Source organism: Myxocyprinus asiaticus, chromosome 32 (genome assembly GCF_019703515.2).
Source record: "Myxocyprinus asiaticus isolate MX2 ecotype Aquarium Trade chromosome 32, UBuf_Myxa_2, whole genome shotgun sequence".
NCBI lineage: Eukaryota > Metazoa > Chordata > Actinopteri > Cypriniformes > Catostomidae > Myxocyprinus > Myxocyprinus asiaticus.
This window is the reverse complement of record NC_059375.1, coordinates 38,726,832-38,857,434: the sequence shown is the minus strand read 5'-3', so window position 1 is coordinate 38,857,434 and position 130,603 is coordinate 38,726,832. Positions and strand designations below refer to the sequence as shown.

General features: G+C 37.2%; 2 protein-coding genes across 6 annotated transcripts; both read right to left on the bottom strand.

The window, feature by feature from the left end:
• Positions 1-30,921: 30,921 nt before the first annotated feature.
• On the bottom strand, positions 30,922-71,594 carry LOC127423108 (enhancer of polycomb homolog 1-like). 5 transcript variants are annotated; one of them, XM_051667167.1, is made up of 15 exons: positions 71,176-71,594; positions 66,155-66,238; positions 51,164-51,323; positions 48,122-48,333; positions 47,522-47,728; positions 43,633-43,781; positions 42,236-42,383; positions 41,704-41,862; positions 41,113-41,202; positions 40,374-40,522; positions 38,031-38,407; positions 34,891-34,997; positions 34,661-34,802; positions 33,885-34,218; positions 30,922-32,590 (listed from the first exon to the last, which is right to left on the bottom strand). In XM_051667167.1, the coding sequence occupies exons 3-15, from the start codon at positions 51,261-51,263 to the stop codon at positions 32,518-32,520; spliced, it is 2,247 nt and encodes a 748-aa protein (XP_051523127.1). In that variant the 5' UTR covers positions 51,264-51,323; positions 66,155-66,238; positions 71,176-71,594; the 3' UTR covers positions 30,922-32,517. The 5 variants fall into 5 exon arrangements, with proteins under 5 accessions (XP_051523127.1, XP_051523128.1, XP_051523125.1 ...); XM_051667168.1 differs by lacking the exon at positions 66,155-66,238; XM_051667165.1 differs by lacking the exons at positions 66,155-66,238; positions 71,176-71,594 and adding an exon at positions 62,775-63,160.
• Positions 71,595-83,038: 11,444 nt separating this feature from the next.
• si:ch211-27e6.1 (serine/threonine-protein kinase H2) lies at positions 83,039-94,781 on the bottom strand. The gene is made up of 4 exons (XM_051667357.1): positions 94,504-94,781; positions 92,978-93,438; positions 92,454-92,707; positions 83,039-83,359 (listed from the first exon to the last, which is right to left on the bottom strand). Exons 1-4 carry the CDS (start codon positions 94,779-94,781, stop codon positions 83,039-83,041), a joined length of 1,314 nt encoding a protein of 437 aa, XP_051523317.1.
• Positions 94,782-130,603: the final 35,822 nt, after the last annotated feature.

The window sequence follows — 130,603 nt, the reverse complement described above, 5'->3', positions numbered from 1 at the left end:
TCCAGGTTTGGTAGTCAGCGTCTTTACTGGCTGAGCTACCCAGGCCCCTCAATCTTCAAGACGAGATATAATTTTTTTCTAATGATGTTTTTTTTTTTTCCCTATTTCCTATATAATATACAATTGTGCTACAGTATTTTTATCTTGATTTTAATTCATCACTAATCTATCTAATTCCGGTTTTCCGTTCAGTTCCTTGTTTCTCGGTTTCGGGCCATTGGGGGCCTGTTAGATCGAGGCCCGGGACCATAATCCATCCTTGCTGTTCCTTGCCTTATTTATGCATTTTTATTAGGTATATTTTGACACCAGAAAGAGTTCCATATCATTTTTCCTGTATCCTCCAACATACTCCAACACCACTCACTAAATTCTTTGCAAATGCAGCATTGAGTCTGGATGATTCAGGGATTTGTTGAGTCCCAATGGATATGTGATGCCAGAGGACGTTAAAGATGCATTTGCAGAGTTGAAGGCTGAAATCTGGCAAGTGGATGTTAAAGTGGATGGTTAAATTTAAACATCTTCCATCAGCTCTGATTCAATCACAGGAACTCTGAACCAGCAAGCAACACATTCATAAGTGTGCAGGCTTGCTGATTTACAAGTGTATGGTTCCTACATAAGATATATAGCCTAATAAAATAAAAAATAGATGATTAGCAAGAAAGAAAAAAATAAAGAGTTTATAAGAAAGTATGCTTTGTTGAAAATACCAGTTTAGACCAGTGAGAATTTCCATGCTGGTCCAGACTGGTTTGGAGCTGGTATAGCTTTTCTGATGATGCTGATTGACCAAGAATGCTGGTTAACTTAGTTAAAACATCTGGTGGAAACCAGGGGTGGAATTTTTTTTCTCAACTACTATTTTGTTTTCGAGCCACATCCACACTAATACATTTTTGTTTAAAAATGCTTTGATTTTGCTATGTTTACGGCTCTCATTCACACTGAAACTGCATTTTCCAGGAGGTTTCAAACTTCAAACAGATTAGTGTGGACGTAGCTTTATTTTCTAAAAAAGTTATGAATATTTTGAAGTTCCTGAAAAGACTTCTTAAGAATGTGCTTATCTTTTTTCTTAAACCATCAATATTATAGATATCTTCTTAAAAAAACATTTTATAATTTATCCTAAGAACATTCTTTTTTTTTTCTTAAAGGAATATTATGTGTTAAATACAAGTTAAAGGGTTAGTACACCCGAAAATTAAAATTCTGTCATTTTTTTAATCACCCTCATCGCTTTTGTTGCAAAAAAGATTATTTAAGTACTTTTTAACTATAAACCATCACTTCCAGTCAGCAGCAGTACGCCCGTGTGACCAGGGTTTGGAGGGTTACTTTTGAAATGTATTCCACTACAGATTACAGAATACATGCTGTAAAATGTAATTTGTAATGTATTCCGTTAGATTACTCAAGGTCAGTAACATATTCTAAATACTTTGGATTACTTCTTCAGCACTGGTAGATTTTTTCACTTGTTTTGACTATAAAAGCTCTGCCAGTACAGTAAGACAAAATACACATGTTTAAAATACATTCTCTGAAAAACATAAATCTCTTATGCAGTGTTGTTTCTAAAACAAGATAAATCAAATTTATCTTGTTTTAAGGATTTTTAGATATTTTTACAGGAAAACAATAAAAAAAAAATTATTATCAAGAATATGATTATTGCCCTAATATAAAAGGTCTTACTAGAAAAAAATAAATTATGATCCAACGTGAATTTTCTTGATAAAAAAAATATGATCGTGTCTGGTAACATGTGCGTGTAAAATGGCTAGAAATAGCATTTTATCTTAGCGTAAAGCTGACAATTTACACAAGGTTTATTTCTGTTTTTTGTGCTCCAAACTTAGTTCAAACTTACTTCTCTGTCTGTTTGTATGAATGTAACACATCATAAGAAAGTATTTCACCGCTGTTCAAATGCACTTTGGATCACATCATTTATATGTATTAATGTTTTCTACCTGAAAGGACTAAATATTAAATGAAACAAATGACAATAAAATGCAAAGTAATCTCTTCAGTAATCAAAATACTTTTTGAATGTAACTGTATTCTAATTACCAATGATTTAAATTGTAACTGTAGTGGAATACAGTTACTTATATTTAGTATTTTAAATACGTAATCCCGTTACATGTATTTCGTTACTCCCCAACCCTGCCTGTGACATAATCGTGTTGGCATTCTCACGCAAGAACAGACACATGTGCGACACACCCGGAAGAGCAGCACTGTTTACAACTGAGTAGTTGGAATGCTATACAGAAGCTTCATTGGTTTTATGTTTGTTTAGCTCAAAATGGGGTGTTTGGATGCACATCCTGGACGTCTCAACCGAGACTGGTCTAATCACCATCCACTTGCATTTTAAGGGTGTACAGAGCTACGATATTCTTCTATTTTATTACAGTATTACAGTGAGACACTTAAAATGGAAGTGAATGGGACCAATTCGTAAATGTTAAAATGCTCAATATTTTAAAAATATAGCCAGTACACATTAACAACATCCATGTTACTTACCTTTTCTGTGTAAAGTTATATCCAATTGTATAACTTTGTTGCCATGACAACCTAATGCTGTAACCCATAAACCCTAAAACGACAATTAAAACAACTTTACAGCTCAAATAATACATGAGTTTTAACAGAAGAATTAATGTAAGTACTTTTAAAATATTATAAGCTTCACTTTTCTGCCTTTTAAACCCTCCAAAATTTGGGCCCATTCACTTCCATTGCAAGTGCCTCAACTGTAACCTCGATTTTTCCTTTTTTTAAAGAAAAGGAGGGACGAAATTATTTTTGTGGTAACCAATATTATGCCACAAATCCTGTCAATTGAACTTAACTTGTACGGAACCCAGAATATTCCTTCAGATAAGATTTATGTCGATCCGTCCCAGCACACCAGCATCCAATACACAACATATGCTGGTCATCAGCTGTGCTGGTCTTCTCTTGAGCGTATAGTATGACAACTTCCTGGCATGACAATCAAAGCATCATACAAACAGATGTCATTGCTGGTGAATGCTCAAATAATTACTCATCACAAGTGCATAGACATTCTGGGGTGTGTCAGTAAAACACATGCTGCAAACCTTTCAAAACCTTACAGGCAACAGTTGTCTGAAAATAAAAAATCTGTGCCTGCTGCTGGTCAGATCCAGACAGATTCCTTGTCACTTAACTCATAGTGTATCATATAAGCAATAGAACAATTAGTCAGTGAATATATCCTATACAACAGGGTCAGAAATTTATTAATAGTGGTTTGGGGCAAAAATGTCACAGAAAGTGACAAAAATGCCCCCAAAATGTAAATTATTATAATTAAGGGAATTCTGCAGGTTATTTGTTATTTTTTTTAATCTGTTATCTAACATAAGATACAGTATATTTCATTATACTGTATTCTAGGCATATAGTGTAGTATGCGTTTAAAGTATTTAACATAAATGGATGACACACTGTGCTTTCATATTTTTAGAAAGGAAAAAAAAAACCTCCTGAAGGTAAAAATACCACTTAAAATGTTTTAAAAGGGATAAAAAAAATTCCATTCATTTCTGACCCAGATGTGCAATTTATGGGGTGAAGTTACACATACCTTCTAGGGTTAATGTGCCTTTGTAAAATCAGCCGAAAATTGTTTCAGAGGCGAAGCAACTTATTACATTTTGATTAAAGAATACAATTATTTTTTCTTTGGAATAACATTATGAAAAGTTCACAATAAGACCAGGAATGTGAATTACTGTAATAGTTCACCCAAAAATGAAAAGCCTTTCATAATTTACTCACCTTCATGCCATCCCGGATGTGTATGACTTTCTTTCTTCTGCAGAACACAAACGAAGCTCTGTAGGTTCATATGTTCAAGCGAATGGTGACCAAAACTTTGAAGCTCCAAAAAAACACATAAAAGCTGCATAAAAGTATTCTGTACAACTCCAGTGGTTTAATCCATGTCTACTGAAGCAATCCAACTGGTTTTGAGTGATAACAAACCAAAATATAACTCCTTTTTCGCTATAAATCTAGACATCTGCAGTCTCCTGGTGATCATGAATTCCAGCTCGATTACACTTCCTAGCACCAGCTAGTGCTCTGTGGATGCGTCCAGCACTAGGAAGTGTAAACTAGTTTGAAATAATGATTGAGCCTAAAGATAGGGGCAGTGGTGGCTCAGCAGGGGGCAGTGGTGGCTCAGCGGTTAAGGCTCTGGGTTACTGGGTTACTGACCTGATCAGAAGGTCAAGGGTTCAAGCCCCAGCACCACCAAGATGCCACTGTTGGGCCCTTGAGCAAGGCCCTTGACCCTATCTGCTCCAGGGGCACCGTATCATGGCTGACCCTGCACTCTGACCCCAGCCTAGCTGGGATATGTGAAAAAGAAGAATTTCACTGTATATGTGCAAATGTGTGATAAATAAAGAAAATTATTAATTATTATTATTATATCAGTTCAGATCAGATCACTTCAGAAGACATGGATTAAACTACTGGAGCCTTAATGTGTTTTTTGAAGCTTCAAAGTTTTGGTCACCATTCACTTGCATTGTATGGACCTACAGAGCTGAATTATTCTTCTAAAAATCTTTGTTTGTGTTCTGCAGAAGAAAGAAAGTCATACACATCTGGGATGGCATGAGGGTGAGTAAATGATGAGATAATATTTATTTTTGGGGGAACTATTCCTTTAAATTGTTTTGAATAATTAGATCAATTTTGATTTAATTAATGCATATAACATACAATTTCAGTTGTGCTGTAGTGGATGTGTAGAACAAAACATAAACGTTTTCTATTATCGTCCTGAACATGTTTCCTTATACCTGAATTTTTATTAGGGAATCATTAGAGTCTATCTCTGTGTCCTTTCAACAAAACCATCTGGCACTTCAATAGAATGCACAGGAATGTGTGTGTGTGTGTGTGTGTGTGTGTGTGTGTGTGTTTGTGTGTTTGTGTGTGTGTGTGTGTGTGTGTGTGTGTTTGTGTGTGTGTGTGTGTGTGTGTCCGTTATCGCTGGTCTTCACACTGCATGAGCCAGTCACGCCTGTTGTTACCCTGGCAAACATCAGGATATCACAGCGGGCAACAGGAAACTGGCACGACAGGTCTCAGCAGATCTTTTTAAAGGGCTAGATAGATAAGAGAGATAGAGGGAGAGACAGACAGACAGACAGAGAAGCTCAGCTGGGATCCAGAATAAATAGGCGTACTATATGAGTGTTGCCTGCATTTAACGGAATATCATTCTTATTCATTTGACCAATTTAGAGGGAAACAATAGGGCAAACGATTAATGCAAACTAATTCTGAAAAATCTTTGCTTTAAATGAGTAATTAGTATTAAAAGTAAATGTGTAGTACTTTAAATTTCTCTTTGGCCACTTTTAGATTTGATTTCCACCACATTACCTCCAATACTGATATGACTCCATATGACACCAGGCGTTTGCCAGCTGTACTGCCAATAGTCAGATATGATAAAAAAGAAGGACAGAGAGAACTGAGTGTGTGTGTGTGTGTGTAGGCAGGTTTGGGTGGTTTACTAGGACATTTTTTAGGTTACAAACTGGTAATTACAAGGGTATTATGCTATAAATGTGGTTTATGAGGACATTTCTAGTGTTCCCATAATTCAAATTGCTTAAAAAATTATACTAAAGGATGTTTTTTTTATTTATTTTTTTTATTTTTGAAAATGTAAAAATGCAGAAAGTTTAGGGGTAGGGTTAGGGGATAGAATCTATAGTTCGTACAGTATTAAAATCATTATGTCTATGGAGAGTCCCCACATTGATATGAAAACAAGTGTGTGTGTGTGTGTGTGTGTGTGTGTACATGTTTATACTACATTGTGGGGACCAAATGTCCCCACAAGGATAGTAAAACCTGAGATCACCTACATTGTGGGGACCAGCCAGCGGTCCCCACAAGGGAAATGGCTTATTAAACATAATAAACGATGTTTTTTTGAAAATGTAAAAATGCAAAAAGGTTTCTGTGAGGGTTAGGTTTAGGGGTAGGGTTAGAGTTAGGGGATAGAAATTATCGTTAGATCTGTATAAAATCCAAAAAATGCATGGAAGTCTATGGAGAGTCCCCACAATGATATAAAAACATAGTTGTGTGTGTGTGTGTGTTTGTGAAAACACTTGTTCTTGTGGGTCATGGTCCTAAATACCCTTCAATCTTTGTGTTTGTGGTGTAAATAGGTTCAGAATCTGTGGGTGATTTTGTCCACTATACTGGAGTAGAGCTTAGAGCAGATGGCAGCATTCACCACTGAACAGTCTGAATATTGGTGAATGCTGAACAACAGCGCCAACTAGTGCTGATAAGTGGATACAGCAGGTTAAAGTTATTTATATTTTCTTCTTATTGTGTATACCAGTCATATCAGTAACCTTATAAAAGTTGTTTTATTCTACACTGCCTGGCCAAAAAAGAAGTCGCTGTTTGGATTTAAATAAGCAGATCCTGAAGAGCCTATGATTGGATCATTATTGCAGTGATTAATATGTTTCAGCTGGCAACAACATTTTTAACCCTAACTGATGCAGTGTGTAGCTTCTTATTTCTTAAACAACCATGTCAGAAGACGTATCCCATGGTCGTGGAAAAGATATTACTGTGTTTCAGAAGGGGCAAATTATTGGCCTGCATCAAGCAAAGAAAACAACTCAGGGAGCACGAGGAATCATTTTCACACATGAATTGGCCACCACAGAGTCCTGACCATAACCCCATTGAAAGTCTTTGGAATGTGCTGGAGAAGACTTTAGGGAAAATGAATGCAACTCTGGATGGAAATAAATGTTTTGACATTACATAAGGTTGTTGAAACAATGCCATGATGAATGCATGCCATAATCAAAGCTAAAGGCAATCCAACGAAATATTAGAGTATGCAAATTATTTTTTTTTTTTTTTGGCCAGGCAGTGTACATGGAGAGGGTCTGCCATGTTAGATTCACATGACCAGCCGAATACTACTCATTTAATCTTAGTAACCGTCCTGTTATTTGACACTTTTACTTGTTGATTAAATTATTCATGGCTGACTGTGAATACTACATTTCTACAATGATATCTGAGAATGAAAACTATTGATTTTAAATTATGCTGCATCCAAGCCACTAGGTGTCAGTGTAAGTCCAAGATGACACAAAGGGTACGTTTACACGACAACGATGTACTAAAAAAACGGAAACGTTTTTCCTTTGCGTTTTTGAAAAGTTTTGTGTACAGACGACAACATTGTCAAAACGATCCCCGTTCACACGGATCTGCGAAAACGACTAAAAACGCTGTATTATGCATGCCAGGCCAGTAGTTGGCGATGTCACTTTGTAAAGAAACACTACGCGCCTGCGCACATAAGCATTCTTCCACAGAGTGGTGAATACAAACAATGAAGATGGCGAAAGCATCGAGTGATTTTGTCTGGACGATGAGGTTGCTTTATTACTACAATTACTTTGCTGGAGAAGCGTCAATAAACTCAAAATCTTGAGCAGCACAAACACAGTCCTGTAGTCCGCCATTGTTGTTTTGAAGTACTCGCGCGCATGCCTATAGACTGAGCTCTCAAGATTATTCAATAAACTCTGCTCATTTATTGATTATTCAATAAACACACACTCATACCATCACTTCGTCTCCTGCCTTCTTCTGTATTCCCCCTGCTGACTCTTGGGCTGGTAGGAGAGTGAGTTAACATAACAAGCTGTTGATGTTGACTGGTTTTGGATATCAGACAGAACTCTGGATATCTTCTGACGGAGGGAGAGGTCTAGTGTACACTGGTTCTAACATGCATTTTCACTGCCTCACGTTTTCATATTCTAAGCATATCACTGAATACTGTACATGGCATCACATCTCTGTCTATAGGCTATATACATAAGCGGTGGGTGAATGAATTGCAGGGTAAAGGTACATCAAATAAAATTAAGTAAATAAATAACATTTAAAATACAAATCAATTTTTCCCATCTGAATCCATACATTAATTTCAAGATTTTCAAATTGCAGGTTCTGCCTACTGTACAATGTTCACACTCCATACAAAACACTCCAAATGAATAAATTGGTAATTATTGTTATTTGCACAGACACCAGTATTCATATTGATAATTATACATCTCAAATTGATGCCTATCAACCCATCATTCTTTATATAACACATAATACGCGTGTGCGTGACGTCATCGTTTTCACAAATCGCGTTTTTGTATGTTTACACGGAGATGATAACGGCATCGTTTTCAAAAACTTGCACTTTGAAACCTGTTTTCAAAAGTTTGTGTTTTCAGGCCCCAAAACGCCATTGTCGTGTAAATGAACAGCCAAAACGCATAAAAAGTTTTCCGTTTTTAGTTGAAAACATTGTCGTGTAAACGGCCTCAAAGACAAAAATTACTGAGTGCACCTTTAAAGCTACACTATGTAACTTTTTTTTGTTAAAAAATAACAAAATGTAGGGGGGCCTGGGTAGCTCAGCGAGTACTGACGCTTACTACCACCACTGGAGTCGCGAGTTCGAATCCAGGGTGTGCTGAGTGACTCCAGCCAGGTCTCCAAAGCAACCAAAATTGGCCCGGTTGCTAGGGAGGGTAGAGTCACATGTGGTAACCTCCTTGTGGTCGCAATTAGTGGTTCTCACTCTCAGTGGGGCGCGTGGTAAGTTGTGTGTGGATCGCGGAGAGTAGCATGAGCCTCCACATGCTGGGAGTCTCCGCGGTGTCACGTGATAAGATGCGCGGATTGACTGTCTCAGAAGCGGAGGCAACTGAGACTTGTCCTCCACCACCCGGATTGAGGTGAGTAACCGCGCCACCACGAGGACCTACTAAGTAGTAGGAATTGGGCATTCCACATTGAGGAGAAAAGGGGTTAAAAATTTAATAAATTAAAAAAATAACAAAATGTTATTTATGAGAGAGTGCAACAAAAATCCATCTTCCAAACCATGTCTTTACTTTACCCAAATACACTTTGATATACCTATAATAATGATTTATATTTTAGAGCTGTCAGGAGGGATTTCGCAGAAAATTGCATACATACATCATTTGCCCGTGTGTGTTCCTGTCATATCCGTACACAGAGAAAATAAGATCTGGCTACTGTAGCGCATGTATGGTGTGGGAGTAGTGTGAAACTGAACGAGAAAAATTGACCATGGATCATTCAAAACGGCAAACCTCCGGGGAATCACCGATCATAAAAACAAAGAAACCCCGAACAGAGCAGAGTCTAAAAGCAAAATGGGAAAGTGACAGAGTCCGTAATAAAACCCGAATCAACATCGGCTTGGCTTTTCAGGAGTGGCGGCAACTCCGAGATCTGAAAGGATTTAAAAGCGACCCAGAGATGGCTTTTTTCTTACTCAACAGGTTATATGTTTTATTGATATGGTTTATGTATAGTAGTGTAATCACACGTCTGTGTGTGTGTGTAGTGAAATACAATAATTATACTTATATATCAGTGCAGAACATTTCACTTGCTAGCACACGTGTGTATTTTTCTTTATAACGGCAGTAATTTATAAACTCAGCAAAAAAAGAAACATCCCTTTTTCAGGACACTGTATTTTAAAGATAATTTTGTAAAAATCCAAATAACTTTACAGATCTTTATTGTAAAGTGTTTAAACAATGTTTTCCATGCTTGTTCAATGAACCATAAACAATTAATGAACATGCACCTGTGGAACGGTCATTAAGACACTAACAGCTCACAGACAGTAGGCAATTAAGGTCACAGTTATAAAAACTTAGGACACTAAAGAGACCTTTCTTCTGACTCTGAAAAACACCAAAAGAAAGATGCACAGGGTCCCTGTTCATCTGCGTGAACATGCCTTAGGCATGCTGCATGGAGGCATGAGGACTGCAGATGTGGCCAGGGCAATAAATTGCAATGTCCATACTGTGAGACAGCGCTACAGGGAGACAGGAAGGACAGCTGATCGTCCTCACAGTGGCAGACCACATGTAACAACACCTGCACAGGATCGGTACATCCGAATATCACACTTATGGAACAGGTACAATATGGCAACAACAACTGTCCGAGTTACACCAGGAACACACAATCCCTCCATCAGTGCTCAGACTGTCCGCAATAGGCTGAGAGAGGCTGGACTGAGGGCTTGTAGGCCTGTTGTAAGGCAAGTCCTTACCAGACATCACCAGCAACAATGTCACCTATGGGCACAAACCCAATTTCGCTGGACCAGACAGGACTGGCAAAAAGTGCTCTTAACTGACGAGTCACGGTTTTGACTCACCAGGGGTGATGGTCGGACACGCGTTTATCATCGAAGGAATGAGCGTTACACTGAGGCCTGTACTCTGGAGCGGGATCGATTTGGAGGTGGAGGGTTCGTCATGGTCTGGGGCTGTGTTTCACAGCATCATTGGACTGAGCTTGTTGTCATTGCAGGCAATCTCAACGCTGTGCGTTACAGGGAAGACATCCTCCTCCCTCATGTGGTACCCTTCCTGCAGGCTCATCCTGACATGACCCTCCAGCATGACAATGCCACCAGACATACTGCTCGTTCTGTGCGTGATTTCCTGCAAGACAGTAATGTCAGTGTTCTGCCATGGCCAGCGAAGAGCTCGGAGGTCAATCCCATTGAGCACATCTGGGACCTGTTGGATTGAACGGTGAGGGCTAGGGCCATTCCTCCCAGAAATGTCTGGGAACTTGCAAGTGCTTTGGTGGAAGAGTGGGGTAACATCTCACAGCAAGAACTGGTAAATCTGTTGCAGTCCATGAGGAGGAGATGCACTGCAGTACTTAATGCAGCTGGTGGCCACACCAGATACTGACTGTTACTTTTGTTCAGGAACACATTATTCCATTTCTGTTAGTCACATGTCTGTGAAACTTGTTCAGTTTATGTCTTAGTTGTTGAATCTTTTTATGTTCATACAAATATTTACACATGTTAAGTTTGCTGAAAATAAAAGCAGTTGAATATTGAGTTTATAAATAAATCCTTTAGTCCTAGGCTTGCCATGGACATGTGAGTCTTGAAATGATGTTGACCACTGGTTGGTAACAATGACAATCTATAAATTAGTTACTACCGTGGTATATTTGGCCAGAATATCCTGCAGTTATAAAAACTTTACAACGTTTGAACATATCAGACTAGCAATAGTTATGTCTAATGTTAACGAACGTTGCCTAACTTTTGTAACGTCATTTATTTCAAAACATCAATGTTTCCAGTAAGTCAAAACAACAGCATAAGATATGGCACTTACCTGCTCAGATGACATATTTTCGGATATCCGTCTTTTCCTTTCTTTCGTTATTTATTTGTCCATTCGCTCTGATAAGATGTCCTGTATCAATGTGTACACCGGTGCCTCGAACCACATTCATCCACACAGAGGAGCAGGGCTGAAGCACAACTTGCGTCATTACCAAAACAATGTTCTTTCGCAAGACACTTTAAGTGTTAACGTGATACCTTATGTTGTAACTAATGTTAACCAATAGAACCTTATTGTAAAGTGTCACCAATAATGTTTAGTAAAAATTTGTGTCCTTAATATTTTTATTAGCTATGTAATAACTGAGTCTAAACATTGTGAATATAGTAAAGCCCTTTAGCCATGACTCAAAATACAACACACCATCTTGTAGTGTATTGCTGAATTAAAAAACAAAAAACAATAAGAATAGTTTGAATAGTCTGATTTCAAAATTGTAACAGAATTTTCTACTTGTAAAAACTGAATATACAGTATTGCACTATTGCCCATTTCCATCCACTAGATTCAATGTTAACTATTTAGTATATCATATGCACAGTTCATCCAGTGCAGCATGCTACACTTCATCTTAAACTATTTTTTTACACATCTTTTATTTAATTATATTTTTATATGGATTTTTAATTAGAATTGTAATTATTCTTTACAATGTATTCTTCATTAATTCATTATTTTATGCATTATTTTAATTATTATGCATGCAGTTTTAATGACCTCAATTGAGACTACATGGAATATTTGTATCTGAGACATATATTTGTATGTGGAATATATATTTTAACTTAGCATGATGTTCATAGGCCGTGATGGCTCAAGGCTACTTCAGAAGATGGGTAATATGTGAATATATGTGGGCGTGACAGTATAAGCATTTCCAATCAATTCCAAATATACATAACACTCAATCTCTCATTTGTCCACACCTGTCACATACTTCATCCTGTGATGTTTGATGACTAATACAACCCGTTACCATAGTTACAACACAACCCCCATCATGAGATAGGAGTTAAGGTACCTTGACAAGATTAAACAAACTCATTGTTGTGATTCAATGATTATGTTTAGCTTAAAGGCACAGTTCACCCAAAAATAAAAATGAGGTCATCATTTATTCAGCCTCATGTTGTTTTAAACAACTTGTTGTATGACTTTCATTTATGGAAAACGAAAGATGACAGGCATAATGTTAGCTTCAGTCACTTTTCTGTTTCATTGCACAATTTTTCCATATACAATGAAAGTGAATAGTGACTGAATGTCACTGGAAACAGTGGAAAGGTGTTTTGCTCATTTTAATGACTTCCCTTAAGTAATGTATCATAATTACTGCAAATAACCCATCATTTAGGGAATAGTTCACCCATAAATTGAAAATCTGTCATTATTATGTCATTTCAGACCTGTATGGTGTTATTTTTCTGTGGAACACAAAAGAAGACATTTTGGAGAATCTTTACATAACTCATATAGTGACCTTGCTTATCAAGCTTCAAAAACAAAACAAACCACCATAAAATTATTTGACTCAATATACAGTTTTATGTTTATATACATTTTTTGCATGCACAGTTAAGCCAGAGAAATATTTCACCACCTATGAATGATGTGTATGTGCATTTGATGAGTAAAAGTAAAGTAAAACTGTTACATTTTCATAAAGCTACTTTTTAAAGCTTTTTTAGTGCTTCACATTATAGAAAATTGACACACAAAAATAAAGTGTCCATTGATTTATAAAAGGACATCAATTGCATCCATTGCAATCGTGCTGCCATATTGTAGACAGAAGCTGCATTTATATTAGAGTTAAGGCCACTTATCTTTTCAATTCAAGAAAATTATATTCCGTTATTGCTAAAATAATTTTACTTTAACATGAGCGTTAAACTTCCTGACGTACATGTTCCACATTTTTTAAAGCATTCTTAGTAATTCCAGTCCACTGAAAACTTTGAGTAAAAGACGAATGTTACTTGGCAACTGAAACATATTGTATGAGGCTGCACAAATGCCTTTTAGACTTCAGCACAAGTTACTATAGCAACTGCTATTTCATTTGCACAGTTTATGTTAGCATTCTCCTGTTGCTTTCAATATACTAAAGGCTAATTGTTTGATCCTGGCAGACTGTGTGACGGCACGAAGGAATAAAACTAGTCGGGTCTCCTCCGGTCATCGGATACTGATACAGAATGCAAAACTAATTCAAAATATGTCTGCAATGCACCACGTCTGCCATCATACATAGGGGTTTGAATGTGTTTACATGTATAGGGCCTGTAGTGGGTGAAATGTTTTTTAATGCCATCATGTGATCTCTCAGTTTGCTCATTGATGAATCAATCAAACTGAATCAAACTGAAGTGCTTGATCAAAAAACATTTCTTTTTTCCCCCAATCAAGTTTCCCATGGGAGGACACAAAAATAAAAATCGCAATACAGTCATTGTCCACTAAGTGGCGCTTTAGGATATCAAAGAGCGCCCCATAGGTTCCTATAGTAGATTTGATGTTACTTCATTTTACTTCAGAAGTTCAGGAGCATCCATTAGTTATTTCAGCTTAGAAGGGACTAAAAACATCACTAGTTCACTATAATACTAACTGCCACTGACTAGCAACAGCAGATAGCAAAAGATGCTTCATAACCTAAGGAAAGAAAACCGTGTTCTTCAGCCATTTCATGGGGACTTTAAAATATAAACAGCTTTTATTTTATACAGTATATAATCATTGTAATATTTTGTCTGCCTAGACCAGACCAGTTATGCTTCTAAAACAGTTTTGTATATTTACATTTATGCATTTGGCAGATGCTTTTATCCAAAGCGACTTACAGTGCCCTTATTACAGGGACAGTCCCCCTGGAGCAACGTGCCTTGCTCAAGGACACAGTGGTGATGGCTGTGGGGATTGAACCAGCAACCTTCTGTTGCCTACCAGTTATGTGCTTTAGCCCACTACGCCACCACCACTACAACCTTGATGGTTTAATGCTGACACATTTCAGATCAAACAGTGTCTGTAGAATACACACTTTATGTTGTCATTCTTTCTCTGCCCCTTTAAATCCTTGTATTACCTCATCAACACAACACTTTGCCTTTTCTCACGCTTTATTTCCACACTCACAGGTGAAACATCTGTGCTGTGAAAAAATATTCCTTAATAACAGCTTGCATAACATTTAAAGATGTCCTGGCAACAGATGAGGCACACTTGTTAAGTGATAATTCATTTTCATGGCACACAGTTTCACAGCGTTATATGCATGTGTTGTATTTCACTTGAATGGGTTGCAAAAGGATGTAACTGCCTTAGGAGCGAAGAATAAGGCCAAACTTGAAAGAGGCAAACGTCTAATGAAACAAGAAGAAATATGAAAGTGTTTCAACTGGGAAAACAAAACAGTTTAAGAGTTTATAATTCTGTAAAAGCATTTCAATTTGAAGAAAGAGAGAGAGAGAGAGAGAGAGATAGAAAGAGAGAGAGAGCTGCGTGTGCATTATTGTAGAGCAGGGGTTCTCCCAGGGGGCATTCAAAGGATGGGGTAAGGGAATGAAGTAGAGGGGCGTTCATCAAAAAAAAGTTTGAGAACCACTGTTGTAGAGTATTAGCTCCAGCTTTAATATCTGGACTAATTTTCCATGTTAGTTCACTCAGAGGAGTTTTACTTTACTATCTAAAACTGTATGTGTACAGCAATATATCTATATCAAAAACTTGCATGAAGGTAAACACTGTTGGAGCAAAACGTATTTCAACCCCATAGCGTATATACCCCAAAAATGTCTACCACATAGCCTATATACACACCCCTTACAACAATTTACCCTAGTAACCATAGATTCTGCCACAATACCAATACCACAATAAATATTAACTAACAGTTGCAACACGTTCTCACTCCCAAGGTGTCAAAGACTGATGCTTGTACAAGAGCCCAACGCGTCAATCTACAGACGCCAAAAGCGCCCTCTGGCGTCAGTTTTCCAACGCATCCGACAAGTGTGTTCTTTTCAATTTGAAACCTTTGACGTCAACTGACTGACGGCGATGGGCATCAGAATTTTAGCATCGTTTAATTATACGTTGGGGTACAATTTTGTCATTGTGACATATGTTGGGGGTATGATTTTCATTTCATTTGAAATCAGCAACATTTATTCATTTACAGTGGTTGATATTTAATCTGTCTGTGTTTCACTCCGGGTGTATTCCGAGTCTTACAATCATTTTATGTGAAGAACAAACCTAAATGTATGTTTTTAGTCGTCGATCACGGTCACCCGGCGTCCACCATAACACATCCTGCACAAGTTTCATTATAACGCATTCAGAAATTGCCGCCTCAAGCGTAATGACACAGGTTTGACGTCAGAGACTCAGCGATTATGCCATTGGCTCTCACATGTCTTGTGACCGACTGTGACGAGCTCAAGTTCGTTTGTTTCATTTTTTTTGAATGAGACGTGCCGGTAGAATCAGGATGATAGTTCCTTCATGGAGGGGGAATGTTTTCACCGATTAAAACCTTCAGTTTCACTCTGCTACTCACACAATGCCATCTTATGGTTTGGAATATTATTATAGCGCATTTTTAGTAATAAATGATCATGATTGTACTTTATCTGCTTGTTACATCTTTTCTATTGTTGAGAACTGGTTAGGTGTAGGCATAAATGTGCGGTTGTGCTCTTAAAAATATCTATAAATAGTGTAATGTATATCAAAGTGTCTCTTTTATGTTTTATATTCTTGATTATCGGTTAGGTTTAGAAATGGGGTTGGGTTAGGGGATCTAAAATACGTTAAGAAAACGTTTTCTCATTGAAAACAATGGGGTTTCTCATCATGTCAGTATGAGGATGCCAGGGGGAACCTTTGGTGTCATCATGCAGACATGGACGGCTTCTGCACAAGGGTCAAAATTGGCCGCTTAGGGAATGAGAACAGGTTGGAACTAACGCATGCACACACACACACACACACGCACACCTCTACAAATTAGAAGTGTTTTGTGTATGATAAGTGAAGCTCTTTGAATGCCGTTTAAAAGCAATACACTAGACACACACACATTTGTTTTTCTATCTTTGTGGGGACGTTCCTTGGAGTTCTATTGTTTTTATACTGTGCTAAATATATTTTTTTAACACTTTTTGCATTTTCACATTAAGACTTTATTAGTATATTTGTTTATTAAGCCGTTTTCCTCATGGGGACCTTTTGCCAATCCCTACAATGTCAGAGATTTCAGGAATATACTTGCAAGGACACAAACGCGCACACATGATCTTGGTTCTTGAGTGTGTGTGTATGGTGTACAAAAACAAAGACAAAGTTCTAAAAATAGACAGCATAAATAATAATTTTAGATATTTTTTTTTACAGGAAAACAATATTTAAATTCTCATTAAGAATATAATTTTTACTGTGCATCTTTGCCCTAATATGAGTTTGCCCTTACTAGAGGACAAAAGTTATGCTCTAACGTGAATTTTCTTTCAACAGGTGCATGTAAAGGCAAGAAATAGCATTTTAGCTTAGCATAAAGCTTAATGTTCACATGACAATTTACACAAGGTAACTATTTTTGCTGCTCCAAACTTCAACACCGCACAATGTGTACACAACAACTTCCTTTTATGATCGTATGTGGATTCTGTTTGTAGAATAAGGCAGAAAATATATTATTTGTAGCTTTCTATACGATGTTAAAGGCAACATTGGTTAGCATTTCTTGTTAAAATACCCTAACCACATTAAAAACATTGACAAGGCAAGTAATTGTGTATTTACTGGATTTATGTTTCATCTGTCAAAGCGCAGTCTTTGCTGTCTAATGCTTTTCTGTAAAAACGCGATGTAGCTACTCTATTATGCTCCCAAGGAAAAGTTCCTCAGTGACGTCATATCCACCTTTTCACTCTCAACAGAGTGAAAGTGCTTGTATGAATGAAACAAATCATAAGAAAGTGTTTCACCTCAGTTTAAAAGCTCCTCGGATCGCATCATTTACAGTAGATAGATAAAAGTTTTCCAGCTGAATAGACTAAATATTAAATGAAACAAATTACAATAGAAGGCAAAGTAATCTATTCAGTAATCAAATTACTTTTTGAATGTAACTATATTCTGATAACCATCGATTTAAATAGTGGAATAGTTACTAATATATAGTATTTTAAATGTATAATCCTGTTAAATGTATTCAGTTACTTACCAACCCCGCTTATAATGTACATACATGTTGTTGCATTGTATTTACATTTAAAGTACCTACATTAACTTACATCTAGTTACACTGATAACCTTATCCATAACCCTACCCCAACCCTAACCTAACCCTAACACTAAACCTTAACCCTACATCTACTCCAAAACCTACCCATACCTCAACCAACCCTAAACGTATCCCTAATCTAAACCCTAAACCTACCCATACCTCAACCAACCCTAACCCTAATGTAAACCCTAAACCAACCCATACCTCAACCAACCCTAACCATATCTATAATCTAAACCCTAAACCTACCCATTCCTCAACCGACCCTAACCCTATCCCTAATCTAAACCCTAAACCTACCCATACCTCAACCAACCCTAACCCTATCCCTTATCTAAACCCTAAACCTACCCATACCTCAACCAACCCTAACTCTATCCCTTATCTAAACCCTAAACCTACCCAAACCTCAACCAACCCTAACCCTATCCCTTATCTAAACCCTAAACCTACCCAAACCTCAACCAACCCTAACCCTATCCCTAATCTAAACCCTAAACCTACCCATACCTCAACCTACCCTAACCCTATCCCTAATCTAAACCCTAAACCTACCCATACCTCAACCAACTCTAACCCTATCCCTAATCTAAACCCTAAACCTACCCATACTTCAACCATAGTATTATAAGGTTAATATTATTAATATTATAAGGCAAGCATCACTATTACTATTGTTCACAATCAGGATTAAAGATTTAAACAAACACGTTACATAACAATAGTGTATACTTCATAACAAAATTCGTCCCACACTGTATGTGCTACAAACATGGATGATAACTCTTGGCTTGTTGTGTGGCTTGTTGAGGAGAGATAATCCATGGCGAATGATAAAATGGATAAAAAGTATTTATATCTGTCACCAATAGACTTACATTGATATGGAGACTTGAGCCATAGCTAAGGATCAGAATGTCATACAGATTTTGGGGCAGGCTCTTTTGACTTGGCCAGAAATCAACCACTCGTAACATGCTAGCAACCGTATGGCAACACCTTGACGACCATCCAGAACAACCTTGCATCATGGTGGTAAATTTTGCACACTAAAATGACACACTTTTCGCACATTTTCTTCAGAAATGACCTAGTTAATACTGATTTCTCCTTTATTCTCACTTGCACTCTCTCTGTTTAAATGGATATTCCGGATTCAATACAAGTCAAACTCAATTAATAGTATTTAGGGCATAATGTTGATTACCGCAAAAATAGTTTCGACCCTTGTTTATAAAATAAATAAATAAAGGGGTTACAGTGAGGCACTTACAATGGAAGTCAATGAGGCCAGTCCATAAATGCTAAAATACATATAGTTTAAATGTAAAGCCACAAGATGTAAACATCATATGAGTTAACATGATTTTAATATTATAAAATCACTTACTTATCTGTGTAAAGTTACAGGGGCTGACTGGCCATCAGGAGCACCGGGCGTTTTTCTGGTGGGCTGCTGGGTAATTTGGGCTGACCCGTTGCTGTGCAAGAACCAGCCCGTCCTACAGGCGATATAGACGGCAACCCTGGGCTCCAACATGCCCGCACGGACCCCATTACAGAATGAATATTCAAAAAACTTATATTGGCTTATATTTTGAAAAACTGAAATGACTTTTGAAATTACTTACACACCATAGCACGTTTCTGTATGTGCGCATTGTGTCCGTGATGTCCAGTTCGTGAACGAATCGCTCTTTAGAACCGGTTCTTTTTAGTGAATGAGTTGAACCAGTTCACCAAATCGGACTGAATCGTTTGAAACAGTTCTTGTCTCAAGTCAACACTGATCCACAAGTTACTCTATCTTAACCTGTCTCTCATATGTGCCTGACACTCTGAATTTAAATTAGATGATAACCGGGAGTAATATGATCCTAGAACTGGTGATATCTGCTTTTGCCAACTCTTCTTTGCAATGAACCGCTCCAACTAGTTCACATATCGGACTGAACGCTCCGGTGGCAGCAGTTCTCGAGTCAACAGTACAGAGTCACTCGCAGCAGCTCTCGAGTCAACAGTACACTGAACTGAGAATCTCCTCTTTCAGACATAATACTAAGAACTGATGATCAATGAGCAGCTGATGAGCATGTGTGAAATGAGGACTTGAATGAGGGGATGAAATATTTCAATTGAGAGATGTAAATGAATTCTACTATTGAGTATTGTGCATGCAGGTTATATCTGAAGTTGTGATGAGCTGGATCGTGGTTTCTGTAAAAAAGGCTGAGTTGATTAAGACTAGTTTAATCACTTTATATGCTTTAGACATGTGTAGAACATCTGCATTTGTATATCAGTGTCGGTATTGGGTGCTTTAGGTGCAAAACTTTAATGTTGGATGTATTGTAAGATCACTGAACGAAACACTGATGACAGTAAACACCTTATTACTATAACTTAATTAAATAAAATGTAATAATCAGTAAAATGCGCTTGCATATGGCTTTATTGAATGTGTTTGTGCATGTATTCATATGAAGCTGGCGTATTAGCATTATGTATACTGATGTCATTACGTGATAACATAAATGATCTTGTGAATCAGTGTTTCAAACTGGTTCATTGAAACTAACTGACCGAAAAAAAAATGATCACGGAAAAGTCACTAGTCTGTACCTCACATGGACCTCATTATTTGACATACAAATCACAATAATGGTGACAACCAAAGACAACATATTGAGTATAAAATGAGCTCTGAATTATCACAAAATGATAATTTTAAAAATAAAAAATAACTGCAAGTTACAATAAATACAATAACAGTAACATAAATAAAATCAGCAAACAGTAAAGCTATGAGCAGTACATAGTCATTTGAATAATTTATTCATGCATAATTTATAAAAGCATTACTGGGAGCTGAAGTGCGGCTTGAGAATAATGCTCCCGCCTGATAAAAATGTAGAAAATAAGTCATGAAAAATATTACTTTGTGGCTATTTGAGTCTTTGAGGTTGACATTGTTTAAAGGACAGCAGAAACGGCACTTGTCAAAGCATAGGGCTTTTCACTTTTTCTCAAGAATAATCTGGGGAAGGAATTAAAACACTGCAGATATAGACACAACAAACTCACATAGAGTGAAAATATGAGCAATTAATATGCAAAATATCTGCAGAAATCTACACTTTAAGAGGTATGTTTATTCTGCTTTACATATACAGGTATTTATATTTGTTTATATTTATATATGTACATATTCTGGCTAACTTTGTTTTCATTGATTTAAACAAATAAAATAAACATTTACACATAGTTATGTGAGTAACTGACATGCAATTTTAATCATTGTCATCAGTGTCCTGCTGTGTGACACTTTCTTCCTCTAACTATTTTAAACAACATTTTATGATCTTGTATAGCTATATATAAATATATAATATATTGTTATTATGCTTGTTGTTTCCACAGACTCATATTAAATAAGACAATAGTTTATTTGCACTTCTAGAAAAAAGCTGAGAGGTGATTAAGATCTTTAAAAACTTTTAAGAAATGCTGACTTGTCACAGCACCTAAAATACACACTTTCCCTTGTACTTTCATGTACATTTTAACCTAACATCTGTATGTTGGGAAAAACAGTTTTTGGACATGTTATTTGTCTGTAAAGCTATAAAGTGCTTATTTTTAGTGCTTTCTCTAAAAATAATCCACTCATCACATTTACGGTGGTTTTACATGTTTTAAAGTTATGACAATTTTTGCACTGGTGGGGACCATTGTCATGACGAGCAGTCAATAGAATTTTTTTATTTTTTTTTGCAATACAAAATTGGAAATGGAGCCAGAAAATGAAATCAGTGAGCCCGTGTGTTATAGTGTGGTGTGGTGTGTTGCGGGCCGGGTTTGGTTGGCCACTCTGGGCCAGAAAGTCCAGGGCCACTTTTTAGTCCCAGTATGCCCCTGCAAAGTTCCGGGATTACAGGGTTTCATTTATCATGGCACCAAAGTTATAATATTGGATCTAACTTTACAGTGTTAAGATTAGTAAGGATTTTTATCACAATAAAATCATGTAACATGTATAATGTTTATGTCTTGTGACTATACTTTTAAAACGGTGAGTATTTTAGCGTTTATGGAATGGCCCCATTCACTTCCATTGTAGATGCCTTACTGCACACGCAAATTTTGGTCTTTTTTTTTTTTTTTTTATAAATGAGGAATGAATTGATTTATTTTATTATATATTTTTTTTTGTTGTGGAAATCAACATTAATTTGGAATATTCCTTTAATCTCAGCTGTGAAAGAGCCTCTTGTTGTTTCATGCAGCTACTTTTCACCAGAGGGTTGAGGGTATCTACTCCAATCCGCCTGTATCTCTTCTATTCCACTCTCTGCGGGCGGATGAGGGTTAGGCAGGTGCATCACACACAGAGACTCTGTTGTGAGTCCTCTCAGTGATCTTTCTATCCTCTTCTCCATATCTCTGCCTCTTTACTCTTTGAACAGGTGCATACAAATCCTCTCTCTGACAGCCAAATCTCACCCTAAGCCAAAAATCCCAGACACAAAAAAAAAAAAAAAAATCACAAGAACAAATTTTCTGTGGTTTCTCACCAGAAGTTCATTAGCTGTCTATATTGTGCTGGACACTTGGTCATATTATTCATATTCTTCACTGTAAAAAATAAAGCTTCCAATAAGAATCAACGTTTTGCATTTTCAGCAGGAAATACTGTAGCTTGCAATGCAGCAAAAGAATAGCGGTACATTTTTAGGAAAGTTTAGGTTTTGGCTTTTAGTTTCTGCATACATGATGCATCAGAGCTGTTTTGTCATTGTCATGACACTCGTGTGCATGTCTTGTTTTATGGCAGTACACATTAGAATCAACACATAGTCACTGTGTACTTTAAAGGTGGATTTTAATGGTTAAATAGATGTAAGAAAGAAGACCAATTACATTTCAAATCGCAAATACTATGATGCAGTGATCGCAGTAGGTTATCTGAAAGTGCACTGTAAAATCTAATTAGCTGACCTTACTTAGAAAAAGCATGCAAACCATTTGCCTTAAAAAATTAAACATCCTTATTTGGTTTAATTAAACTGAAATAAAAATTGAAGTAATGTTGACTAGTTACAAGTAAACTTAACTCATCTATGATTAAAGTATCATTGTTTTTATTTAATTATTTAAATTGAGTTATGGCACATATACATATATAGGGCAATTATGATTGGACTCTAGGTTAGCCATATTGGATTCTCCTAAGTACTTCTTAGAGCACATAAATCTACAATTGAGTAAAGAAGAATGACTTACATTTAACAGGCTCCAAGTTCACCAGAATTAACACTAATCACCCTAATGGTGACTTCACACATATCACTACTATCAACCAGCTACAACAAAACAACAACAATAGTCATAAGAATTAAAATGATATACATTTTTAAATAACAATTATTATTTTTCTACATAAGTTCCATTTGTTTTGACCAAACATACATAATTTATTCGAGCTCAAGGGCTTATGAGTATTCCACACAGCCACAATTTTGTACTTGACAATTTTGAGTTAGTATTACTCAAAGCCAAAATGTAAAGAATGTCTATTTATTTGAGTTATGATTCCAAAATGTGACATTTCAAGTACTGTTTAATTAGAACCACTTACCTCTTGTTTTTATTAATGACAACTTTAGGGCTTAGAGTGTAACGGGAACTTAATTAAAACTAATAAGAATAGTAAAAAATTAAGCTTAAATTGAGTGAACTATTTATTTATAATTGTTTTTTTTTTTTTTTTTTTTACAATTTGAGATATCTATTAATATTTACAGTGTGGAACATTCTTCAGTGTAAATTGGGATTATCGCATTTATTTTTTTATTTTTAAGTATAAAGTCAAAAACCAAAAACAGCACGGGTTGAAATGATCTAAAACAAAGTTTAAATGGAGTCCGTACGTTCGGACTGATTTAATTGCAGAAGTTTAGGAATGTTGCAGGTTTGATACAAGTTAAGCTCAATTTGTGGCATAATGTTGATTACTACAAAAAATAATTTCGACTCCGTCCCTCGTTTATTTAAAAAGAAGCAAAAATTGCGCTTACAGTAAGGCAAAAAAAAAAAAAAAAACAGCGTTTGTGGCATTAATACAAAAGAAATTATTTTGACTTGTCCTTCATTTAATTATAAAAAAGCCAAACTCCAGTTATTAAGGCACTTGCAATGGAAGTGAATGGGGCCAGTCTATAAAAGTTCACATAAACACTATTTGAAAAGCATGGCAACAAAACATAAACATTATATGTGTTAATATGATTTTAGTGTGATAAAATCGCTTGCTGATCATATCTGTCATATCTGTTCTCAAATATTACAACTGTGTTGTCATGACGATTTAACACCGATAAATCCTGTTATCTGGAAAATGCCCAAACGCTGGTAAATCCCAGATTTTATAACACTAAAATAATTTAAACACTTATAAAATTTGTCTTGTGGTTACAATTTTGAAATAGTGTTTCAAACATTTATTGACTGGCCCCATTAACTTTCACTGGTTAACTTTCATAGGTGCCTTACTGCTGGATTATTCTAAATTATCATATTATTGGTGTTAATAAGTGCCTTTTGAACTACTGATTTAAAACTTGAGCCACATGCCCCAAAGGGTTTTTAGTTTAACCAGTGACTAAGAGGACAGATTTCATCATAATTTTTGAAGGTGACCATTCTTAGTGCTTCAACAAATGTCAAACTTTGTATTCTGGACACATTGTCAAAATGACATTTTTCTTTTCCTGTATTATATTTATTAAAGTACACAGTACATTTGAAAAGCTATGTAAATGTCATGACCTGCTCAAAAACTACAAACCATCCTTCAATTTTCTCCATTTTCCATAAATCCCTGGAATTAGCTATTGATTACTGTTTGCTTTTGCAATATTGGTTTTAACAGTTGAAACATGCTCACTCATTGAACAGTAACACATAAAAGACTTATCACTTATTAGCAGGAGGTTATCTTAACCAATCAAGTATCATCCCTCCAGTCACCTGACTCTATGCCTAACGATCACCTTGGAGGAAGAAGCTGTTACCATGGCGTCTTCAGAAGTAATGTGTTCTGACTGCAGCAGCATGGCTCTATTATAGAATAATCAAACTGCCATTTTGAGCAGGCATTGATGAATAGCTCATAATCCGACAACTAATCAATCATTCTGCACCACAACACCATCTGAAGATTGCAGACAAATTGGATTATGTGCCTTAGCCCAAAAACAATTAATGAATTTCACAGTATTTCTTCCTTTATAGATTTTGCATTGTGGCGGCTTCAAAGTCTCATCTTTTTTCTCGTCTGATCTTTGCAATGTCTTTTTTGTTTTGATGACTCATTGTTGGCAATTGTGTTAACAAAGGCACTATAAAATCAAACAACTTTCTCATCTGCTCAGATAAAAAGAGAGTAGGCATTCTGACCTGAATGCTTCATAAGAAGCATCTCTGACATTAATGTAAGATGCATGGATGCATTTTAAAATGATGAAAAATCCATGTGCGCAAATTTATTCCCTTAATGTTTGTCATTGTCTTTATTAATATACGGTGAAAGTGAGGAATGAGGTGCCATAGCAACGGCGGTCTGTTATATTCTGTCTTTTGTGAGCCTTGCTGTTCCTCTTAGAAAATTACAGAAAGGTCAAATAATTTTGCTCACCCGTTAATCAACAGGAAATACTCGACAAAAGGTATGTGGTAATATCACAAAAACAAGTTACTGACCACTCTCACAATATAATTTTAGACTACACAATCCACAGCCAACACACAAATACAAAAGAGGTCGTATGTAAACGCTGTTCTATAGCATTGATTTATCTAAATTTTTTCCATAATCTTTAACATCAAAGTTCCAAAAAGGGCTTTACAGCTTGATGCCAAAGGAGAACTTTTTGAAATACCTACTATGCCATAAAAGAACCTTTTATAGATTAAATTATGCCATGCAAATTCTGTGAAGATTCTATGACACTGAAGAACATTTTCACCATTATATGATGCCATGAGAACCTTTTGAAGATTCAATGATGCCATGAGAACCTTTTACAGATTCTATGCCATAAAATAATATTTTAAAGATTCAGTGATGCCATGAGAAACTTTTGAAGTTTCTATGATGCCATTAAAGAACATTTTAAAGAATACATGATAACCTTTTGAAGATTCTATGATGTAGAACTTTTTGAAATACCTATTATGCCATGAAAGAACCTTTTAAAGATTAAGTAATGCCATGAGAACCTTTTGAACATTCTATAATGCCATGAGAACCTTTTGAAGTTTCCATGATGCCATTAAAGAACATTTTAAAGAATACATGAGAACCTTTTGAAGATTCTATGATACCATGAGAACCTTTTACAGATTCTATGATGCTATTAAAGAACCTTTTAAAGAATCAGTGATGCCATGATAACCTTTTGAAGATTTTATGATGACATAGAAAAACATTTTGAACATTATATGATGCCATGGGAACCTTTTGAAGATTCAATGAAGCCATGAGAACCTTTTGAAGTTTATATGATGCCATTAAAGAACATTTTAAAGAATACATGATAACCTTTTGAAGATTCTATGACATATAACTTTTTGAAATACCTATTATGCCATAAAAGAACCTTTTAAAGATTAAGTAATGCCATGAGAACCTTTTGAAGATTATATGACATAAGAAGAACATTTCGAAGATTCTATGTTGCCATAAAATAACCTTTTAAAGATTAAATTATGCCATGAGAACCTTTTGAATATTCTATGATATAGAAGAACCTTTTGACCATTATATGATGCCTTAAGAACCTTTTGAACATTCTATAATGCCAAGAGAATCTTTTACAGATCAGATGATGCCATTAAAGAGCCTTTTAAAGAATCAGTTATGCCAAGATAACCTTTTGAATATTCTATGATGACATAGAAAAACATTTTGAACTATATGATGCCAAGAGAACCTTTTACAGATTCTATGATGCCATAAAATAATCTTTTAAAGATTCTATGATGCCATGAGAACCTTTTGAAGATTATTTGATGCCATGAGAACCTTTTAAAGATTATATGATGCCATGAGGACCTTTTGAAGATTCTATGATGACATAGAAGAACCTTTTAAAGATTCTGATGCAGTGAGAACCTTTTGAAGATTCTATGATGCTATGAAAGAATATTTTAAAGATTCAATTATGCCATGAGAACTTCTTGAAGATTCTATGATGCCATAAAATAGTCTTTTGAAGATTGCATGACATAGAAGAACCTTTTGAAGATTCTATGAAATAGAAGAACCTTTTGACCATTATATGATGCCATGAGAACCTTTTGAAGATTTTATGATGCCATGGGGACCTTTTACAGGTTCTATGCCATAAAATAATATTTTAAAGATTCAGTGATGCCATGAGAAACTTTTGAAGATTCTATAATGCCATTAAAGAACATTTTAAAGAATCAATAATGCCATGATAACCTTTTGAAGATTCTATGATGACATAGGAGAACCTTTTGAACATTATTTGATGTGGCAATTTAAGACTAATAACAATTTGATGAGTTAAAATAACAAGGCAACGTGAAACAGGAGATGTTAAACAGGTGAGGCAATCGTGTCATAGTATAAGGAGCCTCCAAAAACAGCCTACTCCTTCAAGAGCAAGGATCATTTGAGACTTGTCAATTTGCCAACAAATGCCTCAGCAAATAATTCAGCACTTTGAGAACAATGTTTCACAAAGACAAATTGGAAGGATTTTGGACATTTCATCCTCTACAGTGCACAATATAGTTAAAAGATTCAAGGAATATGGTCAAATCTTGGTGCGTAAAGGGTGAGACGAAAACCACTTCTGAATGCGCAATCTCTGATCCCTCCGAAAAAAATAATTCATCTGTAATGGATATCATGAACATGGGCTTGGGATTACTTTACCTTTGTTAGTCAACACCATTCGTCGCTGCATCCACAGATGCAAGTTAAGACTTTACTATGCAAAGCAGAAGCCATACATCAACACTGTCCAGAAGCGCTGCCGGCTTCTCTGGGCTCGGTCTCATCTTTGATGGAAAATAGAACAGTGGAACCGTGTTTTTTGGTCTGACGAGTCCACAATTCAAATAGTTTTTGAAAAACACAGCTTTCGTGTTCTCTGGGCCAAAGATGAAAAGGACCATCCAAGCTGTTATCAGCATCAGGTCCAAAGCCAGTGTCTGTATGGGCCAGGGGTGTGTCAGCGCCCATGGAATGGGTAACTTGCACATCTGTGAGGGCACCATTAATGCAGACAGATACATACAAATTTTGGAGCAGCATATACTGCCGTCCAGCACCGTCTTTTCCAGGGACGTCCCGGCATTTCAGCAGGACAACTTCAAACCACATACTGGCCGAATAAGCAGAGAGCGGGTGCTAGATTGGCCTGCCTGCAGTCCTGACCATCTCCAATACAGAATGTGTGGTGCATTATGAAGCGCACAATATGGCAATGAAGACCCTGTACAATTGTGCAGCTCAAGACCTGCATAATGGATGAATGGGGGAATAAACTTAACAAACTTGTGTCTTCAGTGCCTAAATGCTTAATAAGTGTTATTAGAAGAAATGGTGATGTTTCCCAGTGGTAAACACTCGACTGTCCCAACTTTTTTGAAGTGTGTTGCAATCATTTGATTTGAAATTACTATACATAAAAAAAAACCCAATGAAATTCACAAGGTAAAACATATCATGATTAGTTGTAGTGCTTTCAATATAACAAAGGGTGAATATAACTTACAAATCACTCCTTTTTGTTTTTATTAGCATTTTTCATGTTGTCCCAACTTTTTCAGAATTGGGGTAGTGTGTATATATATATATATATATATGAACCTAAAATGTATACAGTGTGATAAAATCATCCTTACTGGGCTGCCCTGAGCCCACAAACAGAATATTTCCATGCTATGAATGACCATAACATCTTATTTATTAATCTAGAGTCTAGACAGACAAAATGGTACCAACACAAACACTGTCACTTTCATCTTCAACAAAACCCCTAAATATTGTATAACATTGTATTACAATCAATATTCTAAAGTATTATTAAAGGAACTCAACATAAAACACTCAAAAAACTTTTTTTAAATGTTACTGTGGTAACAGGCAACCTCAGTATTCTCAACTGAGATCAATAAAACAATTTTGGGGTTTCTGGCACACAGAGAGATGATTCACATTTCAATTCAGCCTGTTCTCTCTTGTATAAGAGAGCCAACAAAAATAGATTAACAAAGAACAAACAAACATGCAGCTACAGATTTATTCTGGCATTATTTGACAGACCGATTTTGTCTCCTGACAGACCAATCAATGTGTGTAATACAACATTTTTCATCACTTTCTCATGTGTTGAGAAAATCAATCTCCTCCTTAAATGTGATGACCCCTCATATTTTCAAACAATCATTAAGATTGTATCTACAAAGAACATTCTTCATTCCATATGAAAGAATCCTTGTGCTAAAAGCTCAATAGCACCAACAGTATTTCCACCAAATTTTCAGTCTCAGGGGCCGTTCAACGCATTAGTTTTTGCATCAGTATGCACTTTTTCCCTTATAGTTTTTCTATGTAAAAGTGCACAAGATGGACATATCATATTTAATCTTAGATAATTCACCCCCAAAATGTAAGCGATTATTTGACCTTCACATTAAAATTCCTCCCAACCCTGTATTATTTTTTCATACAATGCCAAAACGAGCTCCAAAACAAAGTCATATGATAACTAGGTGTAAGAAACAAAAAAATGCAAGCCGTTTTTCACTGAAAATCTTCACTGTCGCTCTTTACCCTGTAAAGCCTGACATTTACTACCATTAGAAAAATGATAAATAAATCGTAAAAAAAAAAAAAAAACATTAATCATATTTAATTATGCTTTAAAGGTCATTATCCTTCACAGGCCCAGCAATTAATTTTTGTGTCAGACATTTGTTAAAGTTTTTCTTAGCCCACACATGCTACAGTGGTAAATCTTGGGGTATTATCAGAGGACTCCCAGGCCTTTTTTTTGTTTTTGTTTTTTGAGATACCAAATGTTTAAGAGTTTGGCCATGACAACTTCCTCTCCTTGGTCTATAAATATGGATTGAAATGTATCATAGTCCAAGTCAGCACATCAAATACAATATGAAAAAAATAACTGTCAATAAACAATTTTTATCATATGTATTTTATGCAGCAAACACTAAAAAACTTTTTTAGCTGGGTCTCAGGAACTTATGGTAAGATGACGTCATAATAACTTGTAATGTAAAATAATTAGATCTTTATAAATGGCAAAGCATGCTGCATATACGAAAATACACAGAAATATTAGTTCACACTTTAAATATATCTTATAAAATCCACGTTAGAATTTCAAAAGCTCTTGACTTTTTTTTTTTTTTTGGTGGTGGTGGGCATGAAAGGAATGTAATGGTGATTGAGACATACCTCAAAAGCGTGTTGTATCATATTTGATACATGGATTTCAAAGGGTGGTTTTCAATAAAATAATATTCAAAATTTTAACCAAGCACAAGTTGCTTATATTCAGCAAATACTCATTTTAAAATATCAGTAACAATATAATCATTACGGTCACTTTTACTTTATTTAAATAAGCTGTCATTTATCCCAACGTAAGTCACTTTTTGCGCAAGTCCGTCGGCATTTTAAATAGATCGAAATAAACATTGAAACCACTTTTCATAAATAACCACTACATGGTGCCATAAACAAGTGAAAGTTACATACTATAGGTTGTTTGGCTCCTCAGCTTGAACTAAGTGAAACGGGAGCCGTCAAACATTAGATTTAACAATTTTTCATTCTTTACAACACTGTTTTTCCTTTAACATAATCATCTCCAGCTATAAAAAAAAAAAACCCTTGCTTTTCCCAAGAAAAAAAAAAAATCCCAAGGAATGCCACACACACCAATGTATTTCCAAGGACTGTCCAATTTATATGTTGACTAGTTTTTTTTTCTATCATCCTAAAAATGATTTTGTAATGTCTAAAGTCTTTGAAGTTTTGCTTCATGCTCCAAATAATCATTAATATTTATATTGCCAAATATTAGGACAGAATGGGCCATTCAAACTAACAGAGGAATGTTTGATAATGCCACAAATAGCTTAAAGTTGAACGGTGCACAAATTTCACACATCAACTTTGTCATTCATTCACACAATCAATGAAGACAAATTAAGACGACTCCTTAATTCACATATAATAACCTGGGCTTTATTGTCTGATTCATGTTTGAATTGTCACATATCTTTTATTACTTATTCAATAATATTTTTTCCTTTTTTATAGTTTCCATATTTTTTTTTTTTCTTGCCTCCCTCCAGATCAGACTAGAAAACCCCTGGAGGACTTAGTTCAGCCAGTGGGCCGGGCATCAGAGATCCGAGCTCAGTACAAGTGTGTACCGCAATACCGCGGTCTTGATCCAGAGCATCCTCTTCACGGAAGAGACAGAGCAGGACATTCCTAAAGGAAGGCACAACCTTTAACTTGTGGTTTTCAGGCCTTGAAGTAGTCCAGAGTCAGTTTAGAGAAAGATCACAAGGAGACAACATTTGTTAGGCATCCACCTCGTTTCTCCTCCTTGGTCTTGAATATGTCATTAAACCTGAATGATGACTCGGATGCAGCTGTGGTGGACATTTATCGGCCGTCGCGTGTGATGTTTCGCAACAAGCAACCAAAGAATGAAGTCTTCCTTTAACGAAGCGCAAAAGACGCTTCACCACAAGAACTGAAAAAAAACAAAAAAAAAAACACTAGAATCTGGAAACAAGATACAAAAATAACTCTGGTCTTTGTTGCACAAAGAAATAAAAATGGGGGCAAACTGAACTTTACATTGTATGAAAAAGGAACTGAATTTATACAAAAAGCAGCAATAATCACAACAACAAAAAAATGTAAATAGAAAATAATAGTGCTTTGTTGACATGGAAGCATTGGAAGCTCCCAAATGAAGACTTCATCCCCTGTTTGTCATTTCGGGATGATAAAAATGGAAGATTCCTATAACCAGCCCCCTAAATCTGCCCTCCCCCTAACCCCAAACCCAAAAGGTGTCCAATCCCAGATGTCCTATCCCTCCCAGAAGAGGAGCAGAAAAAACAAAAACAAAATCAAAAAACTTGCATGATACCATTATGTTCAATCCGATTCACACAGCGTTAAACAGTCGAACTTGAAAACGGAGGGGGAAAATAGGGAATTGGCAGCTACCTAAACAACATCACAGGAAACAACTTAGGGCACAGTGTACGTAATAAAAAAGAAATGGGAAAAAAAAAACAAAAAAAACAAAAAAAAAAAAAACTGTAAACACAGCACAATAAATAGGTAGAACAGCAGGTTCCTTACCATGCACGACTATTCACACACTCACTTTTACCTGACCTAACGTTTCACGCTCACACTCCGAATTCCCCCGCCCCCCCTCATTCGCTTCTTTTTTGATTCCCCAAGTGCAAAACATCACAACTCAAACGTTTTGTTTTCAAGTAGCATATATACAAGGGTGGTGGTGGGGTTTTACAAACATGTAGTTTATGTACATCGAATATTAGCCATATTCATAATTTACACATCACTTTTCTTAACATGAAGTGTATTAAAAAAAGAGCAACAAAATGAAAAAAGGGGTGAAAATAAAGACAAGAGATGAAATTTGCTGTCGAGTTCAGACAGTTGCCGTGGAAACCCGCTGTCCTTTTGTTTCCCCAAACTCAATTGGTGCACAGCACCAGAAGACTGGACTGGGCGAAAAAAGAACGTCGCCCAGGCAACGGTCACTACGTCACCTCCATGGCGACTGTGTTCTCTGCTATACTGTTGAGGGACTGCTTTTCCTGTTCGTGATTCTCCCTGCAAACAAACAAACAGACAGACATCAATATCCTGGTGAACAATCAAAGAAAAACTATTGTACTTGCATGACTAACATAATCTTTCTGCACCACCTAACTTCTTTTTGAAGGTGTAAATGTGTGGCAAGATAAAGACACAAAGTATCATCATAAATTTTTTAAATAATTGGCAACAAATATTTGCCAATGTATAAAATACTAGCCAACATATGTATACAATATTTGCGGAGAAAAAATAAAAATAAAATCAACGTATTGATATAAAATATTTGCCAATAAATAGGGTTAGGGTGGGTTAGGGTTATTTGCCAACATACAAAATAGTAGCCAATATACGTATAACTGCCAATGTATAAAATTTGCAAAAAAAAAAAAAAAAATTCAAAATATTTGCCAACAAATGTCCAACAACGTATGAAATATTACGCAAACTATGCATAAAATATTTGCGAAAAAAGCCTTTGCCACCATTTAAATACTTGCCAACAAATATTCGCCAATATATAAAATATTAGCCAAAATATGTATAAATATTTGCGAAAAATGCCTTTTACAATGTACAAAATATCTGGCAACAAATATTTGCAAATGTATAAAATATTAGCAACGATATGTAAAAAATATATAAGAAAAAAAATCTAGATATGGGTATAAAATATATTTGCCAACATTTAAAATATTAGCCAAAATGTGGATAAAATATTTGTGAAAAAAAGTCTTTGCCAACGTATATAAAATGCCAACAAATATTTGCCAATGTATAAAATACTAGTCTACACACAGTATGCATAAAATATTTGCGAAAACAAACAAATCACATATGGGTATAAAATATTTGCAAAAATTAATTTTCGAACAAATATTCGGCAACATATATCTATAAACTATTTGCGAAAAAATCTTCGTGTAAATTGTAAAAAAAAAAATAATATATAAAAAATTCTCTTTAATACATATACATTTTATGTATGAGGTATAAAATATTTTCAAATTAATGTATTAAATATTTGTCAACAAATATTCACTAAGGTGACAAATTAGCTAACATTTAATTTGCGAAAACCTAGTCACCAACATAGATATAAAAATATTTGCCAACAAATATTAATTTAAAAGTATAAAGTATTTGCCAACAAATTCCACCATGTGTGTAGAATATTTACAAAGAAATGTATGCAAAAATAAATAAATAAGATGGATCAAAGTAACAGTAGCATCTTGTTTTGTTGTTCATGTTTTTACGCTGAAAATTCGGATTTGGTATGAATAAGTGTGCAAGTGTATTCCCTCACCCAGAGCTGACTTTCGGAAGCTGACAGTTGCTGGCGGCGGCGAGCTTCAAGGCAGAGGGTGGCACGTTGCTGTGACTTCTGGACAGGTGACGGGCATTCAGACCGGCGATAGAGGGTGTGGTCATGCTAAGACGCAGGTTGTTGCCGATCAGAACCTGAGAGTTGGCTGTGTTGTTACTGTGGTTACCTATAGGGTTGTGGACAGTGTGTGTGGAGCTTGTGTTAGTGTTGTTAGTGGAGGAGAGGAAGGTGGGTGGGGCAGCGGCTGAAGTAGGTTGGCTAGTAAGGACAGAAGCAGAGGAAGTGGCAGAAATACTCAGACCCTTGTAAACTCCTGCAAAAACAATATATATATATAAACAATAGATTAGAAAACAAAATCGATAGAGGAAGAGGAAATACAAATTAACAAACTAAAGGAAAAGTTCACCCAAAAATGAATACTCCTCCATCGTTTACCCTCATTTCCTTTTAAAGACTACATTCTGTTCCTCACACAAAGTTATTTATGGTTTCAGAAGACTTGAAATATAGGTCACAAGTCAAATGGACAACTTTTATTTTGCGTTTTATCATTCATTGAGCTCGACAGCCCCAGTCCCTATTCATTTTCACTGTATGGAAATGAGCAGCATGAACATATAACAAATAAACATTTCTTTTTGTGTTCCATGAAAGCAAGCAAGACATATAGGTTTGGAACAATAACATTTGAGGGTAAATGACAACTTTTATTTTTGGCCGAACTATCCCTTTAACTTATCCAGAGCACAAACCTGAAGCCTGGATGATTCCATTGACTCCACTTCCTACGACGCCATCCTCTTTGATCTTTAGGGTCAAAAGCTGGTCAGAGGTCATCAGTGCAGAGGCGGCAAACTGTGCGCTGACCGAGTCCAACGTCTCGGACACAAGAGACTAAGGACAGAATTGGAGAACATAAATAATCCAAATACACTAAAAGACATGTGCACAAATGATACTTGTATATGTCTCTGTTACACACCTGAGTGGCAGCCGTGTCATTGGCCTGCTGTTGCATTTGCTCCAGCTGTTGTTTCTGCATAAGTGCCAGCTGTTCTTGATGTTGCTGATACTGTTCAGCTGTGAACGCTGGCGCACACACACACACACACACACACACACACCCACATCAGTATGCAGCATTTGACATCCACAACAAAAGAGCAATGTTCTACAATCTTCTATAAACTTTTATGTGTACATACATTTCAAAATTAAGGCTAAAGTATACTTTTGGTTGCAAATTTCATCATAAGCACAGCCTGTGCGGACTGTCCGTGTGCGTCCCAAATTGTCTCGATACGAGGAGTCCTCGTCTATGCACAACGTCGGCACATGCGCCTGCCGTTGGCTGTACTAAAACAGTATCACAAAGCAGTCGTAGTGGGCATGCGTTGAACACTTTTGTAAACACTTGTGGTTTAAAAAAAAATATATATATATATATATATATACTCTGATAGGCAACGCATCGACCGGGCGCAATCTGATACAGAATGCAGCAAAACATGGTATACCTGGGCCTTTTGCCAAACTAGTATTTCTTTTCTTTTTTTTTTATTATTATTATTTTCTCCCCAATTTGGAATGCCCAATTCCCAATGCGCTCTAAGTCCTCATGGTGGCGTAGTGACTCGCCTCAATTCGGGTGGCGGAGGACGAATCTCAGTTGCCTCCGCGTCTGAGACCGTCAATCAGCACATCTGATCACATGGCTTGTTGAGCGCATTACCATGGAGACCTAGTGCGTGGAGGCTTCACGCGATTCTCTGCTGCATCCACGCACAACCCACCACGCGCCCCACGGAGAGCGAGAACCACATTACATGTGACTCTACCCTCCCTAGCAACCGGGCCAATTTGGTTGCTTAGGAGACCTGGCTGGAGTCACTCAGCACGCCCTGGATTCGAACTCGCGACTCCAGAGGTGGTAGTCAGCGTCAATAATCACTGAGCTACCCAGGCCCCCAAACCAGTATTTCTTAAATCATTTTACTAGAAAGTGTTTACAAAGTGCAGTGCGTAATATCTGACACACTAATGGAGCCAAACATAAATGCAAAAATGATTGTTTCTAAACACTGTTCCCCAAAAACAATGCTGCATTTATACGGTTTTACTTTTAACCGCGATGTCACTGTTAATTTAACCTTAATAATTTAGAATCATTCTTTAAAAACCATAAAATGCTTTATTTACATGTGGAAAAAAATATTATAATGTATAAATATATAAGAGTTATTCAGAAGGTTTTGTAAGACTAAATGTAAAAAACTCTTGTGCATGTGTGGGTACTGGAGCTGCTACCATGGTAACGGACGGTGGCCGCGTGGTGCTTGATGGCCAGGTGTCACGCACTGAACAAGAACTTTTTTAATTCACGTGAAACTTATGTTTTGGAGTTTGTGTGTAGTCCCAGAGGAATTCGATCTACCAGACTCATTTCCACCAAACATTTGGCTGTTTTGGAGTATTTAAATGACTGACTGAACACGACGGGTGTAAAATATGCAGACAGAAGTTGAAGATAAACATCGTACAAATGGGACAGGATGCTCCACTGTTCGTCCAACAACAAACTAGTAAGTTTAATCATTTTTTCCAGCAGTGATTTTAAAGTGATGAATTTAAAGATGCAACTTTGTAATGTTTAAGCATGCTGACATCACGCAGTGCATTGCGTGTAGTTACTATCAACGTGTAAACCTCGAAAAGTTGCATCTTAAATCGTCCTCGTTGCTTAAAGCATTGCTTGTGAATATTCACCTCATTCAACAATAAATGTCAATTTTAGTCATGATCGGACTTTAAATTGCCTGCTGCAAGCAATTATTGTGCATAGTCCACAGGTTTATTTGTAAGGTATCACATGTATTTGAGTCTGTTACTGATTCTTTATGTTGGGGTGTCTGACAGACAACGGATTGCTTTAATAAACTGTTGCAGAAGAAAAAAACATTTTTGGATGCTGTGAGCTACATGTTGCGCACCCACAATAATCTGACATGCACACTTTAAGCACTGGGGTTACATTAGCACATCACAGAGCTTGGGATGCGCATAAGCGGTGTCATCCCCTAGATTGGAGCGTCTCTAATTATATACCTCCTATTTATTTTTTGTGTATTTATCAATTTTCTTATTATAGGGCTGCCGTTTTTGGTCACAACATAACTTCCATACTTCCAGCGTCCACATATCTCCCAGAAATACGTCTGCTAAGACGTTCAATTGTGATATGCATTTTTTGCATCAGTGCTAATCTGCAAATAATCATTAAAACGGGTACCAGCAATGTTTTTCTCAGACAGTAATCTGTCAAAAACACACACCGCAGCATCCCTCGTCTTCATTTAAATATTTAAATTGTTCAGCTAATCTGAAAGTAATGATTGGTCAAATGTGGGAAAACCTTCAAGAGCTAGTTACATTTTTAAAGCAATCTGATAATTTCCATAACATTCGGATCTGTAAACAGTTACAATAATACTACAACAGTTTCCTACACCTCTACTGGTGCTTCCTCAAAAAGTTAAAGAATAGTTTATAAAATCATTAAATGAATGTTCCGGGTGCAAAACAATTTAAGCTCAATTACCAGAAAGTAAGCAATTTTATCACACCAAAAGTCACGGTAACATTTATAATGTTTATGTCTTCTGGATATATATATATATTTTTTTTAAATGAACGTTTATGGACTGGCACCATTTACCTCAATTGATTTTATTTATTTTCTTTTAATAAATGAGGGACAAGTCAAAATGACTTTTTGTGGTAATCAACATTGTGCCACAAATGCTGTCAATTGAGCTTATCTTCCACTGAACCCAGAATATTCCTTTACGAATTCAAAATTAAGTGGAATAAGAAACAAAAAAAAAAAAAAAAAAAAAAGAGCAGTTTTGCTCATCACTCCTGAAAAAATAATTGCCAGTAAACTGCCAAAAACAACATTCAAAGGCAGCGCACAGAGATAAACACTCCAAGCTTTCTCAATTATAATAACCGTCAATCATAGCTTGTTTATTTGCAGTCTTCATTGACTCCTCTGAATTAATCATGAGCAAACAAACAGTTCCAGCACTCAGTATGCACACTAGTGTGTTTGAAATCACTCACCTACTGCAGGAGGTCCCATGCCTGCCATTCTGCCCTGCGTACTGCCACCCGGCCCCGCGCTGCCCCTGACAAACCCTCTAAATGTTTGTCTCCGAAACAGCACATCCCTTGCCCCTGATTGGCTGGTTAGTGTCCGTGGTTTAAAGTGCCTCCAGCGGCAAGCTTTGATGTTTCGTAGGATCTGTCTCAGGTCTGAATACGCCGGATGTGAGGAAGAGGAAGTTAATGGTTGTGAAGACGATGATGTGTGGGTTGAGGTATTGGTTTGGAAAGTGGTTTCCGAATAAATAGGTGAAGCAGGAAAGGAGAATTCCGGGTCCGAATCCAGACTTTGGAATAAACCGTCCAACTCTGAATATGCTCGGTCCAGGAGAATTCTGAGGAACAGTTTAAATTCAATCAAGACAAGGCGCTTTCCACATATAAGGTTTAAAATAGGGTATGAAATATAATATATATATATATATATATATTTTTTTTTCAACAAATGATCAGAGAAAGGAGGTGCTTAACCTTCAGAAAATGTTGAATGTGAACTTCAGGTGGTCAAACTACAGTACCTACTATATAAAAAGTTTTATTTTCTATTCATTTATGAGGTTTGTGATTTTTTTTAATTGTTTACATAATTTGTCTTAATACAGTTTAAAACCCAATGTGTGTGATTTTACAATTTTCTAGCAATAGACAAAAACATTGCCAATTTATACACATACTGCATTTATATACTCAGAAAAAGCTCTCTGTCTGAACTTGATTCAATTGTGGACAGTGGTTCCACGTGTTTATGAGTTTTAACTTAAAATTACTATGTAAACTCAACACAATTTGTGTAGAAAGAACCTAGATGAACTGGGTTAACCAGACAAAATTAGACATGTCAATAGCTGGGTTTTCATTGAAATGTTTCGCATTTAAGCACATTTCTAAAAATTAGACTAAAGAAAATACGAATCGTTGCACGTTTCTATACACTACATCATGCACATCTTGCAGGAGCCTGCCTCGTCATGATGGAGCAGCTGAATGACCTCATTGCTTTATTTGCAGGATTGGAGCAATTGTGCCTCGTTTTCTTAAATGCTGCCAGGAGAAGCAGCAGAATAAGTGTAATATCTGATTAAATGAGGGCTGAAATGGCTGTGGTGCCCACACACCACCAGCCTCCGCATACCAGGGAGATCCCACGCTCAAAACTGTCCTGGTGGATTGTGAGTATCCACTTTAAAAAACAACTGTGGGTTAAACACTTCCGAATGTCAAGGGCTATGTTTGAAGAATTGTGTGCTAAGGTCAGACCTTTCATTGGGCCAATCACATACTCATGATACGTGCACAAATGGTCAAAACACGTCATCGTTTTGCGAATAAACTGTTTCCATCACCTTAATGCACATTAACTAATGCGAAACTCCACCTCCTCCTAATGCATTATATTTTAAGCAAATTTTGAGGGTTTAATCGCATGTCAAGCGTTTCCATTCAGGATTTCTTATGCCCAATTTTAAAATGAGCATAAAAATTGTAACTGGAAACCCAGCTATTGTAACTCAAACTTTATGTACTAACTAGTGAAAGCTAACATGTGAAATACATGTTGGTTGGAAGCACTACAGACTGTAGTTTAGTAACTATGCTCTGGTTAGCACAGCAATTTCTCAAAGAAGCGAGCAATCAATTACATGTGCGACATCTACCCGTCCTCATCCACTCTTCACCATAATGGTAACCTCCTAAACTCCAACATAGCACAAACTCTTCTAAATCTCAACATTAAAAAACACTAAACACTAACAAGTATCAACCTTTATATTCATCTTGCACAAAAACACAACATATATTTAATTTGAACATTTACCCTCCCTATCGAGTCCCATGCAAACAATGCTGGGAAATGGAAATCCCTGCCCAGTTTCAGCCATGCTAAATTAACACTACAAAAAGTTTTCATGTAGTCCCAACTCAAATTGATTAAGTAAACCTCCATTTTACAAATTTAAATGGATAAAATGCAATGAAATCAAGTTGTGCCAAAATGTTCTAGAATTGTGTTGATTAGTTCATTTTAATTAAGAAAATTGAAAAAGCGAAAACTTTTTTTGCGGTGAATATATACAAATATTACAAAGCAGCGATTTAAGAAAACATTTTAATAATTTTTTCTAAAAATAACTATGGTAACGGCTGAATTGATGAACTTGACAGATGCAGTCAACATTACAATCGGTGTAACAAGTGAGAATGGAATTGTTTTCTTTCGTTGCTTTTTGAGTGTCACATTGTTTTGTAACCAGGTGTTTTATTCTAAAAGTCAGAATAAGATTTAGCTTTGCGTGTACTAACCTGCCGCCCCGTCCCACCCGTCGCCGTGCCAACCCGACACAGCGGCGTGGAACGGTAAGAGTGGTGAGGGAGTACCGGAACCGCGGGTCACATGACCCGCCCTCCGTTTCTCCACACCAAGGCCAACTGCCGCTCTGATCCAAACGGGCCTGCGGAAACATGGCAGTGCGACCAGGAGGTTAGCCAATCATAACAGATAATTTACATTCTTATGCAAATTGTGCATTCTGTTCCATGTTTTAATTAAATTGTCATGAAAATAGTGTGTAATCAAATTAATTCATAAAACTTTTAATGAAATGAAAATATTTTTTATTTTTATTTTTACATACAATTGCATTTTTTAATGCAATTTGTACAGTCTTAAAGGAACAGTGAGAAAAACAGCCTGGGTTCTGTTCCAATAGGGTACCTCACCATTAGTTTAGCAACATGCTAACACCAAACTCTATTGGAGAATCTGGTCTCCTGAATGCTTTATGTAAGGAATGCTATATGGAAAAGTAAAGTGTTTCATTGATCACTTATGAGGGTCTATTACAGTTAGGATGCTGCCTAGGTAGGCAGTCAACAGAAAGGCTGCCGAACAGAGCCCGTTTACATGGTTTTAGGGATAAACAGAAGTGGAGAACAATAGTGGAGAGGAAAGAGGAATGGATGAAAGGATGTTTGAGGGGAGAACACAGGAAATAATGGATGAGAGAAAAATGATACACAAGAGTAGAGGTCTGACACCTACAGTGTGATAAACGCATCCTGCTTTCCTCCTGAAGGCAAATGATCCGTCAGGCTCGTTCTCTTCCTCCGCCTCTGATGAGCCAGAATGCATCTGCACAACAGGAAGAGGAAGTCTTCATGAACAATGAAGTCCAAAGTTTGCAAACAAACACCAAACAAAAGGTTCATAAGACAATGTGAATTCCATATTTATTTACCTATGCGTTTTTAAACCACAAAAGGAACACAAAAGGAGAAATTGTACATTCTACTGTTACGTTTCTCTTTTCCATACAGTGAAAGTGAATGGTGACTACTACTGCCAAGCAAGATATTCAGTGAATAAACATTTACATTTTGTTCCATAAATATGGACTTGTTGTATGGACTACTTTTATGATGTTTTTATGGAGCTTTTTGTCTCAATTTCAAGCATCACCCTGATCACAATCCATTTTCATTGTATGGAAAATATTAACATGAACATTTCACTAAATATCTTTTGATTGCAACGACATGAGGGTGAGTAAATAACGACAATTAATTTTTGTGTGAACTATCCCTTTAATTAACAGTGATGATCTCACAATTCAGGTGAAGGATGTGTGTGTACCTGTGAAAAGGGCTCGTCGTCGGAGCTGGGGAAGTCATACTGGTTGAGGTCTTTGGGGTTAAACAGGGAGGGGCCTGTATGCAATGGGGCAGAAAGAGGCGGGATTTTGGGCTTCTTCTCGTACTTCCTTTTCGTTCTGACCACCTCTGTCTTTTCAGGCTGCGATAGATAAGATATTTTTACTTGTGCTGTATCAAAATTTTTCAACTGATAAAAAAAAAAAAAAAAAAACTTTCATGTCTTCAATAAACTTGTAAATACAAGCTGGAGACTTAACTGGGACAAGTAATGTTGTAATATGATTGCTAAAATGTATTCAAGCTATCCCAGGCAACCAATTTCTGATTTCCTACATAGCTGTGCTAGTTTCAAGTCTCTTGAATCATTTGTTTATTTAGCATGTAGTTGTGTAATAAGCTGGATAACCCAAAAAACCAGTCATCCCTAAACCCTTTCAGATTTATTTTAGGATTATGACTGGCTGACTATACATGATCCTTTACATGTAAATCTACTTGTTTCTAGTACCCACCTTGGTCTTGTAATCTTTGAAGTCCATTTGGTCCTGGTGGCGGTACTGAGTGCTGTTGGAGAAGGGCATTATGGGAATCTTGTAAACAGGTTTTGCCATAGCTAGTGCTTCTGCCATCACCTCTGAGCCAAAGTCTGGCACGGTGTTCCTGAAGGGAGAAGCATTTATTTTAAATAAAAAAAGTCACAGGGTACTACATAAAAAAAAAAAAAAAAAAAAAAAAAAAACTTGAAACAATGTTTACTTAAAGGATCATGAAACACTACAAATTTTTTGAGATGTTAACAGGTATATATGTCTTGCACACAAGGGCAGAGAATGTCAACATTCAGTACTTTTTATTTCAAGAGGAAAAGGGTTAATTTAGGGCTTTTTCTGGCTTTTTTCATCTTCCGGATTTGAAATGAACATCGAGTCAACGTCACAGATCATGACGTACGTGGTTTAGGCTTTCCATTGAATTTCAGCAAATCTACGTCACGGGTGTTCTCGATATTACTGATGAGAAGGTGTGGCCTTTACCCTTTGACAAGCAAGTCTTTGCCATGCATGTGACCAGCGCTTCAAAAAGTGCCATCCGTCAGTTGAGTGTGTTGATAGTACTGTGACGCAACCGCCCCACCCCAGCGCTGCTGACAGAGGGACAGGACAGGCTTTCGTTCAAAGGAAACACCTTTTAAATTTTTGTGCTGCACGCATTTATTAACTTGAGTGTTTTGAGATATGTGGTGAAGTGTGTGTCTCTCTGACTGGGACTCGTTAGAGACACAAACGCGATCCATCCACGATCCTGTATATTTGTAAATCATTGCTTTTGAGTAAGTCTCAAAAGTTAGTGTAAAAAAACATTAACATATTTTCGATACAGAGTACATGGCTTGCCATTTATTTGCGTGTTAAATTACAGATATAAATTACAAGTGTGAGCTTACAAAACAGTATCGACTTCTGAAATTTGGGTATCGTGACAACCCTAGGCCCTAAATATTATATACAACACATACAAATTACACATCTTATCTCAGTAATTAAGCAAGACAAATGAATAATGGAGCTCTACCTTGATGATGTGGCCCTAACTTACAAAGAAGGTGAACTATAATTGCTCATTTAGCCATGTAAAATATGCCCACTAATTAGGGTATGCAATGGAGCCTGAGCCAATTAGAAAAACATGACCTGATCTCGTTGTGCAAAAACACACTTGCACACTGCAAGACAGAATAACAGTCAATTAAAACAAAATAAAAAAAATCCAGAGCTGAGAAGGTCAGGTGCTTTAAAATGGAAATCCAAGGTGAGCCCAGATTTAGCATTTTTACAAGATAACATGTAATTATGCCACTGATTAGATTTCTGCATTAGCTCCAAGCGTGTGTGTGTGTGTGTGCGTTTACCTCTTCTCGACGATCTCCAGCGTGAGGTGGAGCAGTTCTCGTTTGCTCTTCTCTCGTTTCTTGATCATCTCCAGGATGGTGACGGCTCGACTCAGGTCCCTTCTTAGTTTGAGCATCTTCTCATATGATGCCTCATCGTTCTTGCGGTTCTGAGAGGGAGATGACCAACACGATTCGTATTCTTCACAAACATTTACTGATCAGGATTAATCAAAGACATAATATCAGGAATCAACAAAGGCTAAATTCTTTGGTTTGAAATTAGGAGTTACAGTATTGTAATTATATCTAAATAAGGCTGTCAAGACACCAAAATAGCAGTCAAGTCCAGTAAAATTTCACACTTCTTGACACCAATTTCAACATTACACAATAGCAAATATGCTATCGAACACACTTCTTTAAAAGTTAAATATTAATATATATAACATATTAACTCAAAACTATCAAAACAAAAATATGTAGCCTTAAGGTATTTCTTAAGTAAACAATGCTTAAAAAAAAAAAAAAAAAATTAGCACAAATAAAAAATTTGAACAAACATACAAATTAAGTAGTGCTTGATACTTTCCAGATAGCAAGTTTTGCAGCATCACATATTCAAGTAAACAATCCAAAGTAAAACAAACGACTTAAACAATTGTTTTATCAGTGCTCTAACGTCTGATGTACAAAACACACAAAATTGGAAAACGCTTTCTTAAACCATCAGCACAAATCTGATTGGCTGGTTTGATGGAACTTCTGCAAGTAGAAGCACACAGGACTTTTTGTCAGTCCACCTGGAAACAGAGTTGTGTTCACAAGTTTCCGAGTTGATACAAGGAGCGCTTTTGAGGACAAAATGAACACCAGATTTTTTTCCAAATTTGCCAGATTTGTGACATCAAATCTTTAAAAACTAGAGTTTAATTTGCAGAACCTGAAGCGGATATCCATGAGCATAACTTCATTTTCTGCTTTGTTTACTTGTGGTGAGATTTTCCACTATTTTCCCGTGTGCTTTCTGTGCCACCGCTCACATTATATAAATGATTTATTTCCCGTGTCCAATAACCCTGCCCCTAAACTGCACATAATGGCAAACCCAACTGTGACTGATCGCTTTGCATGTCAGTTAGATGTTTTTTTTTCCTGTCTAAGTGGGCAGTTCTTGGCCAATCTAAGCTGCTATATGGACCAGACCTTTGCCGTTTTATTAAAATGTCTTGCTACGCTAGACTACCTCTCTGACAAAATGTTATTTTATTAAAACAGTTTTTAATAGCCTGAACAATGTTACTTGCCATTTGATTTAAGTTTTTTATTTATCTTTTCATGCTCAATGAGTTATGCAGAACGTCTCGACATGAGCAGAGGAATTATGCTTCATTAGCCGCCACAATAATACACTGCAAAACAGGATTTAATAATCATCATCAAGCCCAGATTTAATGAACTATGAAAAAAGACAATTATTTCAGTTCAGTGATGCTCAAAACTCAAAGCCAACTAATAACGCCACACTGGAACACAGAAAAGACCACACAGGAAGGACTATAATCACCAGCTAAATACTCAAGACGATCTGCTGATTGTTTATGGCAAAGTTCTGCAAGTCATAATGATTTTAAAATTTGAAACAAAGTTAAAGAGCTATGCTTGGCAGAACTTCGGCTTGATTGACCGATCTGGTGTGTAGGGCTGAAACGATTAGTTGTCGTTATCGACAACAAAAAATTGTTGACACAAATGTTAATTGCCAAAGAGTCGTTTGATATCATTTAACGTAACATGAGATCATATAAAACTCTAATGATGGCGCACGAGGACAGCACTGCAGCTCGCGCCTGATTGAAGAGAAGATGAAAACTCAGTTCACAGTCCAGACGCACTCCAAGCAGCTTCAGGTGATGTAGATCGCAAAGTATGAGGGAATTATAATGCAAAAATAGTAAATATTTTTTGCAATTTTACCATGCAAGAAAATATAGAAGCACTGTCATCGTGAAAGCGGAGCTGGATCTGTCATTCCACTTAAACAAAACTTGCATGTCAGAGCGTCTAAAAAGGAAACACCACAGCGTTATTTTTAATGCATCCTTTATTAAAGTTCAATAAGGAAGCGGGTCATATAAATAAGCACAAACTCCAAAACTGCCATTTCTTTGCGCGGTCAGTGCTGTCTCTACGAGTCGTGTGAAGTGACCGAATCTAAGGAGAAGAGATTGAATCTTCTCCCGGCTGATGCACACTCTGTTGCGGGGACGCTCGTCCCTCGCACACGCGCTTGCTGCAGCTCGATTATAACATTATGGTTCGCAACGTAGTGAATCATAATATATGTATCACGCTGTGTATTACTGTGAAAAAAAAAACGACAACACGCAGCTTTGTGAGTTAAAGATGTATCGAAGTGAACAAAGGTGAGTGTAGTCTTAGCCCATTATACACGGCAACAAAATACATTTGATTTGAATTTTTTGGCTTGTTTTTCAGTATATCTAAAACAATGTACATTTACTTGAGAGATATAATGCAGAATAAAAAACTATTATTGGAGACTGCTGAATACAATATTTAATATTTAAATATTTTAAAATATCTAAAAATCCTTAAAACAAGATATAAATGAGTATATTTTAATTAACTGCATTTGCAGAAGTATGAACAATTGAAAGAAAAAAAACCACTTCTACACAAAATAAAATTACATATTCAAGATATATTCTCTGAATATCTTATGTTGCTTCTCAAGTAAAAGCATCTTGTTTAAAGAATTTAGATAATTTTAAATGGAAAACAAGAAAAATGTGATAACACATAAGAATAGGATTTTGCATTGAATTTTCTTTACTAAATTAAACTTGATAAAAATCTTTCCTTGTAGTTCAGTAAATGTCATTTAGAGGTATTTATAAAAGATAATTTTGTCGAGGCACAAGCTGAATAATCGGTTAAGAGCTTATGATTAGTCATTGCAATAATCGGCCGAATAGTTGCATAATCGTTCTGATAATCGTTAGATTAGTCAATTATCAAAATAATCGTTAGTTGTAGCCCTACTGGTGTGCAAATCCATTTTTTTCCCACTGACATTGTCAATAGTAATTCTAATTATGCATTAAAGAAAAATGAATTAAGAGTTTGATTTACTATTACAGCTGTTTAATATACTGAATTTTCACAATATATTTGCATCGATCACGTTATTTATCAAATTAAGCAACATCGTTATTAATGCGACAAGTTTTTTTGGCCATACGTTTTTCTAAACCCCATGTAATTCAGCCAAGTGGCAGTGGTGGCCTAGCGGTCAAGGCTCTGGGTTACTGATCAGAAGATTGGGGGTTCAAGCCCCAGCACCGCCAAGATGCCACTGTTGGGCCCTTAAGCAAGGCTCTTGACCCTATTTGCTCCAGGGGCGCCATATCATGGCTGACCCTGCACTCTGACCCCAGCTTAGCTGGGATATGTGAAAAAAATAATTTCACTGTATATGTGCAAAATGTATAATGTGTGATATATATAATAATATATATATATATATATATATATATATAAAATACAACTTATTTCTAAAATGTTAAATTATATTACAATTTGACAACTAGTTTTTGAGGGTAGTGAATGTAAGAAAAAGTGGTTTCCAAACATTGTCCTTTTTTACTTTCTAAAAATGACTTCAGAATCATTAATTGGAAGGAATTTGAAGAGTTAAGTGGAATTGTAAAAATCCTATCATGATGTAAAACTAAAATTACAACAAGAAATGGTGCAAGAAATTTTGGTTTGACATAGGGATAGGAATTTTAAGGAATTTAATTATTCTACTTAATGACTTCGGTTCCGTAATGGTTTCGTTATTATGCAATTCTGATGAAGAATGGACAACAGTTAGAAAACGTACCTTTCTCGTCTGCATCTTCTCTGTCCTGCGTCTGAAGGCTACATAGGGGTCATTGGTACTGGAACCATCCCGCTTTTCCTGTTTGATAGTCGGGATTAGGGATCCGTTGTTATAAAGTTTCCTTTTCCTGCTCCAGTATTCAAACACCTCCCTGATCAGATCATCGTCTTCCTTCAGTAAAAGCTTTGCTTCCTGTAAAGTCGCCAGCTGTGACATAAGGAGAAATGGGCAACACAGATTAAGACCACTACATATCGTAAAAACATCCTTTTAACAAATTAATTTGTTCATGTGCATTCGTCTATTAAATATTCTGGGTGATTTGACATTGCTTTTAACTACCAGTAAGAGTGTAGTACTCTCAGCACTGTTTTACACATTCTACAATGTTCAACTCCATTCTGCAGAATCTGTGTGGGCCTCTCTTGACATCTGCATTCACCACTGACAAATCCATATTGGCCAACCACTAAGCATACTAAGCTTAATAACTTCCTGTTTAAGAGGTTTACGGATTCCACACAGCGACATGCTGAATTTAAACAGAGAGGTTCAGCAGAAGCACTTCTTGAGCTTTCAATTTAAAGTTTTGAGGCTCACCACGGAGTGAAATCCCTGAGGATTTTTGTGCGGTTCACAATGTGAGTGTTGAATCTTTTTAATAACCTGCTGTCCGCTGCCCTTCTCCAATCTGTCAATCATCACCTCGAACTGCAGGGCCCCCACCTCCAGCTTCTTCTTCAACTTATTCACAAACACCTCATCCTCAGAGTCCAGATCATAGTCTGGCTGTTCCATGTCCAGACTAAAAGCTGTGGGGGGAGAGAGAGAGAGAGAAACTTCAAAGCTTGCAGTTATTCTTCAGGTCCCACAATATGACCACTTTTTTCCCTTTCATTCCATACTACATCTCGGTGCACCATCTAATGCATTTAACTTCAACAAACTATGTTTTTCTGTTAAGAAAAAAATAAATAAAATAAATTAACAATATGCATTAAAAATAACAAAAAAACATTTGCACTCACCCGGAGCTTACATAAAAACCAATTCTGACAACATTAGGGTAATGCACAATATGACCTCAGTCTACATAAAGGCCATCACAATTTTATCTTTTCACATGTTACTTTTGGGAAAAATAAGTGGTGAAATGTGGCTTTTTATAAAATGCGCACTGCCCATGTTCAGATATTTAGCGCACATACCGATCTGATAAGCTTCCGAGTTTCTCGTACCGCTTCGCATTTCTTTTCCACCATAAAAACAGATCCTTGTTCATTGTGCAATGAATGAATTTACCAGTGGCACCCGTGTAACAGTTTTACATGTTGAGACATACACACGCTTGTTTGTGTGAAGTGAGAGTTTGCTGTGTGTGAGGTTAATCAATGACGCATCGCTATTTTACTTGGTAGTTGTAGTCTATTGTGCGATTAAAAATCATGTCCATACATCCAACACCAATTCCCACAATTCCTAGGGAACAATCCCATAATTCCTATGCAGCTGCCTCTATGCCATTCCCTCAGCTAGTCAAGCGAGTTAGATGATGACAGGAAAATGAAGTCGTATTTTCAAGTGCTCAACCAAAAACCCAAACGAGCCTGCGAGGAAGAAACTAAAGAAGCAACACTGCCAAATGAAATTAAGGGAGAAACAAAGGGAAAATGTATAGATACAAATGGCGAGTGGAAAAAGGATTTTCCTTGGCTAACTTTCGATGCTAAACAACAGCTCTTGTTCTGTTGCTGGTGCATGGAGGCTCCAGAAAAGATTAGAGTAGACAATCCTAATGTAATGTGTAACAGCATTTAAAAAAAAATAAAATTAAAAAAACTCACTCACTCACTCAACTGATGTGTGCCCACAGATTTGTCCTGCTAATTTGAACTTAATATATGGATGTTGTTTGGATTGCGATTAGTGATATTGGGCTATATAAACAAAATTGACGATGTTAAGCAAGAGGTGTTATGTTCCTGCAGTCTGCCATTTTGGGGAAATAAAGAAGATTTTTGTCTGAAAACATATCTTGTTAAGGTTTGGATTTTGTGTGCCCTGTATGCAACATTAAATGTCCTTTGCCAGTCACATGCCTGTTTATGTGATGAACTGCACTACTTGTGGTTGTTTTCAGAGATGGTAACAGACATTTTATACTTGTGCTACAATTGTGTGGCCTGTGCAACAAAACTTTCATCCTTTGTAGCACCAGTGCTATGTGCAAAAAAAGTAAAAATACAGCCGTGACAAGTGTGATGAAACCTCATTTTGTGAGGAGTTGCATTTGACAACGGTCTAGAGTTTGTTAAAACAATGTTATGATGGGACAGAATATTTAAACTGGTCGCATCAAGTACTTTGTAAAGGCAAATTCTCTGAATAGGGAACTTTATAACGCTACACTCTCTCTATGACTGATGTTTATATATGTTTGTAAGCATGTGTATAGACAGCCAGCATCAATTACGTATACAAAATGTATACTAAAGTCGCTTCAGACTATAAGTAGCAGGACCTTTCAGATGATGAAAAAAAAAAAAAACATTATTTTGGAAAGTCTATAAAAATGGGTTTATATATTAAATAACCATATTGTAATGCCAATTTTGGGATAATTTGGTCAGTGAATTAAATACTTCATAAATAAAAACTACTTCCGGTAGTTCGCAATTGCGCGCTGTCTCCGTGTTTATATCCGCGTCTCCCACTGAACGTGTTTAGAACGAAGAATATTTAATAGCCCGGGACAAAAGATCCCGTTGTACCTTTGCAAGTAGACGCACTGAGAGAGATCCCAAGGCATCTGGAGAATTCTCCAAACACACTTCCCCATTTCAATACCCTGTATTCCCACTTTAGTTCCCAGTGCCTCATCTTAACCTTCCCTTTCCTTTCGTTTGTCTGGTGTGTGAGGGAGCGTGCACAAATGCTCTTTGACAGCATGACACCTCCAACTTCAATTTCACACACCCCAGGGCCCGCCAGACTCATCCAGTCATTCTCTTTCCCCCTAAAACACACACAGGCTGGAGGAAACACAGCCATAACATTCCCAGTGATCACAGTTAAATATTGACCACCCCACACTGAGAAACTATTCATATTAAAAACACTAGGCCTGACTTAAGAGATTTCAAAGAAGTCTAACAACAGGTTCGATGCGAGTATTATAAGGGTTCTTCCAAGGCAAGACCTGTCAATGTTATTGAATTTTGGCTGGCAATTAGTTGTCTAAATAATGTGACCAATGATTTACTCACTGTGTCTTTAAAATTTCTTTATTTACATATAAAAATACAAAGATCATTGTTAGCCATCTAAAATACATGTGAATAGATCAAATAATCATGATCAGGACTAGCCACTGGATTTATAGGGAGGGTGATTCTCATCGTCCTGGCCATATTTAATGCTAAATCATTACTAACCCCCCCCCCCCCAATTTAAATTCAGTACGACAAAACAACCTTTGAAGCAAAAATGGGCACTTCGGGGACATCTGAACAACCAGAGTAGGTATAAGCACCCAGACAGAAGGCAGATAGCACAGCTTGCCATCCACCAACCTATAAAACAGGGAAGTCGATCCCTCTCATTGGTATTTGTTTGCTTTTATTAACATTAACGTGTACTCACGCTGTATGTGAATGAGCTGCTTTGGCATCTTGAAGTCTCCAGGGTAGAGCGAGTCATAGTAGGCGATGTTGCTCTCGGCCTCTGGGACGGGAATCACCATGTTATCCTTTTTCTCTCCGTACACCTGCTGGGCGGAGATCGCCCGCTGGAGATGGTGTTCCTATGACAACCAAAATGAAAGAGAGAAACACTTCAATAAAACACTTTCCACATATCAGAGTTATAGCTACATCATATTGCACAACTTTTTAAATAATGTACTAAAGATTCAAATTTATATAATTGGGTTTACTAGCACTGGCAAGCAAGATTTGAGCGAATCTTTTCATTCAAAAGTCATCATTCAATGAACTGGGCAAAATAAATGCATAAAAAGTGTAAACATTGTGGCACCATCAAAACATAGTTCTGTATATATGAGCATCCCAGTCAGTTGAACACAGCAACAATGGCTCAACCAATGGCGCGAGTTTGTGGCGGAACTATCAGTAAGCCCAACCAATGGAAGAAAACAGGAGTCATTTTATTTCTAGGTATTAGGTGGCGCCAGTGCTGCAGAAATGACAATTCAACATTAAATATTGCCATTTACCTCAAAAGTTCATATAAATTGCATGAAACTAGGGGTGGCTGATATACCGGTAGAAATTTGTCAACTGGTAGAAATTTAAATACCGCCACATGGTTGGGAATGCGCGTTCCAATCAGAGGTTGTACAACAAAATCATTTTAATCATATTGTTTTTTTTTTTTTTTAGCTGTAATGAGTTACTCTTGTTTTATTTTTGCATTAAAGGTGCCTTTTTCTCATGGTCTCGGAGGAGAGTGCTCTCACACACAGCAGCAGTTTATTTCGTGATTTACATGCTTACATACGCACACATTGCGGACCCCTACATAAAATATTATCAACATGCTGACCCACACCAAAGTTCTCTTACAGTCAAGCAATTTACAAACACTTTGCAAATCATATCGAATGAAGAATTAAAAAGGCTCAAGAGCAAATTAGACCAACACTGTGGCTTGATGACTACATCATAATGGCAAGCACATGATCGCGCACAACCTTTGCATCATACTTTCTCTCCACAAAAACCACAAGCAGCCAAATTGGTCAAATTATCTCTAGTAATAAACCTGGTCATTTAAAACAAAACTGCACTTACAACTCTGCAATGCATATTTGTTTTTATTCCCTTTACCCCAATGTGAATTTCTAATACAGATCAGACCACAAAATAGATAAGCTATTGTTTCAGAGAAAACGCAGAAACAATTTAAATGCGATGACCTCAACCAGCTTTTAAAAACCTTTCTTAAATAAGCCACAAGCTGCAAAGCACAATTATCCAACCCTAAAATACAAAACAAGTGTGTTTTCTTTTCAAAAATATATAATGATGGAACTAAGAAACCTGAAATCAGTATGAAGAATAAATGAGCCAAAGGTCCAAACCGGTCATATGTCAGCCAAATTTGATTAAGTTATGCACCCTAGGATCTCATCCAATCAAAATGATTACACTTGGCATCAAGAAATAACACGGATACTATGCACGAAAGCCTGAAAATATTTCAGCCGAGTACAAACAATCTCAAGGGAGATAAATTCATTGATGTAATAGCAGCAAAAAAGGAAAAATATATAAGCCTTGTGTTGCAACCAGCCATTTATGGGATAACTATTCCTTTAAGAGTCAAATGTTTCTCTCACTTCATCTTCAAATGACTCAGCTTGTGAGCTCTTGCTGAAAGGCCTTAAGCAAGGAGGCAATTAACAGGAGACAAAAGCCAGACTTCCTTTGGCATAGTCCACTGAATAACCTTCAGATTGCAAATGCTCTCCCCAATTGGGGTGACCCCATCACAGACCTTAGATGATCATAATTACTAACAGATGAGGGGAGGGGGGAGGAAGGGAAGAGGGAGAACAGAATGGTCATGGAAAAAGCAAAGATTTCGTGCGACAGTTACTCTCATTTTAGGAACTTAGTTGCTCATATTGTGCTGTCCTTCTCAAATTTCCATTAAATTTTTGCTCTTCCGCAATCCCCCTGCCAAGACATGGATTGTCCACGTGACTAGAAAAACTGGCCTGACTCGGAAGTCAAATGCTGTAGAGTTCAATAAACCATTAACCTACCTCTACAAGAAATGGGCCAACAACTCTACATGAAACTTGTGGACTAAATCTACAAGACCAGGATCATCAAATCATCCTCCCCAGACTAATCCTGTTGGTCTGGCTGATCTAAGCTCAGGGGAGTCACTAACCGCCAATCTGTCCTTTGATCCAAATGATCTTGCATTATGTTTCCATGTTTTACAGGACAATCCCACTGAAGCAACCTGAGATTAACAGTCTTGCTCAAGGGTACAATTCTGATGGTTATGGATTGTTTGAATCTACATTTCGGTAACCCAGACCTTTAACCGCTTCCAAGGTAATAGAGTTAACCGACTGGGTGTTTAGCCGTAGTTCAAAGCTTTTCTTTTGGTGCACAGTATTTGGGTTGCATCCTAGTGAAACATTTCAAACTTGTTCCAAAGCTTAAAATATATACAAGGACATCGGTGCATAGAATATCTTAAACAAAGGCATATTTTGGTTTTCTGTGTACCACAACATCTTGTGCAACGCAAATTTTGTCACACGGACTGTCCGCATGCAGGCCAGATTCTAGTCACGTGGACAGTCCGCGTCTTGGCGCGCTGGCGTAACCAACCACCACACGATACGCCATGATTTAATACATTTAATATACCATAATATCATAACTGGATTGTGAGTGAAACAGCACTCCAAGTTTGTGCCTTTTAGACGACCTGCTTTTTATTATTACAATTTTGGATATGATATGAATTCACAATATATTCATAGAAATTTCAATACAGAGATCTAAAGTATAACGATAAAAACTATTGCGATATATAGATATATGATCGTATCGGCACAGTTCCTACAGTGTGCGTGCCTCAACTGTACAGGCTTGCGGTTGAAAAAGTACACTTTAAAAGAACAGAGTGCTCGATCACGTGCTAGATGTAACGGCACTAGGAAACAGTAGTATACTCTAGCTTTAGTTAAACATATTGCACCCAAGCAAATTAACACTAAATTAACAATTTTCAAAAAATATACTGAAAACAGAAAATGCTTATTATCTGTTGATAAAGCTTGTCTGTAGATTTTTGAGTTGAAACAAGGATGAGAGCATGATCAACAGCCAATGCGTTAATCTCAAATTGGCCAAGGGGTCAGAGAACTGAATTAAAATGAATGACCTAATCAGAATTACAAAGTAATTGTCTTTCAAGAAAGGTCCCTTCAGGCCAGAGCTGCAAGCTTGATTTACAGACAGCATAAAGAGTTTGTATCAATAAAGGCTATCTCAAAACCAACAGCATTCTGCATTACAGACATATTCCTTTTCATATCAGTGAAATTTCCCACAGTTTCACAGTGAGTCTTTGCAGTTGCAATGCTGATCTGGCAGAACACGCCGAGTAATGTGACGTTTACGCAGTCCCTGGCATTCTGTCCGGGAACGGAGGGAAAAAGCAGGTCAAACTCGTCTGGAATGCTGCCATGACCTCTGGTCTAAACCACACTCCGAAATGCCATCAAGAAAATGAAACTCTAGTCTCTGGGAAAACCGGTTTGCTGGATCAACTGAATGCAGGGGGTAAGGACTGTGGAACCCATATTTCACAACATCACAATATTTTACCTAACAACACTAGCGCTATTATAATGCCAAAAATTAATAGTTTTGTTACGTTTTATAACATTCGTATTTTTGGGAAAAAGACACTACCAACCATTTAAAGGAAGTTTAAGAAAACGAAACACTGCGGCAACAGATCAACGTACATAATTACAATTCCTTCAAGATGTGAACAAAGAACAAGAATATGAGCCTATCATTTGTTTAATTTAAAAGGATTTTCAGATCCTGCATACCACTAGACTGTATCTCAAAGTTGACAACAAACACTTAATGAAGCAGGTTTTCGCATAGTAGAGCTAGTCTTCATCAGCCTGTCCAATTATAAATTACACAATGCGTAATTGAATGTTTGAAGGAAGGACGTCAGCTGAACAAGTGTTAAATACATGTCACAAATAGCGATGCCACATTGTACGTTTCTGATAGTTAGAATACCGTCTGAGAGATAAAATAAAATACAAAGATATCATGGTTATGATTATTTGCAAATTTTCTAATAATACAACAGAGCGAAGGCTGAAAGTCATGTCACTTCCAATTTAACGTGTTCGTTAGACACATGTACACTTTTGGAAAACGCTTTAATGCTTTTAAGTTGCAGGGCGACCATCGCCTATATCTGAACTATCAAACTAGAGCTTTGCTGAAAACTTGTGGCAAAATGTCCATTGTTGCCAAAGGTTAGCTGAAGGTTCACAACTAACAGTGAAGAGCTGCAAACTTCTGGCAAACTTTTGCAGCAAATCACAAGCTCTTTTGCATGTGAAAATAATGAGTGGAAAAACTGCGGCAAGTTTGATTTTTCGTAAGGGTCTGTTGTAGGTCTGTTAGTCTAACTTTGCAAAAACAGATTGGTACGATTTTAGTCCAGAAGTGTTCACATGCCATTTAAAAAAAAAACGTATTATTGTTCTAGTCTGACTGATATCAAACTTTTAAAGTGCATGTAAACATACTGACTGCTGTAATGTTAAGCAACGCTCTTAACTCTGGTGGTTTTCGATGAGAAAATTCAACTATGCGCACACACACCCCAGACCACTTTAGGTTCTATGAAGCTAATGCCGCTTGCACCAATTAAATTAAAAGGTTATTTTAAAACCCATTGCTGTGCAAACTATTTCAGGATGTTTGTAATCAATGGTTTAAAAGAAACTCGGTCATAATTCTGAACTTTTTACTTAGCATCCTTTGGAAATCCAGCAAATCGAAGCATGCTTTAAGGAAAGTGCAATCAGAGGGCTATTTCAGGAGTTCCCACGCTGCTCAGAAAGGAAGTCTTGAACTTAGTTTCACCTCCTAGTAACACTTTCGGCAATTCACTTACCCTCATATTGTTCCAAGACCAGTATTATTTTCATTCCTCTGAGAAACACAAAAGGTAAATGTTAGGCACAATGTTAGGCACAATGTTAGCATCAGTCACAATTCACTTTCATTGTATTTAAAAAAGATGCAATAAAAGTAAATGGAGACTGAGACAAATGCAGTGCCTAACATATCCTTTTGTATTTCACAGTAAAAAAGAAAAGTTTGGAACAAGAGGGTTAATAAATGACAGAATTTCCATTTTTGGGTGAACTATCACTGTAAATATTTTGACAGGTGTTTTGGATGACTGAACAATTCACTCTAGGGCTATCAACAAGCCTGAGAAACTAAATTCAATTTTTTCACTTAAATATGACCAAAATACGAATAAAACGTTCACACGTGGGTGCAACAAGTACATCTAAACCAAACTCGGTGGTGCGACTCGAAGGGGCTGTTCAATCAGACTAAACAGAATGAAACAGAACACGGGGATCTCTAGATACCGTTCCTGACTCAGCATTTTAAAATGCATTGTTTATGCGGAGAAACACTGGTAAGAGAGCATAACACAATGACTAAACTCTTCCACCAAAGGATCCGTTCATGCCGTTTGCTTCCATCCGCATGGTTTTCCTATTGTTTGTCTATGAAAACCTACGCTAGACGGACGTCTTTGGCAATTGCGCTGTGTCGCAGTTTATTGCGTGTCTCGTGCAGGAGCCCTGTTTTTAGATGCCATGTCAAGTTGAAACCAACTTCAGCCTTTAAAAACGCGTCTTGAGACACCCACGTTCTGTTCAACTGTATTTGCTGCACTGTGTCCAGCTTTTTTTAACTCAAGAATAGGTCAGAAGTTATGGTCAGTGCTTGGCGCAAATCCAAAATTCGAATGCACAGTTTTACCGTTCAAATGTGCATTTTAATCTTAAATTCGACAAATATTCTTATTTTATTTTGACAGCCTTAAAGGTCTGCTTTTCACAGTCTGCTAGCTGGCCATTCTGTGGGTGGGCTGAAAAACAATCTAGTATTTGTACACAGCCCTGGCCCTGTAAATGGGACAAAAACAAAGTGGATCGGACCGATCCACACAACACTACTCCAGCCAATCAGCAACAGGGGGTGGTTCTTGCACATGCACAGGATGGGGGGTGGGGACAGGGCAAGAGAGAGATTCATTAGAAGAGTGACGGCAAATCTGGCTGATGTGAACTTTCTAAACTCCAAGGAGAACAGACCAAGAGAAAAAGGTCAGACGGATATAAACTAAAAAAAAAATAAGGATTATGATAAGTCGAAGGCTAGGAGCCACGTTAACAGTGGTGGAGAGACCTCAAAGAGGTAAAAGGTTTGAAGACGGATGCAGAAGATGGGGGGGGTGGCTTCCATAGGAGCACTGAAGGGAGGGGTGTGTTTGTTTTGGCAGTTGAGTGCGAATATCAAGTGTTTCTCGGGAATCGCTGAGAGCACCTTTAATTCACTCAACTATTGTTTTCTGCCACACCTTCCAAACTGACAGTATATTAGTGCCTTAACGGGTCAAGAAACCCTAAAACAAATTTGAGATATTAACAGATATGTACAGGTTGCAAATCATTGAAAACAATGATAGCACTCAATGATAGGTTTTTTCCAACGTCAAAAAATGAGGTGTAAACTCGAGTTGCGATTAGTAGAGTACACTAAAACGTCATTTGCTTCTAATGCCTAGTGTACACCTCATGACTCAAGCTCGTCTCCTTTGATGTTTCGAGTTGGCGACTGGTCTGCAACGAGAAGTCTAGGATCTCACGACGAAAGGTCTTGTTGTGTGCGCACTCCTGCGACACAAGAGTGCACACACAGCAAGACCTTTCGTCATCTTAGATGCTGTGACAGTTTTGCATTCCTGCTTGATATCTAGACGTCATGTCATGTGTGCGCACTGTCCCAACGAGCGAAAGACTAACAATGAGCCACAGCCAATGAAATACACAGCCATTCTTTCGTGATTGTTGAAAGAGGCGGCAAGGTATTGAGACAAAAATTATAAGAAAACAAAATAAAACCTCACCCACATCTCTCTACATGCAGTTTTTATTATTTTTTAACTTTGCAAAGGGTGCCAATAAAGTGTGAAAACGGGCGAGAGCAGTTTTTTTCTTTTTTTTACACGTGTTATCAAGAATAAACTGTGCGAGTTTGTGAATGAATTTCATTATCTTAATTTTAAGATGCATTTTTGGCGATCTGTTTGAAACAGGACGATGCTCGTCTTAATACCAGGTGTACACGTGATCTTAGTCGGGGACGAATGGTCGTGTAGTTAACACTACAATCCTAAAGTGAAACAAGCACGATGAAAAACTGGACTGAGTCGCAGGGCGCCAACTGCAAGTCGTGAGGTGTACGCTTGGCTTAAGCGTTTCTCCACATTATTCATAAGGAACGCTTCCACCCTATCTCTCGCGGAACAGATATGAGAGGAGCTCCGCGGTGAAATTGCATTATAGCGGAGCATGTGGACATATGCCGGTTCCTGGCAGGTCTCCTGCAAGTCGTTTGTTGTCAAATAAATAAATAAATAAAAATCATCAGCATTCATCACAACACATAAAGCCGATCTGGAAACTACCACAAAGGCGTTAACTGACATTAAACATGCCCTGGATTCATCCGACAGTCTTGTTCTGCAAACATCCAGCATGCCAATGATACAGGCTACAACACAGATGACACCAAAACAAAAACGATCTATCTGGTTTCCAACTGTTTTCCATGAATCATTGGTATTTATATTGCATAAAAAATAGAGTCGGAGGTGACCCTGAGAACTATTATATAGGGAGATATAAACAAATAAACTTGTGCATGTTTTGCCATTTAATGCTACTGTGATAGAGGTGAGAAGATTTTTTTTTTTTTTGTGTGTGCCTTCACTGGTGTGCCATTTACAAAATGTACAACTGAAACCATTGTTTCAAACTTAATGCCATAGTTACTACAGTTACTAGATTTATTCATTTCTATATACTATGATCCCACAGCTACGACAGTTACTACGCAACATTCCCACTGCTGAAGCATTTCACAAGTATGGAATCCCCTTCAAACAGTAAATGATACTTCTGAAATTGTCATTTTAATGTATTTTATTGACAACAGCAGTAAATGATACCAGCTTTATTGCAGTACTGGTAGCCAAACTGTAATAATTATGATATTATGGAGGAATGTTACAATGGTTACATTGGTAATATGTTTTTGTAAAGGGCACACTAGCGAATGCACAACTAAAAAAAAGGTTTCTCCCCTCCACCACAATAGCTTCAAATGGCAAAACATCCACTAATTTTCTTTTATACATCTCCCCGTCCACATTATTCTGGATACATTTGAAAAAGGTGCTTTCATTTACGAAACACTCTCCGTTCACAAGCATTTTCCAAAAGTTGCTTGTCCACATGGAAACTTATGTTACGTATTTAAAAACTCATATCCCTTACTGCGCATCTAAAAAAATAAATAAAATAAAAACTATGTTCCATGTACGTTCTTCATATTCAATCATTGTACAGCAGTTAACTTCCCGTCGCCTTTGAAGGAATGCAATATAAATGTTACTTTGTACAACCTTTATCTTTAACAATGCTATCAAAGTGAATAGCAGGCACAATAACGGCACTACAACATTGTTTTGGGTTGAGTGGATCACATGACTGCATCATATGGCAACAAATATATCATGGTTTTCAGATATCTCCGTTTTCCCTCTCCACACTACAACGTGAAGATGCATTTTCAAATGTATCCACTTGGGAGAGCGTTTTCGAAAAGCTCAGTTTTAAACGTCAACAACGTGGTCTCAGTGTGGATGGAAGGCCAAAGCCTCAGAGGCCACGTTCAAAACAACGGTTTCGTTTGAAAATGCATTTACTTTGCTACGTTTTGACCTTCCATCCAAAATAAAATGCCGTTTGTGTCCTGCGAAAACTGACCTTTTTGAAAACGCTCTCACAGTGAACACATTTTAAAACGCCGCCTTGTGTTATAGTGTGGACAGGGAAAACAGATATATCCAAAAAAAAAAAAAAAAAAAGACACATGTCACGTGACACAGTCATGTGACCAATTCAACCCAAAACAATCAAGATGGTGGCCCATGTTGTAGCACTGTTGTTGTGCCTGCTATCCACTTTGACTACGTTTACATAAACACCAGAAAACAGGTTATTGCAAGAAAGCGGTGTATTGCGAGAAAGCAGCGTTTGTTTACATGCACTGTATAAGTGCCATACTCTTTACTCCCATATACATGTGGCTCGGTCAGTATGCAGCTTTCTCCAGAGCAACGTAATTACCCCGCGATGCTTGTGTAAATAACAAACATGGAATCCGAGGAAGACTTCACTATTTTATTCTGTTGCTTTGCTTTATTTCCAGATATTCCAGAGTTTGTTGTGGTGTTTGTTTCCTTACCTTTCTATGGAGACCTGCAGCGGAGTTGAGCTTCAGTAGTGGGGTTTCCCTTGACCTAAAACTCAGGGATTCCCTCAGTGTACAAGCGCATATATGCAAACATGAGGGACTGTCGATATTTTACAGTGGTGTTTATAAATGGGTATAGTTTACAGTGTATATGCTTTTCCCACTGTACTCCCAATGTTTTGTTGATTTGTTGTTGGGCTCCATCCTATGACGTTTGTTATTCAGTCAATTCCACGCACATGCGCACTCTTCAAAAACCTGTTAAACCGCCGCGCATGCGTTTACATGTCCACATTAGCGGCTTTCTCCAGGAGAAACCTAGGTGTGTTAAACCGCTTTCTCTTAATTCCTTAAATGGCGTAAGGAAATCGGTGTTCTCGTTTACGTGACGTTTCAGAAAGCCACTTTCTGCAAAAACCCTGGAATAACCCATTTCTTAAGTGCATGTAAACGTGGTCTTTGATAACGTTGTTAAAGATAAATGTTTCTTTGTACAACCTTCACACTGCATCCCTTCAAATGCGACGGAAAGTTTACTCGGAATTGCGTTTCAACCATACATGGAAATGACGCAAGGCCACGCTTCTTACATTTTTTGTGCATGCGCAGCAAGGGGATTTAAGTGTTTTTAGCATTTTAACGCTGTTTTCAAATATATCCAGATTAGGCTAATGTGGACATAGTCTTAGCCTCTATTTCTTAACACATGCCAAATCTAAATCTGTGAATCCACATGTACACTTATTAAAAAAATAAATAAATAAATGGGCATGTATAATACATCCTAACCAGAGAATTTTAAAACTGATTATCCAATGTTATCCTGCTCTGCAAACAGTTTGCACTCATGGCTTTTAGATTTAATGCTCATTCTTCACTGCAAAACAAATTCTTGTTACAATGCAGAGGAATGGTTCACTCAAAAAAAATTGTTATTATTTACTCACACAAAGATGTGGTCACTATAAACTGATGTTATATGGAAAAATATTGCATAAGTATTCTTGAAAATGTAGCTATTCCTTTGTGTTCCCATAGTAAAATGACAACATATAGATTTGGGACAACATGATGCTGAGTAAATAGTGACATTTCAAATTTTGGGTGAACCGTTCTTAAAAAAAAAAAAAAAAAAAAAAGCAATCTCTACTCTACCACAAATGCCTTAAATAGTTAAACATCCAACACTGTGTGTATGCATCATCCTGCAACAGTGTGCAAGAGAAACTTGACATGCTGCTGTCATTGATGCTGGCGGCCCCTGACGCCCCAAAAGATGCAAACTGCAGCATCACATCACAGGACATGGCTAGGTCTAAGGTGGGGCATTGCCCCCCTACATTTCCTTGTGCCCCCCCAGAAACTTCTGGGACCCACATCCTGGTTCAACGAAGAGACAACCACTTGCCCCCCAACTTTTCTACTTGTTCATAATTACAAGATGAGAATTTTTTAAGATAATTTTATAGTAACTGCCCCCACAAAGAACTCTTTCTAGTTGAACTATTTTAGAGCTGAGAAGACCTAAAAAAGTATTAATATTAATTGCAGAAAGTATTTCTATTACTTTCCCAGTTGTATTACAGGATAAGGATTTCTAAAAAAAGAAGAAAAAAAAAAAAAACATTTACAAATTGCACTCAAAGAAATTATGAAATTTTTCTAAAATATTTCACAATTACATTCATTATATTAATCTAAATTTTTTTTAGTAATTTCCATTGTTTAAATCTCATTTTTAAAATTCCCTGATATTTCCAGGTTTTCCAAAGCCCTCTGTCGGCCGCTCGGGGCCACTGCAGCCTGCAGGAATACAAAAAATTCCAACAAAATGTCGGTCCATCAGCGGTCACATGACTCCTTTTGTGTTTTGCAGCCCGATTCGCGTCCAAACGGCCCGACACAACCCGACTTTCACACCCCAAATAGCCAGCAAATACATCCAATGTGATATACCAGGCGTAAAATTCGATGAACACAGCAAAACAGCTCCAAAATACCGTGTAAAACACCAGACGCACAGGCGGCCATTTTGATGCACCTCAACCTGCGCAGATTGACAAGTAAAACCGATTTATATGTGGTCAAAATCGTACCGATTCCTCGTCCTTCTCCATGCCGGTGGGCATCTGCGGCACGGCGCGGTTGATGGACGCATACTCGTGCAGGTCGGGCAGATCCTCGCAGCGAAAGACGGGCAGCGGTTTGAGAGCGTCCAGCGCCCGCGCCCTGAACGACAGTTTGCTCATTTTACTCTATAAATCTATCCGATCCCCTCACAATCACCCATAAAACCGCCACAGATATCATGGAGGAGGGTGGATGGAGTTAGAGAATGAGGAAAAATGAAGGAATAGAAGAGCTCCAGCGAGGAAACGCAGAGGCGGGTGTGTGTTTCTCTCCTTTGCGCGCTGCCTCAGTGCGCCATTGACAACATGGCGGACATTAAAAACTCTACAGCTCTACTTGCGTCCTCCCCTCCTCCCTCTCACACACTCAATCCTGTGAACGCGCACAACACCCAGCATGGTCACGAGACATGCGCGCACACATCCTAATACTCCCATACAAAACACAACACATATGTCCAACTCAAATATATATATGTTATGCAATAATTTGTACAGTATAACTAGGACTAAATCAGAATATTAAGAACTATTTTAGATGTTTAAAAAAACAATCATTACGAGGAAATTGTTTTGCCCCCACATTTTGAATTTCAGTTTGATTATACATATATATATATATATATATATATATATATATATATATATATATATATATATATATACACATACACACACACGCAGTTCAAATCAGAAGTTTACATACACTTAGGTTGAAGTCATTAAAACGTATTTTTTAACCACTCCACAGATTTCATATTAGCAAACTATAGTTTTGGCAAGTGGTTTAGGACATTTACTTTGTGCATGACATTAGTAATTTTTCCAACAATTGTTTACAGACAAATTGTTTCACTTTTAACAGACTATATCACAATTCCAGTGGGTCAGAAGTTTACATACACTAAGTTAACTATGCTTTTAAGCAGCTTGGAAAATTCCAGAAAATGGTGTCAAACCTTTAGACAATTAGCCAATTAGTTTCTGATAGGAGGTGTACTGAATTGGAGGTGTACCTGTGGATGTATTTTAAGGCGTACCTTCAAACCCAGAGCCTCGTTGCTTGACATAACGGGAAAATAAAAATAAATCAGCCAAGACCTCAGAAAAAAATAATAAAATAAAAATAAATATGGACCTCCACAATTCTGGTTCATCCTTGGGAGCAATTTCCAAACACCTGAAGGTACCACGTTCATCTGAACAAACAATAGTATGCAAGTATAAACACCATGGGACCACGCAGCCATCATACCGCTCAGGAAGGAGATGCATTCTGTCTCCTAGAGATGAACGCAGTTTGGTGTGAAAAGTGCAAATCAATCCCAGAACAACAGCAAAGGATCTTGTGAAGATGCTGGAGGAAACAGGTAGACAAGTATCTATATCCACAGCAAAATTAGCCCTTTATCGACATAACCTGATGGAAGCCAATGCTCCAAAACCTACAGTTTGCAAGTGCACATGGGGACAGATATCTTACTTTTTGGAGAAATGTCCTCTGGTCTAATGAAACAAAAATGTAACTGCTTGGCCATAATGACCATCATTATGTTTGAAGGAAAAAGGGTGAGGCTTGCAAGCAGAAGAACACCATCCAAACCGTGAAGGATGGGGGTGCTTTGTTGCAGGAGGGACTGGTGCACTTCACAAAATAGATGGCATCATGAGGAAGGAAAATTGTGTGGATATATTGAAGCAGCATCTCAAAACATCAGCCAGGGATTTAAAGTTCGGTTGCAAATGGGTCTTCCAAATGGAAAATAACCCCAAGCATATCTCCACAGTTGTGGCAAAATGGCTTAAGGACAACAAAGTCAAGGTATTGAAGAGGCCATCACAAAGCCCTGACCTCAATATGAAAGAAAATTTGTGGGCAGAACTGAAAAAGCATGTGCGAGCAAAGAGGCCTACAAACCTGACTCAGTTACATCAGTTCTGTCTGGAGGAATGGGCCAAAATTCCAGCAACTTATTGAGAGAAGCTTGTAGAAGGCTACCCAAAACTTTTGACCCAAGTGTAACAATTTGAAGGCAATGCTACCAAATACTAACAGAGTCTATGTAAACTTCTGACCCACTGGGAATGTGATGAATGAAATAAAAGCTGAAATAAATCATTCTCTCTACTATTATTATTTCACATTCTTAAAGTAGTGATCCTAACTGACCTAAGACAGAGAATGTTTTCTACGATTAAATGTCAGGAATTGTGAAAAACTTGTTCGCTATATATATGTATGTGTGTGTGTGTGTGTGTGTGTGTATGCAAACATTTATCCTTACTATTGTAGAACTATAAAAACTACTATAAAAACTATTTTAAAGAGCATTTTGCTAAATCTTTTAAAATTATTATGCATGCCTTTTTTTTTTTTTTAACTATATTACTATACTTTTTGATAGACTACATGGAATATTTTCACTTTAAAAAAATTGTAACAGCAGAACCATTTATAATAATAGTTAACTAGTAGGCAAAATGATGATACAAAACAGTGATAAATTTAAAGGAACAGATCACCCAAAAATGAAAATCCAGTCATCATTTACCAACCCTCATGTTGTTCCAAACCCATATGACACTTTTATGGAACACATGAGATGTTACGCAAAATGTTAGCTTCAGTCACCATTCACTTCCATTGTATGGCAAGAAGAATCAATAAAAGTGAATGGTGACAGAAGCTAACATTTTGGCCATACATGTTCTATGGAATAAAAAGTCATAACGGTTTGGTACAACATGAGGGTGAGTAAATGATGACAGAATATACATTTTTTGGTGAACTATTCCTTTAATAAATATCAGCTTGAAATGTATGACAAGTATGAACAATACAATTTATAATTAGACTTCTTTTCAGTCCTTTGTACTAGCCTAAATCTATTTTTTTTTTTTTCCCTACTAGTACGTTTTTCAACAACGCTTTTGCAGAAAAACTACTACTAGGTGCCTGTTGACAATGAACTGTTCCATTCAGTCAAGCATCTTGTGTGAGGACGCAGTGCCCTCTTCTGGTGAAATAAAGACAAATAAAACGTTTTCCGTTGGATCCTAATCTGTCATAACAAAAGCACTAGGTCACAGTGACACTACTGTCATGGTCAATGCCAACACTATCTAATAGAAACTAGCTATACCTCTGTTAAAAGCAAACCAGTGCCTTTGATAACACTTTAGTACTAAGCTTATTTGATTACATAATTACTGGATCACAACTCATTGGGCTATAAATCTTCTTCCCACTTCTGAGATCAAACCATCTCAAGCACAACAAACAGTCACCGCACAATGACACAAAACATGGAAAATCGACATCAAATACAAGCAAATGCATTACTAACCTTTCCATCTTTGAGTTATTATACAGACAAGGGCAAAAATGCACAAAACAGCATCCAAATTATCCATCGTTAGGACTGTTCAACCTGAAAACAAAACGGATTACATTTTAAGAAAAGAGTAACAATTAAACAAACAAACTGTAAAACAGTTTACAAAGGATTTAAGATTGTAAAACAGGGGTTACAACTCTAACAGGAAAGCAGTCATGCTGAAAGTATCAGTTTGATGCTAGCTAGCTAGCTAGCTAATCAACATTATCTGTTGTTAGCTGGCAAACTGAGTCACTATCAGACTGAGGCCAACTTACTGTATAAAAATTGTGCTCAGAAATAAAATACCCCAACATTATTCACTCCATGACTGTATTTTTTTGTTGTTGCCATTTATGTATTAATTTACACCCTATAACAGCCATCAGATAATGTAATTTTTCAATCTTAAATCAATGTCAATGTGTACAGTCAAAACATTGTTGGGATGGGCAAACAAACAGCATAGCAACCTTGACTCTGATTCAATGACTCATTGAATCTGGGGCATGCAGGATAAGACAGACAGACACAGAGATAGATGTTGGCTTCAGAGCGTTTCATCTGGAAAGCATCACATTCTAAATAAAATCTGCTAAATATCTTAAAAAGATCAGATTTTCAAACATTCTAAATCATAAACATCTCAAGGACATCTGATAAATGTCTTATTGACATCTGCAAAGAAACGTCTTTAGCAAAAAACCAAAAAAAAAAATAATAATAAAAAAAAATATATATATATACTCACTGTGCACTTTATTAGGAACACTATGGTCCTAATAAAGTGCCAGATGTGGTCTTCTGCTTTTGTACCCCATCATCCTCATGGTTTGACATGTTGTGTATTCTGAGATGCTTTTCTTCTCACTACAATTGTACAGAGCGGTTATCTGAGTTACCGTAGCCTTTCTGTCAGCTCAAACTAGTCTGGCCATTATCCGTTGACCTCTCTCATCAACAAGCCATTTCCATCCACAGAACTGCCCCTCACTGGATGTTTTTGTTTTTGAAACCATTCGGAGTAAATTCTAGAGACAGTTGTGCGTGAAAATCCCAGGAGATCAGCAGTTACAGAAATACTCAAACCAGCCCATCTGGCACCAACAATCATGTCATGGTCTAAATCACAGAGATCAAATTTTTCCCCCATTCTGATCATTGATGTGAACATTTCACTGAAGCTCCTGACCCGTATCTGCATGATTTTATGCACTGCTGCCCCACGACTGGCTGATTAGATAATCGTATGAATATATAGGTGTACAGGGGTTCCTAATAAAGTGCTCAGTAAGTGTACATATTCCAGATGTAAACACACACATCAAATAGACGTCTGGGTGATGTACGTGTACTATCATGGAATGTAACAAATAATTCATGAAACAACAAAAATGGAAAAGGTAACAATATAAAACCGCTGATTTGACTAACAGAAACTGTAATCAAATAATTGTGTAACATTACAACATATACCGTAAAACACACCAAACCTGAAATTTACGAAAAATACTAGAGTACAACTGGGCTAAATAGGCCTTAATACACTAAAAATACATTTACAAAAAAAAAATAAATAAATAAATAAATAATAAAAAAAAAATGATATATAAAATTGATGGAGCCACACAATAATGGAAACATTGTTTTGATTTAAAAAAAAAAAAAAGAAAAAAGGTGAGGGGGTAAAAGGCACTTGGGGTAAAATGAGGGTTAAAGTGATATCATGTAAAAATAGGAACAATAGTTATAGGGAAAACATTTCAACTACATCTAAACACTTTTGAGATGGCAAGATGCTTTTTGAGTAACATATTAAGATCATACTTGTTCAAAATATCCAGATAAATAAATAAATAAATAAATTTACCATTTTCTGTTCATTTCAATCACATTTGGCATTTCATAAAATCTCAAGTATTCTATAAACAAATGAATCTCCATTGTGATTGATCAGTCAATGTGAGCCCACTATGAACATTTTTCAGAACAAACCTACTCCCCCCACTTAAAGGGATAGTTCACCAAAAAATGAAAATTCTCTGATAATTTACTCACCCTCATGCCATCTGAGATGTATATGACTTTCTTTCTTCTGCAAAACACTTTTGAAGATTTGTAGAAAAAAGGTCCAGGTTCAGCAATTATCTTTCAAATGAGCCCACACACAAGGCAATCGGATGCATAGATCATTAGATAATCCACATGAAGCACAACGTTACATGTGGCCGCCAGGAGATGGCGCCATGTAAATGACAGACTCGATGCAGACTCATTAGGTGGGTTTCCATCCAACTATTTTTATGCACATTTTGAAATTGCACATAAGAAATCCTGAATGGAAATGCTTGATATGCACATAAACTTTCTAAATTTGCTTAAAATTTAATGCACTAGGAGGAGTGCAAAATGGTTGTGTTTTGACCATTCGTGCATGTGTTGAGTATGCGATAGCTTGATGTGACTAGCCCACCGAAAGGTCCAACCTTGGCACACAATTCTTTGAACACAGCGCTTGTCATTCTGAAGTTTTTAACCCACAGCTGGTCGATAAAGTGTATCTTCACAATCCGCCTGAACAGTTTTAAAGAGCAGGAGCTCCCAGGTATGCAGAGACTGGCAGTGTGTGGGTATCGCAACTATTCCAGCCACATCAGATATTACACTTATTCTGCAATGTCTCGTGGATGCATTTAATAAAATGAGATACTTGCTCCAATCTTGCAAATAACACTGTCCCCAAAGCAGGGAGAGGTCATTCAGCTGCTCCATCATGACAAGGTTGGTCCCTGACTACATGCTATGCAAACCTTTAGTCATTATTGTGTTTGCATGTGCAATTAGTTCTTATGTACAATTATTATGATTTATTTGTTTGGAGAGGCTTTTGGACACATGGAGGCGTTTTTGTACACTAGGATAAATTATTTTTTTTATGCTATAACTTTTGATTGCTTTGTTGTATCAACACACACACACACACACACACACACACACACACACACAAAGAAAATCTCAGATACAGTTGACATGATTAGGAACAAAACAAAATCAGTTTTTCCAGAGCCATCTTATTTACACCCAGAGATATATAATGTCAAATCAGAAAAATAAGGGGAGAAAAAAAAAAAAAAGTACATTTTTGCCTCAATTTGTTTCTGTGATTTTTCAGCAGTTTCTTAGGCTGAGATTCTCAGACTGTATCATAATATATAAAAAAAAATTTTTTTGAAAAGTTTTCTTTACAATGACACCAAACACTTGACCCTCCTTTTTTTTTCTGGTATAGTTATAAGCCTTTATTTTTGGGTATGCCACTGAAACAGGAAATCTTTAAAAACACCTTCAGAGCTTAAAGGGTTATTCACCTTGAACAAAACTGAAAATGACAAATAAGTGTTTTGTCTCAAAATGTGAGGGATTCTCATTAGCAACATACATTTGCCAAATTTTAAAAGATCAAATGAGATCAAATGACCTCACAATCAAACTTCAGACACTAGCTGCACACAGTGATCTCACGGATCAGGAATATTTTGCGCTGTATAGTGACAAACAGGTGTTAAGGAAAGTACTGTGGTAGTTTTTGTTGCCATGTGTTTTGGGAGAAAATAAAATCAAAATGGCCTTTTACCCCGGGGGGCCTCTAGCCCCGTCATACCCTACTACACTTTCCCTAAGAACACCCAAATCTACCTTAATATTGAGTTTTATATAGTTTATTATATTTATAAAACCCTTGCCTTACAAAACAGCTTCTATAAACATATTAGGGAGATCATTTAGTTTGGAGGATACTAGTACACACACACACACACACATTATTATTATTATTATTATTATTATTATTATTATTAATAAATCCCAAAATAGCCTACATAGTTTAATATAAAGGAGTACGACAAACATAGAAAACCAGTGCTTTTAAAAAGCAGTTTTGTACAGTAAATGTAGCAACTAACATTCTGTATTATAAAGTCATATCCTCATATACACTTGATCAAGCCCCGCCCATCTGAGGCGGTAACAGCTGAAATTAGATCATGTATCTGGACACTGAGGGGGTCAATGCTGTTACATGATCACACACACACATTAACATACAGATCCAAACTTGCAAGACTGTTAAAGCATATATATATATATATATATATATATATATATATACACACCTTGTAATTACGAGATGACTTGACAGAAAATGCGGAGAGAGATCAGACTCATGGCATGATTTTTAACAACGCAGGAAATTTCCAATTAAATCAGTTTTTATTACAAAAATCATAATCATTGTGTATTAGGCTACAACCTGCGGAAGTGAATGCTCAAACACGTCCGCAACGGATGTTGAAAAAATACAGAAACGTTCGATTCAAGACGTCTATACTGACGCAACAAAACCGACCAAAGCTGCTTTGAGGACGGACACAAAGTTCGTTACATTTTACATTGTTCTGTTTAATAGACGGTAAAACATCACAAATAACAACGCAAAAGACGGAGAAATGTCAATATGGAGGATCACAATGTTGCTGACACTTGATTTTGTGTGTATTTTTTACCATAAACAAAAAAAAAAAAAAAAAAAAAAAAAAAAAGTCAAGTTCTATTTGTGTGTTCAACTCCAGAGAGGTCCGAACAGGGAAAACTGGCACTGAGCAATCTTCATTTAAACAAGTGCATCTTTAAAAGTGCATTAAATTCATTTTGATCAGTTTACTACCATCAGGCCGAGTGTGTTGTGCTTACTGTATTATTAAAGCTGCTATTGTCATGCAGATCAAATATTAAATACAGCAGAAAAATGCCTTAAAGCGACACAACAGGCCACCGTTAGATCTCATTTTGTCATGCCAGATTATTTACATCTCAATGGCCCTTGACCAAACCAGGAACCACAGAGTCTGGAAGCTAGAATTTCCCAATGCCTCAATCCAACAATCAAAAAAAATTATAGTACATAAAAGGATTGATGTATAAGAGTAACTTACGCGTTTAACCACCAGAGTGGTTGGTGACTACTCATTTAATCGTGTCAAGAACCAGATTCCCAAAAGCCTTGCGAGGGGATTTGGGGAGTTCGGGGGCAAAATACGAGGGCACACAAACCAAACGCATGGCCAACTCTAAAATCTTCCTGTTTTTTTTTTTTTTTTTTTTTGGGGGGGGGAATCTCGATGTTACTGCAGTAGAACCGTGGTGTAGTAGTAAACCCGAGTTCGTATGTCCGATGAAACAGGCGAATAATCCGTGCGTAAAGATCACCGATGGCCCCATTGCGCATAGATCCACTGCGCTTTCACTTTGAATTAAACTCAACTCGACTCTGTTGGCGAAAAAGTAGCAAGCAGACGTTTGTTTTACGATGAAGTCCAGCTCAGTACAGACTCCTAGAAAGATCTGGTTCGGCCAGTAAAGGGTTAATAAGTTTTGCGTCTTCATTGGTTGGAGAGAGACACCGATCACCTGTGGAGAGCAGCGGGGTTGGTCGAGCACTGAAAGAGGGCAGAGAGAAAGAGATTAGCCTACAGTGAAAGTTAAAATTAGATAGATGGATGGATGGATGGGTAGGTAGGTAGGCTGGGTTGATACAATCTGGCTCACAGTCAAATAATGCAACAAGAATCAGTGTAAACTGCAAACATCAAGGACTTGCCCCAACATGTCAGCATGGCTTTTTATGACTCTTTACACATACAAAGGAAATGATCGGAAAAATTACCACTTGTTCCGCCCATTCTGCATATTTGTCTTAGATTTAATTGCACAAGTGAAATATTCAAATTATTTAGGTGTGTGATCTATTGGTGCCATTAAATCGGACGGTGTGAGCCACTGATTTTTGCATTCAGGAAGTGAGAATATATATCTGAGAATACATTAAAAATGTTAGGGGCTTCCATTGAGCAGACATGTCACCTAAAGTGACTTTCAGTACTATAACAACATATTTTGTGCGTTGGGACTGGGACTAAAGGGCACAGTGTTTAAGTAATCTCTAACTTAAAGGGATAGTTCACCCAAAAATGAAACTCCTCTCACCATTTACTAACCCTCATTCCACCCCAGATGTGTAAGACTTTCTTTCTTCTGCTAAACACAAACAAAGATTTTTAGGAGAATATCTCAGCTCTGTAGGTCCTTACAATGCATGTGAATGGGAACCAAATTTTGATGCTCTAAAAAGCATATAAAGGCAGCATAGAAGTAATCCATAAGACTCCAGTGTTTAAATCTATGTCTTCAAAAAGTGATATGATAGGTGTGGGTGAGAAACAGAACATTTTTGTACAGAACAACCATCCAAATAAATCTTAGTTTCATTATCCTTTTACTTAATCCAGTAATGCTACTCTAACAGTCACTGTTCAGTGTTCACATACTGTATGAATTACTGTCTACAGTCTTTGTTGTGATCAGAGCTGTTCAAGTCACATGATTGCAAGTAATGTATCCCCATACCCCCTCTAGTGGTCCATGATAGACACATACACAAATCTTCTGACTAATTTCATGTCTGATTCTTACTGGAATGTGTTTCTGCAAATGTGGAGTGGATGCTGGTATATATTTCCAAACAGAATAAAAAGTACCAGCATTATTGGACTTGGTGAGCTGGATTTTCATTCATTAATTCACAGTTTAACTGTAGGCTACAGCACAAACAGGGTGCAGCAATTCGACGCCAAACCTCTAGTAGGCATTGTTGTACCGTAACGCACCAGAGTTAAAAGTACTTGAACCAGCACACTCATTTAAAAAAAAAAAAATATTTAAATGAAAATTATTAAATGAAAGATAAAATAAAATACAAAAGAGTCCAGTCTGCCGAAAGGCAAAACAGCCTCTTCCCTCTTTAGTACTTTCAATCCAAACTCAATCACTGAACCTGACACTTTTCACATAACCGGGTTTCGAATGCAGAAGTAAAACATTAGAGGTGAATGGGAGACCACAGAAATTTTTTTTTTGTTTACTCGTTTGCTCCAACAGCAAAATAAATTTCCAATATTACGTTATCACAGCTTACTGAAAGAAGAAGGAGAAGAAGAAGAAAATAGAGTGCAGTGGATTACAGGAGCCAAACTTTCTGTGCAGCAGCTGTATTAGAAACCTCATTTCAGCTGTGGTTTAAAGATTAAAGATATTTTAAAATTTGGCTATCATCACTCTATTGAAATACTGGGTCTCTCAGCCGACATAGGCTATTGTATAAATGCAGTCAATGTATCATGCAAAGAAAAGTGATTACTTCAAACTACAGTCTCGCATAGTCAGACCTATATCCACACTTTGTTTTAGCCCTGTTCCAGCACTGGAGAGTCAAATATAATATACAGTCTCAAAGTTTGCAGTAAAACAATCATAACTGTAATTTTAATTATGCTACCTCATCTGTCAGCATGATGCCGGTGAATCACTTTCTCTCTTTGTACGTTACGTCATTGTTTTGGTCGATGCTCGCTCGCGTCCCTATGGAGTGTGTGCACGAGCACGAGCAACAGGTAGCTGGCTGCAGTTCACTTAACGGCCACAGGTGTCATTAATAACAAGGGTTTCTGAATCTTACATACTGCACCTTTAACAAAAAAGTTAAGAAACCAATGAAGTACTGTGTGTAATACATTACTACGTTTTTTATCCCTCTGTATTGCAATGGATGATGCCTTTTAAACTTAAAGCTGAAGTATGTAACTTTTTCAGTGTTAAAATACTTAATTCTATCCCATCTTAAAGGTGCTGTAAGCGATTATTTCATGGAAAAATATTTTACAAACATTTCCTACTCCCTTAAAGGAATAGTTCACCCAAAAATGAAAATTTGCTGATAATTTACTCACCCTCAGGCCATCCAAGATGTATCTGAGTTTCTTTCTTCATCAAAACAGAATTTAAGACTTTTAGGATTTCATTTCTGGCCTCCTCCTCTAAACAATGCAAGTGAATGTACTCCAGTTTTTGACGGTCCAAAATGCATATTTAGGATGCATCAAAATAATCCACACGACTCCAGTCAACAAATAAAGTTCTTCTGAACGCAAACGATTGATTATTTTTAGAAACAAAACAATACTTTTAACTACAAATGTTCGCTTCCGTACACCTCTGTGACGTGCGCTCATGAGAGGGATGACGTAAGCTCGTTGGTAAGGTCACGTGTCATGTGGAGGAGGAGTCAGGAAGCGCGTCATTGTTTACATTGTTTTTTTTTTATTATTATTATTTGGAAATTTTATATATATATACAGGTGCATCTCAATAAATTAGAATGTCGTGGAAAAGTTCATTTATTTCAGTAATTCAACTCAAATTGTGAAACTCGTGTATTAAATAAATTCAATGCACACAGACTGAAGTAGTTTAAGTCTTTGGTTCTTTTAATTGTGATGATTTTGGCTCACATTTAACAAAAACCCACCAATTCACCATCTCAAAAAATTAGAATACATCATAAGACCAATAAAAAAACATTTTTAGTGAATTGTTGGCCTTCTGGAAAGTATGTTCATTTACTGTATATGTACTCAATACTTGGTAGGGGCTCCTTTTTGCTTTAATTACTGCCTCAATTCGGCGTGGCATGGAGGTGATCAGTTTGTGGCACTGCTGAGGTGGTATGGAAGCCCAGGTTTCTTTGACAGTGGCCTTCAGCTCATCTGCATTTTTTGGTCTCTTGTTTCTCATTTTCCTCTTGACAATACCCCATAGATTCTCTATGGGGTTCAGGTCTGGTGAGTTTGCTGGCCAGTCAAGCACACCAACACCATGGTCATTTAACCAATTTTTGGTGCTTTTGGCAGTGTGGGCAGGTGCCAAATCCTGCTGGAAAATGAAATCAGCATCTTTAAAAAGCTGGTCAGGAGAAGGAAGCATGAAGTGCTCCAAAATTTCTTGGTAAACAGGTGCAGTGACTTTGGTTTTCAAAAAACACAATGGACCAACACCAGCAGATGACATTGCAACCCAAATCATCACAGACTGTGGAAACTTAACACTGGACTTCAAGCAACTTGGGCTATGAGCTTCTCCACCCTTCCTCCAGACTCTAGGACCTTGGTTTCCAAATGAAATACAAAACTTGCTCTCACCTGAAAAGAGGACTTTGGAACACTGGGCAACAGTCCAGTTCTTCTTCTCATTAGCCCAGGTAAGACGCCTCTGATGTTGTCTGTGGTTCAGGAGTGGCTTAACAAGAGGAATACGACAACTGTAGCCAAATTCTTTGACATGTCTGTGTGTGGTGGCTCTTGATGCCTTGACCCCAGCCTCAGTCCATTCCTTGTGAAGTTCACCCAAATTCTTGAATCGATTTTGCTGGACAATCATAAGGCTGCGGTTCTCTCGGTTGGTTGTGCATCTTTTTCTTCAACACTTTTTCCTTCCACTCAACTTTCTGTTAACATGCTTGGATACAGCACTCTGTGAACAGCCAGCTTATTTGGCAATGAATGTTTGTGGCTTACCCTCCTTGTGAAGGGTGTCAATGATTGTCTTCTGGACAACTGTCAGATCAGCAGTCTTCCCCATGATTGTGTAGCCTAGTGAACCAAACTGAGAGACCATTTTGAAGGCTCAGGAAACCTTTGCAGGTGTTTTGAGTTGATTAGCTGATTGGCATGTCAAAATATTCTAATTTTTTGAGATAGTGAATTGGTGGGTTTTTGTTAAATGTGAGCCAAAATCGTCACAATTAAAAGAACCAAAGACTTAAACTACTTCAGTCTGTGTGCATTGAATTTATTTAATACACGAGTTTCACAATTTGAGTTGAATTACTGAAATAAATGAACTTTTCCACGACATTCTAATTTATTGAGATGCACCTGTATATATATATATATATAATCCATTCTATCAAGTCTTTCTGCCCTCCTGATCTGGAATTTCTCATGCTTCTGTGTCAACCATTCTGGCTACCGAGGGAATTCACAGCAGTCATTATTACTGCTGTGTACATCCCGCCACAAGCCGACACAGACCGGGCACTCAAGGAAATGTATGGGATTATAAGCAAACAGGAAACCGCGCACCCTGGGGCCGCGTTCATTGTGACCGGGGACTTTAATAAAGCCAGTTTCAAATCAGTCGCACCAAAATACCACCAGCACATTAGTATCAACACACGAGGGGACCGGGTTTTGGACCATTGCTACTCTCCATTCCGGGATGGCTACAAATCCCTCCCCCGCCCACCATTTGGCAAATCGGAACACTCTTCCATTCTGCTTCTGCCCTCTTACAGACAGAAACTGAAACAGGAAGCACCCGCCCTCAGAATGATCCAGTGCAGGTCGGACCAATCAGACTCTACTCTACAAGACTGTTTTGATCACACGGACTGGGAGATGTTCCGGTCTGCCTCTGATGACGACATCAAGCTTTATGCTGATAGCGTAATGTGTTTCATCAGAAAGTGCGTAGAGGACATCGTTCCGACCAGAAGCCATGGATTAATAGCGATGTTCGCGCGGCACTTAATGTGCGGACCTCCGCTTTTAATTTCGGGAACGCGGAGGAGCATAAACAAGCCAGTTATGCCCTCCGAAAAACTATCAGAACAGCAAAACGCCAGTACAGGAACAAGATTGAAGGACAGTTTAACACCACCAACTCTAGAAGCATGTGGCAGGGAATTAACATCATCACGGACTTTAAAGGGAATAAAAACTCCGCCATGAACACCGCTGCCTCTCTCCTGGATGAGCTAAATATTTTTTATGCTCGTTTTGAGGGAAATAACACCGCCCTCGCGGAGAGAGCTCTCGCGGCCGAAGCTACAGAGGTTAGTTCACTCTCCGTCTCTGTAGCGGATGTAACCCGATCCTTCCGACGGCTGAATATCCGCAAAGCCGCTGGTCCAGACGGCATTCCGGGCCGTGTCACCAGAACGTGCGCGAACCAGCTGGCTGGTGTTTTTATGGACATTTTCAACCTTTCCCTCTCTTTGTCTGTAGTCCCCACATGCTTTAAAACGTCCACCATTGTGCTTGTTCCAAAGCAATCAAAATCACTTGCTTAAATGACTGGCGTCCTGTTGCTCTGACCCCCATCATCAGCAAATGCTTTGAGAGACTAATCAGAGATTACATCTGCACTGTGCTGCCTCTCTCTCTAGACCCATTGAAGTTTGCTTACCGCAACAACCGCTTCACTGATGATGCCATGATGCATCTACAATACACACTGCTCTCTCCCACCTGGGAAAAAAGAACACTTATTTGAGAATGTTGTTTGTAGACTACAGCTCAGCATTCAACACCATAGTGCCCTCCAAGCTAGATGAGAAACTCCGGGCTCTGGGCTTAAACAGCTCGCTGTGCAGCTGGATCCTGGACTTCCTGTCAAGCAGACGCCAGGTGGTTAGAATAGGCAGCAACATCTCCTCATTACTGACCCTCAACACTGGAGCCCCACAGGGCTGTGTTCTCAGCCCACTCCTGTATTCCTTGTACACACATGACTGTGTAGCAACACATAGCTCCAATGCCATCATTAAGTTTGCTGATGACATGACGGTGGTAGGTCTGATCACTGACAATGATGAAACAGCCTACATAGAGGAGATGCACACTCTGACACACTGGTGTCAGGAGCACAACCTCTCCCTCAATGTCAGTAAGACAAATGAGCTTGTGGTGGACTTCAGAAGAAAAGACAGAGAACACCGTCCATTACCATCAATGGAGCACCAGTGGAGAGAGTCAGCAGCTTCAAGTTCCTCGGTGTCCACATCACTGAGGAACTCACATGAAGTCCAACTCACATGAATCCACACTGAAGTCGTTTGAAGAAGGCTCATCAGCGCCTCTTCTTCCTGGGACGGCTGAGGAAGTTTGGAATGAACTGCCACATCCTCACACGGTTCTACACCTGCACTGTAGAGAGCATCCTAACTGGCTGCATCTCCGCCTGGTATGGCAATAGCACAGCCCACAACCGCAAAGCACTGCAAAGGGTGGTGCGAACTGCCAGACACATCATCGGAGGTGAGCTTCCCTCCCTCCAGGACATATATACCAGGCGGTGTGTGAAAAAAGCTCGGAGGATCATCAGAGACTCCAGCCACCCGAGCCATGGGTTGTTCTCACTGCTACCATCAGGCAGGCGGTATCGCAGCATCAGGACCCGCACCAGCCGACTCCATGACAGCTTCTTCCCCCAAGCAATCAGACTTTTGAACTCTTGATCTCTCACGATCAAAATACATCAGCACTGCACTTTATTACTCTTACTCTTATAGCTCACACCGGACTGTCATAAATTATATTATTATTATGTTATATTCTCTCTTAACAACTTACTATCAACCGACAGCCTGAATGTCAATACAGTACAATACAACCTACTGTACATTCTATATATACAATATATACTTTTTTTTATTGAATAATGTGTATCTTAATTGTGTGTATTGTATAATGTACATTGTATGTTATTATTTGTATTGTGTTGTGTGTAATTATGTGTATATTAGACTTTAAATTGTGTTTATTTGATGTTATTGTAAATTGGTATATGTCTCATCACTGTCACGACTGCTATGTTGATCGGAACTGCACCCAAGAATTTCACACACCATTGCACTTGTGTATATGGCTGTGTGACAATAAAAGTGATTTGATTTGATATATATATATATATATATATATATATATATATATATATATATATATATATATATATATATACAGCACGTCACAGAGATGTACAGAAGCGAACATTTGTAGTTAAAAAGTATATAAGTATTGTTTTGTTTCTAAAATTAATCAACCGTTTGGGTTCAGAAGAACTTTATTTGTCGACTGGAGTTGTGTGGATTATTTTAAATATGCATTTTGGACCGTCAAATAATGGAGGACATTCACTTGCATTGTTTAGAGGAGGAGGCCAGAAATGAAATCCTAAAAGTCTTAAATTCTGTTTTGATGAAGAAAGAAACTCAGATACATCTTGGATGGCCTGAGGGTGAGTAAATTATCAGCAAATTTCCATTTTTGGGTGAACTATTCCTTTAAAGATATTAATGAAATAAGTGTACTGAGATATCTCAGTGGTCTCTGTGACAGCTGTAGACTTTGTAAACCGCAAATAAAAATGTGTCCGTGGACCACGGACAACGATGCTTTTTTCTGTCAGTCATTTTGCGCATTCTCATAGTACTGTAGCTGCAGTGAAGTTTTGAGGCATAATTCATTTTTATGCCATATTGTTCATAACAGTTGTCAGCTGAGGGTGCTATTTTGCTGCGGTTGTTTTTAACAACTGTTTCTGCTCTCAGTAAAGCTCATTTTGATAACTTTGGAGTTTGGGGTTTTGCAAAGAGGGGGCGTGGCTAATCCAACGGCTCAGTCTCGTGGAGGTAGAATGGCTGAAATCGCTTACAGCACCTTTAATATGCAGAGACTAATATAAGTAAGCCATTCATAGGTACATTTTCTCAAAAACTGTACACACTGTGTCTCTGTGGCACTATAAAAATTCCTGTGTTTGTTTTGAGAGACCGTTTAGACCCGACCAACAACATTACTCAACCAATGGCGTGAGCTGGGGGCGGGACCTTCTGACTGTGGGCGAGACTTTCTGACTGTGGGCGAATTCCAATCGAAAGTGATCATCCCTATGCCCTACTCACTACGAAGGACAGAGCCCTTAATGTACGCACTCTGAAGGGAGCATGGCTTTACAGTTTAAACTAAATTCTAGGGAAAGGGCCCTATTGGAAAACGCCCTGTTTGAATAACAGTAGACGAGGGGCGTATTCAGAAAGCTGTTTTGAAAACGTTTTTTTTTTTTTTTATATATATTTGCAATTCCATTTGGTGGCTTTAGTGCCACAGAAATGACATACTTAGGCTTTAAGTGTACTTGTGCAACTGAATGATTGTCCAACAGAGGACAGTCTTCTCCTATTTTTCCTTCATTCATGGGCCTATCACACAGCTACTTGATCTATAACTCTGACACAGAAAAAGAAATATACAATTACAAATGTTATGATTTTATACAAAATAAAATATAGGACCTCTCGCATGTCTGCTCAAGACACTACTACATATAACTAAATAATAAAAAAAGGGCTTGACCTCGACCATGTCTTGAGTACATATCCTTTGTGCATGTATTCATATTATAAGAGAGCCATTCTTCTGTTCCAGTATAAGTGAACATTTCTTTTGCTGTTCTTTAGATTTCTCCAGTTATTGATTGTTCTATCAAATCGACCTTTTTTAATTTGACCAACATTTTTTCTAAAAATGGTTGCTGTCAAAATATTCCATGTTATATTGAAACACCACTTATGAGGAAGACTTAGAGAACATAAATAGACTAGTGAGAGAAGAACTTGAACAGAAAGTGAAAAAGAACAAAGAGAGATCATTTATCGCCCCGTATTGGTGTCAGCTTGAAATCACATATTCCACACTGTCAACACTGTCTGCTTTGTACAGTACCTGATCATGGCCCAACATGTACAGTGCATCCAGAAAGTATTCACAGCGCTTCACTTTTTCCACATTTTGTTATGTTATAGCCTTATTCCAAAATTGATTAAATTAATTATTTTCCTCAAAATTCTACAAACAATACCCCATAATGACAACATGAAAAATTTGTTTGAAATCTTTGCAAATTTATAAAAAAAAACCCAAACAAACCAAAAAAAAAAAAAAAAAAAAAAAAAAACACACATGTACATAAGTATTCACAGCCTTTGCTCAATACTTTGTTGAAGCACTTTTGGCACCAATTACAGCCTCAAGTCTTTTTGAGTATGATGCTACAAGCTTGGCACACCTATTTTTGGGCAGTTTCTCCCATTCTTCTTTGCAGGACCTCTCAAGCTCCATCAGGTTGGATGGGGAGCGTCGGTGCACAGCCATTTTCAGATCTCTCCAGAGATGTTCAATCGGGTTCAAGTCTGGGCTCTGGCTGGGCCACTCAAGGACATACACAGAGTTGTCCCGGAGCCACTCCTTTGTTATCTTAGCTGTGTGCTTAGGGTCGTTGTCCTGTTGGAAGATGAACCTTCGCCCCAGTCTGAGGTCCAGAGCACTCTGAAGCAGGTTTTCATCAAGGATGTCTCTGTACATTGCTGCATTCATCTTTCCCTCGATCCTGACTAGTCTCCCAGTTCCTGCCGCTGAAAAACATCCCCACAGCATGATGCTGCCACCACCATGCTTCACTGTAGGGATGGTATTGGCCAGGTAATGAGCAGTGCCTGGTTTCCTCCAGACATGATGCTTGCCATTCAGGCCAAAGAGTTCAATCTTTGTTTCTCATGGTCTGAGAGTCCTTCAGGTGCCTTTTGGCAAACTCCAGGTGGGCTGTCATGTGCCTTTTACTGAGTGGCTTCCATCTGGCCACTCTACCATACAGGCCTGATTGGTGGAGTGCTGCAGAGATGGTTGTTCTTCTGGAAGGTTCTCCTCTCTCCACAGAGAAACGCTGGAGCTCTGTCAGAGTGACCATCGGGTTCTTGGTCACCTCCCTGACTAAGGCCCTTCTCCCCCGATCGCTCAGTTTGGCCGGGCAGCCAGCTCTAGGAAGAGTCCTGGTGGTTCCAAACTTCTTCCATTTACGGATGATGGAGGCCACTGTGCTCATTGGGACATTCAATGCTGCAGAAATTTTTCTGTACCCTTCCCCAGATCTGTGCCTCGATACAATCCTGTCTCTGAGGTCTACAGACAATTCCTTGGACTTCATGGCTTGGTTTGTGCTCTGACATGCACTGTTAACTGTGGGACCTTATATAGACAGGTGTGTGCCTTTCCAAATCATGTCCAATCAACTGAATTTACCACAGGTGGACTCCAATCAAGTTGTAGAAACATCTCAAGGATGATCAGTGGAAACAGGATGCACCTGAGCTCAATTTTGAGTGTCATGGAAAAGGCTGTGAATGCTTATGTACGTGATTTTTATTTATTCATTATTTTTAATAAATTTGCAAAGATTTCAAACAAACTTCTTTCACGTTGTCATTATAGGGTATTGTTTGTAGAATTTTGAGGAAAATAATACATTTAATCCATTTTGGAATAAGGCTGTAACATAACAAAATGTGGAAAAAGTGAAGCGCTGTGAATACTTTCCGGATGCACTGTATTTGGATATTTAAGCAACATTTAAAAATCTATAAACGTTTTTTTTTTTTGCATTAAATAACAAAAAAGGAATTATGAACATCCTTAAAAGTGAGTAACAAAAAGGCCCTGGTTAAATAAAAGAGACTGAAACTGTAACTTTTAGCTCTTTAATCACATAATTAATCAACACGGGCTCATCAAAAAGTAAAAGTAATCAAACAAATTAAAGCAGGACAGAAAATGTGCAAATCAGTCCTGTTAGCTGCTACACTTCCTGCTCATTTGCATTTTAGTTCTGTGTGTAGTACTTTTTGGGGGAGAAAAATGTATATTTTTAAATAGAATCCTGAATTGTGAGCTTGTTTAATCAGCTCATACCCATCTGCCTAATGAAGGAATGAGTATGGAAGAGCACAGCAAAAGTGCAGATCTGTGATTTTCTATTTATAGTGGAGACTTTAAAACTCCTTTGTTGTTCACCCAGAAATCGCCATTGATAAATATGCTGAAGTTCTTGGGAAAATTATTACGACTAGAACAAATGCAATGGAAATATATTACTATGGATGTTAACATATTTTAACTTTTAAAATATTTGACTGGTAGTGTATAACAGAGCTTATTTCTAAAGAAACCATTATTTCATCAAAACAGTACAAGATCATGTTAAATTATGTGCATAAACTAATTAATATTCATGAGCCATGCATTGGCCCCAATCTGTCCCCACCACTTTTTAAAAACAAAGTGACACACATGCCTAAGTAGCAATCTTCAGGCTGCACTGTGATCTGTCGCCAACTCCTAACCTTGGCCCAGAGCCCGGCCGTGACCCCGACCTCATCGCTATCCGTGACCCAGGAGAAGAGCTCGAGCTGGGGCATCGTGAGGAAGCCTTTGATGCCCGCTGCTGAAGGTTTCTCGATATGGAGCGCTGCAGGTTTTTATTGGAGGAACAGGCTGCCATGCTGACCAGCCAAGGATGTTTAAGAGCATCCTCAGCAGTCATTCGGTCATTAGGGTCAAGGGTCAACAGGCGCTCAATGAAGATTTTCGCCAGTGTAGATACTGAATTCCATGGCTGAGAGAGAGAGAGAAAGAAAGAAAGATTGATTTTTTTTTTCTTCATATTAAGGTATGTTTAAACAGCCATTTTGCACACACAACTGGCAAGCCCACATATAGCACACAAAACAGGCCGAAACTGCCAGTTCCAATTTAGTTGGCTGGCTTCATGCAACTTCCTGGAATAAGGGCACTCAATGTTTTTTTTTTTCAGTCCGCCTTGAAATGAAGTCATGTTTACAATGTACCGGATTGAAACACAGAGTGCTTTTGAGGAAGGACTAATACCTGGATTAGCCAAAGTTTGAGAAGGTAGTGGCATCAAAACTTTCAAAAGATACTCAGATATTAACTTAGGCCACATCCTCACTAAACTGTTTTCGTTTGAAAACTCTGTTTTCAGTTTCCTTAAGTCCTCCTTTTCCAAAGTATATAGTAATGGACAGCATTTTCAAAATGCTCCCTTTTTAGTGGAGGAAAACGCTGTTCTAGTGTGGCTGAGGGGCATAAATGTAGCGATATCAGTGCGTTTTCAAACGAAGCGATCTCATGAAAATTACATGACCGTGGCAACATTTTTGCAAAATGAAATTACGTGCTCCATTACACGTTTTGCTGCAGTCTCCCAGTGAAATGCCCAGCGAGGGGCGCCAAATGCAAATAAAATGGTGTCATAACCAGACCAGGTTTTAAGGAGAATGTTAAATGGAGGTTGTAAAACTTGCCTCCCTAACCTTAGACTTTAACCTAAACCTAACCAATAGTGATGTAAAATCAAATGAGAGCTGAACAAAACAGACATCCTTACACTTAACCAACACCTAAACCTAAACGATAGTGTTCTCAAAGCAAATTTGACATGAAAAGCACATTTTCTGAAGCAACCACATCATTTTGTGTCACTTCTATGACACTTTTGGCTCACGTATCAGCTTACGCGCCAGGCTGGGCTCGAGCATCAGTCCTCTGAGTCCAAAGTCTAACACTCTATCAGGTGAGCTACCACGCAAGAAATCACGTTGGAATAAGTGTGTAAATGAAATACAAGCGTTAAAATGTATCATTTTATAGCAGTGTGTGACAGAGCAACAGAGCAAAAATAAGTGTTTATAAATTCATAATCAGCAGTTGTACTTCTGATTTGTGTGAAGTGAATAAAACGCACAGTTATTAAATCCACCAGGGAACTGTGGTGAAACAGAACTCAGTTTGCAAAAATGTAGCTACAATATAAACTTAGTATGAGACTAAGTTTGTTTAAGTGTGAATGTGGCCTTAGTATTAAGTTCATTAGATATCTATGAGCAGAACTGTATATTCCACTAAGCTTTCTGAGTTATGTCTGTGAAGTTATCAGAACTTGTTAGGTTTGGTTGGACAGAGATTCTAATCACAAATTCCACACATTTTCCACTATTTTTTATACAATGATTCCCAAAGACTGCCAGGCCAATATTTTAATTGATTTCATTCACTACAGTCTAATCTTGTGTTATAATCTATTTTAGATAAACACAGGCCTAAACGGCATGTAAAAACAAAACAAACTGTGGTTGTTTTTTTCAAAGGTGTTATTTATGGGTGGGACATGTCCCCACCACTAGGTAAGGGTCTAATGCAGAAGAAACCTCTCCAGTTCTTGAGCAGGAGTTTCCATTTCATTTGTGTGGATTATAATACGTGGCCATCCGACGCTGGAATGTGTTATGTTCAGTTTTATCATGAGTGCTCGTTACGGCTGTGATAAGTGACAATGTTCTTCCGTGCATGTTCTACTCGCTCCGCTGTTACGCCACTCACGCTTTTGTCCAGTTAAATCTCAAAGCAATATGCAAACAAAGTGTCCCTGCTCATGATATACACTCATTGCCATCTAGATGATTAGATTAGATTAGAACTCCTTGTGCTAGAATCGAAAAGTTTACCATGAGACTAGTCAGTCTTTCTGGCTTAATCTACTGATCCCTGTATTTATCCACTGATTAACAAAACCCAAGTACTGACAGTATTAGATATACGGATCAAAATAGCAAAATATTATATGACATTATCTGCACATAACCTAATTAATATTCATGAGTTTTGCCACTTCGTGTAGTATGAGTGAGAAACAGATCAATATTTAAGTACTTTTATACTATAAATTCTTCTCCTTGCCCAGTAGGTGGCCAAAAACAAAAGTCTGTGAAAGTGAAAGTGGAGATTTATAGTAAAAAAACTTAAATATTAAACTGTTTCTCACTCACAACTATCATTTCACTTCTACAGTATACGGATAGAACCACTGGAGTCCTATGGATTACTTTTATACTGCCTTTATATGCTTTTTAGACCTTCAAAGTTCTGGCCACCATTTACTTGCATTGTATGGACCTACAGAGCTGAGATATTTTTCTAAAAATATTCGTTTGTGTTCAGCAAAAGAGAGAAAGTCATACACATCTGGGATGGCATGAGGGTGAGTGAATGATGAGAGAATTTTCATTTTTGGGTGAACTATCCCTTTAACAACTAATGCGTCACTGAGCTAATACAAACCAGACACAGAGCCATGAATGGAGGTGTCCCATGAAGTTTGAAGTTTTTTGTTTTTTTAGACAGCGTTTACAGTACGCAGTGTTTACATAGGAAAACAATTGAAAAATGGTGCGGACAGAAGGAAGAAGATTTAATATTCTTGAAAAGACCTCAAAGTAGCCTAATGAAAATAAAATATAAATCTTTATCAGAATCTTCACAGTACATTGAACCCTCAATCAATAACTTAATAACTTCGTAACTCAGTCCAGCAAACATCTTGAATTACCTGGTAGATTTACTTTCCATTAATTGTTGGTTTTGCACTCAGACTATGTTTAATACAGCATCACATCATGAGCAATCTGACTACCCACAGTGAACAGCACAGTAACAGTTGTAAATGTCACCGAATACACATACCGATTGGAGTCTCGACCGCCATAGTCTGACCACCACTAACCTGTGCTATAAACGCCTCTTAAACTGCATTAGATATACAACTTGGAATTTTCACTTCACTGCCATCTGAATGTGAGGACATTAGTCAATAAATGTCACTGCTTTTGAATATGTCTGTGACTCATCGCTAAGCTGAATGAACTAATGAACATCTCCGGTATCAGAGAAGTTATGTAGGCCTATTTTTATTTTTTAAAAACCATCTGTACTGATGCTCAAAGGGACCCAGTAACCAATACACTGATCTTTATAATCAATATAGTAGTAAGAAATTATATGGTAACACTTTATTATGAGGTTTCATTTGTTAACATTAGTTAACCTCATTAGATAACATGAATACAGAATATCTTAAGTTTGGTTAATGTTAATTTCACATATACTTATATTTTTTCAAATGAAATGTTATATTTTGCATCAACATTGTTTAATGGCACTGCAAAATCCATAAACATTAGTTAATGCACTATGAACTAACATGAACAACTGTATTTTTATAAACTAACATTAACTTGCATGATACCTAATGCATTAGCTAATGTTAACAAATGGAACCTTATTGTAAAGTATTACCAATTATATTTAGCTTAAGGAAAATGAACAATTGTGATTATTTTTGTGACAATTAAGAGCACCCCTCGCCCCCACTTCTAATTACTGTAATGCACAAAAATGTTGATATATACATTTAAAGTATTTAAACACAGTGTTGGGTAGATTACTTCTGAAATGTAATCTTATACTGATTACAAATTACACAACTAAAATTGTAATCAGTAACAATCTTTTAGACTACACTTTTTAGGTAATCTAATCTGATTACTTTTGGATTTCTACTACAAATTACACAACTAAAATTGTAATCAGTAACAATATTTTAGACTACACTATTTATTATCTAATCTGATTACTTTTGGATTACTTATTGCATGTTTTGATAAAAATCATTAATTTTAAGTGTATTAACTTACACTCTTTTCATTAAACATTAGTAAACTTATAATATATAATCATGTAACCCATAAAAAAGCAACTGTAATTTGATTATGCACATTTAAAAAAGTAATCTAATTACAAGTGCTTTATTTTTATAATCTGATTACTAATCCAGATTACATGTAGTCAATTATTACCCAGCACTGTTTAAACTTCATGGTACATTTGTTGTTCTGCCTTTAATTTATGCACATTTAAATAAAAATATTACTACAATATTAACTGTATTACTGTAAAAATTACTGTATTATAATAATGAGAATCTAATGAGAATGGAGAATAATGGGAATTGCAAACTCTGAAAAACAAAAACACACCCGAATGCATTACAGTAATGAGAAGTTTGGGGGGGCGTGCTTAATTGTCATGAAAATAATGGCACAATGAAGAACAAAAACGTAAATGTCTAAAAATATGCTTTATTTTTTATGCAACATATCAATTCTTATTTTTTCTTTTGATTTTGGGGTGAAATGGATTTCCTCACAAAAAGTGAAAAATGGTTCTTGCATAAACCATTGAAAAAACATTGAAGTGTTTTACCTTTGCCCTACAAATACAGAACCAGTGAGCAAAAGATTTGGCCTCATTTAAAACCATAGTCTCTCTCTCTCTCACTCACACACACACACACACACACTCACACATATCCAATAATGACAATTAATCAGCCATGAAATTGACAATTGCAAGACTGTTGCTGACGGATGGAATTTAAAGAGCGGGTTTCATTCAAACACACACAGAAAAAAGAAAGAAAGAGTTTGAGAGACAGGTTTTTACAGGAAAAATCAGTCTTGCTGCGGTCTTTCTCAACTTGAAGTAAAAATTCCTTTCCACCAATTGTATTAAGGAAAAGAGAGAAAAATTGGACACCATTAAAACAGCAGGAGCTGAATGACTAACTCTGGTGTGCTCTGCGCTTCAATCTATCATTCCGTCTTTCCGAAGTGATTATGTGGATAAATATATATATCTGTGATGATATGTGGGCTTGTGCTCTGCGTGTGTGTTTAAAATATAAGTGATGGCTGACTATTTCTAATTGCAAACTACAGCATATTTTTGAAATCACAGTGAGATGCAGATAAAACTGGAATTCAGAATTTAAATCGTAATGAAAAAAATATTTTTTTCAGTGCTGTTTCAACTTTTGTTGTGCTGCATTTTCGATTGTCTTGAACAAATAAGTGAATGTATTGTCTTTATAACATTAAGTAAATGAGATTATAAGGTCAACAGCATAATGATAAAGGCCAAATGAGTTAGACTGAACATTTGATTCCACAGAATTATCTGTGTTCAGAGTACAGCTAGTTCTAGTTACTTTTTTTCCATACAATGAAAGTGAATGGTGCTCATTCTGATTCACATCTCCTTTTTTTTGGATCCACAGATGTCATACAGATTTGGAACAACTTGAGGGTGAATAAATCATGACATAATTTTCATTTGAGGGTGAACTATCTAAAGTTTTGGGTGAACTTTTGTGGGTGGAAATGAAAATAATCCAGAAAATCATAAACCGGTCAATGACGAATATATATATATATATATGAAAGGAATAATTGACGACAGACCGTTGATTTATTGAAAAATAATGCACACCTGAGGTGGTAATGCGGTCACGATGCGCAGCAGAGTTTCTGTTACACCTCGGATGTGCATTATTTGTCAATAATTCAATGGTCCGTCGTTAATTATTCTGCTTATACCGCGGCTACCACACCTTAATACATCGTTCAGAGCTTTATCTCAAGACATTTTCTGCTTTTCGTCCCTAAAACGCTCTTGTTAGTGGAACTACTTTCTTTCGCCACAGATTCAGCGTCTTGCTTTGATACAGCTCAAGCCTTCGTTGCTAGTTCGAAGACGTCACTTTAGAACTAGCAACGGAGGATAGCGAGGCTCATGCTGCTTTACTGGAGTAACAAGTTAATGCGTTTGTGCGTGTGTGTGAGTTTGTTTTTGAGGGATCGAAAAAGAGAAGCTCAGAAACTGAGAGAGATCGCCTGTGGGATTAACTTTATTTGTTGCAGCTCTCGTCTGAAGTAACATCGCTTTAAAATCACCAAGATATACGTTTAAGCACTTCTCAGCAGCGAGTGTCGCCATATTTCCAATGTAAACCTTAACAGCTGTTTTTAACCCCAATGAGATGCCAGTGACTGACATGGCGACTCTATTTCTCGCTCTCGAGTAAGTGTGTGCTTAATGTGTATAATGTATGTGTGTCCACGTGTGAGAGAGCTTAAGAGAGGGGAAGGGGGAGCACGAAGGTGTTTCCCACAGATACTTCAGATAATATAGAAACTGTTGTATTGATCAAGTGTATCTAGCTTTGATTCAGCTCAAGCCTTCGTTAAAATGTCACGTTAGAACTAACAACGGAGGATGCGCTGCTTTTCGGCATTGCAGTAACAAGGTAGTGTGTGTGTGTGTGTGTGTGTGTGTGCGCATGCGTATGTATGTGAGTGAGCATGCACACACACGCACACACACACACATGTTGGTGCGGCTATCCTTATAAGGACTCTTCATAGACTTAATGATTTTTATACTGTACGGACTATAGATTCTATCCCCTAACCCTAACCCTACCCCTACCCCTAAACCTAACCCTCACAAAAAAATTTATGCATTTTTACATTTTAAAAAAAAACATAGTTTAGAATATTTTTTTAAGCGATTTGTATTATGGGAACACTAGAAATGTCCTCATAAACCACATTTATAGCATAAATATCTTGTAATTACCAGTTTGTAACCTAAAAACATTTCCTCGTAAACCACCCACACACACACATACACACACACTACCTTGTTACACATTGCCGAAAAGCAGTGCATTACACACACACTTACTCGAGAACGAGAAGTAGAGCCGTCATGTCAGTCACCGGCAACTCAGTGGGGTTAGAAACAGTTGTTAAGGTTTACAACTAAATTCTAGAGTAATTCGGAGTAAATTCTAGAGACTATTGTGTGTGAAAATCCCAGGAGATCAGCAGTTATAGAAATACTCAAACCAGCCCATCTGGAACCAACAATCATCCATGTGATTATCTAATCAGCCAATCGTGTGGCAGCAGTGCAGTGCATAAAATCATGCAGATACGGGTCAGGAGCTTCAGTTAATGTTCACATCAACCATCAGAATGTGGAAGAAATGTGATCTCAGTGATTTCAACTGTGGCATGATTGTTGGCCCCAGATGGGCTGGTTTGAGTATTTCTGTAACTACTGATCTCCTGGGATTTTCACGCACAACTGTCTCTAGAATTTACTCCGAATGGTTTCAAAAACAAAAACATCCAGTGAGGGGCAGTTCTGTGGACAGAAATGCCTGGTTGATAAGAGAGGTCAACGGAGAATGGCCAGACTGGTTCAAACTGACAAAGTCTACGGTAACTCAGATAACCACTCTGTACAATTGTGGTGAGAAGAATAGCATCTCAGAATACTATTCTGAGACGCTGGTTGGTGCTGTTTTGGCAGCTTGAGGGAGACCTACACAATATTAGGCAGGTGGTTTTAATGTTTTATATATATATATATAAAACCTGCTTGCTATTCTTTTTTAAGAGATAATAATAAAAGATCAAACTACTTAAACTTCAAAAATGTCATAAATTGCTCTGTCTCTGAAACACTTTCATGCGTAAAATGAAATCCCAGCTAACATGTTTTCTTGATTAATATCCCGTTTCACTCGAAAATACGTCATATGATGAAAGTAAAATGGGGTGCGAACGCTGTTTCATGGTCACGTTTTAGAAGGAGACGGGGGCGAGTCACCTGATTGGCTGTTGAAAAAGTCGTATGAATCTGTACGACTTCTCCGTGAGATGTATTGCTGTTTTATGTTGATTTCAATGATAAACATTTTCTTTGTTACAATCTTAGGACAGTTGTGACATTAAGCTCCATGAAAAAGTATCAAAATTATCTTTAATTCAGAAATTTATGGTGCGAATTACGAGGGGACTAGGGAGGTCCCAGATCCCCTGAATGCAACAGGAGACCCCCTGGAAAGCTTATTTGCGCCTGTATCATAATATGTTTTTAAATATATTTTGTTGCTTATGTTTCCACATCTGCCAGTCCACCGACCAAAAGTCAATGTGTAATTCGCACCCTGCAGAAACTGAAAACATTTCATCATATAAAAGGTTTCTCAAACCATTTCTCAAAATATGCACACAAACAATGAGCATCAGGACCCAAACAACACAAGAAATCCTCAGACTTCTGTACAGCCTTTGTATCTGTGCAATGGCATGACGTTACCAGATATTAACTGATGACTTACTACAGTCTTGCTCTACAATTATCAATTATATTGTGACTATGTATCTTAGTGTGTCCCATCCAAAACATAATAATTCCTACATGTGTTTGATTACTGTCTCAGAGCAGCAGGATTAAAAGGAGCTTTATGGTTTATGTTCTTTCTTTAGAAGAGCGCAGCAATTATTGTGGTAGTATTGCACCTATAATTCCACGGCTCTGGGGAAGGGAAGTGATAAAGAAACGTGTGAGAGTTTGTGTGTGTGTGTTTGCAGTTTAAAGGTGATAAAAGCCCCATGGTGTATCTCCTCTCCCCTTTCCTCCTCTGATTACCTTCTCTCACTTCAAACACAAACACACCCTTGAGAGAATGCAAGCTGACATTCTGTGGGTGGGTGACACATCAGTAAGGTTGCCTGTGGTGACCAGATTTACCCTTCCAGAACACACACACACACACACACACACACACACACACATTTTGCCCTTTGGTTTACACTTGGCTGGATGGTTTGAAATTGCTGGTTCTTTCCAGGTGCCTCCACACTGGTGGATGGTTTGGCTATCATTAGCCTGATCTTGACCCTCCTGGACTTTAATTATGACAATATTGTTCGCAAACAGTACTAATACAAAGCAAATAAACATGAACACACTTATATTGTGGCCCCAAAATGTATTTGAACACATAAGGCATTAAAAATAAACTTAAAAATATCTGAATACAAGGTGTTTGGAACCATTCAAAACCTCTGCTGGAGAAACCTCTTATGAAAACTTCTCCAAGTGAAAACAAGACCCGGTCTCCCCTATATGCAATGAGAAAATGGTACTATGACACTCACATTGCCATGGAAACTGTAGTTGCCCCTTAGAATGGCCCTGAAGAGGTGTGGCCGACTGTTGTGGTCGAAGGGCAGAGATCCGCTCAGCAGGATATAAGTTATGACTCCCAGCGCCCACATATCCACAGCACTGCTAATGGGTCTCTGCGCCAACATCTCAGGGGCCAGATACTCTGGTGTGCCACAGAGGGTCCTAAGAGCCCAATCTTTAGTCTCACTAGTCTTCTCAAAGCCTGTTGTGTTACAGAAACCATCTATACAACTGTCCGGGTCCATATAATGGGTTGCAATACCAGTCTCTTCTTTGCTTTGAAGTGATGGAGTTGCCTTTTTAATGTCAGTAGAGTTTGGTCTTGGTTTCTCAGTTTTGGCCTTCCCCGCATCCCCTAGATTTAGACTAGTTGGCGTTCTATCAGGGTCTAACTCACATGGACGACTTGACCTGACTATGTCCATTCTAGCTCTTGTAGGGTTGTAATTATATCCGTTAGTCATACTCTTTGAATTGACACATTCCTTGTGACCTGAGCTCTTGTTGTCCCAGCAAGCAAGCCCAAAGTCGGTTATGATTAGTCTTGAGTCCTGACCTGGGTGGTAGTACAACAAGTTCTCTGGTTTGAGGTCCCTGTGAATCACGCCCAGAGTGTGGAGATAACACAACCCACTGGCCACCATCACCAATGCCCTGGTGGCGTCACGTTCTCTGAAGGTTCCTCGAGCGACCACACGCTCCAAGAGCTCTCCTCCTGTGGCCAGCTCGAGAACCAGATAGACGCGATGTGGTGTTTCGAACACCTCTGCCAAGCGTATTATGTTGGCGTGGTTGACCCTTCGTAGGATTCCAAGCTCTGCCTGACAAGCCTCGTGACCTTCACGACCTCTGACCTCGAGAAGCTTGATGGCAAAGGGTTTGCGTGTGCGTCTATGCTCAGCACGAACCACACGGCTGAAGCTGCCTCGGCCAATCAGAGCCTTGATGTCATACCTAGAATAGACCAAACAAAATAGCATGTGCACAGATATGAGAATACAGAGAAATTTAAGAGACTGTTTTGACTGAGATGGTATTGTGCTGCTGTAATTAGTTACATCCAATTAATTTACATCACATTATTTCAAATAATTTCATGCATTAAATTTCATGCTGGCATTAAGTACATTACATTGCATTAGTTGACTAATAAATGCAATAAAGCATTTAATTATAGCATATATCTTTAACTGACAACACAGGTTTGATGACTTCATTCTGCCATACAGTCTAACAAAAAAAAAAAAAGAAAAAAAAAAAGAAAACAAAGAAAGAAAAATCTTAATGAAGGCTATACTTGGAATGAAATTCTAATGTACTTCGTACTGTATACTGTGCAGTATTCACTGAATACTGCCTACTGTTTTTTATTAAATAGTGTGTGTAACAGTATACAGTACATTATGCATTAACAATAAAACATGAAATGGATTATCATTGTAGATTATCATTATGAATAATGGCTTTGACAACACTCTCAAAAGTTTAATATCTTTCCCCCCAAATCTATAAATCTTTTTAATGGAAACATCAGTGGCGGATTTAGGCATGGGCGACATGGGCAGCCGCCCAGGGCGGCATCTTGCAGGGGTTCAGCAAGATGCCGCCCTGAATATTTTGAATGTTTTCCCCCAAATATAGAAAAATAACCATTTAAACATTATTTCTTATAAGTTGAATATTTTTCCCCCAAATCTACATTCATTTTATACATTCAAATCTACATTTAAATATCCCCCCCCCCAAATATATATAAAAAACATACATTAAAACATTTTCTTTAAAAATTATAATATTTTCCCACCAAAAAATAAATAAATACATTTTTTTTTTCTCTAAAATTGAATAATTCCCCCAAATCTATCTTTTCATATGTCAACTTTTTTCACAAATAAATAATGACTGAAATTTACTCTGCTACATGCATGTGGAAAATTGTCATGCTGTGTATACATACTGCATACTTTTTTTTAGTATGGGAGTATACTATTTCAAACACAACCAAAGCATCTTCAGTACCTTGCTGTGATGCGTGGATCAAACTTTGCACGGAACTTTGCACTAGGATTCCTCAACATCTCCTCCAAATGAACTGGTTCTTTTACTTCTTTGGAATTGCCTTCTTTAGATGCTCTGTAGTCACTTCTCCACCTCCAAAGGCAAGCGTGTGGATTCGCTTTACATCTTTCCCCGTCCAACTTCTTGACTTTCCTGAACTCCACAACAGATTTGATTGTGCAGAAATATCCACTTTTAGCAGAGGACTCGGGTAACACTTTGCCAGAACTACTACCCATTATAATCAATATAAAAAGTGTGATGCAGGGAAATAATCCATCCAGATGGTGTTAAGAGGATCTGCTTTAAGACACTTGTCTAACTGTGAGCTTCTTGCACAAATATAAACTGTCATAGACCCTTGTATGTTTGCGCGCAGGGAAGGCCAAATGTCGTGCACCTGCATGTGACTGTTGCATTTTTCAGCGCAGGTGCAACAACTCACACCTGAGTGATGGATGTTTGATCCAGATGATCTTTCAGGGGGGTTTAAACAACACTATTATGGGCCTGTAACATCAAACAATGGCAGCTTGATGACTTATGGTTTAACCCACATAAATAAAAGGTACACTGATCACATAGGTAACTGTGAGGGAAAAGATATGGAATATTAATTGTAATGGAATATCCATAATCACAACAGGAATTATAAGGTAAATATGTTGACATTATTTATTTAATAAAAGGGTCACTGACAAATAAGGTTGTCCAAAGTGATACCACAAGTCTGGTTTATCCTTGGGATCAATGTTCAAATGCCTGAAAGTACCACGTTCATCTGTACAAACAATAGTACTCAAGTATAAACACTATGCAGCCATCATACCGCTCAGGAAGGAGACGCATTCTGTCTCCTAGAGATGAACGTAGTTTGGTGCGAAAAGTGCAAATCAATCCCAGAACAACAGCAAAGGACCTTGTGAAGATGCTGGAGGAAACAAGTAGACAAGTATGTATATCCACAGTAAAACGAGTCCTATATTGACGTAACCTGAAAGGCTGCTCAGCAAGGAGGAAGCCACTGCTCCAAAATCGCCATAAAAAGCCAGACTGCAGTTTGCAAGTGCACATAGGGACAAAGATCTTACTTATCTTATCTTTGGATAAATTTCCACTGGTCTGATGAAACAAAAATTGAACTTCTTGGCCATAATGACCATTTTTAGGTATTGGTGGGCAGAACTGAACAAGCGTGTGCGAGCAAATAGGCCTACAAACCTGACTCGGTTACATCAGTTCTGTCTGGAGGAATGGACCAAAATTCCAGCAACTTATTGTGGAAGGCTACCCAAAACGTTTGACCCAAGTTAAACAATTTAAAGGCAATGCTACCAAATACTAACAAATTGTATGTAAACTTATGACCCACTGGGAATGTGATGAAAGAAATAAAAGCTGAGATAAATCATTCTCTCTACTATTATTCTGACATTTCACATTCTTAAAATAAAGTAGTGATCCTAACTGACCTAAGACAGGGAATGTTTTCTATGATTAAATGCCAGGAATTGTGAAAAACTGAGTTTAAATGTATTTGGCTAATGTGTATGTAAATTTCTGACTTCATACTCATATATATATATATATATATATATATATATATATATATATATATATATATATATATATATATATATATATATATATATATATAATTAATATTATATATACTTTTGAGTCAAGAATATCAGGAGGATGATTTTCAGGGTTACTTTATTTGACCTGAACAAAATGTGCCATTTCATTATAATAAAATTGTATTTATTTATTTATTTATTTTTTATTTTTTACTATACACACAGTCATGAGGTTCTAAAAGGGTCCTCTCTGTTTTATGTATTTTTTGCAAAATGGCCACCTACATGTCGGTTACACCACCTGACTTTGATTTGGTGGATACAAGTTTTTCAAATTTGTATCATACCTTGAAACAAAATTGTTTGACTGCTTTTTTGTTTTAAATTTAAATGATTAAAATATTATTCTGCGCTACTCATGCCAACATTTATTTTTTCAAACGTTTTTGCTTTAATTATATATATATATATATATATATATATATATATATATATATAATACCCCCCCCAAGTATTCATTCATTTTCAGGATTTTAACCCTATAAATACCAGTTTGTTTATATAATGTCACTGTTGTTTTGTTTATGAAAAAAACAAAAAAAACAAAAAACAAAATATGAATTATTTTCTATATGCTAAATGCTAAGGGGATTTTTTTTTTTGTGGGATTATTACAGTCTGGGATATGTCAGTGATTAGCAACAACATTGAATTTGATGCATTATTATTTTTTGTGCCGTGCCGGATTAAAAAAAAAAAACAACAACTCAGGACCTTAGAGGACAAAAATGTCCACGTCAAAAAACTGCCATAAAAAGATTATATATGAATATTATTTTCCACTTTCACTGACTTTTTAACAAACATCAGTCCTGATCATAACAACTTTAAATTCCAGTTTGTTTACATAATGCAACTTGTTTTTTACACACACACACACATACACACACACACACACACACACACACACACACATGTTGGTGCAGCTATCATTATGAGGACTCTCCACAGACATAATGATTTTCATACTGTACGAACTGTAGATTCTATCCCCTAACCCTACCCCTAAACCTAACCCTCACAAAAAACTTTCTACATTTTTACATTTTCAATAAAACATCATTTAGTATGTTTTTTAAGCGATTTGAATTATGGGGACACTAGAAATGTCCTCATAAACCACATTTATAACATAATACCCTTGTAATTACCAGTTTGTAACCTAAAAAAAAAGTCCTCGTAAACCACTTAAACCTGCCCACACACACACACACACACACACACACACACACAAATTTCTCAATACACACATACAAAACACACTCTGACATCCATACCAACACACCCACACAATTTTAGCTGCATCATTTATTCAATTGGCCTGCAGTGCTCTATAATACAGTACAGCAAACAGAAAATAAAAAAAACATGTATTTGCTCCATAGGCTAAACATGAGAAAAATCTGGTGGAAAATATTAAAAATGTAAATTTTGAAGCCAGGGCTTTATTCTGTGCTTTAATGGCACTGGGATCAAATGTTGCAGTTTTAATGGGTTTCAATGGGGATATTTTTGTCCTTAAGGTCCTGAGTGTATTACACAGTGTATTATAGATGTATTATAGGAACTGAGGTTGAAATATAAAAATTCCCCCAAAAATACACACATTTGGCAACATTTATGCCATTGGCATTAACACAGCCAAAATGATCGAAGAAACAAAAATGAAAAAGACAAAAATGTCCCGAAGGTTGCACAAGTGATAAAGGAATCTTTTCGAGAAATCAGGCTACTGTTCGGTCTGAGAATAATACTGCAGTATAGTGAGTCATATTGCCTGGATCTTTATTGGACATAATGAAATAACATCTGATATGGTTCTGTACATAAAGAGATAATGTAAGACAACAATAATAGATTTTGAATACAATTGCAGTACACAGAGCATTTCAAACATACAACTATTAATGATCAAGATGTTTTCTTAAAGTAATTTTTAAGTCACAGAGTCCACTTCTAAATTTCTCCACTAGAGTGCAATATTGAGTTTTTTTATGTTTATGAAAGTTGATACAAATATATGGATGAAAAGTATAATTAACCTGTTTTGACTGCCGCAATCATCCATTGTAATCCCCAGATAATCTAACCCTAATCCATTGCCTAATCTGAAACCTTAATTGCCATGGAAATGACACAATACAGAGGAGCTCAGCAAGTATGAGTGATTTACACTTGTATGAAGTGCTTGTTGTGTTTTGGTTATGATGTCACTTCTCAGGCAGCATGATTAATGCAGTTGACACACATGACAAAGTGAATAATCAGACTCATTCATAATCATTGAGATAGAGAGAGAGAGTGTTTTGAACAAGTAACCTTTGCCTTATCATTGATAAACAGGAAATGAGTATTCGGGGGTGTCAGTATCCTGTTATATACCTTACATCTTGTAAGTGGGTATTTTATGCTCCAATTCACTACTAGCTAACATGCAAAAGCAATGGAAGTGGTCAAAAAATCTTGAGAACGACCAATCGGGCTAAATTAGAACCTTTGCACTGATATGTAAAAAAAAATAAATAAAGTATTTTAAATACCATGCATAAAATGTTGCTACTATCTGATAGATATTACTTAAAAGGGAAAGTTCACCCAACAGTGAATGGTGACTGAGGCTAACCTTCTGCCTAACATCTCCTTTTTTTTTCCATGGAAGTAAGTCATACAAGTTTGGTATGAACGGTATGGCGAGTAAGTGATGACAGAATTATTCCTTTAATACTACTGGCACACACACATATTGGATCCAAATACCATTGATGATATGAAGTTGAATCAATGTTCTAATGGCACTCTCTTGGGATGGCTGTTGTTCTGCTATAATGAACTACTGTCTGATTATTGCACACACTCCTGCCAGTGCAAATAAACCATACTGAGTGTGTGTGTGTGTGTGTGTGTGCCACTATCATTAAAGTTCACACTCCTCCAGTACAACTACACAACATTTTATCACAGATGCTGCCTTTAATACTCCTGTACTTAAGAGGAGAAGTGTTATGTGATGGAACATGTTCTCTTTTGCCACCAAGGACAATCCTAGTTTTATTAAAACTCTAAATTGTGTCTTACCTTCTTATAAGTGAAAGATGAGGTGGCAGGGAGCACAGTTAGAGTGCAGGAAGCGTTCAATAAAGGCATGTTTAAAGAAATAGTTCACCCCTATGTTGTTCCAGACTGATCTCACTGTGAATTCGGCAACAGTATGTTGACGGTTATTGAGCTCAGTCCATGTTTACCGAAATTCAAACTACTGCCCCCAGTGGCCATAAACAGGAATAGTTTTTGATGTTATGGGCCGTGGTTTCCATTAGCCGGTAATTACCGGGTTTGACCGTTAAAATGTCCTAATGTACGAAAAATTCAAACATTGTCGGACACAATGTCCGGTGAAAATATTAAAACAATGTGTCAGCAACCCCTTTAGTTGATGCCAGAAGTGTACAGTGTGACACCATGCCAATAATAACAACACTTTGCTGCCACAGAGGTTTAAACTTTCCCGAAGCTTGCGGAGCCCTAATCCGTGACTACAAAAGCTGCCAGCATTATTCCTGTTTCCTGTGCACGCAGTGATACGTTTCTCACTTCAGAATCACATTAAAACAGCCTTGCGTTGCCATCTTCTGGAGGAGAAGGACACCAAGCTTGTGTGCATCTCAAGCTGTAGAGAAACACGGGACACATTTGACATCATTTTGGCAGCGAAACGCTTTTGCACTATGAAAAATAGTCATAAAAATAAAGAGCCAAGGAAATTGGCCGAACGACTCGTTATTTTAACATTTATTTATGAATGAAAAGATATGTGGCAAATTGCAGTTTAGTTGTTTTGTTTTGCCCCCGCTGTTGAATGTTTTTTATTTTTTTAAACTAGATGCTAATTCCATGACAGCCATTTTTTTATACAATGCATGTGAATAGTGGCCAGAACTCTGAAGGTCCAAAAAGCATATAAAGTCAGCATAAAAGTTATCCATCAGACTCCAGTGGTTAAATCCATGTTTTCAGAAGCGATATGACAGGTGTGGGTGAGAAACAGATTAATGTTTAAGTCTTTTCTTATAAATCTCCACTTTCATGTTCACATTCTTCTTTTGTTTTTGGTGATTTACATTCTATGTGAATCTCTTTACCTACTGGGCTTTGAGGAGAATTTATAGTAAAACAAGGACTTAAATGTTGTTTTCAACCACACCTATCACATCACTTCTAAAGACATGGATTTAACCACTGGAGTAGTGTGGATTACTTTTATGCTGCCTTTATATGCTTTTTGAACCTTCAAAGTTCTGGCCACCATTTACTTTAAAAAATCAGTTACCACAGCTCGATGAGGCTTCTAACAGTTGCTGAGGGAGTGACAGAAAATTTGTCCTGTTTCTTTCTTCTAACTGCTGTTATCCAGCGCTCTATATTTTTATCTTCTTTTGCAAAGTTGTGAAAGCGTAAGCGTTGATTTTTTTATTTTGATGTTGGAGCAAATGGGTTAGCAAAAATTTAATTTGCTGTGGTCCCTCATTCACCGCCATTCAAGTTTAACCAACTATGACGACTTACGCTTTGCAAACGCGGACGTGTGAAAAGGGTCCATTGCTGAAGTAACCACGTCATTTTGTGGTGTTTCTGTGACACTTTTGGTTCACGTGTCAACTTGCATGCTCTTCAAGGCTCATAGCCTGATCCTTTCCATCGCAAAGACAACGCTCTAGCAGTTGAACATTGTAAAGGGGGTACAAGGGAAAGGAGGAGGCGAGAACCGGCTTAACAATATTAATAATATTTAATTAAATAAAAAGACACACACACACAAACACACACACACACACACAAACACACACACACATACAGGGCAGCTGCCTGTAATTCTCTCTCTCTCTCCAGCTACCGTCTCCGGTCGCCTTTATCCCTAGCTTGCCTCATCAGGCTGATTGGGGTCTGGGCGTCCGTCATTCCGCCCGGCCCCGCCCTCCTCCGCGCTACAACCATCTACCCTTTTACTGGGGATTTGTGTGAAACAGAATAAAGTACAGAAGTGTTTCTAGTGATTATTTCACCAGGAAAGCGCCGCGAATTGTGCAACGAACCACATAAAAATAATTTAGCAAAAATGTAGATATACGTAGTAACGTGATTCTATGAGACCAGGTTGGAGAAACATAATTTTTTTGTTTTTTGTTTATTTACCTTTAACAGGTCTTTGAAAATCGGTGAGATTAATCGCTCTTTCAATGCTCCTTTTCTGTGCACCCATTTGCCTAGATTTATTTTCCTTTTGCTGTCATCATGCTGCTGTCGCTGTAATAAGGAGCCCAGTGTGGCCCTGCGGCAGGAAAAGAAACTAATCAGAGTGAGGAGTGAGACCAGCAGACTCCATCACTGCAATGGCCTGTTTTCTCTCGGGAGTGCTGATGAATACTCTCATTTGCGGACAGTACGTTGGAGGAACAGGAGCAGGGAGGGGTGGGGTTTGGAAGAGGTCAACACACCGTGATGCCTTGATTGAGCAAATCATGAACATCACACCAGTTGGTAAAAACTTGATTAAAGTGATGGATGAAGTTGCCCTAATCCCTCAGTTTATGGAGCCAGGGAGATGTGTAGGCGGCTCTCCGATGCACAATTAATGGAAGTGTCTGCTAATTGCTGTCTGCTGGTATCTGCCTTAGGCAGTCCAACGGGAGCGGTGGAGGCACAAGACGATGATGTTTTATGTAGAACAAGTAGATAAGCAGGCAAAGGGTTCTCAAAAAAAATTTTCTTCAGGAACTAGGTTTCACATTGGACATCAAGTGGCAACTCAAAACAGTCCCAAAATTGTACAATCATACAAAAGTAAACAAAAATGTCCTGAAAATCAAACATTGAGCTTGATTAACATGTATTACTATGAATTCAGGGGGTTTCTGGGTAAGGGATGGAGGAGTCTTAAAAAGTACATTGGAATTTGTTTTTAGCATAAACCCCCAAACAAGAACAAGATGGTGCCATGGATGGCTGCTTCTGTGTGAAGCTCTCTAGCGTTTTGTTACTTTTGTTTGTTTGTCATGTTTTTTTGTCACTCTTTCCCAATCAGTTTCACCAGTGATGAACTGCTGAATATTCGGCAAAGCATAACTAATCATTTTTTTGCCGGTGTTTGATTGTTCGGACATTTTGTTAGACATCTTAGTTGGAGGCGCAGCAGTGCTCTACAAGTGCTCCAAGTGACGCAAGTGTGTCGGCGCGCTTGTGATGCTCCGTCATCGCAGCTTTAGGACTCCACTCCCTCGCCAACAAAACAGACAAACTGCTTCTGCTCACTCAAACAAATAAGGAATTTTCTAACTCCACTGCTCTGTGTTTCATGGAAACCAGGATGAATGAAGCCATCCCGGACAGCACGTTACATCTGGGGAAAACGAGAGGCGGCAGGACATGCTTTTACAACAACGAAAGTTAGTGTTCAGATGTAACTGCATTGAGGAAGATGTGCTGTCCTAATTTAGAAGCACACTTAATCAGCCTTTCTACTCGCCACGGGAGTTTTCCTTGTTTTTTCTGGTAAGTGTTTATATCCTGCCACAAGCATGCATGAACGCAGGGCTGCAACAGTTGGCTGATCACATCACAGACATGGAGCAACAATACTTAAACTCTCTTATCATTATTCTGGGAGACATTAATAAAGCTAATCTCACCTGTGAACTGTCAAAATACAAACAACACATCACATGCCCCACCAGAGACAGAAATATACTAGACCACTGCTACACCACTGTAAAGGATGCATTTCGCTCTGTCCCATGTGCAGCTTTAGGACTCTCTGATCACTGTCTGGTTCATCTTCTCCCGACCTACAAGCAGAAACTAAAATCAGCAGAGCCTGTAGTAAGGACTGTAAAGAGATGGACCAGTGAAGCAGAGCTGGAACTACAAGGCTGCTTTGAATGCACTGATTGGAGTGTTTTCGAAGCTGCATCCACAGACCTGGACGAGCTCACAGATACTGTGACATCAAATATCAGTTTATGTGAGGATATGTGCATCCCTACTAGGGCATTTTTATCATTCAATAATGATAAACCATGGTTTACAGCAAAACTCAGACAGATTTGTCATGCTAAAGAGGATGCTTACAGAAGTGGGGATAAAATCTTGTACAATCAAGCCAGAAATACACTGACTAAGAAGATCAGTGTGGCTAAAAGAAACTACTCTGAAAAGCTGAAAAAAACAGTTTTCAGCCAACGATCCTGCATTTGTGTAGAGTGGCCTGGCAGACATCAAGTAGAAGACACCACCCCCTCGCTCTGTAGAGAATCAACAACTGGCTGATCACCTGAATGTGTTTTACTGCAGGTTTAAAAAGCCCAGTCTCACACCCCTCCCCCACTCTGATCTTCACTTCACACACCCACTTACACATTCTGCAACACCCCTCCTGCTACTCGACCTGCACTTATGGTCTGTGATGAGGTTGTGTGCCGGGTCTTCAAGAAACAGAAGACTAGGAAAGCTTCAGACCCAGATGGTGTTTCACCTGCCTGTCTGAAAGTCTGCACTGACCAACTGGCCCCCATCTTCACACAGATCTTCAATAGATCACTGGAGTAGTGTGAAGTTCCATGCTGCTTCAAATGCTCCACCATCACTCCAGTCCCCAAAAAACTCAAAATACAGGACTTAATGACTACAGACCTGTCGCTCTCACATCTGTGGTCATTAAGTTATTTGAGGGACTGGTTTTGGCCTAGCTGAGGAACATCACTGGAACCCTGCTAGACCCCCTTCAGTTTGCTTACCGAGCAAACAGGTCTGTGGATGATGCTGTCAACATGGGACTGCATTATATCCTGCAACACCTCGACAGACCTAGGAATTATGCAAGGATCCTATTTGTAAACTTCAGTTCAGCCTTCAATACCATCATGCCGGATCTTCTCTCAACCAAACTGACCCAGCTCTCAGTGCCCACCCCAATCTGTCGGTGGATCACCAACTTTCTGACAGATAGGCAGCAGCTAGTGATACTGGGGAAACTCATATCTGGGACCCTCACTATTAGCACTGCTGCTTCTCAGGGATGCGTTCTCTCTCCACTGCTCTTCTCCCTGTACACAAATGACTGCACTGCAAAGGACCCCTCTGTCAAGCTCCTGAAGTTTGCAGACGACACCACGGTCATCGGCCTCATCTGCAGTGGTGACGAGCCTGCTTACAGAAGGGAGGTTGAACAGCTGGCTGTCTGGTGTGGTCACAATAATCTTGAGCTGAACACAAAGCAATGGAGATGATGGTGGACTTCAAGAGAAATCCCCCCCGCACCCCCACCCTGAACAGCACTGTGGCAACAGTGGAGTCATTCAGGTTCCTGGGCTCTACCATCTCTCAGGACCTGAAGTGGTACACCCACATAGACTCCATTGTGAAGAAGGCTCAGCAGAGGTTGTACTTCCTTCACCAGCTGAGGAAGTTCAATTTGCAACTGGAGTAGAACAGATTGTAAATGAGCAGGTTGCAAATGAGCACAGAAATGAAACGCACCATTGTAAGTAAACAAACAGATACAAATACAGATCTAAACCAAAACCAACAAAGCTTCTGTACAGCGTTCCTCCTACTCAGCTGTAAACAGCGCTGCTCTTCCGGGTATGTCGCATGTGTGTCTGTTCTCATGCAAACGTGCCAACGCGATTACGTCACACGTGTGTACTGCTGCTGACTGGAAGCGATGATTTATAGTTAAAAAGTACTTAAATATTTATCTTTTTCACACCAAAAGCGATCGTTTCACTTTAAAAGACATTCATTTAACCAGTGGAGTCGTATGGAGAACGTTTATGCTGACTGTCTGTTTTTTTGGAGCTTCAAAGGTTGGATCACCATCCACTTGTATTTTAAGGACCTACTGAGCAAAGATATTTTTTCTATTTTTCTTTAAATGTGTTCTGCTGAGGAAAGAAAGTCATACACATCTGGGATGGCATGAGGGTGAGTAAATGATGAGAACATTTTCACTTTTGGGTGAACTAACCCTTTAACATATTATCAAAAATGTTCATCCTTGCAACAATTGTAACTTGTGTTAATTTAGTCTGGGCCGTTTTTTAAAAAAAATTTTTTTTTTTACCTTGCATGGTTTTGTTCATAGTTTTCAAGTATGAGGGCATGTCAAGCAACCTATCCATGTTGTCATTTGCCTAATTTAGCTAGCTTCTAACAGGTGAGAGATGAGTTTGTGCCAAAATACTGTGTAGTGTTTTGATTGGACGCACAACTTTTGATGTCAAAGATATGTAAAAGGTTTCCCCCTTCCTTTTAAAAGTTGACAAGTTTTTTTTTTTTTTTTTTTTAGAGCTATCCTATTTTTGCATGATTATAAGGTTAGTTGCATTGTATTATTTGCATTTTAAAAAAAATGTCTATGTTGTCCGTGACCCTTTCAGAACAGACCTAACCCAAAGATAAAGAACCACTGCTGTACAGATCTCTATGTTGTTTTGTTGTCTTTTGGTGTGAGTGAGTGGAAACATTACCTAAAAATGGCTAGCTAAGGCCATAACAACAGTACATATTGCTGTCATATGTCTTGGTGACAAAGTAGAGAACTTCAAAAGGGTTAAATCAGTTCTTGCTGAGATGTTGTTTTTTGTGATGAAAAAGGAGTCTATTTAATGCATTTCATCCAACACCCTTGCCAAGCCATGACAGATTAAAATCACAATATTTGAACTACTACAACAGTAACAAGATGTTCCTATACTCTTTTCCCCTACTATATTTCTTTCGCATTAAAAGAAAGTTTACTCAAAGGGCTAAAATTTGTCTGTTGGGAGCCATTAAATCAGAAATAAGAGATATGCCATTTTACTGGTCGAGCTTTTAGAAATCTAATATCCGTTCGGTACACCCATCAAGATGCGGGGCAAGCTTTTTTAAGCGCAGTCTCCATTCAGACAAAGCGGATCGTTTCTTGCATTGAAAAGAAGCAAATTTAATATGAAAACCGGGTTGCCAAATTACTTCAATTATACTGCACCCTGAATTTCCTTCACATGGATTGCAGCGAATGTATTACATTTGCTAATTACGGAGGAGCAGTGTGGGAATGATTTCTGTCACTTTGATGTGGCTAAACTCTGCTTTTTTTTTGTTTAAGTGCAATGGTTGCTTCTGTGAAGCACTTAGCAAGAAAGTCGTGTAAATGTTTAATCATCAAACTTTAGCAGCTCATTTAACAAACTTTTCTTTGTGGAACAAAAACACAGAAATGAGGCTTATATAAAAAAACTTATAGAAAAATGAACACAAGATTGAGTTAAATGAATAGTTCTCCCAAAAATGAAAATTCCATCATTATTTACTTACCCTCATGTCATTATAAACCCATTTGACTTTTGTTTTCTTCCACAGAACACTAATGTGTTGACGCCATGTTGCAGATTTAGTCACAAGACGCAATGAGAACAAATGAGGTTTGGTATTATTGACATAGTCACCATATTTGCTTTACGCACTTTACTAATATGACTTGATTAGAGAGCTAATAACCACTTACATTTTGTTTTGTTCATCACACAAAGTAATTGTATTGCTTCAGAAGACTTTGAATATACTGTAGTGCATGAGTCATATCAATTATTTTAACGGTGGTTTTATGGTGTTTTTGTTTTTGTGTGTGTGTTTTTTTCGAGCTTGACAGACTGGAGTCACTATTCACTTAGTATGTTAAGTAAACAATTAGAAGAAGTGACATTAGGGTCAGACAAAAAATAATGAAAAAATAAAATAAAATAAATAATAATAAAATCTGGGTGAACTATTCCTTTAACTTCCTGAGACCCACGCATGTGAATGATGAATAAAAAAAATAAATAAAAATAAAAAAAAAAAATAAAAAAAAATAAAAATAAAATCAAGAGCAAATAGTTTTCCTAAAAATCTACATTTATATATGTGGACAGCAGGACTAAGTTGTGAAATTTTAAATACCTGTAATACCAAGCTATAGAAAGTCTTGTTTATTATTATGTTTATTCTGATACAAGTAATGGTCAGCATTATCCAGTCACTTCCAACCATGTTAAAATAAAATGATACATTATAAATTCTGAATTTAAGTACTGATTACCATTGTCACAGGTCTGCCAATTATGTTGAGTGGCTCAAACAACATCTGCAGCCTGAAACTGAAATTTTGATTGGAAGTTTGGATTGAATGCACTTGGCTTCATAGGAAAGCTATAGGATGCTTCCTTGCTCCCTGTTTAGTGATAACTTAAGCTCCAGTGTGCTGTCTGTCTGCACTGGTATCAGAACAGTTCGAAATGCACTGTATTTTCACCCTAACTCCATATAAAGCCTGTGAAAGCAACATTTTAATGTGAAAACACACAGTAAATATAGGATTTCTAATGAAAACCTAGTGCTATTGTACACTATAGTGTTCAAAGTTTTTAACAGTGTGGCGATCGTGATAAATCGCTCAAATTTAAAAAATGGCATGTCAGCTAAAACTAGAGACTCTAATCTTTTGACTCAAACAGGTTTCAATGTAAACCTAATTAGGTTTCTTATCAGATGTAGTTTTGTTGGAGTTTCTCCCAAAGATAGTCTCTGCTGTGATCGGCGCCATGTTGTTTTGTCACATGACTCCGTGCTTGGAAAGTTTAACCCTTTACTTACAGCCCATAAAGAGTCTTCAGAACTGAGATCAGTCAGGTTAAATTTATTTAAATTATGCATTGCGTATAGTGAAGCCATAATACAACGTACACACATGTGTACGCGGGGTTGCAGGAGGTTAAAGGAATGTTTCACCTGATTTAGAGGCGAAGGCTGACAATCTTCCTCTTCCCTCTGAAATCTCATTTGTGCCTGCGTTCGGATTAAGAAATGCATTTACGTCAGTGACGGCAAATACATTAGGTTCTGCCATGTGTCGAAACAGAACGCAGCATGGCAGTTTGTATATTTAGAAATGGAGAATTAGATTTGAGGATAAGCTTATTAATGAATAATCATTTTTTTTTTCTTCTCCCCTTTTCTCCCCAATTTGGAATGCCCAATTTCCAGTGTGCTCTAAGTCCTCGTGGTGGCGCAGTGACTCGCTTCAATCCGGGTGGCAGAGGGCGAATCTCAGCTACCTCTGCGTCTGAGACCGTCAATCCGCGCATCTTATCACGTGGCTTGTTGAGTGCGTTACCGCGGAGACGTAGCGGGTGTGGAGGCCCACACTATTCTCCGTGGCATCCACGCACAACTCACCACACGTCCCACCTAGAGCGAGAACCACACATTATAGTGACCATAAGGAGGTTTCCCCATGTGACTCTACCCTCCCTAGCAACCGGGCCAATTTGGTTGCTTAGGAGACCTGGCTGAAGTCACTCAACAAGCCCTGGATTCGAACTCACAACTCCAGGGGTGGTAGTCAGCGTCAAAACTCGCTGAGCTACCCAGGCACCGAATAATGATTTTTAATATCAAATTTTGGTCTGTTTCTCATACAAAGCTATCTTATGGCTTCAGAAGACTTGGAAGATTATGATCAAATCTTTTGAACTACTTATATGGTACTTTTATGGTGTTTTTGGTCCTTTTTGGAACTTAAAAGCTGTAGTTACTATGAACTATTGTTGTGTGGGAAAAAAGTGTGAAGATTCTTTAAAATGTCTTGTATTATGAACCCTTTTATATTCCACTAAACAATAAAAGCATATGGGTTTGGAACAACATGAAGTATGAGTAAATAATGACAGAATTTACATTTCTGGTTGAACTATCTCTTTAAGAGGTGTGTTTGAAGCTCCCAAAAGCATCAGACTATACTAACACATGTATACTGTAACATGACAGTATGTTAGAATGACGTGTGAAGAAAATGAAGAAAGCCACTGAGAAAGCTGATATCTCAACAGAGTGCATTTTATTTTAACAGCACAGCCCCTCTACATTACATCTCATATATTTATCAACATCTACACTTCCCACATGTCTCATATTTATTTACACACCTTAACAAGATGGATGGATATGGCGTGCATGCTGAAGACCTTCAATTATGCTGTTATGGCCACAAGGTGCAAGAGAGTCCATATTCATATTCTGTACTCAAGTAATCCCTACAAAAAAAAAAAAAAAAAAAAATTGTAAACTGGTCCAGGTTGGAGGTGACCTTCACTACAGCATCTTCACTGTGATCTTGGAAATTTTTACCTGAATCTAAAACATTAATCTGTTTTTCAAATTATTTTCATTGTATATAGTCATCCATCTCATACAAATATATTTGCTTCAAAACATGTTCCAGATTTTTCATTTAACTGTGATTTTTGTTTTGATCTCAGACAAGAAAAGATTTCAATACTTCTATAAAAGATCTCACCAGGTTTTTTTTTTCCCCACACAATTTTAGACATCTGCCATTGTATTACTATGGTATTCTTTGTAGTAACAAAGTACCATGTTGAAGCCATGGTACATGAAGTACTGTTGCATTACCATCTGATACCATTACTGTACGTGTTACCAAGGAGTTCTAATATAACTGGAAAGAGCTATTCGTTAGCATTCCCATTAATTTCCCATTAAGTAGGCACATTAACCTTTGAAAACCAGCTGGAAGTTTTATGGACAATTTTTCAGATGAAATGTCCACAGGCTGGTGCCAAAAGTGAGTTGTATTTTTAGTTGTAAATGATGTAATAGAGACAACAAAACAATTAATATTTTATCCCCCCAGCCCCAGCCCAAACCCTAAACCTAACTCTAAAACCCTAAAATTCTAGAGCGAAAATGCAACCTCAGAATCACGTTCATTGTTTACATGAACGTGATTACGTCCTGGTTTCCATGGGACCAGAACCTGTGTCTCAGATTTTGCCTATGCAACACACTAACAGGTTATAGATGAACAGGTAAATTGATGCAAAAATGTCTGATGGGGGATGGTGCTTGAAAGTAATGCGGCAGAATGGGGTTAAATTGATAGTACACAGTCTGTATCCTGCCATCTTTGGCTTCGTAGTCACTCAGTCAGACTACATGGCTGCTTTTGAATTACCATAAATGGAGAAACATATTTTTTTGTTATGGTGTAGTTACATCATCTACCTGCAGGTGGTCACTGCCAAAGATAACCAGCCAAACCTTGACCCCTTGGGTAGCACCACAGTACTTTTTTGCTATTCAGGGGTGTTATTTATTGATTGAATACACTGGACACATCTTTCCATTGACTGTAGTCTGTGCTTACAAGCTCTGAAACTTGTCTTAAGTTGCACCCTTAAGTTTTCAATGTTTGATTCATCCAAAGCATCCCTCCTCCCAAACATCTCTGAAGTTGAGTGTGTCATGGAATGTGAGGAATCTCTATCCATACCGAGCAGAGAGTCAAGAGTCTTTGAACACAAGCTAAAAATGCAATGAAACCACTCTTTTATGAAAGCCAGAAGATAAAAGTGGCCTGTTGTTAAGATGTTTTCTAGATCAGGAACGTGGTCTTGTGTTCAGCTCTTGAAACAAGCTGATAAAAAAGGCAGGAAAAAGAATAAAAGCTTGTGTAGCTTCCTTTCTCATCCCTCAGTATTAAATACTAGTGCTCTTAGATGGGAATTTCTTTGTGAAACCTTGCCTCTGTTATTGATTGCACACATTTGTTGGGTGCAACAGGTGCTGAATATCATTGCTGCAATAAAAGAGCTGTCTATGGTGCTGAATCTTGTAAAAAGTGGTCTACTGTATGTTGTAACAGAGACAGTATAGGATGAGTCAGTCACTGGCATAGAAATGTAGACTGTAGGAATGGAAGTTTCGCCTTTACAGTTAGAGAGCCAATCACCTTTTTGATAGAGACATTGCCAGGAACAAACATTTACACTAACAATTTAATTATTGATATTAAAAATCATTTCTACTAGTAAGAAGTACATTGCTGATTTGTGAAATTGGAATTTCAACTAGTAAGAAATTAAAGGTATCTGTAACTGCGTTTTGAAGTCAATGACAGATCATTGTGAAATTCTATTAGTTAAAATGCAATTACAGCTAAAGAATTAGGTTTTTTACTATTTGAAATTCCATTTTTGATATCATGAATGTGTAATTCCGTGAGGAATGGCATAATTTTTTTATATTAAGAATGAACGCAAATGTAATTACTGATATAAACAATTAGCACTTTCACTAGTTGTAATTCTATTCCTGATATGAAGAATTTGCATTTTAACTAGTGAAAAATGTAACTGTTGATATCTAGAATTCATATCCTGCACATGATTAAATGTCAAAAGGGCTTGCTATAGCCCTTGAGCAAAGATGACAGAATTTAAAATCGCTTACTTCCAGGAAGTCACGTGCCAGCCGAGCAACTTCCATTGAGATGAATTGGTATGCTAACAGATAGGGATGTGTCCAAAGCGAATACCTTCTAAATAATGACTTCAAAATGAATCAAAAGTTCATCTGAATAATGAGAAAAATATTCGTTAGACTGATTATCCAAGAAGCAAAAGGATAAAGCGATATTTTAAATAAACATATACAAACTTACAATGAAATTATGAACTTATGTCTGTGAACTGAAACCAACATTACTAAAGTGTTAAACTTATGAATGAAAATGTGCACGGTGTGATTTCAAACTGGATGGGCGTGGTCTTGACTCTCGAAATCTGAGCTTGCCAAGATTAACATTAACTTAGATACTATATCATATACATTTTCCACTTCTTGAAATGTCTATGTTAATATTTCACACGATTCACAAGTAACCCATGTTTTCATAAACCAGCTGAGCGTGATGTTGAATCCCTGACCTGATGTGATGATTTCACAGTGGAGCTTGTCTGTCTTTGTCTTAAAGTTGACCATATTTACATCCGCATCACCGATTAAGGTAATTATCTGGTTAATCCTTTATTAAAAATTTTTTTTAATTTTTTTTTTTAAATGATCCATAGAGTGTGTACATCTATTCAGAATAGTCCTCCACACATGATACGGAGAAATTAAAACATGCTTTTTACAATATTCTCTTCTGGAAAAATGAGAGGCTTGCTCTTGCTATTTATTCCACTGCATTTCTCTAATTCTTCACATGTAATTTAACTAAATAATGATGTCATCTACATTTGAATACAGTACGTGTGCACAAAATCAGCTTCGAGTGCATCTTAACTTCCTGAAAGACTTAACGGGGTTTTTACCTGTTTGTAGGCTATATTGACTCATTCTCATTTCTTTTAATGTTTAAAATTTGCTGCTAAATGTGTACTTAAAATTTAACAATTGCTTGACACCTCGAGCCTCCAGAATAATGTTGTTATAGATGCACAGATGAAAAATGAAAACGAACATATAGGAAAATTCTGTTTCAGCAGATATTAATGTCAGAAATACAAGGAGAAACCACAGTTAACAAAATATTCAATTAAAGTATTATACATATTCAGCTTCATCTGGTAAGAAAAAAAATATTGTAATAAAATTAAATAATAATTTATTATTATTATTATTATTATTAATAATAATACAAATGATGATGATGATTATTATTAATATTTTATGACTAGGCATATACAAGGCATATTTTATTTTTAGAAACTATAAATGTATTAGTTACATTTAAAATGTGTGTTTTATTTAGTTTTGACGCACTTCTGGTTTAAGCCCCACCCACATCTGGTTCTATCCGAATACAGATAGATAATTTTTTCATTGCAACCGATAACAGATACAGATAATGGTTTTTGTTGCGCACTTCTACTCAAGGATAGTTTTTCCAGGTATTACAAACCTCCTTGTGGTGCTGTCCAAGGTGCTGAACCTCAGTGTTGCAATAAAGGCGCTATGCACCGTGCTGATTCCTACAGCTCAACATAGAGGTCTTTGCTGTTGCATGTAATAGCATTAGACACCCAATCCGCACTGCCGCCTTCTCACAAATTTGATTCGAATGCAATTAAATGGTGGTGTTGTTCATTTATCACAGTCACCACACACCATTTATAGAAGGATTCAATGTCAACTACACAAAGCTAATATAAATATTTTAAATGCAAACATAATAATCATCAAGTTGCTATTCTGCAGCTGTAATTACGACGAAAGTTGGATGTAGAAGTTTTGACGGCAGATAAGTTGTGATGGATTGCATGTGATGTAATACAATTAAAATAAATTAAGGATTTGCATTTTAATGACATTATTATCATCAGTAAGAAGGATTCATTAGTCTATATTAGTTTGGTATCAGTGCAGACAAGTGCAGTCAGCCGAGCATGAGAAATGGTATGAAAACGGTTCAGCATAGCAACTGCAAAACACACACATGCACCCAAAAGGCATGCAGATATACTGTGTTTGACTGCAGGGTGTCGGTGTGAGCTGTATAAACAAACTAGAGCTTTAAATGGAACTATCATAACCTTAAATCATATCACATGTGCATGCCATCATCTTATCACATCACTTTATATCATCCTGTCTTTTCTTGGCGGACATGGAAGTGACAGCTGGCAGATGGGTCAGTTGTCATGACGATGGGCCATCATGATCTGGTAACTCAGATATAAGTGTGTGTGTGTGTGTGTGTGTGTGTGTGTGTTTGTGTGTGCGTGTGGAATGAGAACACATCTGACACCTGCTGACATAGACAAAAACTTATTTTGGATTCTGTAAAAAAGAATCCATAAATTGTACCATCTTTTTACGCCTTTATCTGATTACTTTTTCTGCTTTCTCTGTTTCCTTCTCACTGTGTATATGGGTCTGTAAAAACGTATAAATATAGTCAAAACTGAACACACACACACACTATTTTTAATCTAGAGAACAATTAAGTTTAATTATGTGCTTTTTTTGGTTACTGAACAGGGTTAATTAATAAAGTCAAAAAGACAACCTTATTTTCCCCTTTGATTATCATCAATTAATTTACTATACACACAGATATAAGACAACTCTGTCTTTAACTTGAGTAGGGAATGCAAAAAATTCACAGCATGAATACTGTCTCATTGTTAAAGGCATTTCTATATCTTTTGTGTTTACTGTGTGTACAAGGAATAGTTAAACCAAAAATGAAAATTCTGTCATTTACTAACACTCATTTCATACTGTTACTCCCACAAAGCTATCGTACTTCTTCAGAAGGCTTGGAACATAGTGCATGAGTTGTATGGACTACTTTTATGATGCTTTATGGTGTTTTGTGTCCATCTGAAGCTTGAAGTTTAATTTTTATTGTGTGGAAAAGAGCAACTCTGAGATTATTGCTTCACTTCTTTTGTGCCGCACCGTAAATTTAAAGTGTAAACTTTCCACTAAAAATCTTCCTTCTCCCATCTCAGCTTTCAACTCTCATTTGCATTATAGTAGTAGTGCAATTTAGTTTGTGTTTTACCACAGGTCTTTTGAATGCTTGATTCTGATTGGTTGACAGACATTCTAAGGTGTGCAGTTATTTTCCAGTAAACGCACAGCTTTGAAGTAGTTCCAGTTCTTGACCGTTGATCAATAGACTTGATCAATACAACAGTTTCTATATTACCCAAATCAGCCTCTCATAGTGGAAAGCACCCTCGTGCTTCCCCTCCCCCTCTCTTTTGCTCTTGCACAAACTCTTACACCCGGACACACACACGGACACACACACACACACACACACACACACAAACACACGGGAGCAAAGTTGTAATCAGTTGCTTAACCATGGAAAAGCTATATACAGCACAAGAATACAGTAAGTATACTGCTGAGAATTATACTTAAACTTACATCTTGGCAATCTGAAGCAATGTTATTACTGACAAGACGAGATTGACAAGAGCCACATCAAACAGGTAATTTCACACGTGATCTCTCTGTTTCTCTCTTTCTCTTGCTCACACACACACACACACACACACACACACACACACACACACACACACACAAACACTCTACCTTGTTACTTTAGTAATTGCTCCAGTAAAGCAGCGCAAGCATCGCAATCCTCCGTTGCTAGTTCTAAAGTAAACGTTTTCGAACTAGCAATGAAGGCACTGGCTGTATCAAAACAAGACGCTGAAGCCTTGGCGGAAGAAAGTAGTTCCACTCACAAGAGCGTTTTAGGGACAAAAACAGAAAATGTCTTGAGATAAAACCCTGAACGATGTCTTAAGGTGTGGTAACCGTGGTATAAGTGGAATAATTGACTCCGCTGTGCGTTGTGACCGCATTACCACCTCGGTGTGTGCATTATTATTTTATTTATTTATTTATTTATTTTTGGATTTTTCACCTTTTCTCCCTAATTTGGAATGCTCAATTCCCAATGTGCTTTTAAGTCCTCGTGGTCGCGTAGTAATTCGCCTCAATCCGGGTGGCAGAGGACGAATCCCATTTGCCTCCGCGTCTGAGACCGCCAACCTGCGCATCTTATCACGTGGCTTGTTGAGCGCGTTGCCACGGAGACATGGCTTCACGCCATCCACCGCGGCATCCATGCTCAACTCACCACGTGCCCCACCAAGAACGAACCACATTATAGCGACCACGAGGAGGTTACCCCATGTGACTCTACCCTCCCTAGCAACCGGGCCAATTTGGTTGCTTAGGAAGCCTGGCTGGAGTCACTCAGCATGCCCTGGGATTCGAAATAGCGAACTCCAGTGGTGGTAGCCAGCGTATTTTACCACTGAGCTACCCAGGCCCGTGTGCATTATTTTTTAATAATTAAACGGTCCGTCGTCAATTATTCCTTACTTATATTGCACTTTTTACCAAACAAATTGTTCCAAAGTAGCTTTACAGAAAATAGAAATCAAATAAAAATAGAGAAATAGAAAAATGGCGAACAAAAACCAAAAACAAAACAAAACACAAAGCAAGAAACAAACAAAACAAAACAAAACCTAGCAAGTAAGCCAAAAGCGTCAATGTCACAGAAAAACTCCTTAAGATGTTATATGAATGAGGAGGAAATCTTTGCAACCTAAGGCTGACACATTCTTTAGGCAAATATACAAATATAAATACATACAAATATAAATACATGTATGCACAAATGTATTTAAGCCCTATAATATTAATAATCATAATAATAATCATGACTAATTTGTTGTTTAATGAATTTTTGACTTATGACACTATTGATATCCATATTGTGTGCAGTAGTATATTTATATATGGTGCTTAAAACATCAATGATCTTAAACTCCATTGGTTGTTGCATGGGTTGTAGCAGACTGCATCGCACCAAGTTTGAATATGCAAAAGTGTGACTGAGATTTAAGAGCCAAGGCAGATGGAAAGATTTCCAGGGAATATTGATTTCTGATAAATTTCTCCTTTTGTGTTTCACTGGTGAAAGAAAGTCATACGGGTTTGGAACAACATGAGGGTGAGTAAATAATGACAGAGTTTACATTTTTGGGTGAACCAACCCTATAATTATGCCAATGTTGCTATGTCAGGCCAGTCGGTATGCTCAAACAAACAAAGCAATGATCTAAAAGCACCACAGAGCAACAGTGTTTACACTTTTTGTGGAAATCACATACCATACAAATGGCTTACATATAGATGTCTTTCCACATTAAACTGGAATAAGATAAAGAATTTAAACATTAAAACACATAATTTACATACATGTTATCCAATCTGGCTAAAAGGTATTTTCTGTTTTTAACTCCAATTGTCTCTTTCCTCTATCACTCTTTGTTCCTCTTTATTCTCAAGGCTGTGTTTTGGAACGCAAGAGGAAATTTACAGAGCATTGAAGATGACATTGATCAAATGCATTCTCACAGTAATTTCTTTATTGGTATGCGTTGAGGGCTCACGCTTGGCTGTGCACCGAAAAGTGCAATTTCTAATCAATCTGACAGCTAGCATCTCGGCTGGCATGCTGCCGCATCACTCAGCGCCCACGCAGTTTGCATCCTCCTCGTCGATAGTGTTTAATAGTGAGATGCTCCTCCGTTTCCTGCCCATTGATCATGTTGCAAACTCACAATCTCATGAGTGCAGCATATTAGGGCCAGTGACAAGCAAAAATTGCAACAAATGAGCTGGTGCACATTTGTCATGATGTACAGGTAAGCATCTGCTCATGTGTTGTTCTTTGTTTCTTTACCAGACTGAATCTCACAGTGAGTTATCCTTCTGCTGCCTTTCGCCCACAACCTCTCTGATGGGGCGTTTTCTCAAAGGACACATGCAGTGCCTCCTCCAAATTTTTAGATGAGAAAATAATTGACAATACAGAAATGGATCCACATTACTCACTGGTGGAAGTGGATGGACTATTTACAATGTAAACAACTCCATCCGAATCAAAATGAACTTAAAATGACTTGAAATGATTATCTGTGAGTTGGTTTTTATCAAGTATTTAGCTCAGTTAAATTAAAGGTGCGCCAACATGCCTGTGACCATGATTACATCTGCGGCGTTTATCAACGATTTCTTGACAAATGGTCAAAAATAATGTTGCTAAAATGTAACAGGCAAAAACAGGCTCTGTTTGAATAGCACATCATCATTTAGACTACTTTTGTACTGCTTTTAGTCATTTTTTACAATAAAATATTGCAATTACAAGCCTATAGAGTTTCTTTATATTATAAAGAAATAGTTAGGGTTATGTTTAGGGGTATAAATATCTATAAAAGAGTAAAAATGCAACTATGCAAATATACAGTATAATTTATAATTTTTTATAAATAATATTATAATATAAATATTATTTTACATTTCCAAAGCTGTAAATACATAAATTTTTTACATTTTAGATGCTGTCAATACTAGAGGTGTGCAGCGAAGCCATTATCTGTAACTGTATCTGTTGCTATGACAAATTTATCTGTGTCCGTATTCGGATAGAACCGGATACAGGCAGGGCTTAAAACGGAAGTGCTTAAAACTAAATAAAATGCCCATTTTTAACTTATATTAGTATTGTTATTACATTATATATTTTTTATTATTATTAGGTTATTATTATTTAATTTGACTATTATTTAATTCTTTTTTTTTTCTTAAGAGATAAAGCTGAATATGTCGGCTACGTTAACTGAATATTTTGTTAACTGTGGTTTCTTCTTGTATCTGACATTAATATCTGCTGAAACAGAATTTTCCTATATGTTCGTATTCGTTTTTTGTCTGTGCATCTATAACAACATTATTCTGGAGGTGCGAGGTGTCAAACAATTGTGAAATGTCCAGCACACATTTAGCAGGAAATATTAAATACAAAAACAAACATTAAAAGAAATGAGAATAAGTCCATATAGCCTACGAACAGGTGAAAGCCCCGTAAGTCTTTCAGGAAGTTAAGATGCACTCGAGGCTGATTTTGAGCGCACATATTTTAATTTAGATGACATCATTATTTAGTTAATTAGGATTAGAGAAATGCAGTGGAATAAATAGCAAGAGCAAGCTTCTAGTTTGAGTGTGGAGGAATATTCTGAATAGATGTACACTCTATGGATTATTTACTGTACATATTTTTTTTTTAAAACATTTTTAAATAAAGGATTAACCAGATATACCTCAATCGGTGATGTGGATGTAAATATGGTCAACTTTAAGACATGGACACACAAGCGCCGCTGTGAAATCATCACTTCAGGCCAGGAATTCAACATAACGCTCAGCTGGTTTATAAAAACATGGATTAATTGAGAATCGTGTGAAACATAGACATTTCAACAAGTGGAAAATATATATGATATAGTATCTAAGTTAATGTTACTCTTGACAAGCTCAGATTTCTGAGACGTGTACAATAAACGGAGACTGCAAACGAAGTCGAGCCCATGGCCATCCGATTTGAAATCACACAATGCACATTTTCATTCATAAGGTTAACACTTTAGTAATGTTGGCTTCAGTTCACAGATACAAGTTCACAAGTTCATAATTTTGTTGTCATTTTGCATTTGTTTTTTTTAAATATCGCTTTATTCTTGTGCTTCTTGGATAATCAGTCTAACGAATATTTTTTCATTATTTGGATTAATTCGTTACTCGTTTTGAAGTCATTATTCATTTCCAAATAAGGTATTCGTTTTGTTTGATTGTGACAAAGAGTCAAAGTGTAACACTTTTCAGGGGAACCAACCAACAAATTATAGTTGTCTCTGCATATTAAGCAGGATAAGAAAACTATTTTAACATTGAAAATGTTACATCAGCTTTAACTACTTTTTCTAAAGTGTAGCTTAAGTGTTCTTTACCAACTTTAAATTATGAGGAGCTTCAAGCTTGGGAAGTTACCATTTAAATTGCTTCCTAAACACTGACCCCTTCTTCCTCCAGCTTCCTTTTGTGCTTCTGTTTCACGTCTGGACTACCTTCCCTTTGATATTCTCTTGCCTTTGATTTCTCTGTCTCTAATCTGTCATGTGTAATGTCTCTCTCTCATTTCTCTTCCTGTGTGCTTTGCTTTCTGCTACCAACAGAACACACACAAAAGCTGTTAAACACTTATCAATCTGTGTTTTGCTTTTCCTCCTATATCTCAATAGATTGGCATGATACATATTGAATATTTATGATATATTCACAATTATTTTTCTGGTGATATAAAACGTGTCAATTCAAAAGGTTGAATTTTGCCATTTTTTTGTCTGCTTGACATCTTCTTTTGTGTTCCATTGAAGAAAGAAAAAAGTAATATGTGTATGGAACAGCATGTTTAATTATTATTATTATTATGAGTTAATGATTACAGAATTAAAATGTTTGGGTATACTATCCCTTTAAGCTGGTAAGGGAGGAAGCTTTTTGACAAACGTTCCATTGCCTTTGATGAAACACCATTTCAGGCAAGAATCTCGTTTGGTGAATTTTAAACAGACTTAATTGAGAAAGAGAGATGCGTGCAAGGCGTCATTGTTTTTCTCCTTCCCGATTTAGATTTGTCAAACACCCACAGGTTTCCTTCTTCGCAGGCAAAACACATTGATCTCTGCCTAAGTATGGCTCATTGCTCTCAATGTCTCTTGTACCAGACAGCAAGGACAGGAGTTAACATCCCCAACACTCAGAGATAAAATCACCCCTCATTTGATGTGAATTAGACTTGTTTCTTGCAGCTTGTGTAAATGAATGCCTGCAGATCGGGGACCCCGCTCCTGCCATATTATTGGTAATGCAATAGATGCCTGGAAGGCAGTTTACACAAATGAGGTACATTTGGTTGGTGTCTCATGACTTTTTTGAAAGCATAAGAGATAGCATAACACATCTACTGTAATGTCTGTATCACCCCATGAAAATGGTGAATTTGGCCCGTCCCAACTCAAAGCTCTTGACCTTCTCGACTGTATCCTTCAATTAAAATCGTAATTTTAACATCATAATAAAATGTCAGTTATGTCAACATTTTGATTACATGGTCCTGTTCTTATTGTACACGACTGAGATCATGTCTGACTTTGTTATCTCTCATCAAAATGTAATAACTTGCCTCTGAAACCATTTTCCCATGTTGGCTTTAAGTGTATCAGTCCCTTAAAGGACTATTCTGGGTTCAATACAAGTTAAGCTCAATCGCCAGCATATGTGGCATAATGCTGATTACCACAAAAAAATAAAAATAAAAAAATAAAAAAATAATTGACTCATCCATACTTTTCTTTAAAAAAAAGCAAAACTTTGTGAGGCACTTACAAAGGAAGTGAATAGGGCCAATTTTTGGAAGGTTTAAAAGGCAGAAATGTGAAGCTTATAATTTTATAAACGCACTTACATTTATCCTTCTGTTAAAACTCATGTATTATTTGAGCTGTAAATTTGTTTAAATCATAATTTTTTACAGTCGTTCTAGGGTTTGTTGACATCGTGATGGCAATGAAGTTATAAAATTGGATATTACTTTACACAGAAAAGGTTAGTAAGCGATTTTATCACACTAAAATCTTGTTAAAATGCATATTATGTCTTGTGGCTATACTTTTGAAACAGTGAGTATTCACTTCCACTGTAAGTGTCTCACTATAACCCAGATTTTTTATTTATTTTTTTTAAGAAAAGAAGGGGCAAGTCAGTATACATTTTTGTGTTAATGAATATTATGCCATAAATGCTATTGATTGAGCTTAACTTGTATTGAACCCAGAATATTTCTTTAAGCGTGAGTATTTCACATATGTTGGGTAAACGTATAAAATAGTGTGTGTCACTTTCTGGCCCATATTACCTTTGCACAAGGTCCAATCTTATCTTTCTTCCATCAAAAACACACACAACCTCTCTCTCTCTAATGTCAACAATGGCAATTCTCTCGTCAGTCATATCATTAATTTCCCCAGGCATACTGCATGGATTAGTACAGTGATCTGCCTTCAAGGTCATTCATAGAAACACATTAGAAGAATCTTTCCTGTTAGCAGGTATCTCCCTGCTGATCTATAACACAGCAGCCTTACACCAGGCAGCCAGGCAGGAAACAGTAAATGATATATCAAGGCACCAATCTTTGACATTTTGATGCCGACTTTCTGCTATCTAGCCACTGGGGTGAGTGTTCAGGTGGATGTGAAATAATCATGCTTCCGTGAGCTTCTCAGGTCACAGATACAAAGTCAAGATGTGGCTTCTTCCACTGGTATTGCCTCAAAAAGTGCACCAAAACATGGGCTGTAGGGCTGCATGATTTGGACAAAAGTTCCACTGCTTAACTGTTTTTGCCCACTTTGGGATAGAGTCTCAGCCGACTATTTATCATCATTATTTTTTGGAACCCAGTCAACTTGAATATTATATTATTGCAATATTATAAAATTATATTGATTATTATTATCATTATTATACTGTAATTATTGTTATACAATAGTAATACATTTCTGTAAAAAAATATGAACTTGCATTGGGCATTGCTATACGATCCAGTTAAACCAATGATTTCTAATCCGTTGAGCTTTTATATTGGTGGACAACTGCATGTGTTTCTGCATAGCTGAATTCACAACAGCTGTATAACCTCCTGAGAACCGAGCATGACTGATGTGTGCATTTTCCATTTCCTTTTTTGATTTGTAACTGGTAGCAACTAATAAACATGCACACACACACACACACACACACATACACACACACAATATATATATATATTAGAACAAATAGTTTTCCTAAAATTGTATGTCCACATATGTAACATTTGAATTAGAAAGTCAGATTTTTTTAAAAAATCAAATAGATAATTATGTTTCCAGGTGTATTGGGTTATTCATGTTTTTAAGATGTAACAGACATTGCAGCTGATTTTCTGTAAAGCTGCTTTGTAACAATTTATAGAATGGATATTGCACACAAAGCTGTAAGAATTGAACTGATGTGAAGCAGAAAAAAAAAAAGAAAAAGCAGGGTTTTAAAGTAATGTTTTGACTAATTATCACCCAGCTTAACCCCTAACCAAAACCTCAAACCTAAACCTAACCATAACCATAACAACAAAGTGTAATACCATACCCAAACCCTAAACATAACGATTATTTTAAGAGCAAAATCACTGTTGTGTAACATGGAAGAAAGAAAACATGGTGGTTTGGAAGGAGATGAGGGTGGTATATTGTAGGTTAGGGCTGGGCGATATGACGATATACATATATCTTTAAGAATATCTTGAGTTTCTTGAAGAAAGTTTATAATAATAATAATATTGGTTAACAACATTTCCAATTGAAATGTGGCATAATGTGAAATTTAGCTTTTTGGTAAGGTTGATTTTTAAATTGTATATAAAAAAATTACTTTGACTATATTTGTCCAGTTCCAAATTATATAAGAAGTAGATTTAATTTATAAAGAATTTAATTCACTGATTGAGTCCAAATATAGTTGTTACAATATGGCTATTTAATATATGAACCAATTTTTATTGATTTTCCAAAACAATTTACTATATTGTGACATATATCGTCATCGTGGTATAAAATTATACCACGTCTGTTCTTGTCTAAGTTGGGCAGTTTTTGGCCAGAACATGCTGCAACGTGGACCAGATTTTCAAGTCAAAAAAGTTATGCAAGACTAGCCATTTGTAGGTTGGTTTCCCCCCAAAATGTGTGTATAAGTTGAACAAGTTTACAAAATATTTTTATTTCGCAATTTCGTTTGGGTTCGCTTGTTTCACAGAAATTACACACTGCTGCTTTAAATGTTAGTTTGCATGTGTTGTTTGCGATTCCACATGGGCTACTACTTTTGCTACATGGTCAAAGACTGGGAACCTCTAGGACTCTAGGAGTCCTGGCTTTGCTGCAGGAAGAAACAGGCTCTTATTTTCTAACTTCTTATTAAACTAATTTGCACTGTGAAGTATTGAAGCTGGACAGATATGTTTATCTCCCTGCTAACACTGTATGATATAATATTGAGAATATTCCCAGATGTACAAGATTTACAGTAGGTATAATGAAGAATTAAAAACCTCATATCATGTCCGTGAACCAGCCGTCCTTGTCAGACGAGTGTAATCATTAAACATTCAAATTGCGCATATTACACACACAGTGGGATTTGAGATTAAGTGTGAGAGATAGCTTAATGCATAATGTTTAATGCAGAAAGCGGTTACAACAGATCACAACAACCAGGAATGCAGTCTTATGGAATGAATACCTAATTGTGATGTATTTAAAATGAGCCTAAATGATGTTGGATTGCTAGAAATAATCATATATTGCGTTAACAAGCTTGTCACATACTGCAGATAGTGGAAACAACAGCACATTAGTCTTTTAAAGACTTCTGCTTTTGTAAACAAAGCATGTATAATATGGCAAAAGATCCTCTCAAAACCCAATGAGCTGACTATGAAGGGAGCATTTTAAGGGATCATGGTAAAGGCCAAAATATGAAGACTTCTATTGGAAAAGAAAGTATATTGGCATTGCATCTCTCTGCTGAAGAAAACTGCTGAAACCGTGCAGGATGGTCCGGTTGGCTGGCTTCACGGTGTTTCAGGCACTTGTCAGCTGATCAGGCTCGCTGACCAGCTTTAATCAGCTAAAACCAACAAACCATCTTAGGCTGGTTTAAACTGTTTTTTTCAACAGGGGTGCTGATGTAGATAAAGGCAAGTAGAGAATAGACAGCCTGAATTGGTGCAAATTGATTTGACAATGCATACAGTGCTCTACGATGGTTGGAAATGTTGAAAGGATTGAAGAATTTTCATTTTCATGATTCAGTAAATGGTTTATTCTCTCCCAAGTTCTTTATGCATTGAAACCTCAGATAACAGCAAATTTCTGCAGAGCTCATGACAATAGGCTTAAAGAACCAACTTTGAAAACGAAGGGTGAGAGGGAGTCAGCGCTCCAACTATTCACCTGTAAGTCATAAAAAGGTATAAAATTGGATTTCAAATCACATATTCATGCAAATGTGCTACTGAAGCATTAGTCGATAAGAATGAGTGTGAGAAATTAGCGCTTAAAAACATGTAAACTGAACGTGTGAATTAGAGCTGTAATTCTCAATTGGTTCTGTTCAAAGATCCATATTTTACAAGTGGACAATAAAAGTAAACAACAAAATGTTCTTAAAGTAAAACATTGAAATGTATTAATATTACCATGACCTGCTTAGGCTCAACAATATACAAAATAAATAACACGACAAAGGCTGAATAGGAAAATTGAATTAGCAAATAATTCACTGCAAGAAACAAAATGTGCTTGACCCAAACCATGTTTATCCTCGCTTTAAGTAAAGTCGTATTTAACGCAATCTGAGTGTTTATTTTTACATTACCTTGCGTTGTTTTATTCATGGTTTTCAAAGGTGCAGTGTTAATTTGACAGTTTTTTATTTCAGTCATAATTATTCTTTTTTGTGTGTGTGTGTGTGTGTGTGCCCAAGTCCAAATGCACTCTAGGTCCTCGTGGTGGCGTAGTGACCCGTCTCAATCCGGGTGGCGGATGACAAATCTCAGCTGCCTCCACGTCTGAGACCGTCAATCCACGCATCTTATCACGTGGCTTGTTGAGCATGTTACCACGGAGACCTAGCGCGTGTGGAGGCTTCACACTATTCTCCGCAGCAACTCACCAAGCGCCCCACCGAGAGTGAGAACCACATTATAGCGACCACGAGGAGGTTAACCCAACGTGACTCTACTCACCCTAGCAACTGGGCCAATTGGTTGCTTAGGAGACCTGACTGGAGTCACTTAGCACGCCCTGGATTTTAACATGTAACTCCAGGTGTGGTAGTCAGCGTCTTTACTTGCTGAGCTACCCAGGCCTTTATAATTATTATCTTTTGATGAAAATGTCCTTTATATGTAGTCAATATTTCATCATGCTGACTAAAATGGCATATTTTAGTCTACAAAAATAACATTTTAGCTGGCGATAAAGTGCAAAGAAAAAAAAAAAACAACTGTAAAAGACTAAAACTGAACCAAATACTGTATTTAAATGTTTTTTTTAAAAAAGGTATAAACTACTTACAATTATTTACACATGTATTAAACATATTAAGCATAAATGTGCTTAATTACCATGATTAACATTAGAAAATTGTTCTAAAAACCTGAACTGCTGAAATAACAGCATATAAAGAATATACTGAAGTACTAGCTACTTTTTAGAAGTTACTCCGTTGTAAATTCCTCACGTTTAAACAGTTTAGGATATGTCACATACATGTTTATAGTATGCATTTGAGTGAGGAAATTAACCCATAAGTAAAGTTAATTTTAAAGCTGTTAAGCTTTATGAAACAGTTATAGTGCTTTATTATTATATTGCAATATCATTTTTTGTCATATTTTCCTCAACAGTATGTTATAAATAAATCCGTTTGATTATGGTCATGATGCGTCTTTTACGACTCGTCTTCATTATCGTTGAAAAAATCAAAGAAGCCTTCGCCAATTAACATTTTCGACAGTAATTTCATTGCGAGATCAACACTGCAAAGGTGAGGTCATGTCATGCAGCCTTTCCATGTTGGAGTCTGCCTAGTTTGGCTAGCTTCTACCAAGTGACAGATAATTAAAAAACTAAAATGCCTTAAAGTTTGACATCAACAACAAATGATACTGTAAGTGTTTCTTCCTCCCATTTAAAAGTTGATAAGCTTGTTTATTTAGCTCATTATGCATGGTTACATTATTAGTTGCATGTAATTATATGCACTTTAGCATCATTTTTCTCAGCTGTCCACGACCCTATCACAAATAGATTTGCTACCCACCAGTTGAGAAGCATAAAGACAGAGTGTTAAATTATGCCAAACTTTTGCGCATCGCTGTGGTGTCAAAAGTAATGAAGAAAAATATACTGGATTCTCACCCCCTACGGTGTCCTTGTAGAGTGAAAACATGCTAAACCCTCTATAGCGATCTGTAACAGCGCTGCTAGTCGGTAAACTTATATTAGCATATTAGCGTTGATGAAGAGGCGCCCATGTGTGGAAATCAGAGGTCTTTGCCCACTGACGTTAATCTTTGCATTAGCATCTGCTGGGCCATGCGAGCACAGATAAACCTTTAACCAGCTCCATGGATCTTCATTAACGCATGCCAGTTACTGTTGCTGTTACTGCCAAATGTCTCTGTTTGCCAGATGCTATATAAGAGTCGCCACTGCAAGGATGCATTCAGGTCAATATCATCAAAATGCCTGAGCAAGACACTTTTGAGGACAATGAAAAATGAGTTTAGCTGTGTAGTCAAAGAATAGAGCTGCTCCGTTTGTAGTCCTAAAACCTGGAAGAGAATTAGCATTGTGTTTTTGTTTTCTTTAAAATTTCTATTGGGTCTTTAGAATAGCGGATTTCGATGAGTAAAGTTCGGTACGTGGTTAACATTATTTGAAAAGGCTTTCGTGTTTTGTTCTACAATATAAATTACACACAGCCATACCCCAAAATGAACTTGATTTCACTAAAATTATGCAACCTAGTCTTATAGAATGAACGTTACTATAAGTACATTTTTGCAAACTGACTTTTACGTGCTGCATTCAACATTTTGCTTCAGTTTCCTGATGAAAGTAACACTAGAGGCGCTGCAACAACTGTGTGTTTAATTCACTTTCACACATATCACGGGTACAATGGCTGTTTATGACTTTATAAACACGTATTTTTCGCTCTATTACTTACACCCTGCTATGTTATTAAATCAAAACACTTTTACTCTAACGCATCATTTGTAAAATAATATATTTTAACGCTTGTATTACAGACCCACCAACATTTACATACTTATTCAAGTGTGATTAGCTTGCGCTGTAGCTCGCCTCAAAGAGTGTTGGACTTTGAGCCTCGAGTCCAGCTTAAGTCGCTCAAAATGAAAGTGAAGTGAAAGTGCCGTAGAAGCGAAACGATATAATGTGATTGCTTAAGTAAAAGTGCTTTTAATGTCGAATTTTGCTGTTAGGACACTATCGGTTAGGTTTAGGTGTTGGTTTAGAGCAACGGTGTCTGTTTTGTTCATCTCTCATTTATATTTTAAGACACTTTCGGTTAGATTTAGGTTAAAATTTTAGGTTATGGAGGTGCGTTTTACTCAAAACAACCGTCTAATATGCACCTTAAAAACCTCATCTGATTACAATGTCCTTTCACTCGATTTTGGCGCCCCCCGCTGGACATTTCACTGGGAAACTGCAGCCAAATGTGTAATGACGCACGAAATTTTGATTTGCAAAAATGTTTCCATTGTCATGTAAATTTCTTGAGACCATGTTGAAATTACACAACTGTGGCAACATTTTTGCAAAATGATATTACGTGGCGAGGCAGTTCCGAGGTGAAATTTCCACTGTGTAGCGCTAAATGCAGTTAAATGTTCTCCCAAACAGATGAGATTTTTAAGGTTAATGCTTTATTGAGTTGTAAAGCACCAAAACCTACGTCCTTACCCTAAACCTTGAACCTAAATCTAACCGATAGTGTCATAATAGCAAATGTGACATGAAAAACACAGTGGCTGAAGCAACCAAGTCATTTTGTGGTGCTACTATGAAACTTTCGACTTATGTGTCGACTCGCGTTTTCTTTAGGGCTTGCATTCTGGTCCTTTGCATCGCAAGTGCCTCGTTCTATCAGTTGAGATACTGTGCAATTTAGATGCACCTGAACAAGCTTATAAATGCAGATGGTTATATAATGCAAACAATGATATGAATCGTCATGAACTATAGTTAAAATGTTTTGACGACATACTATAAGTCAGCATTTGTGTGAGAAAAACATGTGAAAAGAAAGTGCTTATGAACTGGTATTATTCTGGTTTACTTGTGATTTATGTGAAAGGAAATAAAAGTCATTGTTATTTTAGCGTCTCTAGTGTTCATTTCACCAGGAAATTAGTGTAATATGTACAATGGGCCACGTAAAAATAATTTTGCAAAAATATGAGACCAGGTAGCCCAAAAAATAAATTTTGAAGCTGTTTGTGTTTTTTGAAAATGTACATTTCTAGAAAGTTGCTACATTTACAAAATATATGCAATTCGATATAGAACTTTTAAAAGGACAGTTCATCAAAAAATAAAAAGTTAATAATTTATTCACCCTCATGTTGTTCAAAACCTGTGTGACTTTCTTCTGTGGGACACAAAAGGAGATGTAAACCTGAATGTTAGCCTCAGTCACCATTCACTTTCATTGCATCTTTTTAATGGACACATTTTTTGATTTCATACAAGAAAGTGAATGGTGAATGAGGCTAACATTCAGGCTAACATCTCCTTTTGTGTTCCACAGAAGTAATAAATATCTTGTTGTTTTGGAACAACATGAGGGTGAGTACATTTTGACAGAATTTTCATGTTTAAGTGAACTATCCATTTCAGACCAGACATGTTCTTGCACTTAAAATAGCTAGAAGCAGCGCAACGAAAAGTGTAAGACGTGGAACACAGCAGTCAAAATCATCTGTCTAGCACATGCTTGCATTGAAAAATAATGGAAAAAGAGCACAGACAGACACATAACATATTTGGTGTGAACGGCCTCTTAGTGTACTGTATTTGTCAGCTAAAACCTGGTTTATCAACTCCAATACACCTACTGTATATTTTGATTAAAACCCAACATGAAGATTGTTGTTTATCTAAGTTTTTTTACCATATGGTGAAGGTACAAATAAAATGCAGAGATCTCATATTTACACTTGCACTCTTCATTTTCATTACTCTGTGCAACTTAGGAGCGTAAAATCCCAGCTGTGAATAAACATACATTTGTTTTTTGACAGATCAGTAAGATTACACTTTATTTGTCACGCTCTATAAAATCAGTCGTGGATTTCAGACTTTGCTCATTCTCAGATTTCCTCTTCAAAGAAAAACATGTCTCCAGGTAACCGCCAACAGTCTTTCTGTGAAAAGGGTTTATCATGTCTTTTTATTGTATTTCTTTTTTTTTTTCAGTTCCTGCCAAATATCCCTGCCGAGTTAAAGGTTATTGGAGCAGAGACACAAGGTCATTGATATTTACGGATAAAAGCCCCTGAGGTCAACCATGAAAGCACACTCATTGGAGTCTTTACTTGTATCATACACAGATGAATATTTTGACTAAAATACACACAACTCATACATTCAAGAGTGTGTTTATCAGTAAAGACACATTAAATTCACAGTGAGACATTGAACTAAATGGAGAGGTAACCATTCAATTATTTACTAACTCCAATTGTCCTGTTCATACACCTGCTTACAGGAGCAGCTAAACACAGTCTGTATGAGCAAATAAATAAAGTCAAGCACTTTATAATCTTGTGATAACCTTGAATAATGCCTGTAATCCTAGTGATGGCGGCTTAATTAAGTATCCATGATGCTGACATTCGTAACACCAGAAAGTCTTAACACAATTGACACGATGTTATTTTTTAAATGAGTACAATCAAGACACATGTTCATCAGTCAAATCTTAATCAACTGTCAGCGATTAAAAACCTAAAAAAAAAACTAAAGCAACTATAAAAACTAACAATCCTAGATTGGAAACCAATGAAAATTAAACTGCATTGAAAGGACAAATTGAAAATAAAATTAAAACTGAAGTGTGTAATTTTTGTGCCACAAGCATCACCAAATAAATAAATAAATAAATAAGAAAAAAAAAAAGTAAACAGTCTTCCGAAACTTCTGTTCAAAAAACAGACCCTATTTAGGGGGGCTTCAGTTTTTCTTGCCTGTAAAGACTGACTATAATGCGAGCCAATAGCATTTTAAGTGCGGGCTATGAAGGAACATATCATTGGTTTGACCCACTGATTGAATATGCCCCTTCATTGAACCAGTCTGTGATTTGAGTCTGAACATGACTAATAATTCATCTCAATTGTGAAAAAGAAAAGATCAGGATCAGTTGACCGACTGAACGAGAGGAGGAGGTATATCATTTGTTTGGTACGATAATCTTGCTGGATGTATTATGAGTAAAAGTGACTGGTAACATTACAA

Coding starts and splice junctions, on each gene's coding strand:
- si:ch211-27e6.1 (XM_051667357.1), bottom strand. CDS start 94,781: ATGGGTAGTAGTTCTGGCAAAGTGTTACCCGAGTCCTCTGCTAAAAGT. Junction 93,439..94,503: donor GATCCACGCATCACAGCAAG/GTACTGAAGATG, acceptor GGTCTATTCTAG/GTATGACATCAAGGCTCTGA. Junction 83,360..92,453: donor ACTACAGTTTCCATGGCAAT/GTGAGTGTCATA, acceptor TCTCTCTCTCAG/CCATGGAATTCAGTATCTAC.
- LOC127423108 (XM_051667165.1), bottom strand. CDS start 62,927: ATGAGCAAACTGTCGTTCAGGGCGCGGGCGCTGGACGCTCTCAAACCG. Junction 47,729..48,121: donor CTCAGGGATTTCACTCCGTG/GTGAGCCTCAAA, acceptor CTTATGTCACAG/CTGGCGACTTTACAGGAAGC. Junction 34,219..34,660: donor TGGAATCATCCAGGCTTCAG/GTTTGTGCTCTG, acceptor TTGTTTTTGCAG/GAGTTTACAAGGGTCTGAGT.